The sequence below is a fragment of the Nicotiana sylvestris genome, chromosome 4 (assembly GCF_000393655.2).
Source record: "Nicotiana sylvestris chromosome 4, ASM39365v2, whole genome shotgun sequence".
In the NCBI taxonomy this organism is placed as follows: Eukaryota; Viridiplantae; Streptophyta; class Magnoliopsida; order Solanales; family Solanaceae; genus Nicotiana; species Nicotiana sylvestris.
Window position 1 is genome coordinate 4,659,409 of NC_091060.1, and position 144,179 is coordinate 4,803,587.

Genomic DNA, 144,179 nt, shown 5'->3' on the forward strand with positions numbered 1-144,179 from the left:
TTGTACGATACAATCAATTTGAATGTATAACTGAACTGGCAGAACTGTGTTATTGAGACCGTTGGACTGTTGATTTGTAGTTACTTAGATTTAGCTTGTTTAGCTTAGCGATTTTCTGTTTAAAATGCAAAATCATAAACAGTTAAAGTTTGCGGTGAAGCTGGAACTGGTATGTTGTCACGTTGAGTTCTATTCTAAATGCTAAACATGCGTCCTAAATAATTTCGTAATGCAGTAGCTTTGACAATTATGAGTCAGTAGTCAGAGTTAATAGTTCACTTTAGTCTTAGTTGTTTTCTCGTCAGTTGGTTCATAAATTGGTTTAAAAGCAACACAAATTAGGAGATATAACATTTGTCTTGTAATTGCCAGCGTTAGTAAATTTATTAGTAAGTTTATTCATTTTTAAAATCAGGATGACATAATTACTCTCTTGAACGATTTGAGAATCAGTATCTAATTGAGCTAGGTAAGTGCATAGTCATTTCTTTTGTCAGAAGAGTGGAGCTCATTCACGAGAGTTTGGGCTTGATTGATTTGGGCTAACTTCAGGCCCAATGTCCGTGGCTGTGGGAAATTTCGGCCGGTGTAACACTTTCAAATGCTATTTTATTAATACTAATAATTGGCTAGGACCTTTTCTTGATTAGTAGAGACAAATAAAAAAATAGAAATTCTAATAGCTCTAGGGTCTACCTTTTTAAAATAAAATGAGACGAGCCTCGCTGAACAAAACACATAAACTGCGGGGCCCTCAATAATTAGCTATAATGAAATACTTAGAATTCGGGATGGGCCGTTTAGCGAATTTCACGGCCTTCCCTAAAAATGATAGCACGTTAGACTCTTTGGATACGCTTTTAATCAAATTACTTTCCTAAACTCGGGTGCACATTGATGCGACCCAAATCCAAATCTCAACGGAGTCGACTGTGTTAACAACCACGGGTGCATTGATTGTGACGTGGTTCGAGACGCATTTCTCGATGTTGCAATTCTTTTAAAATAATAATAAAAGTGGTTTGTGAATAAAAGGCACACATGTATTAAAACAGATAAAATCAAATACAACGATTAAGCGACCGTGCTAGAACCACGGAACCCGGGAATGCCTAATATCTTCTCCCGGGTTAACAGAATTCTTTATCCGGATTTCTGGTTCACGAACTGTAATACAGATTCATATTTTTCCTCGGTTCGGGATCAAAACCGGTGACTTGGGACACCTTTAATCTCCCAGGTGGCGACTCTGAATAATAATATTAAATCCCCTTCTGATTGTCCTTTAAGTGGAAAAACTCCTTTGTGCCCTTATGGGGTGTAGTGAAAAAGGAGGTGTGACAATATTGAGGTGACTTGCACGCCGGATAACGGGCGTGGAGTAGAGCACCATTGGGGATTTTGACTTGGTCCGTCCCGAGAGATGTTTTTACCGTATTTTCTACTTGAACTAAATTGAGAATCATCCTTACTTGGATTTAATTGTTACATTTGGGCTTTTTGCCAATTATTTGAATCCTTCAGGGATTGATATCACTGCTTTCGCATATTTTGCATATCATTTGACCTCAGTCCAAGGTTTTAAATATTATTTTGCAAACTCAGCCATCTTTCTAAGATTTGAAAACTTAAATGATATTTCTAAATGATATTTCGGGCTGAGAACTACTGTTTTACAAATGCTCAAGGGGCTTATGATGATTTATGGACTGAGCATGGATCGGGTTGCGCGCCGCAACAGTGTTATATTGATATTGAGGTCAAGAGCCTGGTTGATTACATTGATATTAAGGCCGAGAGCCTGGTTGATTACATTGATATTGAGGTCGAGAACCTGGGTGATTATACTGAGATTGATATGAGGCCGAGGGCCTAGATTTGATGCCACGAGATGGCTTGATATTGCGCTTGGGTTGTAGGAGCCTCTCCGGAGTCTGCACACACCCCCAGTGAGCGCCGTTGACGATAAATAAATATGGATGGCTCGGGTTGCACGCCGTAGTGGGTACCAGAGGGTACCGTCATATGCATTGCATTGCACTCATGCATTTATTCCTTATCTACATTATCTGCCATAATAATTATGTGCTCTTATTTCATTGACTGGTTGCTTCATACTGTTCTGAGCCTGAGGGGCTGATATTGTTCTGAGATACTGAGCCCGAGGGCCAGATTTCTACTTATTATTTTGATACTGAGCCCGAGGGGCAGATTTCTAATTATTATTTTGATACTGAGCCCGAGGGGCAGATTTCTACTTATTATTTTGATACTGAGCCCGAGGGGCAGATTTCTAATTATTATTTTGATACTGAGCCCGAGGGGCAGATTTCTACTTGTTATTTTGATACTGAGCCCGAGGGGCAGATTTCTACTTGTTGTTTTGATATTAAGCCCGAGGGGCAGATTTCTACTCGTCATTTTACTGCCAAATTACCTGTTTTACTGGTTTAAAAGAAATTTCACATGATGTTTCACTGAATTGTTATTTTAAATGATTTCACTGCTTCTGTATAGAATGTTGTGTGCCTTAACGTGTTTTCTTACCTTCAGTCATTATTTATATTTATTACTCACTGGGTCGGAGTACTCACATTACTCCCTGCACCATGTGTGCAGGTACAGGTATTCCTGAGGCATAGAGCGAGTTTTCTGCTTGTTCAGTTTTCATCGGAGTTATCGAGGTAGCTGCATGGCGTTCGCAGACCCGTTTTCTCCCTTATCTTCTGTTATTTATGATATCTTCAGACTTTGTTCCTAATTCCATACTTTGTAGAATTTTAGTAAACTCTGTAGTAGGTCATGACTTGTGACATCCCGGTTAGGGCTGAGTTGGATTGGATTTCCGTATTTTATCTATACTTTCCTCTATTGGATATTATTAAACCATGTTTATACTATAATTGTGTTAATTATTTGTCTTAAAAGGATGAATTGGGTTGAATGGCTGGCCTTGTCTTCATGAGAGGCGCCATCACGACCAGGTTCGGGAATTGGGTCGTGACAACTTCCATTATCCATACATTAAACAAAAAGGGGAATCCAAGTGACGTATAAGATGGAAGCCTACCAACTGGTTTCTTTTTCACTGACTCAGTTGATAGAAGATGAGACAAATTATCAATCAACTCTTCAAAGCAGAAACTACCTCATGGAAAAGAAGCACAAAGTTTTGCGTCATCTATGATTTTCATATTACATTCACTTATATTTCTATTAATGTCTTTACCCAAAAGAACAGCTTCTAATATATAAATCTCAGCAAGCTTTACAGCATCTTCATTGCAGATCTCGACATCATCACATACATCATCTGTTGCACCATCACGGAGTCGAGAACGTTTTTTTATAAACTGATATAAATTATCTACCTTCAAACCTTTTTTCACATTAGAGAAATACCGTTCCTTCAAACGGTTCTCTCTATCATCGACGAAACTATAATCAGATGCCTCAATTTTCAGCCTGGTAATAGAATGGAAACCATCTTCTATAAATGCTACATCGTTGTCAAAAACTCTAAAAACCATTTTGGCTTTATCCTTGTAAAAAACTTAAGAAAACAACAAACAATGAGTCAACTTTCCAGAGTGACTCACGTCATTCAACTCTAAAAATTTCCCAAATACACCATTCTTTAGTTGATCCATTTGAGTTCCACACATAAACGACGAAATTATTTTCTTAAATTTTCGATCGCCTCTCCAATAACAATCAGCAGGAAACCACTCATCCAAATTATAAATCTATCTCCCTCCTAAAATCAAAATACAACACACATAAACAACATTTTATATAATTTTAAGATAAAAACTTCAACATTTTAGAAATACGTACCTTCAATATCCTACTTGAAGATTTCATTTCAATAAAATCATGAAAAAAAACGTATTAGAAATTAGATAAATAAACACAATCAGAATTCAGTATATATATGAGAAATAAATCACAATCACAACAAAGTCTACAAAAAGTAATGACAAATAAAACATAATTTTAGTCTAAACAGAACTCATCCAGTATAATATACTGGAGAATAAGCTTACACACTGTAAGCACGTGATTTTTGCTTCACGAGCAATCACTCAAAAAGGAAAACAAAAAATAGTGATAAATGGCCTCACTGTACAATTTGTCGTTTTTCCGTGACAGGTGTTGTTAGTCATGTGTGGATCTGCCCATTTTGCATTTAATCTTACCGATCAAAATACAAAAGCATGTTCTGTCAGGGTAGTCAAAATCGTAATTCGGTCGTTAAAAAGAACGAAAATTCAAAAAATATAGGCGTCGTTCGTTCTAGGTTGTGATTTAACTTGCTTAAATATTTTAATTTGGTGTGATAATTGTGTTGAAGTGTCACATGGTTGTTTGTTTTAATTTCATTTTTTGTTTCATTATTTACTTTTGTTATTTCATTTTTGTTTCAACATAAGAAAACAAAGAAAAGATTGATTTGGGCCCAGAAAATGAAATAAAAATAGGCCCAAAACCGACCAAGGACCCGGTCCAGACCAGGCCTGCCCAGGCACCTCCCGAAACGACGCCGTTTTAGGCAAGTCGATCTGAGCTGTCTAAGCCTCTTGATCCAACGGTCCACATAAGCACCCGTGACCCGACCTGTTTAGACGGTCCAACCCAATCCATCACTTAAACCCAAACGACACCGTTTTAATACCAAACGGCTTCGTCTCACCCCTCACCATCAGATCCAAGCCGTTGAGATCATCTGATCCAACGGCTCAGATCTAAACCCCTAGACCATATATAAGCCTTCCCTTACACCCCACGCCCCCTATACGAACACCCCATCCCGTCGTCCCCAAGCTCAAACCCAGACCTCCCATTAGAAACCCTAGCCGCCCCATCTCCCTAGCCATTAAAGCCGGCGGCATGGACGCCGGTGGCCACCTCCTGAACACCCTAGGACCACCTCAATGTCCTAAACATGGATCTGCCATCCATTTGCCTCGAATCACCTTCCTTCGTCTCGAATCTTCATTTGAAGATTTGAGTCGAAACTCTGATCTATACCAAACCACCCCATCTTCATACCAGACACTCCCCTGACCCTCCTCGTGACCAAACCAAACTTGGTTTGGTCCGAATCTACCCACAACTCCCCAAAAACCAGATCTGAGAATCCAAAACCTAGAACACGGATAGCCTTGGAATCCAGCCGACCTTAACAAGGGTTCGAGGTCTAATAGACCTTAATCAAGGTGTTCTCATGTGAGAACACCCTGATTAAAGTTTGTTCGGCTTCAAATGGTCAAAGTGGAGTCAGTTTTGGGTCAGTTTGGTTTAAACATTTTTCGGTAAGTTTTTCTTTTCCTTTTTGTTTATTCAACTGCCAATTAAGTCGTTAGCATGCTTTGTTGTGTTTGTTTGTTATTTTCTGATAGTTTTCTTAATTTCTTCCATCTCTGTCAAAGACCTGTTTATTTGGTCGATTGTTTTCTGTGTATGATTTAAATGTATCCTGTGATAAGCATGTCCGATTAGGATAGTCGTCGCATAAATAACTTATATAGGTTCCCAGTGATCGACCAAAGTTGTCCGAAGCCCTTTAGGTCCCTGTATGTGTTTGTTTATTTGAACGATTGATTATTACCTGTTATAATTAGTATAGTCGACTCGATAAATGTCGTCGATTAGTTCTCTATAACTAATGGATCAAATAAGCTAATAATTTCACATGACTAAATGAACCATGTCACTGACTGAATGCTCGACATTGCCTGAGATTATCCTATAAACTGCATTACAAAACAGCTAAAAGATTCAGTCTAGGGCAGCTTCGATTTTAAATTTTTCAGAAGTCCAAAATAACCCATTATTGCAGAGGGTCAAGACAGTGATAACCAGGGTTTAACAGGGGTAGTCTGGGGTTTGAAAAGAACAAAAATGATTAGTTTAAATGAGCTGACAAGTAGGGTACTAATTTGGGATTAAACTAATACCAATGGGGAACAAGACACAAGAGTATGGGGTTTAAAATGAATACTTAAATGAACCCATAACCTTTGATTAAAGAAAAGCCAGGCGTGGGGAACAAAATGGCTGGCATCAAAAGATGCTTAAGCATGGGTTTAAAGGGTATGGGCAGTCTGCAAAATGGAGGATCGAGGCAGCTTGACTGCACTGGTCGATTGGCTTATAAATAGGCCATTTCGGAACTTAAAAAAGGCTGGACTTTTTAGTCTTCAGAAAAGAGAAAACAAAGTGAAAATTTTCAGAATACTTTAACAAAACACTGCCCAAAACTGCACAAGGAACTAAGTTGGTTAAGCTGTTCTGGCCAAGTCAGTTATTCTAACTAGGGTCATTATTGTTTCGTTAAGAGAAGGCTGTGTGTTTTCTGCCGCGATTGTTACTACACTGAGTTTCTGTGTGCTGTGGATTGAGTTTTAGCCTTCTTGATTGTGGGAATTGTACTGGGTATTTGCTGAGCTTTGTAGTTATTGGGTCTTCTGTTGCTGTTACATTTGGTATCTTGGGTTTTCGGTTGGTTCATTGCTCTTTTTCTGGGATTTGTCTGTCTGATGCTCAAGCACCTGTGGGCTACATAGTTGCTACTGGTTGTGTTGCTGTGTTGTTGCTATCTGTTGTTGCCGTTGGTTACTTGCTACTGATACTCTTTCTCTTCCTTTTCCTATTGTGCAAACATCCAGGTACATGACTAATACTGTCAATGTAACTTGAAGTTGAGTATGAATGCAAAGAGAGAAGAATTGAAGATTGTTTACTTTAAGCATAGACTGTTATATTGAATATCATGTAATGCATGATAGTTTACATTTTGTTTGGATACTGAAGGTAACTTGCACGCCTAGTAAATATCAATGTATGAGGATTGAATGTTAGTTGTATATGTATGTTGTTAGATAAATATTCCTAATGCAGTAGGTTGTATCCCAGACTTAGGTTTAAATTGTGTAACATACTCTTTAATGTAGGCCAAGCATTTAAACTATCTACTACTAGTATAGTTCTTCCCCTTCCGATAAATTGGCCCATATAACTGTTTAAACCATACTCTAAGACATAGAACACAGAGCTTGCAATCTCAACCTCACAAAGGTTGAGCCCAAGTCGAGCAAATCAAGCAGGCTCCCAGCGAAGAATAGTGGCCTAGGCCCAACCGCTACTGCTTGGTTTGGGATTTGGGCCCTTAATATTCGTTTGGCTGATTGTGTACGCGGTCGTGCTTCTGATCTTGCGCAAGTACTCAGAATTCTGTTATAGATAACTTGCAAGCATGTAATTAATTAGGACTATCTACTGTTTTCGATTAGTAGAGACAAACGCGACAAGAAACGTAGTTGCTATAGGATACCCTTTTAAAATAAGAACGAGATGAGCCTCGACAAATAAATAAAAACGCGCAAGCTGCGGGGCCCTCGTTAAATGTATATTATCGAAGCATTCAGTTTCCAGGATGGGTCGTTTAGCAAATCTCACGGCCCTCCCAGAATAATAACGCGATAGTCTCTTTAAGCGCGTACTTAATAATGTTATCTCCTTAAACTCGGGTGCACATTTATGTGACCCAAATCTGAATCTCAACGGAATCGAAATGTGTCTCTAACCATGGGTACATTGATTGTAGCATGGTCTGAGATGCATTTCCATGACATTGCAAATTCTTTTCATAAGGAATGAGACGAGCCTCGACAAACAAAGATGTACAAAGTGCGGGGCCCTCTAAATGCATATGTATAAAAATACTTAGAATTCGGAACACGCCGTTTAGCGAATTTCATGGCTTTCCCCAAAAATAACAATACGCTAGTTGCTTTAAGCGCGCCTTTAATAGTTTATTTTCCTTAACTCGGGTGTACATTTATGTGACCCGAATCCAAATCTCAACCGAGTCGAGATATGTCAACAATCACGTGTACATTGATGTAACGTGATTCGAGGTATGTTTCCACGACGTTGCAATTCCTTGTAAAATAATAATAATTATGAAAGCGGTTAAAAGATAAAATTTGCACACAAGTTCATATTTGTATAAAATCAGATAATTAAGCCGAATATAACAGTTGAGCGACCGTGCTAGAACCACGGAACTCGGGAATGCCTAACACCTTCTCCCGGGTTAACAGAATTCCTTATCCGGATTTCTGGTACGCAGACCGTAATATAGAGTCATTCTTTTCCTCGATTCGGGATTAAAATTGGTGACTTGGGACACCCTAAATCTCCCAAGTGGCGACTCTGAAATAATTAAACCAATCCCGTTTCGATTGTCCATTAATTGGAAGAAACTCCCTTGCGCCCCCTCGGGTGCGTAAAAAGGAGGTGTGACAGCTCTGGCGACTCTGCTGGGGATCTGTAACCCAGAACCACTGGTTCAGGGTTAAGAATTCGAGCTTAAAATAATTGTTATTATTTGGCTTTATTTATTATCTGGTTTTTTACGTGTTTGAGCCTAATGTGCTAAATGCTGCTTTTACTGCTTTGATATTATTTGGACTGTATATATAAACTGTGCCGAAACCCTTCTCTTCTTACCTCCGGGGAGAAGCTCGCTGGTCGAGACTCCCTATTCTGTTAGTGTCAATACCCGAAATAAGAAAGAGGACGGATAAGTTACGAAGCCGGACGGCCTTTTGGTTCCCGGTAAGTTGCCCCCTCCTCGACTCGAGTTGTCCGCTCGGGTACACTGTCTAGAACACTGACCCAGGTTTTTGAACATAGAATAACGTGACTTCATGCGAGATCCCTAGTAGGAACGCTTATTTGCATCACGTTGCATTTGACTTAGGGGACTCAACACAGGGGTTGGGTCCGTCTAGGACTAGCAACCTGATATGAAAGGATCATCCTAATGCATCCTATTTATTTTCCGTGCATTTATTTGTCTCGAGCCCGCATGCTGACCGGTGTTTGAATAATGTGAAATTGGAAACAAAAAAAAGAAGGAATAGCGGTTAAGGAGCTAATTGTTTATTTTTGGAAAAAGTCAATGCCAAAATACTGTCAAAACTCTGCCGAAATTTTGAGAAAATGAAAAGAAAACGTCTTATTAGTTTGTTTTATTAAAAGCAAAGGAAAAATAGAAAAAAAGAGAAGAAAAAAAAAGGGGGTCGTTGTTTTGTTTTGTTTTTCAAAAATATATAGTTTGTCTTGTCACAAAAATGAAGATGAAAAAGAGTTTTTTTTTTTTTAAAAAAAATGTTTTTTTATTATTTTTATGAAGATCCGAGTAATATATGTGTGTGTGTGTGTGTGTGTGTGTCTTTATTTATTGCAAAAATATTTGTCTTGCCAAAAAATCTTGAAAAGTTTTTAGACCCCTAATTTTCAAAAGTTTGTTTTATTGTCTAAAAAATATATGTCTAAATAAAGTTTTTATTCTATTTTATTCACTTGGCATAATCACCCTAATAAATGTGCAGGATGAGCACGATACAAAACGAACCTTTTTCAGTAATGACCAAGATCCCGTTTGAGTTGCGGTTATGGTGGAACGACTTAGGCAAAGAAGGGCAAGACAAAGTAAGGAAATGTCTGAAAGGTCTCCCGGACCTACTAAACGTTCAGCCTCGGGGTGATATCATCAGATCACTGGTCACTTGTTGGGATTCCGCACACAACGTGTTCCATTTTTCGGACTTTGAGCTCACCCCGACGTTGGAAGAAATAGCAGGGTACATCGGAAGTGATGAAGCCCCTTTTAGGTTCAAATACTTGATTGCACCTAGAGCTGTCACGGTACACCGGTTTCTGGATTTCCTAAAAATACCTCGAACGTTCCACCATCCAGATCTTGCCAAAGGATTCTGCAGTCTCCACCTCATATATGCTAGATACGGCCACGTGGGCGGGTTCAATAAGCCGGATTTCAAACTATGCAGTAGAGGCAACCGACAAAAGTGGGACGAACACAGGCTAGTGGCTTTTATGACAGCCTTTCTGGGTCTTATAGTGTTCCCTAGGAAAGATGGAAACATTGATCTAAAGATAACCGGGGTCGTCAATACTTTGCTTACCCAAGATAAAAGTACTCTGGCGCCTATGATTATGGCTGACATTTTCCGGGCTCTCACTGCTTGTCGAGCCAGGGGCGACTTTTTCGAAGGATGTAACCTACTGTTGCAAATGTGGATGACCGATCATTTATGCCATCGCTCCTCACTTTTGGGTTATGGTTCGCCAGAGAAAACTTGTATTGGAGAATTCTACACGAGAATCAAAGGGCTCAATTTACCTGAGGGAGTCACATCATGGACCTCATTTCTCCGAACTCTCACTGCCAGCCAAATCCAATGGACGCTCGGATGGTCACCTATTGAGGAAATCATATACATGCCAGCAACCCGGCCTCACTTTCTGTTGATGGGACTGAAAAGTATCCAACCCTATGCACCGTATCGGGTTTTGAGGCAACTTGGGAGGTACCAAGTGGTACCGAAAGATGAAGATTTGAGTACCCAAGTGATTGAAATCAGTCCGAACGGTCATTTCCCTGAAGAAGAAGTTCGCCAAATCTGGAGTGAATGCCAACATCTGACAGCAAACACTTGTGTGATTGATACGGCAAAAGGGGAAGTCGCCCCAAGATATCACGCTTGGTTTAGAGGTAGCCTATCCTACGAAAGACCAGCTAAGAGACCGCATCTCAAAGATTTCGTAGAATCATCCCAAGGGCAATGGAAATGGTTAGCAAAAGAGAAGGGTTATCGGGCAGAGATTGGTGATTTGAAGCTACAAATGGACAGTCTGAAATTCGATAACAGCGTACAAATCGCGGCGGATCGAAGCGAAAAGAATAGATTGATCCAAGAGAATGAAGAACTTAAGGCCCAAATCCAAAAATTGAGATTGTCTCTTGATGAGCAGCCCAGAAGTCGATCAGACCAGCGGTTGATAAAGGGTTTGAAAAGAGAGATCACGGAATGGCGAGACGGGTTAGAAGAATCCGAAAAGGTCATGGCAGAGTTCAAGGCACAGTAGGGAACAAGAGTAGATAAGCATCGCCGATGCTTGAACCAATTGAAACGTGACCACGAGAAGACTGTTGCCAAAATAAAGAGAGATATGGCTACACTTGAGTTTAAAGCAGTTAAGCAGGCCAGGGATTTCCAATTGGAGAGTAGATACTGTTACGACTTGTTGGCCCAAATGAAGACAGAAGTGCGGCAGCTGAGGAATCAGCATATACAGGACTCACAGGTGTTCAAGACGTGCAGTGATCAGATAAGACACCTACTCATAGAGAAGAAACAAACCAGAGATAAGATCAGGGCCATTGCCCATGCCATCATCAGACGGTGTCGGCGGTGTGAGAACATGACCTGCGTTACCGTTCTCTCAGCAGTGATGGGTTATGTCAGACAGACCATGCACGAGTTGGAGCAGCTCGAAAGGGATCTCGCACCTAGACCCGCGAAAAGGCCGAATGATGCCTCGAGGGTCCCCAAGTTGGAAAATTAACCTTTGGTCGAGTCTTGTTTATTTAGGCTTTGATGTTTTCCCGTATGTTGTTTTCTATTTTTTTCCTTCAATCAAATAGGGTCAAAGAACCGTGGAGTGTGTATTGTTGCTATTCCTTGTTTGAAGTAATTTGTAATAGCAAAATTTTGAGAATGAATTTAATGATTTCACAAGAATTTTGTATTTCTTTACTTTAAGGCAGAACTACGCCTGGTCTGATTCACGCGGGGGCGTGATACGTAGGCAATCCCCATAAGATTCGACCACTTTTAATAAAGAGAGAAAAGAAAATACATAATACAATAAAACACAGAGTTTCCCAAAATATTTTAAAAGAGGGACGAATGAGCAAACCGGGATGACGCATGTCGTTTGAAGCAAAGCATGTAGAAACGGTTAACTGCCTAGGTGCATTGCATCCTCTACGTGTTATGATCACATCTGTTAAACTCTAACGCTAACAAAGTTTGTTGTTGTCTGATCCAGACAAGTTAGTTGTTAAAGAACTCTGGCAACACACTCATACCAAACCAGATCCAAAGGACCGGTAGCAACAAGCATGACTACTTCAGAGAATAGTAATGAGGAAGAAAGGCCAATGAGCCAGTTGCTAAAAGAAGCGATGGAAAAGATTGAAAGGATGGGACTAGAGATGAATGCAATGCAGCTAGCCATAGCCAAAACACAAAAGAGCCCTGAAACACTGGGACACATGCCAGAATACCCTCACTCCGGCCCTTCCACAAGCCGCCCAAATCCCCTTTATCATCAAGAAAGAAGCCCTCATGATTCCCAAGCTCCACCACCCCATCAACCTCTCCCAACACCCAATATTCCCATTTTTGTGGGACCAACATCAGCCCCTTTGCAAAGAACGACCAGTGAGCCATTGTTTCAGGCTCACGATACACAATACTACCCCCCCGAGCCTACGTTTCATGCCCCCGAACCACAGGCTTACAATCCACATTTGGAAGTGCCGGCAGAGATTGAGAAGCCGGCTAAGGCCCCTGAACAGGATGAAGTATTGAGAAAGTTCAAAAGCCTGGAGCAGTCCTTCAGGAACTTGCACGGGCTGGGCAATCAAGTCAGCGTAGCATACAAAGATCTGTGCCCTTTCCCAGACGTCCAACTCCCGGCTGGGTTCAAGATGCCTAAGTTTGATTTATATGAAGGGCACGGTGATCCCATGGCACATTTGCGGGGATTCTGTAGCAAAATGAGAGGGGCAGGCGGCAAGGATGAGCTGCTGATAGCTTATTTCGGCCAAAGTCTGAGCGGATCTGCACTAGAATGGTATACCAGGCAGGATTCCAGCAGGTGGTACACGTGGGATGATCTGGCGCAGGCTTTTGCAGGTCATTTCCAGTACAATCTCGAGATAGTTCCTGACCGTCTCACATTATTGAGAACTGGGAAGAAACCCGGGGAAAGTTTTCGCGAGTTCGGGTTCCGCTGGAGAGAACAAGCAGCTAGAGTCGATCCTCCCATGAGAGAGGGAGAGATGGTGGACTATTTTTTGCAGACATTGGATCCAACCTACTTTGGTCACTTGGTGACAACGGTTGGAAAATCTTTCAACGAGGTGGTCAAGATAGGGGTCATGATAGAAGAGGGTTTGAGGTCTGACAAGATCTTGAACTATTCGGCACTCAAGGCCACAACCCAGGCTATTCAAAGCGGCACGGGAGGTGCGCTGAGAAGAAAGAAAGAAGAGGTTGCCACGATCGAGGCAGGCAGTTGGTCCAGGGCTGGCAGGCCACACTACAACCAACCCAGACCTCACAGGTCAAACTACCCATACAACCCACCACAAAATTTCTATCCACCTCGAGAACCACATTGTGCTGTACGCCAGGTCCAGGCATACTCCCAGCCTCCGGTTCGCCCGCAATGGCGCGCGCCGGCTCCCCAGAACATATAATGCCGTTCGGGTTAAAGAACGCCGGGGCAACGTACATGCGAGCAATGACTGCGGTGTTTCATGACATGATACACAAGGAAATTGAGGTGTACGTCGATGATGTGATCATCAAATCTTGGCGTCAGGAGGACCATGTAGCAGACCTAAGGAGATTTTTCCAAAGACTCCGGAGGTATGATATCAAGCTTAACCCGGCCAAATGCGCATTCGGGGTTCCATCAGGAAAGCTGCTAGGATTCATCGTCAGTCGACGGGGGATTGAGTTAGACCCATCCAAAATTGAATCCATCCGAGATTTGCCACCGCCAAGGAACAAAACAGAGGTAATGAGTTTGCTGGGTAGACTCAATTACATCAGCAGGTTCATCGCCCAACTCACAGCAACTTGTGAGCCCATATTTCGGTTGCTGAGAAAGGATGCTGCGGTAGGTTGGACGGCAGAGTGTCAGGAGGCCTTCGACCAAATCAAAGGGTATCTGTCTAATCCACCAGTATTGGTCCCGCCGAAGCCTGGGAAGCCCTTAATTCTTTACCTAACGGTCTTGGAAAATTCATTTGGTTGTGTATTGGGGCAACATGATGACACAGGAAGAAAGGAGCAGGCCATCTACTATCTTAGCAAGAAATTCACAGTACATGAGGTCAAGTACACTCAACTCGAGAAAACATGTTGTGCCCTAACTTGGGTAGCTCAGAAGTTGAAGCACTACCTGTCTTCGTATACTACTTATCTCATATCCCGTTTGGACCCATTAAAGTATATCTTTCAGAAACCTATGCCCACGGGAAGGTTGGCAAAGTGGCAAATTCTGCTCACAGAGTTTGATATCGTCTATGTGACGAGGACAGCCGTGAAAGCCCAGGCGCTGGCCGATCATTTGGCGGAGAATCCCGTTGATGAAAAATACGAGCCCTTAAGAACGTATTTTCCTGACGAGGAGGTAATGCATACAAATGAGTTGGAATTAACTGAGGAACCGGGTTGGAAGCTTTTCTTCGATGGAGCTGCAAACGCAAAAGGGGTTGGAATAGGAGCAGTACTCATTTCTGAAACAGGACGTCATTATCCTGTTACGGCTCAACTACGCTTCTATTGCACCAATAATATGGCCGAGTATGAAGCTTGCATCTTGGGTCTGCGCTTAGCTGCTGACATGGATGTCCAAGACGTCTTGGTCTTGGGAGACTCGGACCTCTTGGTACATCAAATTTAGGGTGAATGGGAAACACGAGATCTAAAACTCATACCATACCGACAATGCTTGCATGATCTGAGCAAGAAATTTCGATCGGTGAAGTTCAAACACATCTCGAGAGTCCACAATGAGGTTGCGGATGCCTTGGCCACCTTAGCATCAATCCTGCACCACCCTGACAAAATGTATGTTGATCCTCTGCACATCCAGGTCCGTGATCAGCACGCCTACTGCAATGCCATAGAAGAAGAAGTAGACGGCGAACCCTGGTTTCATGATATCAAGGAATACCTCAGAATGGGGATATATCCAGAACATGCCACTGGAGACCAAAAAAGAGCCCTTCGGCGTTTGTCGAATGGTTTCTTCCTCAGCGGAGGAGTATTGTACAAAAGAACCCCGGATTTGGGATTGTTGAGATGCATAGATGCCAGTCAAGCAACGACGGTTATGGCAGAGGTACATGCTGGAGTTTGTGGGCCACACATGAGCGGATATGTATTGGCAAGAAAGATCCTTCGAACAGGGTGTTATTGGCTCACCATGGAACACGACTGTATCACTTTCGTGAGGAAATGCCATCAGTGCCAGATACATGGAGATCTGATTCATTCTCCGCCAACAGAGTTACATACGATGTCAGCACCCTGGCCGTTTGTAGCATGGGGCATGGATGTCATTGGACCTATCGAACCAGCAGCATCCAACGGCCATAGATTCATTCTAGTGACCATTGATTACTTCACCAAATGGGTTGAGGCTAAAACCTTCAAGTCAGTAACTAAAAAGGCAGTGGTGGATTTTGTGCATTCCCATATCATCTGCAGATTTGGGATCCCAAAAGTGATCATCACGGATAATGGTGCGAATCTTAATAGCAGCCTGATGAGAGAGGTATGCCAACAATTCAAGATTACACACCGCAATTCCACCCCATATCGTCCCAAGGCGAATGGAGCGGTCGAAGCAGCCAATAAGAATATCAAGAAGATACTGCGAAAGATGGTGGAAGGGTCCAGACAATGGCACGAGAGATTACCCTTTGCTTTGTTGGGTTACCGCACTACCATCCGAACTTCCATAGGCACAACTCCTTATTTGTTGGTGTACGGAACTGAGGCCGTAATACCAGCGGAAGTCGAAATTCCGTCCCTCCGGATTGTCGCTGAAGCCGGGATTAATGATGATGAATGGGTCAAAGCTCGATTGGAACAGTTGAGCTTGATAGATGAGAAAAGATTGGCAGCAGTGTGCCATGGTCAGCTATACCAAAAGAGAATGGCAAGAACATATAATAAGAAGGTGCGCCCCAGGAAGTTTGAAGTAGGGCAGCAGGTATTGAAGAAGATCCTCCCACATCAGGTCGAGGCAAAAGGCAAATTCGCCCCAAATTGGCAAGGGCCTTATATCGTGACCAGAGTATTGTCCAACGGTGCTTTGTGTTTGACAGATGTCGAGGGTAGATGTGTCGACATGGCTATCAATTCAGACACAGTCAAGAGATATTATGCGTAATTTCTTTAATTATGGCAATTTTGGTTTATTTGTTTGTATTTGGCATTTATTGGATAACGAGATGACGGAGGCAATTCTTTCTTCTATCCAAACACTTTTAACCCTTGCTTCCCCTTTTGGGCCTTAAGTTATTCTTTCTACCCCTCTTTTGGAATCACGAAAGGAAAAGACATGAAAAGAAAAAAAAGGAAAAGAAAATGAAAAGAAGGAAAAGAAAAAGGAAGATAAAATCATAAGAAATACAAAACCGTGGGAACTACGTTTGACCTGATTCCTCAAAGAGGATACGTAGGCGCCTCACGGCTCGGTCATAGTATGCATCATAATGAATATAGGATGCCTAATGTACATAGTGTGCATAATAGGCACAGTGTGCGTAACGCACATAGCGCAACGTAAGTGTAAAAAATAAATTCCCCAAGCAAGAAAACTGGGGCAGAGGTTATGTTTTAAGTTCCAACAAAGGTTTGATTCCAAAAGTTGTAGCACATCACCCATCAAATTATTTTCATTTTTATAGCCTTTCTTTAACCCCACACCAAAACCAACATCAACGTCCAAAAGACCTCCCGATCAATGTCCAAGAGATGCCAAGTCAGGCTAATAAGGTCGAGAATAATACACCGATCCCCAGTAAAGAAGAGATCATGAGACTGGGATTGAATTGATGGTCAAAGGGATCTCCAGAAGAGAGGGTCGTATCGATAACACCCCGATTCTTCAATGAGAGAAATAAAATGAGAGAGTCTTATCAGTGAAAACCTTCACAGGCACCGAAAGGCGATGTAAGATGAGAGATATAAAATGAGAGAGTCTTATTGGTGAAAACCTTCACAGGCACCATAAGGCGCCGGGAGATGAGAGAAAAGAGAGAGTCTCATTGGTGAAAACCCCTCGAAGGGCACTATGAGGCGACAAGACAGATCAACAAAAAGCGACCACATTCGCAACGAAATGGACAGTCATTTATCATCCCCAGCAAGTCAGACCATCGGGCAAATCGATTGATACAAATAGACTGGGTCGGGAATCTATGGTGCACATCATGTTCACGGGGACCAGTCATGTCCTCCAGATAAGTTCTTCTGAGTTTCTTCTCCCACCAAATATTGGTTCAAAAAGATTTTCTCCTTTTCTATCTTTTATTTCTCTTCCTAAAAATTTGTCTTGAAAAGGATTTTTCAAAGCTTACTACCAGAGACCGAAGGGGAATTCATCCAATGCAGGATAACACAAACAGTCTTAAAAGCCGGCCCTAGGCAACACAATAATCGTGCCTCGCAGTTTTGGAGGAAGTAAGCTCCAAAGGGAATGGTTTCGGGAGTAAAAGAAGATTCCCACGGAATGTGCTTAAAGAGAAAGCAGAAAAGGGAACAAATCGAAAACCAGCCCCAGCAGGCTAGAGACCCCCAGCAGGCAATTTCGTCCACTAACCAATTATGGGGACATAGAGCAGGAAAAAGGGAAGAGAGGAAAAATCATCCGCCGGAAAGGCACCCTCTACTACCACGATTAAAACTAATTAGATACTTTTGTCTGCTGCAGGAAAACAAAGGATTGATGATGGTAGCAAGATGCAACACCAGGGAAGTCACCAAAATCCGGGGCAGAAAATTTCTGCCGATTGTAAAAATTTTCTCGGAAGAACGGGGAAAAAATTTCAAAATACATTTAAGTTCTAGGTCGCCCACCAGTATAATGCGGGAATACATTTAAGTTCTAGGTCGCCCACCAGTATAATGCGGGAATACATTTAAGTTCTAGGTCGCCCACCAGTATAACGCGGGAATACATTTAAGTTCTAGGTCGCCCACCAGTATAACGCGGGAATACATTTAAGTTCTAGGTCGCCCACCAGTATAATGCGGGAATACATTTAAGTTCTAGGTCGCCCACCAGTATAATGCGGGAATACATTTAAGTTCTAGGTCGCCCACCAGTATAATGCGGGAATACATTTAAGTTCTAGGTCGCCCACCAGTATAATGCGGGAATACATTTAAGTTCTAGGTCGCCCACCAGTATAATGCGGGAATACATTTAAGTTCTAGGTCGCCCACCAGTATAATGCGGGAATACATTTAAGTTCTAGGTCGCCCACCAGTATAATGCGGGAATACATTTAAGTTCTAGGTCGCCCACCTGTATAATGCGGGAATACATTTAAGTTCTAGGTCGCCCACCTGTAAAATGCGGGAATACATTTAAGTTCTAGGTCGCCCACCAGTATAATGCGGGAATACATTTAAGTTCTAGGTCGCCCACCAGTAAAATGCGGGAATACATTTAAGTTCTAGGTCGTCCACCAGTAAAATGCGGGAATACATTTAAGTTCTAGGTCGCCCACCAGTATAATGCGGGAATACATTTAAGTTCTAGGTCGTCCACCAGTAAAATGCGGGAATACTTTTAGCTCTAGATTTTGGAATCGGTAACCCCACCTGAAGACGGAAGGCTACAACAGAAATCCCCAAGCAGGAAACAACAAAATCCCCAACGCCAAGAAGCAGAAGGCTGCAAAGGCAAGCGCGATTCAAAAGGAAGAAGGAACGCGTCTCAAAAAAAGCAGTTTGGGAACGTTATAGCACGCCCAACATAACAAACTGTGATACCACTGAAGAAACCATTGGAAGAATTAAAGAAGAGGGCCATGTTCCCAGCAGATCAAGCAAAGTGATGAAAACTGGCATTCAGAAAAGGCGAAGGACCAGCATCATCTCCCAAGCTCGCAAAATAAAGGCATCAGAGGAAAGCGTTAGCCGACAAGAAAGCAAGGCAACAAGAACAAGTGGAAGATAGATGATATCTCACACTCTAGCTTAGCTTCTTGTTTTTCCTTTCAAGAACAATGTAACAAGGAGATCAGTGAGCAGTAGCATCCTACAGCAGCATGCAACAGCGCACAACAGCAGCGAGCACTACAGTCACACGGTAGTCCCAGCTACCAAAATTTCCCGAACTACATTGACCTGATTCCTGTTCAGCCCAGGATATGTAGGAAACCTCTGAAGCAAAGGTTCGGTCAAATCTTTTTCAAAAAATGCTTCACACGGAGTATTCAGACGGGCAAAAATCGCTTGCTTTATCTTTGCGCGAAACCCCTTCGTGTCTTCGGGCAAAGAGGGGCAGCTGTAAGCACGTGATTTTTGCTTCACGAGCAATCACTCAAAAAGGAAAACAAAAAATAGTGATAAATGGCCTCACTGTACAATTTGTCGTTTTTCCGTGACAGGTGTTGTTAGTCATGTGTGGATCTGCCCATTTTGCATTTAATCTTACCGATCAAAATACAAAAGCATGTCTGTCAGGGTAGTCAAAATCGTAATTCGGTCGTTAAAAAGAACGAAAATTCAAAAAATATAGGCGTCGTTCGTTCTAGGTTGTGATTTAACTTGCTTAAATATTTTAATTTGGTGTGATAATTGTGTTGAAGTGTCACATGGTTGTTTGTTTTAATTTCATTTTTTGTTTCATTATTTACTTTTGTTATTTCATTTTTGTTTCAACATAAGAAAACAAAGAAAAGATCGATTTGGGCCCAGAAAATGAAATAAAAATAGGCCCAAAACCGACCAAGGACCCGGTCCAGACCAGACCTGCCCAGGCACCTCCCGAAACGACGCCGTTTTAGGCAAGTCGATCTGAGCCGTCTAAGCCTCTTGATCCAACGGTCCACATACGCACCCGTGACCCGACCTGTTTAGACGGTCCAACCCAATCCATCACTTAAACCCAAACGACACCGTTTTAATACCAAACGGCTTCGTCTCACCCCTCACCATCAGATCCAAGCCGTTGAGATCATCTGATCCAACGGCTCAGATCTAAACCCCTAGACCATATATAAGCCTTCCCTTACACCCCACGCCCCTTATACGAACACCCCATCCCGTCGTCCCCAAGCTCAAACCCAGACCTCCCATTAGAAACCCTAGCCGCCCCATCTCCCTAGCCATTAAAGCCGGCGGCATGGACGCCGGTGGCCACCTCCTGAACACCCTAGGACCACCTCAATGTCCTAAACATGGATCTGCCATCCATTTGCCTCGAATCACCTTCCTTCGTCTCGAATCTTCATTTGAAGATTTGAGTCGAAACTCTGATCTATACCAAACCACCCCATCTTCATACCAGACACTCCCCTGACCCTCCTCGTGACCAAACCAAACTTGGTTTGGTCCGAATCTACCCACAACTCCCCAAAAACCAGATCTGAGAATCCAAAACCTAGAACACGGATAGCCTTGGAATCCAGCCGACCTTAACAAGGGTTCGAGGTCTAATAGACCTTAATCAAGGTGTTCTCATGTGAGAACACCCTGATTAAAGTTTGTTCGGCTTCAAATGGTCAAAGTGGAGTCAGTTTTGGGTCAGTTTGGTTTAAACATTTTTCGGTAAGTTTTTCTTTTCCTTTTTGTTTATTCAACTGCCAATTAAGTCGTTAGCATGCTTTGTTGTGTTTGTTTGTTATTTTCTGATAGTTTTCTTAATTTCTTCCATCTCTGTCAAAGACCTGTTTATTTGGTCGATTGTTTTCTGTGTATGATTTAAATGTATCCTGTGATAAGCATGTCCGATTAGGATAGTCGTCGCATAAATAACTTATATAGGTTCCCAGTGATCGACCAAAGTTGTCCGAAGCCCTTTAGGTCCCTGTATGTGTTTGTTTATTTGAACGATTGATTATTACCTGTTATAATTAGTATAGTCGACTCGATAAATGTCGTCGATTAGTTCTCTATAACTAATGGATCAAATAAGCTAATAATTTCACATGACTAAATGAACCATGTCACTGACTGAATGCTCGACATTGCCTGAGATTATCCTATAAACTGCATTACAAAACAGCTAAAAGATTCAGTCTAGGGCAGCTTCGATTTTAAATTTTTCAGAAGTCCAAAATAACCCATTATTGCAGAGGGTCAAGACAGTGATAACCAGGGTTTAACAGGGGTAGTCTGGGGTTTGAAAAGAACAAAAATGATTAGTTTAAATGAGCTGACAAGTAGGGTACTAATTTGGGATTAAACTAATACCAATGGGGAACAAGACACAAGAGTATGGGGTTTAAAATGAATACTTAAATGAACCCATAACCTTTGATTAAAGAAAAGCCAGGCGTGGGGAACAAAATGGCTGGCATCAAAAGATGCTTAAGCATGGGTTTAAAGGGTATGGGCAGTCTGCAAAATGGAGGATCGAGGCAGCTTGACTGCACTGGTCGATTGGCTTATAAATAGGCCATTTCGGAACTTAAAAAAGGCTGGACTTTTTAGTCTTCATAAAAGAGAAAACAAAGTGAAAATTTTCAGAATACTTTAACTAAACACTGCCCAAAACTGCACAAGGAACTAAGTTGGTTGAGCTATTCTGGCCAAGTCAGTTATTCTAACTAGGGTCATTACTGTTCCGTTAAGAGAAGGCTGTGTGTTTTCTGCCGCGATTGTTACTACACTGAGTTTCTGTGTGCTGTGGATTGAGTTTTAGCCTTCTTGATTGTGGGAATTGTACTGGGTATTTGCTGAGCTTTGTGGTTATTGGGTCTTCTGTTGCTGTTACATTTGGTATCTTGGGTTTTCGGTTGGTTCATTGCTCTTTTTCTGGGATTTGTCTGTCTGATGCTCAAGCACCTGTGGGCTACATAGTTGCTACTGGTTGTGTTGCTGTGTTGTTGCTATCTGTTGTTGTCGTTGGTTACTTGCTGCTGATACTCTTTCTCTTCCTTTTCTTATTGTGCAAACATCCAGGTACACGACTAATACTGTCAATGTAACTTGAAGTTGAGTATGAATGCAAAGAGAGAAGAATTGAAGATTGTTTACTTTAAGCATAGACTGTTATATTGAATATCATGTAATGCATGATAGTTTACATTTTGTTTGGATACTGAAGGTAACTTGCACGCCTAGTAAATATCAATGTATGAGGATTGAATGTTAGTTGTATATGTATGCTGTTAGATAAATATTCCTAATGCAGTAGGTTGTATCCCAGACTTAGGTTTAAATTGTGTAACATACTCTTTAATGTAGGCCAAGCATGTAAACTATCTACTACTAGTATAGTTCTTCCCCTTCCGATAAATTGGCCCATATAACTGTTTAAACCATACTCTAAGACATAGAACACAGAGCTTGCAATCTCAACCTCACAAAGGTTGAGCCCAAGTCGAGCAAATCAAGCAGGCTCCCAGCGAAGAATAGTGGCCTAGGCCCAACCGCTACTGCTTGGTTTGGGATTTGGGCCCTTAATATTCGTTTGGCTGATTGTGTACGCGGTCGTGCTTCTGATCTTGCGCAAGTACTCAGAATTCTGTTATAGATAACTTGCAAGCATGTAATTAATTAGGACTATCTACTGTTTTCGATTAGTAGAGACAAACGCGACAAGAAACGTAGTTGCTATAGGATACCCTTTTAAAATAAGAACGAGATGAGCCTCGACAAATAAATAAAAACACGCAAGCTGCGGGGCCCTCGTTAAATGTATATTATCGAAGCATTCAGTTTCCAGGATGGGTCGTTTAGCAAATCTCACCGCCCTCCCAGAATAATAACGCGATAGTCTCTTTAAGCGCGTACTTAATAATGTTATCTCCTTAAATTCGGGTGCACATTTATGTGACCCAAATCCGAATCTCAACGGAATCGAAATGTGTCTCTAACCACGGGTACATTGATTGTAGTGTGGTCTGAGATGCATTTCCATGACGTTGCAAATTCTTTTCATAAGGAATGAGACGAGCCTCGACAAACAAAGATCTACAAAGTGTGGGGCCCTCTAAATGCATATGTATAAAAATACGTAGAATTCGGAACACGCCGTTTAGCGAATTTCATGGCTTTCCCCAAAAATAACAATACGCTAGTTGCTTTAAGCGCGCCTTTAATAGTTTATTTTCCTTAACTCGGGTGTACATTTATGTGACCCGAATCCAAATCTCAACCGAGTCGAGATATGTCAACAATCACGTGTACATTGATGTAACGTGATTCGAGGTATGTTTCCACGACGTTGCAATTCCTTGTAAAATAATAATAATTATGAAAGCGGTTAAAAGATAAAATTTGCACACAAGTTCATATTTGTATAAAATCAGATAATTAAGCCGAATATAACAGTTGAGCGACCGTGCTAGAACCACGGAACTCGGGAATGCCTAACACCTTCTCCCGGGTTAACAGAATTCCTTATCCGGATTTCTGGTACGCAGACCGTAATATAGAGTCATTCTTTTCCTCGATTCGGGATTAAAATTGGTGACTTGGGACACCCTAAATCTCCCAAGTGGCGACTCTGAAATAATTAAACCAATCCCGTTTCGATTGTCCTTTAATTGGAAGAAACTCCCTTGCGCCCCCTCGGGTGCGGAAAAAGGAGGTGTGACACACACAGCAGACGTCCGTAAAATATACTGGAATGAAATAAAACTCAAACTATATTATAATATTCATCCAGTATAACTTACTGGAAGACAAACATTCACATGACAGACTTCCAGTATAATATACTGGACAAAATTTTAATAAATTTAATAAATAAAAAATATAATAAAAAACCACACAGTATAAAAAAACTGGGATACAAGCCTTCAGAAGACAGATTTCCGTATAAAGATGGCACACTTCATTTAAAATATACTGAAATCAAACAAAACTCAAGTATTATATACTAGATCAAAGAGCATAATTAAAAAAAAAGACAAATAATCATTCAAAAAAAGTAATGACAAATAAAACATAATTTTAGTCTAAACAGAACTCATCCAGTATAATATACTAGAGAATAAGCTTACACACAGCAGACGTCCCGTAAAATATATTGGAATGAAATAAAACTCAAACAATATTATAATATTCATCCAGTATAACATACTGGAAGACAAACATTCACATGACAGACTTTCAGTATAATATACTGGACAAAATTTTACTAAAATTAATAAACAAAAAATATAATAAAAACCACACAGTATAAAAAAAACTGGGATACAAGCCTTCAGAAGAAAGATTTCCGTATAAAGATGGCACACTTCATTTAAAAAATACTGAAATCAAATAAAACTCAAGTATTACATACTGGATCAAAGAGCATAATTAAAAAAAAAAGACAAATAATCATTCAAAAAAAGTAATGACAAATAAAACATAATTTTAGTCTAAACAGAATTCATCCAGCATAATGTACTGGAGAATAAGCTTACACACAGCAGACGTCCCGTAAAATATACTGGAATGAAATAAACCTCAAACTATATTATAATATTCATCCAGTATAACATACTAGAAGACAAATATTCACATGACAGACTTCCAGTATAATATACTAGACAAAATTTTAATAAATTTAATAAACAAAAAATATAATAAAAAATCACACAATGTAAAAAAAAAATTGGGATACAAGCCTTCAGAAGACAGATTTCCGTATAAAGATGGCACACTTCATTTAAAAAATACTGAAATCAAACAAAATTCAAGTATTATATACTAGATCAAAGAGCATAATTAAAAAAAAGACAAATAATCATTCAAAAAAAGTAATGACAAATAAAACATAATTTTAGTCTAAACAGAACTCATCCAGTATAATATACTGGAGAATAAGCTTACACACAGCAGACGTCCCGTAAAATATATTGGAATGAAATAAAACTCAAACTATATTATAATATTCATCCAGTATAACTTACTGGAAGACAAACATTCACATGACAGACTTCCAGTATAATATACTGGACAAAATTTTAATAAATTTAATAAACAAAAAATATAATAAAAACCACACGGTATAAAAAAACTGGGATACAAGCCTTCAGAAGACAGATTTCCGTATAAAGATGGCACACTTCATTTAAAAAATACTGAAATCAAACAAAACTCAAGTATTATATACTAGATCAAAGAGCATAATTAAAAAAAAGACAAATAATCATTCAAAAAAAGTAATGACAAATAAAACATAATTTTAGTCTAAACAGAACTCATCCAGTATAATATACTGGAGAATAAGCTTACACACAGCAGACGTCCCGTAAAATATACTGGAATGAAATAAATTCAAACTATATTATAATATTCATCCAGTATAACATACTGGAAGACAAACATTCACATGACAAACTTCCAGTATAATATACTGGACAAAATTTTACTAAAATTAATAAACAAAAAATATAATAAAACCCACAAAGTATAAAAAAAACTGGGATACAAGCCTTTAGAAGACAGATTTCCGTATAAAGATGGCACACTTTATTTAAAAAATACTGAAATCAAACAAAACTCAAGTATTACATACTGGATCAAAGAGCATAATTAAAAATAAGACAAATAATCATTCAAAAAAAGTAATGACAAATAAAACATAATTTTAGTCTAAACAGAATTCATCCAGTATAATGTACTAGAGAATAAGCTTACACACAGCAGATGACCCGTAAAATATACTGGAATGAAAAAAACCTCAAATTATATTATAATATTCATCCAGTATAACATACTGGAAGACAAACATTCACATGACAGACTTCCAGTATATTATACTGGTGTAACGACCCGGATTTCCAACCATCGGGTGTCGTGATGGCGCCTACTATCGGAGCTAGGCAAGACAAATATTTAAAATACCTTTCCTGCTTTCTCTCAAACAATATAATAAACGAGACAAGATCTAAGCGGAAGACTTTAAATCTAAAGCAACTGAAAACCAAAAGTGCGGAAGTTTAATACACATCACTACCCAAGGTCTGGTGTCACTAGCTCACGGACTACTACAGAATACTACAAACAATGTCTGAAAGGAAATACATCATGTTTGTCTGATACAAGATGAACAAACGAAAAACATGGAAAGGGACTTCGGCCTGCGAACGCCAGCTAGGCTACCTCGAGAGTCCCTGGACTGAAGATAGCTCCCAGAAGTCCTACTGCTGCGGTCCGTAAGCTGCTCCCTGATCTGTGCACCAAAAATGCACAGAGTGTAGCATCAGCACAACCGACCCCATGTGCTGGTAAGTGCCTGGCCTAACCCCGGCGAAGTAGTGACGAGGCTAGACAGTACCTACCACAATTAACCTGTACAGATATATATACAACAAGTGCAAGAAAACAATAACAAGATAATACAAAGTAAAACTGAGAGGGGACATGTTATCGGGGAGTAACAGATAAAAATGAAATATCGGAAATAAATAGAAGAAACTCCGGTTTCCATGATATATATATAGAGAGAGAGAGGACGGCGTGCCACACGATCCCATAATATCATATATAAGTGGATGGTGTGCCACACGATCCCAAAATATCATATATAAGTGGACGGCGTGCCACACGATCCCATAATATCATATATAAGTGGACGGCGTGCCACACGATCCCATAATATCATATATAAGTGGACGGCGTGCCACACGATCCCATAATATAGTTCATAATATCTGACTTCATATAGTAGACCCCTTCAGGGGAGAATAACAACTCAATACCTTTAACCCGGCAAGGGTACAGCTAACAGCCCAAAATATCCCGACAAGGGAGAATATATATATCAGTCTACACATCCCGGCAAGGGAGTATTCACAACACATTCTCCTTTTAAATCATTCTTCCTCAACCGTTCACATTATATGAAACTTATCAAATAAACAAGGAGCTTGTGTCACATTATTCGAATTAAAAGCAATCAAGACTCACGGTCATGCTAGACTCCGGTGCATAGATAACCGTCACCATGCCTATACACCGTACTCCACATTAGCAAGTAGCAAATATCATCCTAATCCTATTCCCTCAAGCCAAAGTTAGAACAAACACTTACCTCGAATGCTCCAAACTCAACTCACGCTTCTAGTATAGCTTTACCTCTTGATTCCACCACCAATCCGCTCGAATCTAGTCATAAGTTACTTAATCACATTAATAATTACTAAATGAATCATCCCCAATGCATGAAAATAGATTTTTCAAGGTTTTTCCCAAAAAGGTCAAAAATACCCCCGGACCCACGTGGTCGAAACTCGAGGTTCGGACCAAAACCCGGTTACCCATTCCCCCATGAATCCCAATAGATGATTTGTTTTTAAATCGGACCCCAAATTGAGGTCCAACTTCTCAATTTGTAGAAAACCTAGGTTCTACCCAAAACACCCAATTTTCCCCATGAAAATCTTTGATTTGAAGTTGAAATTATGTTAAAAGATGTTAAGGAATAAAGAAATTAAGTTAGAAATCACTTACCAATCGTTTTGGAGAAAAACAGTTGTTTGGAAAATCGCCTCTTAGGTTTTGGGTTTTTGAAAAGTGAAAAATGACTGAGATTTTCCGAACTTGTATACCTTTCTGAGGACCTGGCGCGGACCGCACAAAAATGTGTTGCGGCCGCGCCGAGTGGGAGAAAAGTGGGGCTTCTCTGAACCCTTCCAGCGCGGACCGCACTGTTTTGGTGCGCGGCCGCGCTGGCTAACCTGAAACCCTAGCCCTCAGACTCAGCCACGCGGACCGCACAAAAATGCATCGCGGCCGCGCGGCTCCAGCGCGGACCGCGCGGAAATGACCGCGGCCGCGCTGGTGTCTGCAACACCTGAACCTGCATTTTCTTAAGTCCAAGACCTCCCGGGCCCCATTCAAAACTCACCCGAGCCCTCGGGGCTCCAAACCAAACATGCACACAACCTTAAAAACATCTTACGGACTTACTCGTGCGATCAAATCGCCAAAATAACATCATATACATAGGATCAAGCCTCAAACACATGATTTTCTTTCTTCAACTTTCATAACTCAAACTCTCCATTTTTAGTCTGAAACACGTCATATGACGTCCGTTTTTAGCCAAACTTTACAGATAGTGCTTAACACATATTTAAGACTTGTACCGGGCGTCGGAACCAAAATACGAGGCCGATACATATATTTTCTAACTCCTTTTCATTTCAAATTTTCATATCAAATTTCAGAAAAACAATTTCTTTCAAAAATTCATTTCTCGGGCTTGGGACATCAGAATTTGATTCCGGGCACACGCCAAAGTCCCATATTTTTCTACGAACCCTCCGGGACCGTCGAATCACAGGTCCGGGTCCGTTTACCCAAAATGTTGACCGAATTCAACATTATGCATATTAATACCAAAATTCATCAAATGTTTCACATAATTCACATATTCTAACATAAAAACTTTCCGGCTACGCGCCCGAACTGCGCATGCCAATCGAGGCAACTAAAAGCGAGGTTTTCAAGGCCTCGGGAGCACGGAACAAGGAAGAATTACGGTGATGACCCCTTGGGTCGTCACATTCTCCACCTCTAAAACAACCGTTCGTCCTCGAACGGACAAAAGAAAGAAGTACCTGAGTCGGGAAATAAATGAGGATAACGGCTCCGCATATCGGAATCGGACTCCCAGGTCGATGTCTCAGGAGGCTGACCTCTCCACTGAACACGCACCGAAGGAAAACTCTTCGACCTCAACTGTCAAACCTGCCGGTCTAGAATAGCCACTGGCTCCTCCTCATATGACAGATCCTTGTCCAATTGGACAGTGCTGAAATCCAACACGTGCGATGGATCTCCGCGATACTTCCGGAGCATAGATACATGAAACACGGGATGCACAGCTGACAAGCTAGGTGGCAAGGCAAGTCTATAAGCCACCTCTCCCACACGATCAAGAATCTCAAATGGACCGATGAACCTAGGGCTGAGCTTGCCCTTCTTCCCAAATCTCATCACGCCCTTCATAGGCGATACACGGAGCAATACCCGCTCACCGACCATGAAAGCAACATCTCTGACCTTGCGGTCTGCATAACTCTTCTGTCTGGACTGAGCTGTACGAAGTCTATCCTGAATAATCCTGACCTTGTCCAAGGCCTCCTGAACCAGATCCGTACCCAATAATCGAGCCTCTCCCGGCTCAAACCATCCAACTGGAGACCGACATCGCCTACCATACAACGCCTCATACGGAGCCATCTGAATGCTGGACTGGTAGCTGTTGTTGTAGGCGAACTCTGCTAAAGGCAAAAAATGGTCCCACGAGCCTCCAAAATCAATGACACAGGCTCGGAGCATGTCCTCAAGAATCTGAATAGTCCTCTTGGACTGACCGTCCGTCTGGGGATGAAATGTTGTACTCAACTCAACCTGGGCGCCTAACTCTCGCTGAACCGCTCTCCAGAAATGCGAGGTAAACTGCGTACCCCGATCCGAAATGATAGATAGCGTCACCCCATGAAGGCGAACAATCTCCCTGATATAAATCTCGGCTAACCTTTCGGATGAATAGGTGGCTGCAACAGGAACAAAATGCGCTGACTTGGTCAGCCTACCAACAATGACCCAAACTGCATCAAACTTTTTTCGAGTCATCGGGAGTCCAGTAACGAAATCCATCGTAATCCTCTACCACTTCCACTCGGGAAGTGCAATCCTCTGAAATAGACCACCGGGTCTTTGATGCTCGTACTTAACCTGCTGACAATTCAAACACCGAGCCACGTGTGCAACGATGTCTTTCTTCATCTTACGCCACCAATAGTGTTGCCTCAGATCATGATACATCTTCGCGATGCCCGGGTGAATAGAATACCGCGAACTGTGGGCCTCCGCTAAGATCAACTCTCGAATCCCATCAACATTGGGCACACAAACTCGCCCCTGCAATCTCAATACACCATCATCATCTAAGGTTACTTTCTTGGCACCTCCACGCTGCACCGTGTCTCTCAAGACACACAAATGGGGATCCTCAAACTGCCGCTCGCGGATACGCTCTAATAGTGAGGAACGAGCAACCGTGCAAGCTAACACTCTACTAGGCTCAGAAATATCCAACCTCACAAGACGATTGGCCAAGGCTTGAACATCCAAAGCAAGCGATCTCTGGCTGACTAGAATATAAGCAAGACTACCCATGCTGGCGGACTTCCTGCTCAATGCATCGGCCACCACATTGGCCTTCCCCGAGTGGTATAAGATAGTAACATCATAATCCTTTAGCAACTCTAACCACCTCCTCTGCCTCAAATTCAACTCTTTCTGCTTGAACAGATACTGAAGACTCTTGTGATCAGTGTAAACCTCACACGTCACACCATATAAGTAATGCCTCCAGATCTTCAAGGCATGAACAATGGCTGCCAACTCGAGATCATGTACCGGATAATTCTTCTTGTGGATCTTCAACTGCCTCGAAGCATAAGCAATGACTTTGCCTTCCTGCATCAACACTGCACCAAGCCCAATACGAGACGCATCACAATAGACCGTATATGGCCCTGAACCTGTGGGCAGAACCAATACTGTTGCCGTAGTCAGAGCCGTCTTGAGCTTCTGGAAACTCACTTCACACTCGTCCGACCACCTGAACTGGGCACCCTTCTGGGTCAATCTGGTCATATATGGATGAAAACCCCTCCACGAACCGACGGTAGTAACCTGCTAACCCCAGGAAACTCCAAATATCCGTAGCTGAAGCTGGTCGAGGCCAGTTCTTGACTACCTCTATCTTCTTCGGGTCTACCTGAATACCTGCTGCTGATACGACATGACCCAGGAATGCGACCGAACTCAACCAAAACTCGCACTTTGAGAACTTAGCATACAACTGACTATCCTTTAGGGTCTGAAGGACCACTCTGAGGTGTTGCTCATGCTCCTCCTGACTGCGGGAGTATATAAGAATATCGTCAATGAAGACTATCACGAACAAGTCCAAATAAGGTCTGAACACTCGGTTCATTAACTCCATGAACGCTGCTGGGGCATTAGTCAATCCAAATGACATGACCAAAAACTCATAGTACCCATACCGAGTGCGAAATGCTGTCTTAGGGACATCAGACGCCCTAATCCTCAGCTGGTGGTAGCCCGATCTCAAATCTATCTTTGAAAATACCCTCGCACCCTAAAGCTGGTCGAATAAATCGTCGATCCTCGGTAGTGGATACTTATTCTTAATTGTAACCTTGTTCAATTGCCGGTAATCTATGCACATTCTCATCGAACCAACTTTTTTCTTAACAAACAACACCGGCGCACCCCAAGGCGAAACATTGGGTCTAATGAAACCTTTCTCAAGCAAATCCTGCAGTTGTTCCTTTAACTCTTTCAACTCCGGCGGGGCCATACGATATGGCGGAATAGAAATGGGCTATGTGCTCGGGGCCAAATCAATACAAAAGTCGATATCCCTGTCGGGCGGCATACCCGGCAAGTCTGAAGGGAAAACCTCAGGAAACTCCCGACCAATGGGCACAGAATCAATAGAAGGGGCCTCCGCGCTAGAATCGCGAACATACGCCAAGTAGGCCAAACATCCCTTCTCGACCATACGCCGAGCTTTCCCATACGAGATAACACTGCGGGTACAATGACCAGAAGTCCCTCTCCACTCTAAACGGGGTAAATCCAGTAAGGCTAAGGTCAAGGTCTTGGCATGGCAATCCAAGATAGCATGGTACGGGGATAACCAATCCATCCCTAATATAACATCAAAGTCGACCATGTCCAAAAGCAACAAATCAACACGGGTCTCAAGACCCCCAAACACTACGATACAAGAACGATGAACTTGGTCGACCACAATAGAGTCACCCACCGGTGTTGACACATAAACAGGAATACTCAATGAGTCACTAGGCATAACCAAATAGGGTGCAAAATAGGACGACACATATGAATACGTAGATCCGGGATCAAATAGCACAGAAGCATCCCTATCACAGACCAGAATAGTACCTGTAATCACAGCATCTGATGACTCAGCCTCTGGCCTGGCTGGCAAAGTATAACAACGGGGCTGGGCCCCACCTCCCTGAATCATATCCCTGGGATGATCTGCTGCTGGTTGACCCCTACCTCTAGCGGTTTGAGCTCCACCTCTAAAACCTCTACCTCCACCTCTATGTCCTCTACCCCTGCCTCTAGCTGGCTGGGCAGGTTGTGGGGTAACTGGTGCCTGGATCATCAGGCGAGAACCCTGCTGCTGCGAGCTGCTGGAAACTCGAGGGCAATATCTGGCAATGTGACTCACATCGCCGCAAGTATAACAAGCCCTCGGCTGCTGAGAATAACGAAGTGGTGGTGCACTGATAGGTGCTGATGGTGAACTGAAGAGCTGCTGGTCAGAATACTGCGGCTGAGAACCACGACCACCTGGTGTACCATGAGAAGCCTGGAGAGCTGACTGAAAGGGCCTCGAAGGATGGCCTCTACCATAAGAATCCCTACCTCCAGACGAGGTACCACTGAATCTACCAGAATGACGGGGCCTCTTATCAGACCCATGACCACCTCCCTGAGCAAGTGCCATCTCTATCCTGCGGGCACCATCTGCTGCCTCCTGAAATGAAATCTCACTACCGGTACTCATGGCCATCTAAACACGGATCGGCTGGGTCAACCCATCAATAAACCTCTGCACCCTCTCTCTATCGGTGGGGAGTATCACAATGGCATGACGAGCAAGATCAATGAACCGGGTCTCATACTGGGTGACCGTCATAGGACCCTGATGGAGACGCTCAAACTGCCTGCGAAGAGCATCTCGCTGAGTAACTGGAAGGAACTTCCCCAGAAATAACTCTGAAAACTGATCCCAGGTCAATGATGGCGACCCTGCTGGCCTGGCTAAACAGAAATCCCTCCACCAAGTCTTGGCGGATCCTGCCAGGCGAAAAGTGGCGAAGTCGACCCCATTGGTCTCTACAATTCCCATAGTCCGTAGAACCTCATGACAGCCGAATATGAAATCCTGAGCATCCTCTGAGGGGGTGCCACTATATGTGGTTGTGAAGAGCTTGGTGAAACGATCAAGCCTCCACAAAGCATCCGTGGACATAGCCGCACCATCGTTGGACTGAGCCGCAATACCTGGCTGGGCTGCCACAGCTGGCTGAACTGCCACGGCTGGCTGAACTGCTGGAACCTGAGCCTGAGGAGCTACTGGCTCTGGAGTACGAGTATCGGGAGTCTGAACTCCTCCCCCAGCCTGAGATGTGGCTGGAGATACGGGAAGCAAACTCGCTCTAGAAATGCCCTCCATAAACCCGCTCTGGGACCTGAGCTGGGCCTACCGGAATAACTGGGGCCAGAACCTCCTCCTCAAAATCGACCTGAGGCTCCGTCGCTGGAAATGCTGCTTGGGGCTGAGCTCTGCCCCAGCCTCGGCCTCTAGCACGGCCTCAGCCTCGACCTCTGCCCCTAATAGGGGCTGCTGTTGGGGGCTCAGGCTGTTGCGCGGTAGAAGAGGAAGCACGTGTCCTCGCCATCTGCGAAAGAACAGAGTGGAAAGACAATCAGTACTTGAGAAACAGAATCGCACGACAAGAATGAACAAGGTGAAGTTTTCCTAACTCAGTAGCCTCTGCGGGATAAATACAGACGTCTCTGTACCAATCCCTCAGACTCTACTGAGCTTGTCCGTGAGTTGTGAGACCTGAGTAACCTAGTGCTATGATACCAACTTGTCACGACCCGGATTTCCCACCATCGGGTGTCGTGATGGCGCCTACTATCGGAGCTAGGCAAGCCAAATATTTAAAACACCTTTCCTGCTTTCTCTCAAACAATATAATAAACGAGACAAGATCTAAGCGGAAGACTTTAAATCTAAAGCAACTGAAAACCAAAAGTGTGGAAGTTTAATACACATCACTACCCAAGGTTTGGTGTCACTAGCTCACGGACTACTACAGAATACTACAAACAATGTCTGAAAGAAAATACATCATGTTTGTCTGATACAAGATGAACAAACGAAAAACATGGAAAGGGACTTCGGACTGCGAACACCAGTTAGGCTACCTCGAGAGTCCCTGGACTGAAGATAGCTCCCAGAAGTCCTACTGTTGCGGTTCGTAAGCTGCTCCCTGATCTGTGCACCAAAAATGCACAAAGTGTAGCATCAGCACAACCAACCCTATGTGCTGGTAAGTGCCTGGTCTAACCCCGGCGAAGTAGTGACGAGGCTAGACAGTACCTACCACAATTAACCTGTACAGATATATATACAACAAGTGCAAGAAAACAATAACAAGATAATACAAAGTAAAACTGGGAGGGGACATGCTATCGGGGAGTAACAGATAAAAATGAAATATCGGAAATAAATAGAAGAAACTCCGGTTTCACTGATATATATATATATATATATGTATAGTGGACGGCGTGTCACACGATCCCATAATATCATATATAAGTGGACGGCGTGCCACACGATCCCATAATATCATATATAAGTGGACGGTGTGCCACACGATCCCATAATATCATATATAAGTGGACGGCGTGCCACACGATCCCATAATATCATATATAAGTGGACGGCGTGCCACACGATCCCATAATATCATATATAAGTGGACGGCGTGCAGCTAATAGCCCAAAATATCCCAACAAAGGAGAATATATATATCAGTCTACACATCCCGGCAAGGGAGTATTCACAACACATTCTCCTTTTAAATCATTTTTCCTCAACCGTTCACATTATATGAAACTTATCAAATAAACAAGGAGCTTGTGTCACATTATTCGAATTAAAAGCAATCAAGACTCACGGTCATGCTAGACTCCAGTGCATAGATAATCGTCACCATGCCTATACACCGTACTCCACATTAGCAAGTAGCAAATATCATCCTAATCCTATTTCCTCAAGCCAAAATTAGAACAAACATTTACCTCGAATGCTCCAAACTCAACTCACGCTTCTAGTATAGCTTTACCTCTTGATTCCACCACCAATCCGCTCGAATCTAGTCATAAGTTACTTAATCACATTAATAATTACTAAATGAATCATCCCCAATGCATGAAAATAGATTTTTCAAGGTTTTTCCCAAAAAGGTCAAAAATACCCCCGGACCCACGTGGTCGAAACTCGAGGTTCGGACCAAAACCCGGTTACCCATTCCCCCATGAATCCCAATAGATGATTTGTTTTTAAATCGGACCCCAAATTGAGGTCCAACTTCTCAATTTGTAGAAAACCTAGGTTCTACCCAAAACACCCAATTTTCCCCATGAAAATCTTTGATTTGAAGTTGAAATTATGTTAAAAGATGTTAAGGAATAAAGAAATTAAGTTAGAAATCACTTACCAATCGTTTTGGAGAAGAAAAGTTGTTTGGAAAATCGCCTCTTAGGTTTTGGGTTTTTGAAAAGTGAAAAATGACTGAGATTTTCCGAACTTGTATACCTTTCTGAGGACCTGGCGCGGACCGCACAAAAATGTGTTGCGGCCGCGCCGAGTGGGAGAAAATTGGGGTTTCTCTGAACTCTTCCAGCGCGGACCGCACTGTTTTGGTGTGCGGCCGCGCTGACTAACCTGAAACCCTAGCCCTCAGACTCAGCCACGCGGACCGCACAAAAATGCATCGCGGCCGCGCGGCTCCAGCGCGGACCGCGCGGAAATGACCGCGGCCTCGCTGGTGTCTGCAACACCTGAACCTGCATTTTCTTAAGTCCAAGACCTCCCGGGCCCCATTCAAAACTCACTCGAGCCCTCGGGGCTCCAAACCAAACATGCACACAACCTTAAAAACATCTTACGGACTTACTCGTGCGATCAAATCGCCAAAATAACATCATATACATAGGATCAAGCCTCAAACACATGATTTTCTTTCTTCAACTTTCATAACTCAAACTCTCCATTTTTAGTCTGAAACACGTCATATGACGTCCGTTTTTAGCCAAACTTTACAGATAGTGCTTAACACATATTTAAGACTTGTACTGGGCGTCGGAACCAAAATACGAGCCCGATACCTATATTTTCTAACTCCTTTTCATATCAAATTTCAGAAAAACAATTTCTTTCAAATATTCATTTCTCGGGCTTGGGACATCAGAATTTGATTCCGGGCACACGCCAAAGTCCCATATTTTTCTACGAACCCTCCGGGACCGTCGAATCACAGGTTCGAGTCCGTTTACCCAAAATGTTGACCGAAGTCAACATTATGCATATTAATACCAAAATTCATCAAATGTTTCACATAATTCACATATTCTAACATAAAAACTTTCCGGCTACACGCACGCCAATCGAGGCAACTAAAAGCGAGATTTTCAAGGCCTGGGGAGCACGGAACAAGGAAGAATTACGGTGATGACCCCCTTGGGTCGTCACAACTGGACAAAATTTTAATAAATTTAATAAACAAAAAATATAATAAAAAAACACACAGTATAAAAAAACTGGGATACAAGCCTTCAGAAGACAGATTTCCGTATAAAGATGGCACACTTCATTTAAAAAATACTGAAATCAAACAAAACTCAAGTATTATATACTGGATCAAAGAGCATAATTAAAAAAAAGACAAATAATCATTCAAAAAAAGTAATGACAAATAAAACATAATTTTAGTCTAAACAGAACTCATCCAGTATAATATACTGGAGAATAAGCTTACACACAGCAGACGTCCCGTAAAATATACTGGAATGAAATAAAACTTAAACTATATTATAATATTCATCTAGTATAACATATTGGAAGAAAAACATTCACATGACAGACTTCCAGTATAATATACTGGACAAACTTTTACTAAAATTAATAAACAAAAAATATAATAAAAAACCACACAGTATAAAAAAACTGGGATACAAACCTTCAAAAGACAGATTTCCGTATAAAGATGGCACACTTCATTTAAAAAATACTGAAATCAAACAAAACTCAAGTATTATATACTAGATCAAAGAGCATACTTAAAAAAAAGACAGATAATCATTCAAAAAAAGTAATGACAAATAAAACATAATTTTAGTCTAAACAGAACTCATCCAGTATAATATACTGGAGAATAAGCTTACACACAGCAGACGTCCCGTAAAATATACTGGAATGAAATAAAACTCAAATTATATTATAATATTCATCCAGTATAACATACTGGAAGACAAACATTCACATGACAGACTTCCAGTATAATATACTGGACAAAATTTTAGTAAAATTAATAAACAAAAAATATAATAAAAAACCACACAGTATAAAAAAACTGGGATACAAGACTTCAGAAGACAGATTTCCGTATAAAGATGGCACACTTCATTTAAAAAATACTAAAATCAAACAAAACTCAAGTATTATATACTCGATCAAATAGCATAATTAAAAAAAGACAAATAATCATTCAAAAAAAGTAATGACAAATAAAACATAATTTTAGTCTAAACAGAACTCATCCGGTATAATATACTAGAGAATAAGCTTACACACAGCAGACGTCCCGTAAAATATACTGAAATGAAATAAAACTCAAAGTTTATTATAATATTCATCCAGTATAACATACTGGAAGACAAACATTCACGTGACAGACTTCCAATATAATATACTAGACAAAATTTTACTAAAATTAATAAACAAAAAATATAATAAAAAATCACACAGTATAAAAAAACTGGGATACAAGCCTTCAGAAGACAGATTTCCGTATAAAGATGGCACACTTCATTTAAAAAATACTGAAATCAAACAAAACTCAAGTATTATATACTAGATCAAAGAGAATAATTAAAAAAAAAAAAGACAAATAATCATTCAAAAAAAGTAATGACAAATAAAACATAATTTTAGTCTAGACAGAACTCATCCAATATAATATACTGGAAAATAAGCTTACACACAGCAGACATACTGGAATGAAATAAAACTCAAACTATATTATAATATTCATCCAGTATAACATACTGGAAGAAAAACATTTACATGACAGACTTTCAGTATAATATACTGGACAAAATTTTACTAAATTTAATAAACAAAAAACATAATCAAAAATCACACAGTATAAAAAACTGGGAAACAAGCCTTCAAAATACAGATTTCCCGTATAAAATACAACACCATATTTAATAAGAACTGGAGAAATTACACAACGATTACAACATAAAACTAATAACGGAGTGATAAAATTACAAGAAATAAGTCAAACTAATGAATAGAGAAAAAATCGTAAAAGTTAAAATACAACAAATATTTAAACCCTAATGGTGCGGAAATCAAACTTAAACCTAAAGAACCAACAATAAAAACGAAAATTCAAACATTATCGTAAAAAAAACTCACCCATATAATTTTGAAGAAAATAGGACCTAACCTAGACAAAATTCGAAGAAAAGTGCTCTCTCAAGAAAGCGAAATTCGCACATTGCTGTAAAAACAAAGAAAGGCGATAAAAAGTAACTAAACAGTATGTTAAAAAGGTCAAGGGCAATTATATCATTTACCAATATATTTTAACTTAAAATGGCTAAAAATCGATTACATTTAGATCGGTGGCTATTTTTCGATAGCCAACCGTAACTAATGGCTACGCCATGCCATTTTGACCGTCCGAAAACCGAATAGCTCGTACTATTTTGAAAATTTTGCCCAGAGTAGAGAGACCCAACGGACTTCACATCTACTAAGCCCGTTATAATTTTTATTGCAAAAAGTGATTGTGTGTTGGAATATAACCTAGTAGGCACGTTTTAGCGAAACCAATGGTTTCAGTATAATTTTGAAGAAAATAGGACCTAACCTAGACAAAATTAGAAGAAAAGTGCTCTCTCAAGAAAGCGAAATTCGCACATTGCTATAAAAACAAAGAAAGGTGATAAAAAGTAACTAAACAGTATGTTAAAAAGGTCAAGGGCAATTATATCATTTACCAATATATTTTAACTTAAAATGGCTAAAAATCGATTACATTTAGATCGGTGGCTATTTTTCGATAGCCAACCGTAAAAAATGGCTACGCCATGCCATTTTGACCGTCCGAAAACCGAATAGCTCGTACTATTTTGAAAATTTTGCCCAGAGTAGAGAGGCCCAACGGACTTCACATCTACTAAGCCCGTTATAATTTTTATTGCAAAAAGTGATTGTGTGTTGGAATATAACCTAGTAAGCATGTTTTAGCGAAACCAATGGTTTCAGTATAATTTTGAAGAAAATAGGACCTAACCTAGACAAAATTCGAAGAAAAGTGCTCTCTCAAGAAAGCAAAATTCGCACATTGCTGTAAAAACAAAGAAAGGCGATAAAAAGTATGTTAAAAAGGTCAAGGGCAATTATATCATTTACCAATATATTTTAACTTAAAATGGCAATCGATTACATTTAGATCGGTGGCTATTTTTTGATAGCTAACCGTAAAAATGGCTACGCCATGCCATTTTGACCGTCCGAAAACCGAATAGCTCGTACTATTTTGAAAATTTTGCCCAGAGTAGAGATGCCCAACGGACTTCACATCTACTAAGCCCGTTATAATTTTTATTACAAAAAGTAATTGTGTGTTGAAATAGAACCTAGTAGGCATGTTTTAGCGAAACCAATGGTTCCTCTCCATTAGGTACAGGACCAATTAAGATCCGGCACCTCAGGGCCCTCGAGCTTGACCCCGGAAATCCATTTGATTTTGTAATGCTAACAACTCATGTAGAGTTGTGACGTGCTCAATTTTGCCGAGTAGAGAGGCCCAACAGACTTCACAACTACTAAGTCCATTATCAACATCCAATCACTTTAATACCCCACTTGGTTACAAGCCCACGTTACAAGGCTCGGCAATTTACATACGTTAGCTAATTATTTTTAAAGTCTAATTAGTCTTGTCCTTTCTCGGTGTGGGAAAATAACAATAAGGTCATGGCTTATGCTGGTGTGCCAAAAAGTTCTCTCAACAAAAAAGGAAGAAAAAAAAGCTCGCAATTTTTTTCATATGTAGTTGGAAAAAAATTAAAAGATGTTTGAGTCACAACTACAGATTATTAAACACTTTTTAACAAAATAAGATTCATACAACTCACTGATTTTTTTATTTTCCTTTTTGTTTGTTATAGCGGCAATTTGAGAACTGAATCCAATTTATAGTTTCACATGTCTTTACAATGGTGCCTATGAAAATTCGACGTTGTCGTAACCTACAAGATAAGGCAAAAAACTTGACTTTACTAAACAAGCAAGAAAGGCCTTTTATATCTTATTAGTCAAGCGCTCTTGCCGCAATCAAAAAAAGCTAACTAAAAATTGAAAGTATTTCGAAGGGCGGCAGCTACCTTTTTACTGAAAGCACAACGAGGTGGTGGCACTCATGAATTACCTATCGTTGGCACGTCGCTCAACTCCTCGGCTCACGATTTAGGACCCTGAAGTGCGATGAGCTTATCATTTTTATGAAGATTCCACGTGATAAAACATACTGAAGAGGTTACAGACAAATTACTGTTGTGGAACGAAGAGAAGAAACGAGAAAATTGTAAAACAAGATAATAGGTGGGAGAAAACTGTGAGACTAGATAAGAAGGGAGCTTTTTTACATAAGTTTAACAATTGAATAGTCTATATTATTTTCCTACTCAAATACAATAAATGTGGAAATATTATTATAACACTTATAATAGGGATTAAACATATATTTGGGGTTATTAAATTCGTGCTTCATTATATGATGATTGATTGAAGGAATTTCGTTTGTCATATTGAATGCATAATCTATGTTTTCAGAGATTATTCTCCATGATTAATTAAATTCTTGCTGAGAAATATTTAGTTGAATGAGAGGTTCCATTCTAACTTATGTTTTAAAATAAATAATCACTTGATCATATTCTCAATTTTCAATTTCTCATATAAACCGATAAAATTGGACAGAATTATTAACTAAGAAAACAAAATCGACTTTGTAAACTTCTTCATTCTTCAATCATTCATGGCCTTAGATTCAGTTATCTCACCAAAAGCTTATGCATTAGCACAACAATATAGCTAAAATCAAGTCTTTTTGGGGGGGTTTTCTGCATCAAGTTTTGGCAATGTTTTCAATAGCTACTAGGAAACACAACTTTTACTTTTTTCATCTGCTTGTTGTTTCTTGGCAGGAAAGAGTCATTCAATTAGAGGGCATTTTCTTTTGGGAATCAGAAGAGAAGAACGACGCGATCAACAGATTTACACTGCCGCTGGAAATCCTAGCTAATAACCAGAACAAAAGACAGGTAAAATAAGAAAGAAAACTTCTGTTGCTGGTCGCCTAACCGTCGGACATGCCCTTTAGCGATACATGCAGATCCCTCTGTACATATACCTGACCACAAACATACCTGCATTTAGCAACATTAAAGATATAAGAAACTGCCTTAGAATAAAATTGTCTTCTGGCAGTTAAAATTCTCATTTGCACAATATAAATCAAAGTAAAATGATGGCATTACCATATAATGCTCGTTTTGAGCCCCTTTATGCTGGCCTTCTAAGTTTGGCTAGTTCACCCAAGACATTCTCGAGGGGAACTCTCAGCTTGCTCTTTTTAGTCTAGAATATTTAGCAGCAGCATCAGAAAGACCATTTTAATGCAATGCTAACTACGCGAAAAACAAACAAAATGATATAAACAGAGCATAATATGCATACAGTTGCCAAGAACCTCGAAAGAGATAGCAGTCAGTGCTATCGAACACCTACAAATTGGCTGTGCTACCAATGACACAACCATTGTACAAAAAGCTCGACACTGGAAACAGGTTTTGAAACCAAAAGCAATAATTCTTTTTCCTCTTTTGTTCTTTTTTTCGGGGTAAGTGAAACTAACAGTCTTACAGCAGTAATTATCCACTCATATCCTCAGCTCTCTATGTAGAAATAAGCATGATCCATATTACTGTGTGTGCGTGTTTATAGTGTCCTCATCATTTGTTAGTATCAAGATAGAAGGTTCTTTAAGAATCTTATTATAGCAGCAATTGGAAGCAACCTCAACACCCATATGTATTCATTATTATCATCTAACTCCGAAAAAGGAGGAGGATGGAGTCTTGAAATGTCAGATTGGAACTGACAAAGCTTTGGTTAGCATGTCTTTAAAACAAAATCAACATCCAGAATATGATTCAGAATAGTACAGTCCATACCTTAAATGAGGGAACAAGAGCAAATACTTCATCAACAGATTCCACGGCAAAGTTGGCAATCATGCAGAGCTGCATCCATACAACAATTGAAATATGAAAACATTGCCTCACAATAGAAAATCAAATATTAACAGGTGTTGAATTTGATACCTCCCCATCGGAAACACCATGCTCTTTTAGAGGTCTGATCTGAGTTAAATGAAAACCAGCACTAGAAAATTTTCAAGAGACAATTATAACATGCCATACAAGGGTTTTTTTTTCTCTTTTAATAATAAAAGGACAAGGATACTTGAGTATTTGTTTAACAGTCTCGGGATTATCGTAAAGCCTGTTCCTTTGTGCATATGTCAATCCCCTGTCAAATGCACTGGTAGCAAACAAATTCAAACAGTTAGACAGGTAAATTAACGTCTTGTCCTTCCACAAGAAGTAACAGAGAGAAGAAAAGTAGATCTATTTCCTGACAAGAAAAAGGCAGAAGGACAAATATGCACTCCCTTACATAGGTAGTTTTATAGCTGGATCTTCAGACAATACCACCATTTGCTCTTGGATTCCTTGCAAAATATCAGCAGCTTCACAGTCCATCAGACATGTTGTATTGTCCGGAAGTTCTGAATATAAATCAAGAGATTTTTAGAGGGAAAATTAGAATAGGAGTGATACTTAAGTAGTCTACTCAAATCTTAAGCCATTTACTGCTTTAATCAGCAAATGCAACAAACACAGAACTAGCAAAGCAACACTAGAGTCCTTGACTGAGGTCCAAATCTCAACTTGATCTAAAGAAGAATCTCAATATGCTGTGTGGAGCAGTATTTTGCAGATAAGGTATCAGATAGTTGATTCAAGGTCTAATTTTTTATGACGGTGTCCGAGCCAGCCTGTCCACCTGTCGAATATTCCACTGGATATCTGCTACTTCCCATTAGTGCAGATACCGGGTATTGATTCAAAGTCTATTCATTAAAGTTTTATCACGGAATTGCGGGGAAAAAATGAAACACAAGTTTATCCGATATTAAAATCCTTGAAAACTAAGCCAAATAGTTCACCAGAAGTTCATGGAAAACTAGATTATGATGTCCAAAGTGTTGGATAATTAACAAGAGATTTAGCAATCAAATTCAACTGGCTTGCATCAAGCACATCTATTTTTCTTTTGTTTTAATTTTTCTTCGATAAGTACATATTTTCTTTTCCTTCTATATTCTGGATGCATATGACAAACGGATATTCACTGAGAGATCCAAATGGCTATTGAAACTCATGGGCAGTAAACAGCAATTCTTTGGTAAATCCACAAACATTCACATGATACTTTTCTAATAAAATAAGTAGGGTCTCCCTTGCAAATAATTTTCTGCTTTTGATTTTGTATAATTGTTAACATGAGAGTGGGCACACTACTTTTTCATTCAATAGGGATAGCCAAGAGAGGTTATATAAAATTGAAAGCATAGATCTACTATAACTAAGGGACTAGGCCAAAAATAAGGTGACCTGATTTTGGGTAGATGGAGCAGTGTTAAAAAATTCTGAAGGTTCTGAAGGCAAAGGAGCAAGAGCAAAAAGAATCAGTCTATAATTGGGAAAAGGTAGAAGAAGGACGAAGTGATAAAGGCACCAAATATTTCCATTAACAAGTATCTGACAAGTGAATTATATTTTCATGTTCAAGCTAGAAAAGAGAATCAAAAGTGAAGGAAAACCTTGTTCAACTCTAAGCTCTAAAGGACCAGGTGCTTTTGCTGTTTGACTTTTACTACCACTGCCAACTTTTTCTCCTTTCCCGCCTTTGCCGGAAACACCTAGACAATGGCAATATGAATATCAGGAAGAGAACAATTCCAGCATGTTCCCAACAATAAGGCCAATCACAAAAAGCATGACCAAACTCACAATGATAGGAGTATAATGCAGACAAGAAAATAGCACCATAGTTCACACTTCTATTAATGCATCCCTGGAGAGCATATGTCTAACCTTTGGAAGATGGTTGATCAGCTTTTCCATTCGATTTTGTGAGATTGGTATCCAGTGATCCTATTCAATGATAGACATTGAGCAGCATCAGTAATATTCAAGTAGCAGATTTCCCAGAAAAATGATTGAATAACAAGCATATTCAAAAAAATAATCTTTTTTTTCCTCGGACAGGTGAAGTGAAATCCATAAGACACCAGGAACCAACCTAACCTTCAGGATCAAACTGAACTTTCCTTCCTCTTTTCGATTTTGCTGAGATATCATCCTTCCCTTTGGATGCTACATAAAAAAAGACAAAGACGTGTGTGCTTCAAAACCAAAGAGGCCAAAAATGCACTGAGAGATTAAAAATGTAAGGATTTTCAAAGTCGTACCAAGTTAAATATAAACGAAGCACAGATCTTTCAACTGCACTCAGACTGTTTCACTAAGGAATTAGAATGATAAGTGTAACTAGTGTTCTTCTTTCTTTTGCTAACAAATTGTAGTGAGTACGTCTTCTCATCCATATCTTGTACAAAATCTTTCTACTTAAGTTCTCGATCCATCAAACAGAAAAATTGCACTAATCAGCCAGTGAAACACAAGCATTTGAGAACTATCTGGTGGGTCCTAGAGCATATGATTCTCCAATTACTTTTCCATATATCCAGTGGCGACTGCTACTGCTATCATGTGGATCCTAGAGCTTGATTTTCCATTATCATGTGAGAGATTCGTTTGCCTCCAGAAGTAAGCATCTCATTGGCTATCACAAGTCACATTAGTTTTACTGTTTTAAAGACCTGTTTAACTGTTATGGCCCAAGTAAGCCAAGACTTAGAACTCAACAATCACAATTAGGGGTCTATGTTACACAGAGGCGGGGCCAGGGTTTGAGGTTTGTGGGTTATGAACTTCCTGCTGAACCCATAGCTCATCTTTGTCAATTGGTTCGCATAATTAATACATATTTAATGAATTTCTTAATAGAAATAAGATCTAAGCAAAAGCTACTGGGTAACTGTTACATCGGAAGGCATGTATAATCACCAGAACTGTCGAATATAGTCGTGTATACAACGGATTAAAAAAAATAGCATAAACCTATGGCTTAAACCAATTTTTGAACCCCTTTCACCAATTTACTAGAATTTTTCCTTATGTCAAGGGGTTTCAATCGTCTTTTCCTTTTTTGCTCTATTTGCATAGTGTAATTTTTCAAGGACTTCCTTCAACCTCAATCTGCCCCTAGTGGAGGGCATGTATAATTTATAAATTAAACATGGCGGAGCCAAGATTTCAACTCTATAGGTTCTAGATTTCAGAGCGACAACTTAAGGTGCTAATAATTAGGTTCTAAATTTAATATTTGTACATATTTAATGACTTTTTTAACACAAATACAATGTCTTAGCAAAAGCTATTGGGTTCGGCCAAACCGTAGCCATGCTTCTAGCTCAGCCCTAATAATCACCAGAACCATGAACAAGTCACAGCGAAAAAGAAAAAAGAAGAAAAATGCGAATTGTTTTACCAGGAGATTTGAGGGCAGACTTTCCATTTTTTGGTAGAGAAAACCCTTTTCCTCCTTTTTCCGCCATTCTTAATGTTCACTGTCACAAAACCGTAATAAACACTTAAAACCAAACAACAAATTATACCTTGGATTATCAAATGACATGCAAAGTATATACTACAAAAAATGTGAATTTATCGTTAAACTAAATGTGTAAAAAAAAGCCAATAAAAGATCAATTTATTCAGCTCTATAGCGAAATTATATGGAAAAAAATTAAAATTAAATTTACCTGGGAAAGAACAGAAGGCAGTGAACTCGGCCGGAGAAAGTGAAACTTTTAAAGGGGAGTGTGAAGGCACGAAAGAGTGGAGCAGCGTGTAGTACAATGAGCATAATTGTATTTGTACCCAAATTTGTAAGCTTTTTATCAATTAATCATGGTTAAGTTTTTGTATTTTCCCTATATCATGGTTTAGTTAACGAAAAATACAGAAAATGACAAAATGGTTCCTTATGTTTGTGGTAGATTTAAAATGATCCCTTAAATATACTCTTGAGTAATTTTGACCTGTAAGTTTGACAAAATGGAGCACTTTTGGTCTCCGTCAAATGTTTAACAAATTCTAACGGTTAGACACTAAAATTGTATTAAAAAATAAAAATAAAAAAAGAGCTTTAACACGAATATAATGTTTTATTAATGTATATCTCTGAGTTCTGGTTGTTTCTCTTAGTTGGTCTGCTACCTTATTCTACTGCAAACAAATCGACGTTTTTCTTGATTTAATATTGATGTATCGGTTTGGATTTGTTTTTGAAAACAAATTGTTGTTGGATTTAATTTTGCAAGGATTGCTTTTGGGTAGTTATGGGATTTTTCATTCATATACACTATTGGAAATTTTATTACCCTAAATATTCATGTTTAGTAAATTACCCTACCTACACAAGTTTTGTTTACAAAATATATACATTCCATCTTAAAAGGCTCCCAATCCATTATTAGTGCCTTTAATTAAGGGATAATCACTCACTTTCCTTCCTACCAAACACATCCATAATTATTTTTAGTTTGACAAAAAAAAAAATTTAATAGAAGCGAATCCATACGCTCTAACCAAGAAGTTGCATATCTTTCTTTTTTTTCCTTAATTAGTTAATGGGTTAAGCATGCGTTATATACCGTGGCGGAGGCAGAATCTCCACGAAGGAGGTTCAAAATTGTAGCTAGAGGGAATTGACCCTAAATACTCATGTTTAGTAAATTACCCTACCTACACAAGTTTTGTTTACAAAATATATACATTTCACCTTAAAAGGCTCCCAATCCATTATTAGTGCCTTTAATTAAGGGATAATCACTCATTTTCCTTCCTACCAAACACATCCAACGAAGGAGGTTCAAAATTGTAGCTAGAGAGAATTGAACCCATGACCTTATGTAGATTTTGACCCCCCTTGACCACTAAACTACACGTTTGGATTGTGTTAAGGGAGTTCAAAACTTAATATATATAGGTAAAAAATAGATTTTGCTTTATATATACAGTGTAATTTTCCGGCGAAGGGGATTCAGATAAACCCCCTTGCGCCCCCTAAATTCGCCCCTGGTTATATACGGAGATTTGGAGAAGGACCGTTTGTCTATTAATCCACAATTAAATTATTACACTTATTTCTCGGTGGATGTTTAATTATTTTAATTTTATAGATAGTCTTTACGTCAAAGAGATCATCAAACAAACCCCACGTATGCCTCATGAGTTCAAATTCATTTTCATTGGTCAATAAAATGTGTAGAAATAGTACCGAGAAGGCTTAATTTTATTAACATACTCTTTATTGCAGCTCAATTTCACACTTAAAATTAGTTTGTTCAAATCTTCATATTTTCTCTATAAATAAACAAGTCAAAAATCAGTACTAATACACCCTTTTAAAAATTTACAAAAGAAGTTTCAATTTTATAAGAAAATAGATAAAAATAACTTCAGATTCAACCACTTCTCTGTTCTTGACACTATTCCTTATTACACAAATACAATTTTATAAAATATATCTTTTGTATATTTTGTATCTGATTTATACATAGTAAAAATAAATTTCATACAACTAATTATATATTATACAACTTATCTACAACTTTCACACATTATTTCTACCCAGTTAAATACAACTAGAATAACATACAACTTAAATAAAAATTTGTACAATATATCTTTTGTATATTTTGTATCTGATTTATACATAGTAAAAATAAATTTCATACAACTAATTATATATAATACAACTTATCTACAATTTTCATATATTATTTCTACTCAGTTATATACAACTACAATACCATACAACTTAAATACAAATTTTATACAAACATTATACAATTTGTCTTTTGTATATTTTGTATCTGATTTATACATAGGAATGAAGAAGGACTTACAACTAATTATATATTATACAACTTATCTACAATTTTCATACATTATTTCTACTCAGTTATGTACAACTACAATATCATACAACTTAAATATAATTTTTATATAATGTTGTAAAACTTTCATACAATAGTTAAATGAATAAAAAAAAATAAACAACAGAATACAATTTCTCTACAATTTTACTACAATTTCTGCAATATAATGTATGTCATGTCTTCTTCTTCTTCTTCTTCTTCGAATTTCAATCTGAAATTCAGCCAAAACCAAGTCTAATCTTCACCAAAACCTCTCAAAATTGAGATATAAACTCCAAACCATATTCTCAATTATTTGCAACAATACCCAATCCAAACATGAAAACCCAAATTCGAATTCAAAGCTTTTTAATGGATGTCAATGGTGGAATTGTTGCTCTCTTTTCCTTTGCTTTATATTACTGAAATTTGGAATTGAGAGATAGAGAGATAGAGAGAGACGTAGAGAGAATTCTCAATTCTTTGCAACAACTTCCAATCCAAACAAACAATGTCTTTTGAAAATCCAAATTCTAATTCAAAGCTTTTTAATGGTTGTCAATGGTGGATGGGTTACAGATTTTCGCTGGTTTTAGAAGAGGAAATAGTGGGTGATTGAAGAGGAAATCGTGAGGTGTGGTTTGATACGTGGGTGAGGGGGTGGGATTTGGAGAGAGAAACTTGGAGGGAGTGGGAATATATGGTAGAGTTAAATTAGGAGACTAATTAATACCATTAAAACACCTAAAATGTACATAAATGATAATTAGGTATATAAAAGGTAATTATATTAAAAGTTAAGCATTGAGGGTAATATAGTTTACTATATGGCATAGGAATGTAAAAATCCCTTCAAAAAGAATGTTTTCTAGCAAACCACTCTCTCATTTGAACGACAAGCCCAAAATCAAGTTTTAATAAGGGAGTTTTATAGCATTTACCCATAAAAACTAAACTAATTACCCTTACCTACCCATTAGTTTTTCTACCCACCATACTAATTACCCTTCCTATGCATTTGCAGCTTTTGTGGGTAATATTATTAGTGAAAGGAGATAGGGGAATCGTGGTTGTGTCTATGCTTTCATAAAGTTAAATAGAAAGTCATAAGAGGCTATTGTTAAACCAACAACAATAACATACCCAGTAAAATTTCACTAGTGGGGTTTGAAAAGAGTAGAGTGTACGCAGACTTTACCCCTACCCTAAAAGGGTAGAGAGGTTGTTTCCGGGATACTCTCAGCTCAACAAAAGAGATAATAATATTAGAAAAGGAAACAAAAGAAAAGGCATGTAACAACAAAAGATACCGGAAAGATATTAACAGTAACGTAAGAGACAATAAATAAGTGAAAGGACAATAACACAAAACTATGCAAAACAACAATGTGAACACAACATAGACCGCTAACAGACTTAGACAAAACTCTATCAGACTACCCGCTACAAAGAGGGAAAAACTCTTGATTACCCCCTAGCCTACAACCCTAATGCTCGGCCTCCACATGTTCCTATCAAGGGTCATGTCCTCGGAAATCTGAAGTCGCATCATGTCCTACCTGATCATTTCGCCTCAATACTTCTTAGGCCGCCATTTAGCTCTTCCCGTACCTGCCAAAGCCAACCTTTCACACCTCCTAATCGGTGCATCTATGGTTCTCCTCCGCACGTGCCCGAACCACCTAAGCCTCGTTTCCCTCATCTTGTCGTCCACGGGAGCAACACCCAGCCTTTCCTAAATATCTTCATTCCTTATCTTATCCAGTTTAATATGCCCGCATATCCATCTCAACATCCACATTTCGGCTACTTTCATATTCTGGATATGTGAATTCTTCACTGACCAATACTCAACCCCATACAACATAGCCGGTCTAACCACCGCTCTATAAAACTTACCTTTGCATTTCGGTGACACTTTCTTATCACACAAGACTTCAGACGTTAACCGCCATTTCATCCACCCCACCCCGATACGAGGCGTGACATCTTCGTCGATCTCCCATCTTCCTGGATGATTGACCCTAGGTACTTGAAACTTTCTCTCTTGGGGATGACTTGTGAGTCGAGCCTCACTACCATGTCCGCTCCCCCCGTCACGCTTCTGAACTTACACTTCAAATATTCCGTCTTAGTCCTACTCAACCTCAAACCTTTGGACTCCAGGGCCTGCCTCAAACCTCCAGTCTCTTATTAACGTTGTCTCGCGTCTCATCAATCAGAACTATATCATCAGCGAACAACATATACCATGGCACCTCCCCTTGAATATAGTGTATCAGGGCGTCCAACGCCAGGGTAAATAAGAACGGGCTAAGTGCAGAAGATTAAATTGCGCCTATAATTTATTCTTGACACATTACATAAGGAGGAGGGAAGCGAGAACCTGAGAAAGTCAACAAGAGGTGAAATCACAGGCTTCTTATAAATGTTAAGTATCAAGAAGAGAGAAATAATTATTATTTTCATCATCTACCTCTAATACAATAAATAACATCTCCATGGTATTCCATCTAACACCTCTTTTAAGAAGAAAAAAATTGTAAAATACATGAGAACTTTTGTTAAAATATTTAAAAGGATCCAGTTAAAAAATTTAAAAATGGAAAATGACCCAATTATAACATCATATTGTATATTATTATAGTAAACTATATAGTATTGAATTATATATTATATACCAAAATAGCATACATTATATGAAAATAATATGTTATGTTCTTCATTCAACGTTATACTTTTATATTAAGATAGTATAATATTATAGTACATTGTATACTATTACAGCATAGTGTTGCAGTATATTACACATTATTACAATATACCGCTATAGTATATTATATACTATAATAGTATACAGTTGCATTATAGCTATATACTCCTACAGTATATTGTATATCGTAATGGTATATTGTTAGGCAACTGTGTTCTTCTTCAATTATTACAGTATACCGTTGCAGTATATTGTATAATATAATAGTATATTGTTGTAATATAGCTATATACTCCTACAACATATTATATAACGTAGCAGTATACTATTAGGTAATTGTGTTCATCTTCGATTTTCAGCTGAAAGATTCGATCTCAATCACCTCAAATCAACTTCAAATGTGATCAAATTTCAGTATGAACTTCCAGAAGTTACTATAAGCGATATTTAATAACACTCACTTTGAATCAAACAAGAAATCTTCAAAAATAAAAATTGAGCTTCAAGCCAATAATGGTGGATATCCAAACACACATAAAAATTCAAATTTTGGAAGCTTACTCGAAGGTATTATAAGCAATATTTTATAGCACCCACATCGAATTAAACAATAAATCTTCAAAATAAAATTTCAAATTCAGGAGCTTCAAGCTCAACAATGGTGAGTCTTCATACACACAAAAAAAAATCATAACGAAAGAAAGTAGAGCAATAGCTTGGGTTGACCCTCTTAATGAAATCGATCTGGTAGAGAAGAAGTAGATCCATTCAAGTCCACTGCAAGATAAGCTTGCAAAAATGAAGCCGAATGTTTTTAACATTATGTACTTCAAATGAGAAGGCAAATAGCTAATGGGTGGGCCGGATAAATAGTTTGGGCTGCATAGGAAGGAAAAGTAAATAGTTTAGGCTTAATGAGTATGAAGTGATATTTTCCCTTTTAATAGTTCCTAATAAATTTTGTATTCACTGGTCATACAACAAAAAGCACCACATGGACTTTGGGGCCTATTTTGCACAAAGTGAAAATGGGAAAAGATAACATACACTTTTTTCCATTGATCTCAAGTCACAGATTCAGTGCCTTAACAGGTTAAGACTCAGTTCAAAATTGAATCCTTGGGAAGAATAAGAATAACATAAAGACTATAACATGATTCAATCTACTAGAGACACTTCATGCAGCAATGCATTTACTATCCAAACAAATCATCAGTATCGTCGTCTACATTGCTTGAGATATTTCCCGAGATTCTGCCTAAAGAACCAGGGGAGTCTCCTTTAGCGTCGTTAGTAGAAGCCGTCTGACTGGAATCAGAATATGCCCAAGACCCCACTTTAGCAGGAGCTGATTCTCCATAAAGATCGTCGTAAATTCCACCCTTTGGCGGATTTTTCACCTTGTTCAATACCTGTTTAAGTTTGTCTGTTACACCTGTTTGGGTAACAGTAGCATCCTTTACGGAGGACTGTTCTTTCCCTTTCGGTATCACTGTAGTTTCTACGAGGGACTCATATTTTCCAACAAGACTTCCTTCCTTCACACCCAATGGACCAGGTTCTGTCTCCACATCTGCTCCATCCGAAATACCAACAACTTCAACTAGCTCTCCTCCAACCTGATCTTTAAATGACACACTTGTTCTCCTAATTCTTTTCGCGCGCCTCTCAGATAAGTGGTTGACATCCTCCCCACTAGTTGATACTGTTGATTTTGACAATGAATCAGGCCTCATAAGCCCATAGCGGTTTAAAAAGGTGTTATAAGCCAAAACAGCTTCCTCATTTGAAGGATCTGGAGGTGGCGGTAAATCTATTTCTGCAGGTTGTCGGGGAGGAGGGAAGAGAGCATCATTGTTCTTTCTCAAGATGTAAGTCCTTGTTGATGCAGCAAACTTCAAAGATTGTCCGGCCTCAAGTTCGACAGGGGAATCTTTTGTTAGCCTCTCATTTGCAACAAATGTTCCGTGTGCAGATCCTAAATCTATCACGTAAATGCTGCAGAGAAAAAATATAACTAGTTCAACCGGCATGAGCCAAGAAGAGCAGCTTTACATCATAAGGATAGGCTATCATCATGGTTTCCAAAAAGGGGCACATTCTTTGTCTAAAGACGTGCAGTCAATGTAATAAAGGATATAAGCAGGTCAAACTGCCTGAGGTAAGAAGAGCCCCTTCTACATCTAAGGAAAGGCATTCTTGTGCCCAAGAAAGAGCATTTTTCCATGTCTAAAGATGTGCAGGAGATGAAATGAATACCACAAATCATTGTAGTGATAACAGTTCTCACCAAAGACAAGTTACTTTAACAGTATGCAATTAAACTATCATCTTTATTGATTGGTAACTGAGAACGTTTTGCTTAAAAACACACTTGCAGTCAAACTATCACCTTTATTACTGAAATCTAAATGTGTTCAGATGGTCTAATTCATGAGGATTGAATTATCTTGATAGATGATATTTACAGATAAATGACATTCTGGATGCCCCATATTTTACAATTAATACGACTTTACAACAAAATTTGAAATAATCTTGACCAATCTCTAATAAATCCATGGTTTCTCTTTTCTTCTGTTTTTATGGGATAAAATTTGTAAACCTTCAAAACTATGCAACTTTATGCAACTAATAGCCTATATTTGAAGAAGAGCTTAATCTTTTAAAGTACCAATAAACAAAATATCACTTAGATGTAAGAAAGTTAGAAACATCCATTGCCTACAACTCAAGAAAGTTATAATTGCTTCAGTAAGAATGTTTAGCAAGAACAAATTTAAATGTTGAAGTCCACATAAAGACATGACCACACATACACTAGGTGATTTATTGGTAAGGGAACCATGGCCTGTATGCCCAAGCTTGCTCAAGTCTTTTACTTACTTACATTGACTCAAGGAAGAAATGCATAAACATGAGCTTACCTTTTCTCAACACACCCAAAAAAAAGAAAAGAGAAATGCATAAACATGAATTGCACAACATTTTCCAAGTACTTTATCATCATAGAGTTAGATTCTTCTTATTTGGTATTTTAATTTAACAATTACTTTCTCCTCCTCTTAGCCACAAAACAAGAAAAGCATATGTTCAAAACTAGATAAGAAAAAGCAGGATTATGTGTCACACCTTCCATTTTTGTGAGGAATCACAGCAGCATGCTGGCGTGAGACTGATTGATGATCAAGGACAAAATCACAAGTATGAAACTGCCGTCCAAAGATATGTCGTCGCTTATCCAAATTAATTCGATCAAGTACCTCACCATCTTTGATCACCTCAAGATAATAAACGCCTGGACGTGGCTCAATAGCCCAATCAGGAGGCTGCCAAGTTGATTGCCCCCCTCCGTGAGTAACATGATGAGTTGGCACTGTGGAAGCGGTTGCATCTGCCGCCACGGATTTCTGCAAAGCAGGTTGTGGATTTACGTATTGACTTTGTTGATGAGATGTTGTGGACTGTGCATATGCTGGAAAAGGATGGGTAACTGCCTTTGTAGTAGGCTGCAATGCTGGTTTAACAGCTGAGTTCGCAGACACCTGAAATGGCTCCAACGACTGAGCTTTCTTAAATCGATCAAGCCCTGATCTACCATACATTCTGTCTCTACCTTCAGCTCAAACAACAAGCTCTTCCTAAGTCAAATAAGATCTCAAGCATGGACCATTCTCAGCATTACATTAGCTCAGAATTCTATGAACTCGGTTTCATCTCAGATTATGTAACACTGCACCCAAAACAAGGGTTCAAGTTTTCAAACCAACATAAAACAAAAAGAAAAGAGAAGAATACCTACGACACTGCTAGAACCTTGTTCAGAGATGTTTTTGCTGGTATTGACCCAGATTTAGATGCTCAAGTCGAATTTGGAGCATTCCAAAAACTTGGAGATCCAACTACAAAAAGACAGGCAGCCTGATACAACATTACTTTGGTATCTTTCTTTCGCCCTTATTTTCTTTCTTTTACTTTTATTGACATAGGGTACCAGAGAAATCTTTATTTGAATCAACTTCGTTTTTACTCTTGTTCGTTCTTTATCCGGAAGATGACAAAAAAAAGAAAATAAAAAGAAACAAACAGGTATGAAAGCTATAATTGTAAACCACGATCGAATCTATGGAAGCATTGGTTTATACATTCCTCTTAGTCTCGACTCTAGGGATAATTTTTTTCGCTATCTTTTTTCGAGAACCGCCTAAAGTTCCAACTAAAAAGAACTAAAAAGGTGAAATAATTCTTCATTATCTCAGTTGAAGTACTGAGCCTCCCGATACCGGGAGGCTCAGTACTTCAACTAGTCTCCATGTTCCTCGAATGGATCTCTTAGTTGTTGAGAAGGTTGCCCAAAAGCGGTATATAAGGCGTACCCAGTAAAACTTACAAGTAAACCAGATATAAAGATGGCGACTAGGGTTGTTGTTTCATAAAAAAAAGTAAAAAATTAAATGACAGTGGTATCTAGGCCAGCTTCAGTGCACCTCAACTATTCCACTGGGTATTTGCTACTTCTCACTAGCACAAGTACAGAGTAACCTATGCACTAAGAATTAGGCAGATGGAAAGATATCACCTAGTGTTTTTTGCTTCCGCTGGGAATTTTATTTAAGACCTCATAGTTCTCCCTCCACTTCATTGACCACTACGACATACCCTTGAGTGCGCAATAACGTAACATAAAACTTTATGTGGAATAAAAAAAATTGTATTTTCCAGCAGTTTGTAATATAATTCTGCTAAACACATCTAATAATTCTGCTAAACACATTCAAAAAATTAGTTGTTATAAGATAAAATTGTACCTCAAACCTATAGACCAACCACCGGCAGCAATCGTTAAAGCTCAAACTATGTGCAGAAAAGGGGGAAAAAATCCTACACTACTGTCCTGTACCAATTTTAAGCATTTAATAAAACCAGAATCAAAATATGAGCTAACTATTAGGGCATGGGGATCCATGAATTAACAAAAGGGTGTGATATGAATGTAACTAACAAGGGGTTAGATTTGCAACCGACTAAAAGCAGATAAGTAGTATTAGAAAATGAGATTAGAAGAAGATTAACTAACCTCTTGACAAAAAGAGAATGTTAAGTATATGAGATTTAGGGTTAATTTTATATAGTTGAAGTTGAAGCTATAGTAGCAGATCGATGGGCGAAGCAAATATGCTGTGTGTTTTTCCTTTATCTGGGAATTTTGGAAGAAAGAATTATGGAGGCGAGAAATACAGAAGGAGGGGGAGGGGGAGGGGGGGTTAATACTACCCACCCCCGGTCTTTTCCAATCTTTTTTTTTGGTTTGGGGGTGAGGGTGGGGGTTGGGGATTTGGTTGTGTGTGTGGGGGGGGGGGGTTGTTATATCAAGATTTAAAAAAAAAATTACTTTAGTGTATTTCTAATAGGACATGTCAAAGGACGTTCGGTGAGAAATTATTATTTACTACTTGTACAATGTAATAACAAAAACTAAACAAATCAAATTGACAAATATGTTATAAAATAAAAGTAATTTAGTAATACATGGACAAGAAATAAAAGTAATTTAGTAAAACATGAACAAAAATAAAGATAGAGAAAAGGAAGAGATTTTCTTTTTCAATTATGTCTATTTTCCTATCTATTACAAGGCCTTTATATAGGCATAAAAAGTGAAGAAAATATGTCATGGAATATGTCATTGAATATGTCATTAAGCATTTGAGATGAAGATCATGGAAGAAGAGTAGACATCTACCATAATGTGATATTTATCATAACACTTCCCCTTGGATGTCCAAAGATAATGTGCCTCGTTAAAACCTTACTAGAAAAAAACCCTATGAAAAAAAAATCCTAGCGAAGGAAAAAGAGTACACATGTTTAGAAATACGCCTATTGGTTGCCTCGTTAAAAACCTTACAAGGAAAATCCAGTGGGACAAAACCTTGTAAGGGAAAAAGAGTACAACGTGTATTAACTCCCCCTGATGAGAGCATCAATTCACATCCTTGATCATTCACATCTCAATCTTGTACACTAGTTTCTTGAAGGTTGACGTCGGTAGATATTTGGTGAACAAAATCAGCCATATTATCACTTGAAAGAATCTCTTGCACATTGATATCCCCATTCTTTTGAAGATCATGTATAGAAAATAACTTTGGTAAAATGCGATTTGTCCTATCTCCTTTTGTAAATCCTTCCTTCAATTGGGTTATTCATGGTGTATTGTCTTCGTACAAAATTGTGGGTAGTTTGTAACACTTCAAATCATTTTTGGCTCGAATAAGATGTATTATAAACCTTAACCATACACATTCTCGACTTTCTTCATGAATAGCAATTATCTCAGCATGATTAGATGAAGTAGCCATGATTGATTGCTTAGTGGATCGCCAAGATATGACAATACCTCCACATGTAAACACATAGCATGTTTGAGATCAAGCCTTGTGTGTGTCATATAAATACCCTGCATCGGCATAACCAACATGATCGGAATTGCAAGCATTGCCATAAAATAAGCCCACATCGATAGTCCTTTTTAGATAACGCAATATGTGTTTGATTTCATTCCAATGTCTCCTTGTAGGAGCAGAGCTATATCTTGCTAAGACATTAACTGAAAAAGTTATGTCACGCCTTGTAGTGTTAGCAAGATACATTAGTGCATCAATTGCACTAAGATCTGGTACTTCAGGATCAAGAAGTTCTTCATTATTTTCATGAGGTCGGAATGAACCTTTATTTATATCGAGTGATCAACCATCGGGGTACTCAATGGATGTACTTTATCCATATAGAATCGCTTTAAAATATTTTCAATGTATGTTGATTGATGGACAAAAATTTCATCTTTCATATACTCAATTTGTAGACCAAGATGAAATTTTGTCTTTCTATGATCTTTCATTTCAAATTTTTTCTTTAAACAGTCTACTGTTTTATGAAGCTCCTTGAGAGTTCTAATGATATTTGAATCATCAACATACACAACGATTATAACAAATTCAAATCCGGATCCTTTTACAAGGACAAATTGAATTATTCGCGTACCCTTCTTTCAATAAGTATTTTCTTGGGCGATTATACCACATGCGCCCTGATTGTTTCAATCCGTATAAGGATTATTGAAGCTTTATTTAATAAATTTTTTGGGAACCATAATATGCTTCAAAATAATTTAAATCCTTTAGTGATTTCCATTATACGCATATCAAGTTTTTTATGTATTGTCAGATTAAAACCTGAAATGACTACATCCACCACAAGAGAACATGCCTCTATATAATCAATGCCAGGATATTTGCAAATCTTTTTGTGACACAAGTCGTCTGTATGTCTATCGACTTGTCTTTCTTCGCACAAGAGCACATTTATACCTCCACTGGCTTTATACTTTCAGGTATTGGGACTATCCGTCCAACTTCACATTTTTCAGGTGAAATCAATCTTGATTGCGTATATTTTATTTTATTTTGGCCAATTATTTATCTGTCCAAATTTCATGACAGATTTGAGCTCAAGATCCTCGTCAATATTAATAATATTGAGCGCTACATTATATTAACAATATCATCGACGATCACTTTATGTCGGTTCCATTATTACCTAATAAAGACATAACTTATTGATGTTTCTTTATCTCATTATTTTCAGGTACCTGAGCCTCTCCCATGAGGTCTTATGAAGTGTTATGTTGTGGTGCTCTTCTAGAACATTTGCCTCCTTATTATGACCATTTTGAATATTTGCCTCTCTCCTTCTTCAAGGAGCTTTATCTTTGGAACCGATTGGTCTGTTACATTTCATGTGTAGCATAGACTCTGTCCCTCATGGACTTTATTCTATTTGGAGCATTATCAGCTGAAATATGACATTTAGCTTTGGGTCAGCAAATGCGTCTGACAATAATTTGTAAATGAATTATCACTTGAACTTTAAGTTCATATTTTCTTATACGAGCATCTATATGTATTCATAATAATTCATTTCATGTATCACTTCCTCAGCTGCCCATTTTTTTTCCCTAATGTTGGATCACCAACACATTTCTCAACCTTCTTTGGGAATACATCTTTGTGCATTGTGGTGGAATAATTAAATCATATAGCACATCCATATTTCTATATAGAAATTATTTGGTTCCTGACCTTGAACCGATTGTGATAGGGAGAAATTTTCATAACTTGGCTAGATGCGTACAAGTGTTGTGTTATATTAATAATACTTCTCATACAAAATTTCGTTTTTGAGAGTTTTTTTCTCATAACCAATGATTTAGCTATAATTTGAAGCATATAATTTCTGCTAAACCAACTTGGATTTAAACCAGTATTATTAAGATAAATCATCATAATTTATATTCTGGAACTGTGCTTTAATAATTTGAGCAAGCAACCTTGCAAAAACCAAACAGCAAGTTGATAACAAATGCGCATGTAACCATAGAATAGATGCATCTATTAAAATCATATAATAGTAAACGGTCCACATAGCAGGTGACTGGGCCCATATATTTATCACCTTTTATTTGTTCCAGAAATTAAGGGATACGATCCCAACCTTAACTGGTATATCATGAGAATAAGCAGCACAAGAGAATTCTTGAAAAATCTTATATTCTTCAATATATGTCAATGTAACTCTCAATTAATTTTTTTGCATCATAATTGAACCGGGATGCTCAACCGGTTATGCCAACTAATATTTATTTTAGTAAACCTCTAGTTTACTTGTGACATATGATTTAAGCATCATGCTTATATTTGTGTAGTACAAATAGAAATAAAATCGGGTAACCTTTCATATTTACCCGGTATGATTATAGAGAAGATATTCAATCTTCCTTTTATTTATTGTCTCAATATGACAACCACTTTGACTTATACATTTGAAACTCAAAAAGTTTCTTTTGAGACTTTACAATATCAATGTCATGAACAATTTTATTCATCCCGATAGTAACAAATTAGTTTTTCCGGAGCTCTTAACAATTTTTGTACTACAAGATCTTTTATCATACAATTCATATGGTAAATGTCTCCTTCACAGAGAAACTTATATCATAATAAATTGTCATGGTCAAAATCATCATAAGCAAAATTATTTATTGCTTTAATTTTGCCTTTAATAACTTTTATAAGGCATGACAAAATAATATTTGGCGTAGCACATGTACGCGACCAATGACATATTCGTGTAACCACATTGTAATATTCATTATCTTTATTTCTTTAAACCTCCCTTAGAGGTGAGTTGTGGTATTTATCCAACCATGCATAAGCACATTCTTATGCATAATTTTTATCACATATATATTTCAATATTTATTTTCAGGAATGAGCCTGCATTTACAATGCCTATCACACGTCACATTTTCAACGAATGTACTATAATCATGTGAACGTGTCTCGTATTAACATACCACATTGAAAAATATTCCTTCACTTTTGAAGGATCATTTTGAGAACCCTTATTGTTCTCCTTTTTACAATTACCATAATGATGACTGTTATTATTTAATCTTTGGCATGCCTACGTTCATTGGTCAACCACTTGTCTTTATTTAGACTTAATTATGCACCGTTATCACATTCACTTCAAGAATGGAGCAAATCAAGTGGGACAAACTTCATGTTTTTTCATGAAAAATATATTATTTTTCTTCAGTCATCATTGTATCATCAATATAGTACATTGAGACTCAAAACCCAATTCCTTACCCATATAAAGGCATGTTAGGCCGTAATGAGTTGGGACTCAAACCCAACTTTTATCATCATAGTGCGATGAGACTTAAACCCATCGTCTTTACCTCAACCAATGGCATCATTATATCTAGTCATCATAAGACTTTAAAATATTACCACGCTCAACAATTATAAGTGAAAAATCGTCTAGTATCTGCATCACCTTATCATATATTTAATTTGATCCAAAAATTAAACTATTTTATCATAAGATATATAAAGTTAATTAACGGATAGTCATACAATCACATATCTCAATCGGGATATTAAAGCTCATCAAATATAATTGCTCCTCAAAGTTATTATTTTTAAGGATAATTTTTGAAGAAGCAATCAACTTAGATTGATGATATGTGCATTTAATTAGTTAATGGATAATGATATAACTATTATTATCTTTCATGTGTCTAAAACAAAATATTATTTAGCGTAATATATATTTTGCTGCCAAAATTGAAGTATGTCACTTTTCTAGATTGACCACATAAAAGAATTATAAGTGCACCTAAAAAAAAAAATTAATATAATAAAATCTATACCTACATAGTATCTTCATGTGTACTAATATTCTGTATGTAAGCTTGTCAAAATAAATAGTTACATGTAGCTAGTGTAGTATATCATGTTATACTGCATAATAATATATAATCATGCATTATGTTAGGTGTACCCAAGTACTTAAATTCAATAAGAAAATACACTTGAAAATAAAAACAATATCAAGTAACCTCATTATGGCCTAACATGACCAGAATGTCTTTTAATATTTCACAGAGATCTTTTAATATCATAACAAATTACTGATAGCATGATATTATATTTGTATAAGATTAATCTTAGAACTAGAAACAAAATTAGCGGACATACACAACCATACATGCATGAAAACTTAAAATCAAAGCTTATTACTTTCTAACCAAAGCAAATACAAATCTTAAATATTAACATAAGCTAAATACACAATTTATGGTATAATTAAAAATAATACTCACTGCTGGACAGTAAGAAGCAAACTCCATATTGATATGACATACGAAATGCCCAAGTTTTATTGGCTCAACCAACTTGATTCAAGGTTGTCGGTTATTCATAGTTCCATCATAAAATGGCTATCGATCCTTTCAATTTGGTTAGAGTTTCGTGCTGATAATGTGTTATAAAATAAAAGCAATTTAGTAATACATGAACAAGAAATAAAAGCAATTTAGTAAAATATGAACAAGAAATAAAGATAGAGAGAATGAAGAGATTTTCTTCTTTAATTGTGTGTATTTTCCTATCTATTACAAGGCCTTTATATAGGCATAAAAAGTGAAGAAAATATGTCATTGAACATACAAATAGGTCATTGAATATGTCATTAAGCATTTGAGATGAAGATCATGGAAGAAGAGTAGACATCTACCATAATGTGATATTTATCATAACAAAATATTTGTTTTATTTAATACCAAATATCGTTTTTTATTCATCCTCGCGAGCTGAGGGTCTTTCAAAAACAATCTCTCTACCTCTTCAAGGTAGAAGGTAAGGTCTACACACATTCTATGCTTTCAAACCTTACTTGTAAAATTTTACTGTGTTTGTTGTTGTAATTGATACCAAATACGAAGATATGATAAGAATAATTTAGGCTTGTATACTATACTTCGTTAAGTCCATTTTAAATTCCGTTTTAGCTAAATAAATTTTAGCCAATATAAGTACTATTATCATTTTAGGAAACCAAGAAAGCACAACATTTTTTTTCAAATCTACCATTATTAACTCCATTAAATGACTTATAGAATTTTCTAAATTAGAAAAGATAAAAGCATAATATAATTAAACAATCCTTTAGATTAATACTATTAAATGATTTTCTTAATAAATGTCAAAACATTTAAAATGAACCAGAGGCGGTAAGATTTTATTCAAAAGAGGGGAAAAAACATAAAATGTATGATCTATTTTCCTTTTCTTTTGTCAAAAATAAAATAAAAACATGCTACGGTACAAAAAGTTTGTTGATATAATACAGAGCTTGGTAAGATAAGTAGACGATTCATTGAATTTTTAAATATTCAAAATAGAAGTACTAATTGGGGGTCGTTTGGTATATGGGATAAGAATAATAATTCCGGGAAAAAGTTTGGGATTAACTTTATCCCATGTTTGGTTTGGGGTATTAACTAATCCCGGCATAACTTTTACACTAAAATTGTGAGATTAGTATCCCATATAGAAGGTGGAATAACTAATCACATAGGATATCTCACCCCATGAGATATCCCACCAATGTACCAAACGACCCGTAAAGGTGTACACATTCCAATGGATGGAAGGTTAAATGAGTGCTTAGCCAGACATCACATGACCAAAATAAGAAAAAGACAGCCCGATGTACAAAGTATCTTGCATTCACTTAGGGTTCGGGAAGGATCGTAAGCATTAGTGGTTGTTTCCACTGCACGAACGGGCGACCTATAGGTCATACAAAGACAATTTTACCGTTGCTTAATTGGTTAGTACTTCAGGGATTAAAAGCACGCCAACCCCCCCCCCACCCCCCCACCCCGCAACAGGAAAAATAAAAAAGAGGACAGCCATAGGGTCCATCAAAGACCAAAACAACATGAGAAAATACTCATTCCAAGTTAACCTCAGGCAGTTATCTGAAAGAGAATCATGGCATGAATGGTTTTTTACTTGGCCAAATGACAGAATACATTGGACATCCAAAGAACTATCAAATCCTACAATAAGTAGTAGTATTATGTACATAACAAAAAATTTCTCCTCATCGCGGAGTTTGAAGTAATGAGAGTTGTTTAATGTCAAAAAATATTATGGTCACGAATCTATTTGAACGTAAGATGTCATACAATAACTACACCTCAATTCCAAACTAGCTGAAGACAGTATCATACTAAAAATTTAAGCACGTATCCAAACGTTGCGACTGGGAGATCACTGTCTTGACCGAGTATTCGTGACATCTTCAACCATACAATGAGCTCCATAGTGTATTTTTTTTACACATTTTGCTTCTTCCTATCAGTGTTAGTGACTCATGAACTATTATACAACAACATTGCTTCAGCGAAAATTTGGTGGATGAGGATCAACAGGGATTGTGTACATTGGCGATAATTAGTCCTTCCGAGGGTTTGCAAAAGCCAAAGGACCCCTCTAGATCACGACGGGATCAGATTTTGAGAGATATTCCTTCTCAACTCCGCTGAACATGACTAATAGGCGCTCTTGCAGATTAGAAACTATGTTTTTCGTGATCCTTTTTTGATGTCTCGAGCATTTCAACCAAGCAATTCCCAGATGTACCTGAACGTTGCATCTTGTTGATCTTGAGGGGACAACCTCAACCTGGTATCTCAGGTGAAGCTGCAATATACAGACAAGGAGCTCTTAGCCTACTGTGAGCAGATGTTAAATGGAAAGAAAAACGACATATCATAAATGTCCCTACATTGAAAAAATCACCCAGTGGAACTCCGTGAAGAGTCATGACCTCTTCTACGAGCCAACCATTTTTATCAGAAAGGCGAGACTTCTGCTGCGTGCTCGTCACTTCACCTCTATAACGGGATATACACTTATCAAATTTATAATAAAGTTGCCTCTGATACACATCAGGCTTCTCAGATTCCCAGGGACTAAAAGAATAATTAAGACAACCGACTTTCTCCATGATCTTACGATCAAGTTCATTACCACTGAATAACTCCATGAAAAAGTCCGTCTGCAAACAACCAAAACAAGATATTGAGCAAGAAATGTAAAACGTAATTAAGAATTCCTATTTCACGTGCTCAGATGCCGGACTATAACTATTGAGCAATTAACAGATAGTCTAACTATAATTGGGGCAGGATTTGACAGAGGTGAGCAATTTAACCACCGCTACATGCAGGCCTGCAATCCCATCTCAACCGTAATCCATCAAATAGATTTAACCCCCAAAATCTCTTGAACAAAAGGAAAGGCAGGGGGGAGACTCACTGGAACTGAAAGTACAGAGGAATAAACAACAGACATATTTATATCCTCCACACCCACGAAAGATCCACTCTCTTCCGATTGAAGGCTTTTTCCTTCAGAGTCATCATCTGCAGCTTGGAAGTCACTGCTTATCGCATCCTCTTCTGCCATTTGAAGGCCTTTAGCTTCCGACTCTTCTTCAACTAACTGCACCTTCTGCTCGGGACTCAAAGCTCTTGCCTTCCACAATGCCATGATAGTCCTAGACACATAATTAAAAGAATTAAATTTCCTTGTTATCACTATAAGCTGCTCAGACGCGAAACCCAGTGTTTTATCTGACAACAGCTTTTTTTTTTCCCCTTGAAGTTTCCTACACGAAATACTAGTTCAAAATAGACAGACCGCTCATAAAAAGGTGGCGCACTTACCTGTGAGCCACATTGAAAGAGACAAAAGAGTGGAAATGAAACTTCAGCCTGCCTTGCTCATCTTGAGTCTTGGCACCATGCCTTGCATCAAAACCTTTACCGGGCTTTAAAGTCATGATAACATTCGGGCTACCCATTGACGCCAAAGTAGGAGACTCAACTTGAATGTCTTCAATATCTTCCCAAAGAAGAAAAAATTTGGTCTTATGTCCAAATAGATCAGAATGGAACCCAATTATTCTTGCAGACAAAAATAGTCGGCCCTGAACCAAAAGAAATTACAAATAGGTGCATTAATAAAGAAAGCATCATAGCTCACAAAGTTGGCGGAGACTCATTTACAACTTTGACAAGATAATATTAACAATCCCGACCAACTGATGCAGAAGTACATTAAAGACTAAAGATACTGTTCAAAAGCAAATTCAATGATTTATCAACACAAAGAATCAATAAACATTAGCTACCTGGAGGGGCATCTTGCGTTTCAAGTGACATGCAAAATCATTGATGAGAAATTCCTCAGGTGGAAGCGCAAAAAGCTTTTGGAATGCTGAATTGGTCTGAGGAGATCGTAATTTTATCTACAAAAAAATTCAGACACCGTTCAGCAGGACTCAGAAAGAAAATTAAATCTCCATATTTAACGAGTTCCATTGGCCATATAACATTAAGTGCAGAAATAGATGATCTACCTTCTTCCCGACTTCCTTCTCCATCTTAGACAGATAGTCTTTGACAACATTGGTACCCTTTGTATTATTCAAGAAAACTCTTAAATGCAGCTTAGACTGGCAGGCTTGAGCCAACTTTCCTTGAAGAGGAACCCAAACATCAGACAAATCTGTTATATTAGTTTTGACAAAATTGATTTCAGCATGCCCAAGAGATGTAGCTTCACTAAAAGGTCCATCAAAATCAAACACTTCTACGTCCAGAACAGATGGCGGCTCATCCATTGCATCAAATTCAAATATTTCTGCATGTAACGAGGTTCAAACCACTAATCAAAACCAATGGAAACGATCTTGTATAAATGCTCAAATGACGGCAACTATAGAACTTCAAATAAAGACAATAGAACCCCCAAAAGATAATATACCATTCCATGTGGGATTAGACTTTTGGAACTTGATTGAGCTGGTTCTAGTTTTCCCGTTGCATGTAAACACCACATATGGGTCAGAGAAGCCACTTGAGTCAACAGCTGCCAAATTGTTTCCTTCAATCAAGGCAACAGTCAACAGCCAACCATCTCCTTGTGCTTTGATACCATGGTCGCTTCCTGGTAAAAGTATCGACAATACAACACATCAAAACCTTGGAAAAACAATGTATACCACACATGGTATCCATAGCAAACATGCTGTGACAGCTCAGAATGAGGAACCGAGAGAAAACACCTATTTCTGATGTCTGGATAATATATATTGAATTTTGATGAATTCTTCGTACCATCTTTAACCGAACAGGAAACTAATAATAGTATACCTTTTTGTACCCTAGCTCGCATGAAGCGTGATATCAGCTCCAGCACCCGTTTTCCTTGAAGTACTAGCACTCCACACACAATTACCTCACCAATAGAATCTGGTAAGTCAAGACCAACAAACTCAAGCCCCTGTATTGTGCTAGGCATGGCCAACAAGATGTGCAAAAACACATATATCCCAATGAAAAAGGTTGATATTACAGTAAAATTAGCAAAATACTGGAAAGCCAGCTTCCAATCGGACTGGTGCTCCACTTCTAGAGATGCCAAAACCTGTTCTTTCTCTGAACCTATGTCCTTTGCGTCAACTGGCTTTACATTCTGAGATAATAAATTTGCATACTGCTCAAAGCTCTCCTTAATACCTTGCCGTGCACCATTTTCTATCATGCCTTTCATCATAGTGCTTTGCAAGAAATTCATGCGCCACGACACTACTAACCTCGAAGACTGTTCTCCCGAAGGCAACTCAGGACCAGGAGTAATGTTGTAAAGCAATTCTGTCCTGAAAGTGCTTCCATATGGGGCATCCGGGGTACTCACAATAACTGAAAGAGCAAAAGACTTCCCATCAGCTTTAAGATACGTTTGGTCCTCTGTAGTTTTTAAAGCCTTGACCAATCTACTTGCAGCTTTGGTAAAAGTGACCACTCTTTTTAAACTCTCACCACCATTTTCAAGTTTCCAAGGTCCAATACGCAACTCCGTGGATCCCTGAATATCTGCTAAGGATTTAAAGAAGGTTGAATCCGGTGAAAACAGGAATGAATTCAATTCATGCGGGGCAATAGCATACAATTGATCGACTACTACTCCAGGAAGGTTTGAAACTTCGCTTCCTTGTTCTCTTGCCTCCATGCTTTTAATTAGTTCTTGAAAGTTTCCCGATGTGGACTGTTCCTCTTGCGCATTCTCAGAAGCTGCTGTACTGGCACTTTCAGGTGTCACTGTTATATCTGGAGCTTTCACGTTAGTCGCGGATACTGCATCCCCATTCTTGTTGAAAATTTGGGCAAGCCGACCAGCAAAGGTCTGCGCCTGAGGCTTTTCCTCCTTAGAAGAGGCTGCTTCTTCGGATCTCAGAGGAGAAGATGATCTCAAGGGGCCATTGGAAGACAAAGAAGGAGGTTCAGTTGCCACATCAGACAACCTCTTCGACGGTGGTCCATGATCACCAGCGGACTGCAAGTCCGCCAATGTATTGCTTTGCGAGAAACATATTGTGAGAAGAATCTGACCTATTAGAAAGGAAGAACACAATTAAATCCTCAACGGACCTGTGCAAACCACAAAAGAAATGCCATTTTTCATTGATACATTGAATTCGATCAAAGATCATTCAATAAAGTTGGTATTTCCATCTTTAAGATGCCATGGTACGGGCAGACGCAGCCCAATATATATCTGTAATTTGTAAACATCTCGACTAGTTGAAAGAAGCGTTTGTTGCTAATAACATGCAACGGAAAGTCAGAAATACTTGAAACAACAACAACAACCACACGTCAATCCCAAACAAGTTGAGGTAGGCTATATGAATAAACAAGTTAAGGTCAGCTATGAATTCTCACTGACCATGTTACTCCATTTAAACTCATCTCGAGGCCAATATTATACAAAATACAACTACTAGAAAAGCATAGGACGTAGTGTAAAAGTGCTAACGTGACTAAAACTCACAGTATGCAACCACATAAGCCATCATCAAAAAGATCATATATTCTAACATATATAGAAACATTTCTCATCCAAATCAGCTTAAACATTCAAGCCAAAAAAAAAAATCAAAAAATCATCAATATCAATAATAAAAAGAAAGACAAAAGTAAACAACTTACCACAATCTCTATTTTTGGCCTTCTTATGCCTAGGTTGCAAAGTATACCAAGCAGTACCAAGTGACTTATCATTAGCTTCAAAAACCTGAGAAACTTGAAATTTAATTTGTCCAACAAAATCATCATTGAAATATTTATCTTCGTCCAAAACAGAAATAATTAGCTCCTCTTTCAAATCATCAACTCTAAAGGCAAATTCCTCACACCAAGATGGATTCAAACATTTTTTCACTACTTTACTTCTAAACTTCTGTTTTCCTAATGATAATTTCACATATGGATCACTAAATCCATTTGGGTCCATTGCTGGTATGTTCTTTGCTTCAATTACTCTTACTAAAAGCTTCATATTTTTTCCCAAAAAAAAAAATACAAAATCACATAACCCCACCAACAAAAGTTGAAAATTTTAACAAGAAACTGATTGAAAAATAAGAAAGATCAATTTTTTATGGAATACAAATGTGTGATCAAGAATGGTACAAGTTCAATTAACCAAAGAGAAAAATGGGTTATCATAAAACATTTGCAAAAGGCTGCAAACTAATAAGAATTGACTTTTCTAGGTCAATGGGTGTTGAGAAGTAACAAATTTTGATATATATTATACTACAAAAAACACCAAAATGGTTGTTATAATTTGTCAAAAAAGCTCCAAATTTTCAGAGTAAGAAGAATAAAAACAAGAGAAAAGGACCAAGATTGGATTTTTATATGAAAAGACAATGAAAGGGATCAAATTCAAAAGGAAAATATTACAAAGGCAAAATATGGGAATACCCCAGATACAGAAATGGACCAAAGATTGGATTTTTAGATGAAAAAACTCTACAAAAGAAAAAACTGAAGAAAATAAAATATAGCAATGGCTGTTTAATATGAAAGAGACCCTGACCCAGAAATGTTAGAATTTTAGGAGAAAGATGGAGATTGGAGGGAAGGAAGATGGAAGAGAGGAGAGAGAGAAGGATGACTAAATAATAAAAGAAGAAAAAAAATAATAATAAACTGAGTTTTCTAAAAATGCAATTTTCAAGTTGCAATTGCTCAATCAATGAAGTGAGCGAAAAATTACGAGGTTTTGAGTTCATCTTAATAGAGATTATAAAATTAAGTAATTTTTTAATTATTATATCATATTATTACATTAAATATAATATTTATTTTAATTATTACTTAAATTTATTGTATCGTATTGTTAAGTCCGTCATTACGTAACACAAAAAGTATTACTTTATGGAACAACCAATTTGGTATGGTCTCATCATTATCTTTTTTTTTTAATCTCATTTTGTCCTTCCGTATTATTAAATAATCTTATTTTATGCTTTTATCTTCTAAATATATTATCTTGCTATTACTTGTTATTGATACCTCTTTCATATTCTCTTGCTATCTTCGATTTAGTTTTTTTAATTATTTGTCTTGTTATTACTTGTTATCAGGGCTTCTTTTACCTTCTTTAGTCGAGGGTCTATCGGAAACAGTCTTTTTGCCCTTCCAGGATAGGGGTAAGGTTGCGTACATCTTACCCTCCCCAGACTCTACTTGTGAGATTAAAGTGGGTGGTTGTTGTTGTTGTTGTTGTTGTTGTTATGTTTTTACCCTATCTTTTTATATAATAATTATATCCTGTACCTTACTTCTTCTTTTTTATAATATTACAAGTTTATTATTCATATTGTTGACATCATGAAACGATTGTAAACAATATAATATATTCAAACAATGTATACACCAAAATAATACAATACAATATAATACTATAGGACGCATTATGAAACAATACATAACAATTATCCAAACGAGTTATAAGCTTTGGACAGAATTATTTCATACTTATACTAATGATAAATAGCAAATACATTTTTTTTTAAAAAGCCACAAAAGTTGATCCGAATCATCATAATAACAAAAAGGAAAGAGTTGCAATTGCGCGTATGAATTTAGCCTGACTTTTTCTTTTTTCTTTTTTCTTTTTTCTTTTTTCTTTTTGTATTTTCCTTAAAATAAACAAAGTATTCCAAAAATATTATAGCTGCTATTAAGATAACCACTTCTTTAATAGCTTGTACGTTATAGTTTAAGCTCTTTTGCCTCATTTAGAGACTTTCTTCTTTTGCTTTCACTATGAAATTTGGCTGTTTCTTGTGGAGGACTGCGTCCAAAAAGGACGATTTTTTTTGTTTGGACAACAACTTTATCCTTTATCTATTTTGCAGTTATAATAAAAAAAGGAAAAACTTTTAATGATTAATTCATTTTATTATTAATTCTTTTGTTGGTTTGTGAATATCTCTGTTTGTACTTTGTATTATGTGGTTTAAAAAGAACACTACACTTTCACTTTTATTAAAAAATATCCCACAAAAAGAGGAGTTGAAACATGTTTTTCTCTTTTTTCCAACGGAATTAAAATATATTCACATAGTTAATTTGTTAGTATACTGAAAAAGTTAAGAAAGTCCATGGTTTAAGATGAAATTGCCATAAATAATTGTTCCCATGTTCTTTTGTTCAACATTTCCTAGTTAAAATTCCGTCGATCAGAATTTTGCATTACATATGAGCTATGATAGTGGCGAATTAGAAATTTTTCTCTAAGATAATTTAATATTTAATATATATGAATAAAAAGTAATATTTGACCAATGTATAATATAAATTTTTTTCGTTGAAGACCTATTCAAAATTAAATATATATAAATAATATATGATTTTTCGTCAGTGGGTGTTCAACTAAATCATTTTTGGCCGCATTATAGCTTCGCCCCTAATAAGGGGTGGACCTATGAGGTAATTCAGAAATTGTAAAAATATAAATGGGTGGCAAGAAGCAGCAAATGCAAGTCTACTTCTTGAGTATTTGTTAATAAAATGGTGGATATTATTTTAATTAATGACGACTTAAAACACAAAGTCAAACAAGAATCTTGATGATGGTAAATATAATAAAAATCATATTAAGTATAAAGCTTCAAGGAACACTTTCCTTTTGCAAACATAGTTGAAGGGGAACTTTCCATGAAAGAACTATATATCATTGCTTGCGTTACTACTAAATTCTTTCTATCTAAAATGTGTTCATTCATCCCATTTGGACATAAAAAAAGAAATTGTTTTTTATGGAATATGACTAGTTTTTGAAAAAAAAATTAATTTTTTTTCTATCACAAAACTTATTTTTTTTTTAAAAAGTAATATATATATATATATATATATCCAAACACAATTTCAGCTTCCAAAAATTATTTTTCAACAAAACTTCAATTTTTCTTTTAAGTTTCAACCAAAACTAGGTCCAAAACTAGCTAAATTCTTTCGTATCTAAAATATGTTCATTCAACCCCATTCATACTTTCCTTTTACCTTTTTGTACTTTTATGTAAAAAAGAGGGAAACAATTTCACAAGATGAGGAAAATAGAGGCTAAGTTCGAATTGAAAATTTATGGATTATGAACTTATCATTAAATTTATAGCTTATTTTAGTTACGTAATAGATTGATTATATTTAAATATTTATATATATTTACTAAATTTTTAATAAAAATATAAGGTCTAAATAAAAGTTACTAAATTTATCCAAACTATTATAGCTTCGTCCCGGAGCAAAAGGAATATCATGGAGAGAATATTCCTTATTTTTATTTTTATTTTTTTAAAATAATTTATTAATTGGTTAGATGGCAGAAAACGGTCATTTTTACTTGTGAGAGTGCTAAAACACGGTTGCCAATGATTTTGGTCTAGTCTAGTAGAGAGAAAAAGTTCCATTAATTTCTTTAAAGTTAGGGTCTAATTAGGATATTGGTCACCTAACACAGAATTCAAGAAGCTTGTACTAAAAATGCAAGGAAATAAATGTGTCGGTCACAATATTCACCAAATTGAAAACTGGGGTCCTAGAAGGAGGTCCACTGCATTGACTTGATCTGATGGTTACTCATAACCCTAACACATAAGTAGCCGGGCGCATTAAGTTCTCGCTATGTAATGATTTATTATTTGTTGTCATACCATGTATTTTTGTAAGAGGTTATTTTTACGATTTGATCTACGACAAATTATATAAATATTTTTTATATTATAAGAAATTTTATTATATTATATTTTAATTTCATTTTAAATGATGGTATTTGATTGAAAACAAATATAAAAATAGAATATTTTGAAATTTTTTGATCTAAACAAATCATAATATTTGTATATTAAGTTATGTTATTAAGTTTTCAATTTAATATTATAAAAGTTACATGTAAATGGCTTTGAAGTGACTCGATGATATAAGAATATGAGAAAATGATAATGTATAGCCGCTTTCAAAATAATAGTCAGAAATATATATAATTTTTGTATATATGTATATATATATATATATATAAAGGCCCTTTTTTCTGCCGTCTGCTTAGTCTGCTAAAACGAATAAAAATAATGCATCAAAAAGGGAGATAAAATGTCAATGTTGACCTATCCATTAAATATCCCAGTCAAGAGCTATCAATTGAAAAAAAAAAAAAAAAAGTTACGCCTTAAATACACATGTAGGATAAACAGAAAGAAAGATATGGAAAAAAGAAGAAGTCATTGTCTGTATATAATTAAAATAAGAAAGCAACTTCTAGATTAATAATGGCCAGTAGAAGAATGTAATAATCTGGATTAAAGATAAACTAATTAAAAGCAGAAGGGATGTTCTTGAAAGGGTATAATAGCTGAATTTGAATATAATGGAAGTGCATAAACTCTAATTAATTCAGTTAAATATATCAAGTAGCAATTACTAATTATAAATAGAGGCAAGTTCAGCTAGACAGTTTCTTTAAGAAAAAGAAAAGAGATCCACAAAAATCTCAGTAATTAAATAATTAAGTTGCATTATGCGCTCTTAGATATAACTAATCCAAACTTTATAAGATAAGATAATATTTTAGAAAAGCATCAAATGGTTCTTTCTCATCCCAGTAGTATTAGTTCTTATTTTCTTGTAATTCTTTTTATTTTTATTTTCATTTTGCGTAATATTATTGCGATATGAGTTTAAATGAAGTGACACGATATATCTTGTGTAATGTTAGTGTGACATGAGTTTAATAAAGTGACACGATATATTTTGCGTAATATTAGTGTGACATGAATTTAAATGAAGTGTCACGATATATTTATGTAGTCAATCTTAACTTGCTCGAAATGAAGCGTAATTATTAGTATTTCTTTTATTAGTGGATCGTCCTCCTATCAAGAATCTTTTTCTTTTTCCTTTTTTTTTTTGATAAAAAGAGGAAATAATATCAAAAATCTTTAAAGAATAAGAAAGCAAATCAATTGGAGAATCCCACCTTAAATTGAAGGAAAATGTGGAAATAATTAAGCGTAAATAGAAAGCATACTTCCAACAGATTCCGTCCATAAAAATAAATAAATTTTGTTTAATAAATTTCTAGTATAAAATATGAGATGCTCAGGGAGATTAATAAAAAGAAATAAATTAACAGCAAAAAAGGAACAAACTTTGACTCAATAGCCGTCTTATATGTGTGGTTTATGAACATTTTTTGTTTTCTTGAGACATTGGATTCCCCTATGACTCATATTGTATTCCCATAAATCCAATTTTACCTAGGAGCCGTTTGGACATAATTTTTTTTTTCCAAAGAATATTTTCAAATCAGTGTTTTGTACATTTAACTGAATTTCTGAAAATAAATATCATTTAAAAAAATTATATTCTATAGATACCTTTTAAGGTTTATAGCAAAATATTTAATTTCGATTACCTCTTAGCCCTAAACAACTAAATACGCTAATCAGTTACACTTTTTTCTTTCTCTCTCCACTTTGATACATCCCATTAAAATTTTCGATCTCCTCCTCCTTCCACCGGATTTGTGCAAAGCCCACTTCAGAGCAGGTTCACTTTCTCCATCTCCATTGATCCGCCTCACTCAATTTCTCAGTCAATATTTCATATCTTTCTGTACTCTTTCCACGATAAGAAAATGCTTTGCCTTCTTCAATTCTTGATAATTGCATTGAACCTCTTGCCTTCTTGTTCTTCTCCTCGTGTTCTACAACAAGTGTAGTGTTTGGAAGTTTCAATTTTGCTTTCTGGGTTATGGGGTTCAATTGTAGAATTGGTATTCGCATTCTTGGAAAGGCAGCAAACTTCATCTAACCCAAAGCAATGCTCGTTCTCCGCGGGAAACGAGTCACTAAAATACCAAACCAATTACTTTGTTCTGGAAATAAAGTTGGTGTGTTTGTGTTAGCAGCAGAATTACCATGACATATTGATTCTTTCAAAATCCCGATGGCCCAATTTTGATTCTTTCAAAATCCTTAGCTCTTTTAATCCGGTTGGTTTCTCACTACCGGCTTCCGGTGAACGGCGAATTCACCAGAAATTAGGGTTTGTTCTTAAACAAAAACACTATGGAGTTTGAGGCTGAGCAACTTGATGTTCTGTTAATATATTTCAATGTATTTCATTGTATTCATTGTCTTTTTTTCATTATAATTCAATGTATCTCGTTGTATTCCATGTATTTCATTGTATTCACTGTCTTTTTTTCTCATTGTATTTGAATGTATCCCGCTGTATATTCTATGTATTTCATTATATTCATTATCTCGCTATATGCCATGAATGTATTCATAATTTTTTTTAATTAATATAATTTATGTATTCAGATGTATTATATAATTTCTCTGAAGATTGCTATATTTTTTGGGTATTTTTCGGTTGAGAATCTTTTTTATAACTGGAAATACAAACTCTGTGTGTTATAATTGAGTTTGTTGATTATATTAGGAGTCTATTATGTTAATTGATTCACTTTCCGTTTTAAAAACAGTGTAATCCCTTATTTCATGCCGTGAATACAGTCGAATACAATAATCTGTCCAACTGTAATCATATGTTTCACTTCATGAATACATTTTTGCTACTGTATTCATGAATACAATAGCTTAAATACATCAAATACATCTTATAACCACAAAAAATGTATTTATAATCCGTAATATAGCAAATAGTATCTATAAATGACTAATTACTACTAAAAGATAGTGCTTTATGAAAATTTCTCATGAAAAAATAGTCATTTCCACAGTCAAATGGGCCAAATTTCTAAAGAGAAGACTGCAAAGTTTGGGGCTAGTTGTTCGTGAAAGCTTAGGCTAGAATACGCAGAGGCTCTTGAACATTATGCTCTTTTATTAATCTACACAAATAGCCGGTTGAATTTACTGTTAATTTTTCGAGTCACTATACATAGATTATACACAATTATACATACATTATTCATAAACTACACATATATTATATATCCGTCGGCTCTTTAAAGTTTAAGTATTAGAATAGGCGACTATTTAAGTTAATTTTCTATTCTTAAATTAAATGATTTTTTTTATATTTGAAAACAAATCCTTAATAACATGTTTTTATAATCACTTATAGCATGTTACTCTTTTCAATCAAACACCATCAGATAAACCGAGACGAAAAAATATATATTAGAAGATAAGGAAAGGGGGAACGAAGGAGATAGTGAACGTGAATTTACGCATAATATGTGGAAATTCCTATAATACTAACTACGCTATACCAATTTTTTTTATTTTATTTCTGACAATGGCCATATTCGAGTTAATTGTTCATCTTTTGAGTACTTCACCTAGTTTCTGGTATATGTAACCAACATAAGTAATAGGAAACTTTTATTCGTGTATGGAATCACACAATTGAAGCATTCGGGGTCGCCCGGTTAGTTTGGAGGGTGATGTCATCCGTACCTGGATCGAATCCCCGCTCAATGTCTTTTGGGTTGAGTCAAGTCCTGTACGGTTTACATTCCTATGTGGTTTCCAAGCTATTACACATGAGAAAGTTTATCAGTGCGCACAAAGTGCTCACCATAAGTACAGAAGGTGTGGTTGTTGTTGTTATTATTGTTGTATGTGGAAATTCCTATAATACTAACTACGCTATACCAATTTTTTTATTTTATTTCTGACAATGGCCATATTCGAGTTAATTGTTCATCTTTTGAGTACTTCACCTAGTTTCTGGTATATGTAACCAACATAAGTAATAGGAAACTTTTATTCGTGTATGGAATCACACAATTGAAGCATTCGGGGTTGCCCGGTTAGTTTGGAGGGTAATGTCATCCGTACCTGGATCGAATCCCCGCTCAATGTCTTTTGGGTTGAGTCAAGTCCTGTACGGTTTACATTCCTATGTGGTTTCCAAGCTATTACACATGAGAAAGTTTATCAGTGCGCACAAAGTGCTCACCATAAGTACAGAAGGTGTGGTTGTTGTTGTTATTATTGTTGTATGTGGAAATTCCTATAATACTAACTACGCTATACCAATTTTTTTTATTTTATTTCTGACAATGGCCATATTCGAGTTAATTGTTCATCTTTTGAGTACTTCACCTAGTTTCTGGTATATGTAACCAACATAAGTAATAGGAAACTTTTATTCGTGTATGGAATCACACAATTGAAGCATTCGGGGTTGCCCGGTTAGTTTGGAGGGTAATGTCATCCGTACCTGGATCGAATCCCCGCTCAATGTCTTTTGGGTTGAGTCAAGTCCTGTACGGTTTACATTCCTATGTGGTTTCCAAGCTATTACACATGAGAAAGTTTATCAGTGCGCACAAAGTGCTCACCATAAGTACAGAAGGTGTGGTTGTTGTTGTTATTATTGTTGTATGTGGAAATTCCTATAATACTAACTACGCTATACTAATATTTTTTATTTTATTTCTGACACTGGCCATATTCGAGTTAATTTGTTCATCTTTTGAGTACTTCACCTAGTTTCTGGTATATGTAACCAACATAAGTAATAGGAAACTTTTATTCGTGTATGGAATCACACAATTGAAGCATTCGGGGTTGCCCGGTTAGTTTGGAGGGTAATGTCATCCGTACCTGGATCGAATCCCCGCTCAATGTCTTTTGGGTTGAGTCAAGTCCTGTACGGTTTACATTCCTATGTGGTTTCCAAGCTATTACACATGAGAAAGTTTATCAGTGCGCACAAAGTGCTCACCATAAGTACAGAAGGTGTGGTTGTTGTTGTTATTATTGTTGTATGTGGAAATTCCTATAATACTAACTACGCTATACCAATTTTTTTTATTTTATTTCTGACAATGGCCATATTCGAGTTAATTGTTCATCTTTTGAGTACTTCACCTAGTTTCTGGTATATGTAACCAACATAAGTAATAGGAAACTTTTATTCGTGTATGGAATCACACAATTGAAGCATTCGGGGTTGCCCGGTTAGTTTGGAGGGTAATGTCATCCGTACCTGGATCGAATCCCCGCTCAATGTCTTTTGGGTTGAGTCAAGTCCTGTACGGTTTACATTCCTATGTGGTTTCCAAGCTATTACACATGAGAAAGTTTATCAGTGCGCACAAAGTGCTCACCATAAGTACAGAAGGTGTGGTTGTTGTTGTTATTATTGTTGTATGTGGAAATTCCTATAATACTAACTACGCTATACTAATATTTTTTATTTTATTTTATTTCTGACACTGGCCATATTCGAGTTAATTTGTTCATCTTTTGAGTACTTCACCTAGTTTCTGGTATATGTAACCAACATAAGTAATAGGAAACTTTTATTCGTGTATGGAATCACACAATTGAAGCATTCAGGGTTGCCCGGTTAGTTTGGAGGGTTATGTCATCTGTACCTGGATCGAATCCCCGCTCAATATCTTTTGGGTTGAGTCAAGTCCTGTACGGTTTACATTCCTATGTGGTTTCCAGACTATTACACATGAGAAAGTTTATCGGTGCGCATAAAGTGCTCACCATAAGGACGGAAGGTGTGAGAGAAGCTGTAGCGGATGTGTGTTTTCCCTCAGACAAAAAAAAAGAAAAAAGAATCACACAATTGGATGGAGTTAAATGCTGTTACCCACCTTTCAATTTAAAAGTATAAAAACACGAATATTAACCAGACAGCATATTCACCTTTTCTTATTGGCACTATTTTATTCATCTACTGTGTTTCTACACCAATAAAAATATTCTACTACTCCATTTCTGTATTACTGAAATCCTACTAATTAGTTTGTACCAGTGGATTAATTAGCTGAGTTCTGGTTTTCTGATCAAAGACAAGAATGATGAACGGAGAAATCTCAAAATCAAGTTCTCAGCAGCTGTCTATTGAGAATGCTAAAGAACTCGTCAATTCTGTCGATGCCTTTCTCTTCGATTGCGATGGTAATCACTCACCTTATATATTTTATTAGTATGTAAGAGATTATTGTTTTTACAAATTTATTTTTCTTACCCTTTTTTAGGTGTAATTTGGAAAGGCGATAAATTGATTGATGGCGTTCCCCAGACACTTGACATGCTTCGCTCCCTTGTATTTCCAATTCCTTATTATTATTTTCTTCATTTTCCTTTTTTGTGTGAGTATTTTGTGAATTTTTTTATAAAAGGATAGAAGAGGAAGATTAATGGGGACCCGGGGTTTTGTTGGAAATAGGGGCAGATTTAGTGTACAAGTTATGGGTCTACTTGAACTGGTAACTTTAGCTCAAATTAAATAAGTAGAAATAATAGATTTTCAAATCTAGCAAATCAACTGGACTATGGTAGAATTTTGATGTCAAACTCTTAAAGTTCAAATCTTGGATGCGCATGTGATTGGGAACACTATAATGAAGGAAACAACAATTTTTAAATCGGCTATTTATGAAACCTCTATCTATTTGGACCCATTTAAGTCTGTAGCGGATGTAGCCTTAGTTCTACGGGTTCAATGGAATCAGTATTTTTGATACAAAACATAGATTTATATGCGACAAAGGGCAAAATTTCAACAAATTTTAGATTCTGAATTTAAAAGCATAGCCGAGAATTTTAAAGGTGGAACTCATTAAGTTTAAATCTTGGAACTGATTCTGGTTTCGTTCCTATACTCAGTAGTTTATCTTTTAAGGCAAACTTCATTGTGCTATAATTAGGTAAAATGCATAGTTAGTTTCTTTCTTGAGAACATGGCTATCCACGTGGGTATGCATAAATGTGAATTGAGATGCAAATGCACAACAACTGTTTTAAGCTTAATGTTTCATGTACTATGTGTGTGTTATGTTGATTTTTGTATTCTCATACAACTGGCTGGGGTATGATGTATATTGCGATTGAGATGTTGTTGGTTAAACTGCAGGGTAAGAAGCTGGTGTTTGTAACAAATAACTCAACAAAATCAAGAAGGAAATATGCTGAGAAATTCCATTCCCTTGGAATTCCTGTTAATGAGGTTTTATATTTCTAGTTTTATTAGAACTACAAATGCCAAAACTGCATTTCGTCAATTTGTAGAAGTAAATTTTCGTTGTTTCTGCAGGATGAGATATTCTCGTCCTCATTTGCTGCAGCAATGTATCTGAAAGTCAATGATTTTCCAACAGAAAAGAAGGTTAGTTATCATGAGTATTCACCTGAGTGTATATGGGTAGATATCTAAATATCTGATCAGAAGGGAACACTTTGAAATTTGCTGATCTGATGTATAGAATGTTGAAGGGGAGCCTTGGCGTAACTGGTAAAGTTGCTGCCATGTGACCAGGAGGTTAGGGGTTCGAGCCATGGAAACAACCTCTTGCAGAAATGCAGGGTAAGCCTGCGTATGATAGACCCTTGTGGTCCGGCCCTTCCCCGAACCCCGCGCATAGTGGGAGCTTAGTGCACCGGGCTGCCGATATATGGAATGTAGCATTCTAGTTGTGCAATGTTAGACCTTGGATGATTTGGATAAAAGTTTTCTGAAATCCACTTTCACTTGCTACACAAATTACATGAAGTACTGTTTAAATCAAAGATTAGTTCTGCTGATGAACTGAAGGTTTGTATTTATGGTTTTGAAATATGTTGCAAAGCATTAATGAGGCTCCAAGTGGCAAAATTGCGCAACTATATTTTTGCCTCCCACAATTTAGAGACCAGATTCCAAACTAAACATTAGTGTTGTTCCTAATGTTACTGTTGAAGTCTCAATAACCTTTGTTCCATCGGATGGAAAACCTTTGTAATTTCATTCATTTTTTAGTAAAGGTAGTTTTGTTCATCTAAACAAAGTGCAATTAAACCAAACGAGAAAGAAAAATGTAAGGTACAAAAGTTAGGAATCTAGTAGAACTAGATAAGTGGATAGATTAATTATACATAATAACAAATTTGGATACAAATTTCCAATATTTCATGTTAAAAAGAATCTTACCCCTATTGAATTTGGCGAAATATTTAAGAAAGGACAAAAAGGTCGAAATGCACTGATAAAAATGATTTAAAGGATTCATTTACTTGTGCCACCATCTTTATAATTTTATGTATGATGTGATCTTACCTCTTCATAATGATAATTTCTTTATTTACACCAAAATGTTTGGGAAATGAACCCACAAAGGCATTGTGATTTATGATCTGAAACTTTTTAATGAATTTTAGACTTTCTAAGCCGAATCTCCTAAACTAAACTGGAAGAGTCCAATGGGGTTAGCTAACACCATTAACCTGCTTGTAACATCACCAGTAAGTGGCAAAGTTGAGATCCCAAGCATTATGCACTATTTTTTTGCCGGCGTGCTAGTATTTTTCCTTTGTACTCTATCACTTTCTGCACATGTTAGACAACGAGAGTTTCTAAGTTTTGTAGTTCATTGTTGCATAGGAATTCTTGTTGTATCTTGTATAGTGCGTGATTGTGGTCTTGTCATTTCTATCTCAAAGTCCAAAATATTAATTAGTCTGGTTGTTTCTTTTCAAATTTCAATATATTTCCCAATTTTCGCATTAACTTCTTTCTTGTAATTGGAGATGCCGGGTTGTGTGCAGCAGAGTTAAAAAGATATCCCAAGCTTTGTCATTGCCCATAATTTTATATGCAGATTATCTACATCTTCATTTATTTCCCGAAAAGCATTCCACAATGAGGTCATACCAAAGCATCTTGTCAGAAGCATAGTCTATGTGACTTTGTTATCGTCTAACTCCTCACTAATTGTCCCGGCTCATTAGACCTGAACTTGATTTGGCAGGTTTATGTAATAGGCGAGGAAGGCATACTGGAAGAACTGGAGCTAGCAGGTTTTACAGCACTAGGTGGCCCGGTATGTGATTCTCTGTGCTCTCATATTCTTAGTAAGTAGTGTCATGGTATTGGATAATGTTGGGATTAGAAGAACATCTTGTGGGTTCTTTAAGTGGTGGCGTCATCCCATTACGTTTTGTTGATATCAAATTTTCAATAATAATTTATCCTAATAATGTATCGGAAGTCTGAAACATCTGGTAGTCCCTCTAACTCTCTGTCTCTCTCTCTCTCTCTCCCCTTCATCCTTTTTTTCATCTGAGCACTTGTGCAGCAATAGCCTCTCTCCCCTTTCTTTAATTTAGTATAATTGAACATCACATATTTTCGGAGTTTTAAAGTGCTGTTATATGTATAGACACCCTTTAGATAGGGAGTATAATTTTTAGGCGTTGCAGCTGAAATCGAACATTCTTGCAGGCAGATGGAAAGAAGAATCCTGAACTGAAATCAAATTGCCTCTTTGAGCATGATAAGAGCGTAAAGTACACCTTTCTAATAATTAATACGGGTTTCTTTTTCCATTATTGTCTACTGAGCAACAGACAATGCTATTTCTACCTTCAGGTTGGAGCTGTTGTTGTTGGACTTGACCAATATATCAACTTTTATAAGCTACAGTATGTCTCTTTCTAGGCCTCCCTTTTTGATATACTTGAATTGTAGCTTCTGATTCTTATTTGATGTCTGTTTTATTGAAGGGGTTTGGTAAAGTAAATGTATGAAAAAATGCTAGTTCCTAATAATTTTGAAAATTGGAAAATATGTTTTCAAATGAGGTACTTCAAGCAAATCTGAAAGACAAATTCACCTCTGGCATCTTTGCCGTCTGCTAAAGTGATCCTTGAAATGGCATTGTGGTGACTGCATGTAGGTATGGAGCTCTTTGCATCCGTGAGAATCCCGGTTGCCTCTTTATTGCGACCAACCGTGATGCATCGGGACATTTAACTGATCTTCAAGAGTGGCCTGGTGAATTTCATTTTAGTGTCCATCAATAAAGATTGATTTCAATTCGAGCATTCTTGCAAAAGCTTGCTACTTTTGTCAAGATCTTTTTGGCTTGTGACTGTAGGTGCGGGATGTATGGTTGCTGCAGTATGCGGAGCAACCCAAAAAGAGCCTATCGTAGTTGGGAAGCCATCGACCTTTCTGATGGACTTTCTATTGCAGAAGTAAGTTTTATGCAGCCTAGTAAATTAACCTATTTGAGAAAGCTAGTTATGAATAGATGGCCTGTGGGTGGTGACACAGATCGTAGTCGAATGATGAGTTTGGAAGAGTACTAGCATTGAGTAGATATGGGAGTTTGAGAGTTGCAAATTCTTTTCATTCTAAATTGGTGCCATTTATCACTCAACAGGTATAACATCACTACATCCAGGATGTGTATGGTGGGCGACAGATTGGACACTGATATTCTATTTGGACAGAACGCCGGGTGTAGAACTCTCCTTGTTTTTTCAGGTATATGAACGCTTTCAATTTCCTCAAATTTTTTCAGGAAAAGGCCCAAAATTTACCCCTTTACTATACGAAATTGTTTAATTTTGCTCTTCATACACTTTTGGTCAATTCATAGTTCATACCCTTACCGTTAGCAAATCGTCTCTTATTAGCCCTTGCCATTAACGGAGCTCCAACATGAAAGCCATTAACGGAGCTCCAACATGAAAGCCATTAACGGAGCTCCAACATGAAATGAGCAGACTCCACGTGTCCAAATTCTTCGAAAAAAGGGGTTCAAATTTACCCTTCAAATTTTTATTAAGGTTTAAAATTACCCTTAGCTTTGAGCTCCCGTAGGGGTTAGGGGCAAAAACGAGACCTTTTCCTTACGACAGGGGTAATACTACACCAGAAGTCTTAACGGAGGCGAACCGGCAAAGTTGCTTAATTTCGGATAAAACGGGGCAATTTTGACCTTTTTACCAATTTGTTTTAAAATAATTGGTTCAACTTTCAATAATAGCTTTGTTAAGAAAATTATTGTCTTTGCTGGTGAAAATAGCACGTGCTAGCCAATTTTCGGACTAGTAATTGAAAAATAGCCAGCTGCAAAGTCATTGAAAAATAGTCACTATTTTGCTACAACACGGAAAGTTCCAACATAATATATTAGAGATTGGTGCACCTGTGTATGAACTTCCAGCATAACTCCAGCACACGGAAAGTTCCAGCATAATATACTGGAGATTGGAACACACCTGTGTATGAACTTCCAACATATTATGCTGGACCAGTATATTACAAAGTCATTTGAAACTCCAGTATCTTATGCTGGAAATTCACATGTAAAAAATTCGAATTCCAATATATTATGCTGGAATATTTTCCGGATTTTGAACAGTGTTTTCGTTCAGATTTATCTTTACATGAAAATTGGCTAAATTTCGATTACATTTGAAACTGTAGCTATTTTTCAATTACCACTTTAAATCTGGCTATTTTTGAATTTCACCCTCTTTGCTGCTATGATTGCAGGTGTAGTTAATGAATCAGCTTTTCAAGATTTATCCAAGGAACTCCAAGTCCAACCAGAATTCTATACCAATTCTGTATCTGACATTCTCAAGTATGTCTAGATTGATATTCTAAACTGGTGTCTAGCATTCTTTGCAAACAGCAAAAGCTGCCTGCCCATTGTTGAAACAGAGGAAACCAGCAAATTAAAGGGTAAAAAATTATGTATAAGTTGACTACTGAAGTCTGATTTTTCTTGCACTTTGTTTAATTTGATTGAAAAAAATACTTGGAGTATTCAGGGAAATTGGGCAGCATAAGCCAAAGCTGTAACCAAACTCCTAATAAGGAAAATGAGAGTCAAGTATAGAAGAAGTATACTGGCAAGGCAATAAAGAGTTTGGTCATGGTTCTTTATTATTACATGCTGTATCATTCGCGCTCGTTACCATATTACATTGTTGTTACCATTGTTTGCTACTTGACTTCTTTATCTTATCTCCATAATTTCTTGAGCCGAGGGTCTATCGGAAACATCCTCTCTACCTTTATAAGGTAGGGGTAAGGTCTGTGTACACACTACCCTCCCCAAACCCCATTTATGGGATTACACTAGGTTTGTTGTTGTTATTGTTGTATTTCATTACTTAGAATTAGTCCTGATGAAGAAATGGTCAGATGAAAAATCATTAATTGGACTGATTTGGTTATCCTAGAGGGATCAACCCAAATAGCTGTCTTCCCAACCCTTAAACTAAATTTAGCTGGCGAATATATCACATATGTATAATAATCCATGTTTGATATAGTTATAACCTTGTATAATCAATGTATACTTATATATATCGGCTAGAAAAAATAAATAGTGAATCCGGCCAGTTCAAGACCACTGATGCTGAACCTTCAATCCAAGAAGATTTTCTAGCAGAAATATTTTCAAGATAAATAGAAGTGTGCTCGAAACTCCAGATGACTTTTTAAGGAAATTTTTTCGTGATATCGAGAAGGAATTAACTTCTTTTTTCCAAAGTTTTCCTTGGAGTAAAGAGTATAGGAGTATTTGTTATATTTTCGATGAACAAATTAAGGTTAATATGGTCAATTTTTATTGTTAATTAATGCTAAAAAGTGGATTCCTTAATATGTATGAAAATAACCAAAAATCAATTAAAGTGGACCGGAGGGTAGTATAACTAATTGAAATGTTTGCTCTAAATCCATCTTCAGCCTTATCTTCCTGCCAGAGCAGATTTAAGCAAACAATTTAATAAAAGAAATCTATGGTTAAGCCACATACAATATTTTATTCTTTTAATCTTTTCGATTGATTGATTAGCCAGTTTTTTTCAAAACTATAACGTGCAATAGAAATGTCGATTTTATATTATAGTTACTTGTATCACTCCTTTACGTAAAAAGACCAGACCCTTATTCTAACTTTTGGAGTATTTTTTTCTTCTAACCACGCACTTGTCGAACATAACCACAATCACATTAGGATCAAGACTTGTCAAATTCCATTTTTTTGTTCATTTTTTACACTATAAAACAAAGAACGAAAGCCACAACTTGTCCAAACTTTCTCTCACAAATAGCCTCCTCCTAAGTAAAATACGTGATTATTACACTACTAAAAATCTGCATGAATTAGAATGAAGAACCTCGTAAAGATTGTTCTAGTGCTTTCTATCATTTCTCTCCTCCTAACATCAGCAGTTGCTCCTTCAGGCGGCGGCGGGGGCGGAGGAGGAGGAGGAGGAAGAGGTGGCGGTGGCGGTGGCAGTGGCGGTGGAGGCAAAGGTGGTGGTGGCAGTGGCGGTGGAGGCAAAGGTGGTGGTGGCAGTGGCAGTGGCAGTGGAAAATCTGGTGGCGGTTCCAAAGGTGGTGGTGGCGGAGCAAAGGGAGGTGGTGGCTCAAACAGTAGAGGAACAAGTCCCGGCGGCGGCGGCGGCGGTGACGGTGGAAGAAATATTGGAGGAAACAGTGGGGTTCGGCCGTTACCTGGCGGTTACCCTGCAAGCAGTAGTTCATCTACTTCTTTAGGTTGGTCTTGTATCGCCATGTCTTTATTTGCTTACCTTTCATTTCTTAATGTTTAAAAATTTGAATAAAAAAAAAATTGCGTGTAAAATAGAGTATACTGTGCAATTAAGAGTTATTCTTTTGTAAAGTAAATAGACAATAAACATTGTGTTGGTGATTATTCATTTGCATTAATATGCAAATCGTGTGAATCGTTTGAAGAATTTTTACACTGTTAATATACTGTTGTAAAAAGTTATGTAGTCAATTAATTTCGTTTATCTCTCAAATAATTTTAAATATTGATCTATAATATAGTTCTTTTTACACCTATTATCGATGGTTATTGCTATATCTTTCAGGTTATTATATCAACTAATATTCCAAGTATTTTACAATTTATTTATTAGATTACAAGGCTGCACGTTAGGGCAAAAATCCACTTCTTCACGATACCTGTGGAAGTAGTTGACTACTCGTAAATAATCTTCAACATACTAATTTTGACAAATAAAATATAATACGATGAGAATGCGATGAGAAATGAAAGTTAATTACCTAAGGGAAAAAAACATCTCTTTTGTTCTAACAATCATGGGCTCATTAATTTAGAGATGAATTTATCTGTCTTTTATCAAGAGGTCAACAAAAATAATGCATGTATGCAGATTAATATTGAGATGCGTAAAAGAAATTTCACTTCTTTTTCGAAAAGTTTTCAACTTTTTTTGAAATAAGCGTTTGGCTAGAAAATTTTTAATTTTCATTTGAAAATGTATTTTGGAATTTTTCAAAAATTTGAAAAATTCAAAAAAACTGTTTTTCAAAATTTTTACTTTAGATCATTCATAAAAATTCAAAAATAACCTAAAATTATATTTATGTTCAAACACAACTCTAATTTTCAAATATCATTTTCACTTAAATTATTCCCCCCTCGAAATTTTACAATTCTTACGCCCAAACGCGCACTTAGTAACAAGAAATAAGACTCAGGTATAAATTATGTTTGAGTTGACTACTGAAGTCTTTTGCTGGCACTTTGTTTGATTTGATTGAAGAAAACTTGGAATGTTCAGGGGAATTGGGCAGCACAAGTTACAACTTGTTTGGATGGTTGTTAACTGTCGTATTGTATCGTATTGTTGCTTTCAATATGATATTAAAAAATTATAATATTTATTTTGATTGTTACTTAAATTTTATTGTATCGTATCGTTAAATTCGTCTTTACGTAACGACGAAAAGTGTTACTTTATGGAACGATGAATTTGGTGTGGTCGTGTCGTTACCTTATTTTTTTCCTCTTATCTTACCCTTTCTTATTATTAAATAATCCCATTTTAACTTTTGCCGTGCCTTTTTATATAATAATTCTACCCCGTATCTTACTATTTTTTTATAATATTGCAAGTTTATTCTTTATATTATTGGTGCACGACATCATGAAACAATGATGACTATAAAATATTCATATATTATATACTTAAAAATAAATTATTTAAAATAATATATATATATATATATATATATATATATATATATATAATATGTCAATTATCTGTATTTTCTAATAGTATTTTGCAGGAAATAAAAATATCTTGATAAAGCAAATAAAGGAATAAAAAGAGAAGCACGAGACATCATGACAATAGAAGCACGACACATCATGGCAATAGAAGCACGACACATCATGGCAAAAGAACCACGAGGCATCGCGACACCTTATGAGATTTGATTTCTATAAATAAGATGTTTGTGTTGAAAGGGGGAGGAGATCATACATGCTTAATTAGCAACTTTTCTCTAGCTTTGGTCTTTACTTCTCTCTTTATCTATTTCATTTTATCTTGTAATCTTTGAATTTTCCAAGAGTGTTGATAGTATTTTAAGAATTTCTTTCTTTGTGAGATTTAAATACTCCATAATGGAGTAATCTCTTTTGTTGGGATAGTTGATGAAGCTCGATAGCGTTATAATATTAATCTCAATTTTACTACATGCTTGACCTGAAACTTTCTAATTATATTTCTATATTGTGCTGGAATATTAGTTTTAATTAATTATTATCACTTCTATCTATTTATTCTCCAAAGTTAGTTGTATGTCAATTTTGTAATTCTCACGAAGCAAAATTAATATACGATAACTATTGGGTAAAATAATAGAGTGAGAGTAATTCTTTTTAAGCTATCATTCCAAGTCTGTAATCTTGCTTACTTCCATTCTAATTCTCACGGAGGAGTTGTAGTTGGCAAGATTATTGATTTTTAGTAAAAATTAATCGCAAGAGGTTTTTGCTATCTTTTAGCACAATTCAGGCTAGAAAATTATTTCAATTTAATTGTCACGAGTCACATATCAATTATTTTACATAACCTCGCGGAGTGTTATTAATTGATTATTTCTTAGTGAGCAAAATATAATTGTATTAGCAATAAACAGTTATTCCTAAGAGAAATACATGTAGAAGCTAAAATTTTATTATTATCACGCTATCGAGTGAATTTAATGATTCCCAACTCTTTTTAAATATAAATCTTCCGAAAGTTATTTTGTTTCAACTTAAGCAATTTAAATTTTCAACAAACAAAACTTCATCAATCTGATTCTCTCAAATAGTAGTAAGAATATTGTAAGTTTGTAGCTAGATTCTCCAATCTCTGTGGGACGATATCATAAACTATACTAGAATTTGACAAAGTACGAGTAGCAAAATCTTATACGCATTGGCCTCGTCAAATTTTTGGCACCGTTGCCGGGGATTGGCACAAGTCTACTTCAGACTAAATATTCTGTTACTAATTTGGGAACTTACTATTAGTATTATTATCTTTGCTATCAATATTTACTAAATATTACTACTATTACTTTTACTATTACAAGTACTAACATGTTATACAAGTGTTATTATCATTTATCCTTCTTATCATCATTATAGCATAGCAATCACTATTATTAATACTAGTACTACTTGTAACTATATTCTATATTAGTATTATATTATTATTCTTCATTGTTAGTTACTGTTACTACTAACTGATTTCGTTTACCATTTCTTTTTCATAACATCTATTGCTAATTAGTACTAATATAATTACTATTATTATATACTACTACTACTACTACAACTATTATTATTAATAATAATAATAATAATAATAATAATAATAATAATAATAATAATAATAATAACAACAACAACAACATTATCATACTACTATTTTTATTTGATCGCTTATTATTTTTGTCATCTTTGTAATCTTTGTTGTCCTTGTTATTCATCATTTTCTTTTAATTATTTTCTTCTAAGTACTACTAGTACTACCACTTTGAGAGTTAAATTTAGTTTGTTTTTTTAGAATTTTGAGTAGTTTATGACCCGCTATTTTATAAAAGAGTTGGTCAATTACGATCCTAAAATTGAAAGATCTCTTCGATTGCGCAGGAAAGGACAAGCATTATCTTCCCAAAGCATAGCTTGTGAAGGTATGGAGAATTAGAAAGTAGAAAATATCAACCCACGCGAAGTACCACCACCAGTACAAATAGAGGATCAATTTGATGAAGTGACGCAAAGGCCAGCAAACAGAATCCTAATGGATTATGCTAGACCTGACTGCTTCAACTGTGAATCTAGTGTCAGAAAACCTCCAGTGGCAGCCAACAACTTTGAAATCAGGACTGGCCTGATTCAAACAATTCAACAGTCTTGCATCTTCATTGGAGACGCAAGTGAAGATCCACGGAGTCATTTAATTGACTTTTTGGAACTTGTTGAAATAGCTAAGTATAATGGAGTACCTCCTGAAGCTATCAAGTTAAGGCTATTTCCTTTCTCTTTAAAAGGAGATGCCAAGACTTGGTTGCGAAGTTTGCCACAAGGTTCCATTACCACATGGGATCAAATGACTCAGAAAATTTTAAACAAATCTTTTTCCCCTGCTAAAACCACAAAGTTAAGACAAGACATATCTAATTTCTTGCAGACTGACACAGAGTCAGTTTATCAAGCTTGGGAAAGGTTAAAAGCAATGTTAAGAAAATGTCCACACCACGATATTCCTAAACATATGCAATTATATATTTTTTATCACGGGCTAAAATTCTCTTCTAGAAATTTGATAGATGCAGCTGCAGGAGGTTCAGTAATGGGAAAAATAACAGAAGAAGCGTTGCAATTGTTGAATGAAATTTCTGAGAATGCCATCCAATGGCCATCTGAGCGTATAATTATCAAGAAGGCCGCTACAGTAAATCAGGTTGATGCTTTAAATACACTAACACATCAAATTGTTTCTTTGGCACAAAAGTTTGAAACTTTTCAGGTGAATACACAACAACCAAGCCAATCTGAGGCTTGTGACATGTGTGGAGGAAATCATCAGAACCATGAATGTCAAGCAACCAATCACAATGATGAACATGTCAATGTCATCGGTTACAAGTAGTATCCTTTTGGAAGTCCAATGGCACAGAAACATCCAGGATTTCAATGGAGCAATCCAAATGGTGCAGAGAACTCTCAAAGCTTCCAGAAGCAACAAATACAGGGTCCACCCGGATACTAGAATCCAAACCATGGTCAATCGAACTTTAGACCTTATCAACAAGCAGGGCCCAATCAGCAAAGGCCTCAACAAGCTCATTCAAGTCTTGATGATCTTCTGTATAAGTATATTAAGGTCACTGATGAAAAGATGGAGAGCCAAAATTCATCCCTAAAAAATCTGAAAATACAGTTGAGCCAATTGGCAGCTCTTGTTTCAGAAAAGATTCAAGGTCCCTTACCAAGCAATACAGAGAAAAACCCAAAAGAGCACCTTAAGGCCATCACCTTACGGTCAGGTAAGGAGCTTGATGAACCCTATGCAGACCAGTCAGAACAACAGGTAAACAACGGTAAGAATGTTGAAATACCCTCTGAACCATCTCAAAAGAATGAAGTCAAGAAAAAAGAAGAAAAAAATATTGAAAAATTGATTCCTCTCCCTGTGAATATTCCCTTTCCACAAAAAATGAAATGAGAAAAGCTTGACAACCAATTTGCAAAATTTTTGGAGATTTTAAAACAAATTCACATCAATATTCCTTTTACTGATGCTTTGTTACAAATGCCTTCATATGCCAAATTTTTAAAGGAATTTTTGTCAAGTAAAAGAAATTAGAAGAAGTTTCTGTGGTAATGCTTACGAAAAAATGCAGTGCTATACTTCAAAATAAGCTACCACAAAAATTTGGTGATCCAGGCAGTTTTACAATTCCATGCACTTTGGGAGGAGTATATTTTGAAAAAGCACTTTGTGATTCTGGAGCTTCGATAAATTTAATGCCATTTTCTATCTTTAAAAAGTTAGATCTTGGTGAAATAAAAGACACAAGTGTTTCTCTTCAGTTTGCAGATCAAAGTACTAAGAAACCTAAGAGAATAATTGAAAATGTACTCGTAAGAGTAGATAAGTTTGTTTTCCCTGTAGATTTTATAGTACTTGAAATGAAAGAATGTCCTAATGAACCAATAATTTTAGGTAGACCATTTCTTACTACATGAAGAGCAATTATAGATGTTCATCAAGGACAACTAATTTTAAGAGTTGATGAAGAAAGAGTCATATTTGATATGCAAAAGATACTAAGATATTCAGGAGATGAAACATCATCTTCATGTTTTTCAATTGACATGATTAGTTATCTTACAGATGAATTCAAAGATGATCAATTAATTCCAGATTCAATGGAAAGATGCTTGATCAAATCAGGCACCACACAGGACGATGATCCCACCATCAGAAAAGAAGCTGAAATATTTGGCAAAGATTCAGAAGAAGAAGAGATGAAATCCGAAAAGGTTCAATCAAAAATTGAACTCAAAACTCTGCCTTCTCATTTGAAATATGTTTATCTTGAGCAAGAATTATTTCTAGTAATTATTTCATCTTCTCTTACTGCAGAACAAGAAAATAGTTTGATTAAAGTATTGAAAGCACACAAAGGAGCTTGGGGTGGACTGTAGAAGATATTAAAGGAATTAGTCTGGCTATTTGTACACACAGAATTCTCATGGAGGATAGCTACAAGCCAATAGTCCAGCCGCAAAGAAGATTGAATCCAGCAATGCAGGAAGTAGTGAAAAAAGAGATCGTAAAGCTGTTGGCAACAGGTATTATATGCCCCATTTCTGACAGCCCGTGGGTAAGTCCCGTTTAGGTAGTACCAAAGAAAGGAGGTATGACAGTTATAAAAAATGAAAATAATGAGCTCATACCTACCAGGATTGTTACAGGATGGAGAGTCTGTATTGATTACAGACGTCTCAATGATGTCACTAGAAAAGATCATTTTCCTTTGCCATTTATTGATCAAATGTTGGAAAGAATTACAGGATATGGTTTTTACTGTTTTCTTGATGGCTATTCAGGATATAATCAGATACCAATTGCACCAGAAGATCAAGATAAGACAACCTTCACATGCCCTCATGGAACATATGCCTATAGGAGAATGCTATTTGGTCTGTGCAACGCCCCTGCTACATTTCAGCGTTGGATGTCGGCAATTTTTGCTGACATGACTGACCATTTTCTTGAAATTTTTGTGGATAATTTTACACTATTTGGCAAAACATATAAGGATTGTCTTAACCATTTCACCTTAGTTCTTAAAAGATGTGAAGAAACAAACTTAGTTCTTAATTTGGAAAAATGTCATTTTATGGTTACGGAAGGAATTGTTTTAGGATATAAAATAAGTTGATAAGGCAAAAATTAATCTTATAGCAAGATTACCCCCTCCCACAACTGTGAAAGGAATTAGAAGCTTTATAGGTCATGCAGGTTTTATAGACGATTCATAAAAGACTTCTCAAAGATTTCAAAACCGCTGACTAACCTCTTGATGAAAGACACTAAGTTTGATTTTTCAGGTGACTATGTAAAAACATTTGAAACCCTTAAGGAAAAGTTATCAACTGCACCTGTAGTTGTGTCCTCTGATTGGAACCAACCTTTTGAGGTCATGTGTGATGCTAGTAATACAACAATTGGAGCTTCTTTAGGCCAAATAAGGGATAAGATTTTTCGTCCCATTTACTATGCTAGTAGGACATTGAGTGAGACACAAGTGAATTATGCCACGATAGAAAAAGAGTTACTAGCAATAGTGTTTGCTTTTGATAAGTTTCGCTCCTATTTGATAGGAACCAAAGTCACTGTTTTTACTAATCATGCAGCTTTAAAATATCTCTTAGCTAAGAAGGATACTCGACCTAGATTATTAAGATGGATTTTACTTCTGCAAGAATTTAACTTGAGATAAAGGACAAAAAGGGACAGAGAACTAAGTAGCTGACCATTTGTCTAGATTAGAAAATCCTCATCTTGAGTTTAATGAGATAAAAGAAGAATTTCCTGATGAACATATTTTTTCAGTTGACACAATTGTGACTCAACCACCCTAGTTTACAGATATCGCGAATTACTTGGTTGGAAAGTGGATACCACAAGATTACTCTTACCAGCAAAGAAAAAAGCTTATATCTGATGCAAAGTATTATCTGTGGGATGAACCTTACTTGTTCAAAAATTGTGCAGATAATATCATTAGAAGGTGTGTACCTAAAGAAGAGATGAATAAAATTCTATATCACTGTCATGATGGAGCAATTGGAGGATATTATGCAACAAATCGAACAACTTTTAAAGTTTTAGAAGTCGGATTCTTCTGGCCCACACTCTTTAAAGATGCCCGAGCATATGTAGCACAATGTGATAGGTGTCAGAGAACAGGTAATATCACCAAGAGATATGAGATGTCTGTAACGACCCGACCGGTCGTTTTGAGCTCCGACGCGTCATTCAACAGTTTGAGGCCATGAGCGGCTTCATCTCAGGTATATTGACTTGTGTGTACGGTCAGAATTAAAATTCAGGAAGTTTGGAGTCAAATCTAAATGGAAATTCTCATTTTGAAAGCTTAAAATTGAAGAAATGAACTAGGATTAGAATTTTGAGTAAACGACCTCGGAATTGGGATCTGAAAGTTCCAGCATGTTCGTATGATGATTTCGGACTTGGGCGTATGTCCGGATTTGGTTTTGGGTAACCCGTGAGCATTTCGGCGTATATTGTGAAAGTTAGTACTTTAGAAGAATTTCATAAATTTGGGTTGGAAGGCATTTCAGAGTTATAGATGTGTGTTTGAGATTACGAGTCTAGGAATAGCTCCGTATGGTGATTCTGGAGTTGGGAGCGCGATCGGAAGTGAATTCGGATGTCCAGAGGTCATTTTGAAGTCATTTGGCTAAATATAGAAATTTGAAGGTTTTTGAGAAAATTCGACCGGAAGTGGAAATTTTGATATCGGGGTCGGAATGCGATTCCGAAAGTTGGTGCAAGTCCATAATGTCGAATATGACTTGTGTGCAAAATTTGAAGTCATTCGGACTAGTTTTGGTAAGGTTTGAGACACTTAGTCTCTTTTAAGGAAGTTTAAGTTGGAAAAGTCAACCGGATATTGACTTATGTGTTAGAGGGCTCGAAATGTGAATTTTATGGTTTGGATAGCTTCGTTAGGTGATTTGGGACTTAGGAGTGTGTCCGGAATATTTTTGTGATGACCGGTGTAGAATTAAGCTTGAATTGGCGAAGTTAGTATTTTGGCGAATTCCGGTTGATAGGTGAGATTTTGATCCGGGAGTCGGAATGGAATTCCGAGAATTGCTGTAGATTTGTTATGTCATTTGTGATGTGTGTGAAAAATTTCAGGTCATTCGGACATCGTTTGGTCGGGTTTTTGATCGAAAGTGTATTTTCGGAAGTTTTTGGAAACTTAGACTTGAATTCGATGATGATTTGATGTTTTGATGTTATTTTGGGTGTTTAGAAGGTTGGGACAAGTTTGAATGATATTGTGGGACATGTTGATATAATTGGTTAAGGTACCGAGGGCCTCGGGTGGATTTCGGAAGGTTAACGGAATGAAATTCGGACCAAAAAGAAAAGAAAAAGCTGCAGAAATTTCTGGTGCAATTTTCTGATTCGGGGAGCCTACTTTAGAAGCTCATATCTCGGGATATATAAAGAGTTATATGGTGTACAACCTATCAAATTAACGATCTTCGAGTCTAGTTTCTAAATCTTCAATCCGTTTGTCATTTGGATACTTATACAAGACGTTATGGGTGTTTAAACAGAAGGTGTCCGACAAGGAAATTTTTTAATAGGATGTACAACTTGTATAGCACAAGTGCAAGGTACAACTCGACGAAGCACGGACAGATTCTTTTAAACACGGATTTGGCTTATTTCTTTCATTTCTTTCATTTGGCTTGAATTATTTTGGAGAGCATTTCAAGGGGGATTTCATCAAGCATCAAAGGTGAGTTGTTTCTACTTATTTCCAAGTTAAATACATGGATTAGAGCTGAAAACTCAAGTAAATTATGGACAAAAATGGTGGTTTAGGGCTTGAAACTTAAGAGAATTAAATGGTGATTTGAGGGATCAAATGAACTCCGATTTTTGTGAATTTGGTATGTATAGACTCGTGGCGAGATAAGGGTCGTATTGATGTAAAAATTTCAAAATTTTGAGACGTGAGCCCGGGGCTCGGGGTTTTGCTAATTTCGGGATTTTCGACATTTTTCGAGTCTTTTCGATTGGGTTATATTCCCTTAGCCTATTGTAATGTATTTGTTGTGGTTTTGACTAGATTCGACGCGCGAAGAGGTCGATTCAAGAGGAAAGGGCATTGAGGACTAGTCTACGGCCGGTTAGAGGTGAGTAATAGATGTAAATGCTGTTCTAAGGGTTTGAAACCCCGGACTTTCACATCGTAACGCTATATTGAGGCGTGACACGCACTCCATGGCGAGTGCGGGGTCGGATACTATTGGGGATTGTGACTTGGTCCATCCCGTGTGATGTTTATACTATACTGGTGATTGATACACATACTTCATTGATATTACTGGGCTTGATGCCATGTTTGGGGCCTTGTGCCGATTTGTAAAATCCTTCGAGGATTGATATTACTGCTTAGCATGATTTGCATATCATTTAATTTCAGTCCAAGGTTTTAAATGCTGTTTTGCAAACTCAGCCATAATTCTAAGTGTTGAAAACTTAAATGATATTTTTAAATGTATTCCGGGCTGGGAACTTCTGTTTTGTAAATGCCCAAGGGGCTTATTATATTATTTTCTGGACTGATTATAAAGTGACTTGAAACAGTGGTAACAATGACACTGTGTGATATACTTGAAACAGTGGTAACAATGACACTGTGTGATATACTTGAAACAGTGGTAACAATGACACTGTGTGATATACTTGAAATAGTGGTAACAATGACACTGGATGATATACTTGAACAGTGGTAACAATGGCACTGTATGATATAAATTGGTCAGGTAACAATGGCTGACCGGTCAGGTAACAATGACTGACCAAGATATTGCGCTTGGGCTGTAGGAGCCCCTCCGGAGTCTGTACACACCCCCAGTGAGCGCCGTCGACGATAAATAAATATGGATGGCTCGGGCTGCACGCCGCAGTGGGTACTGGAATGTACCATCATATGCATTGCATTGCATTCATGCATTTGTTCATTATTTGTTGTTGTGATATTTCTGGAGATATTTATCTGCTTTTGCTGGTGCTATCTGATCCTTGAGTGTTGGGGCCCGAGTGGCTGACCAGGAACGAAGATATTGCCCGAGGGGCGGGTTTCTGTGCATAGTGACACCGATGGCTGGAATTATTTTGCAACTGTTAAAAAGATTATTTTCAAAAGAGGTTTAAAACTGAGTCAAATATTTTATAAAGGATTTTCATGGAATTACTGTTTTCAAAAAGGGTTGTACCGTCTTAGATAGCATGATGAAGTGTTCTTACGTGATTTCTTATCGCTCAGTTATTATTTACTCTTATTACCACTGAGTTGGAAGTACTCACTTTACTCCCTGCACCTCGCGTGCAGTTGCAGGTACTGTTCACCCGGTAGCGGGTTATTAGCGGACTGAAGGTATACTATTGTAGCTGAGCAAGGTGACCGTCAGCGTTCACGGCACCGTATTTCTTCATTGATTCTAAATTCCATTCTGTATATTGCTGGTCTTGTATTAGTATTTAGATCTTTAGATGCTCGTGGCTTGTGACACCCCGATTTCGGGCTGAGTTGGGATGGTTTCCATTATTCTATCATGTTTACTTCGCACTTGTGATTATATTATCTGCGAATTAGACTTATTCCTGCTAAGTAATTATAAAGAGATGTATTGTTTTGTTGTTGGCTGGACTTGTCCCCATGAGAGGCGCCATCACGACCGGGTTGGGATTTTGGGTCGTGACAAGTTGGTATCAGAGCCTAGATTACTTGGTCTCACGAGTCATGAGCCGGTTTAGTAGAGTCTCGCGGATCGGTACGGAGACATCTGTACTTATCCTCGGGAGGCTGCAAGACCTTTAGGAATACTTCATATTCTTGAATTCTTATCGTGCGTCTTCGATTCAGCTTGAAAAGAAACTTTTGAAATTCCTTCCGCGTGATCGTATGCACTAACGGGCGCTCAGTATCAGATGTGTCTTGATGGCTTTTGATTCCCCGATCGAGGGGCGATGTGTAATCTTTGTGAGTTTGAAGTTAGACCAGTCAGGAGGACTTGAGGCCAAATCTTTGCCAATGGCTTGAGCACCGAGGTGCTGATTTTGTGAGCAAGTGTTTTGAACTCATATGTTCATTATTGTCCTTGTTAGCCGGAATGGAGGTTGGATATCCACGTGATGAGTATGTTAGTGTTGCGAGGTGTATTTGTACGACTTGGTAGTGGCGAAGAAGCCTACTGGATAGTAGATGAACTGTTAAGTGATTCGTTTCTTATTGTGATTTGTTGAGTAGCCCGAGTTATGGGCGCGTGAAGAATATTTTTCGTGTCTCCTAGTTAGATAAGTCTGGGAGCTGAGATCGCTTCCGTAAATGTATTATGACGAAATCGTTGAGTCAAGGAGACCACCTTGAAGGTCGAAAATATTAAAGGAAGAATATGTTCCTACTTGGTTGAATAGCCCAATAATGGAGGGTTGAAGGGTATTTTCTATGTGTTATGATTCAAATAGGTGCAACGCATGTCCATGTATCAATTTAGATTTATGTAATTGATATGCATTGTGATGCTTTGTCAAGTTGTGGATGTGTTGTTAGGATGATTTTGGTGATTCTCTGGCAGGTGGATAGGACTAATTACAAAGGAGGCTCTGTCGAAATTTTTGAAAAATTTAGGACTTAAAAAAAAAATTGGTCGCCTAGAGAGTGGGCTTAACTGTTGTGTGAGTAAATGCAAGAATTGCAGAAGAGTTAAAATTCCAGATGATTCGTGTTTCCACGAGCTTATGATGGAGTGAGTTTAATCTCACCATGATATTACGACAACAATAGAGTATATGTGTTGTGATCTATGGCTTCGAGCCAAGTTGGGGAGCTTGCTGTTGATTAGCTGATTGCACAGTTTAATACCTGCGTGAATTCTGGTTATTGGCGTATTGGTGGGTTATTGCAGCTACGGAAAATGACCATGAGTGGTAATTTGAGTAAATGAATTGTTGGATGCATGCTATGGTTAGCCTTATTGGCTCATGTTCAGACTTGAGGGAAGATTCATGATTTATGCCTCGTATAGGTGCAGGCTTCGAGGGAAGTGATCCCTCTAGGTGCTTTATCGAGAGGGTATTCATATGTTATAAAATTCAGTAGAGTTGGTTGCATTCGGGGCCAAGTCAGAGCTGGGTGGCTCTCAATAGCGGTCCTAGTTAATTCAAGAGGTAAAGTGTGGTGCCTAATGATTTTGAGTCTATAAGTACGGTTAAGAGTCAAGCTTTTGAAGCAGCTTATGAAGAAAGGCACAGAATGTTCTATGATGTTTTGACTTGCGGTGTAGCATTTGAGAGACATGAAATGGTCATGGTATTTGAGACAGCATGGTCTCGTGATTTAAGGTCACTCGGGGTGAGTTTGGTTGAAATAAGTTAGGTGTTAAAGGGAGATATTATTATTTCTAAGGCAATCAAGGATAAATTGGAAGGAAGTAGATTGATTAGCCATAGTTGAGTTGGTATACTGGTGTCAGTGATCGGTTCGTTTAGCGTAATCGAGTTATGAATGTGAGGCTTGTCGGCCGCAGTGATTGATGTTATTCTGAAGCATTCTTTTGTTAGGGCCTATTATGAGTAGGCGGATCCCAGAAAGTGTTATGGTGGCTTGGATAACTACTTAGAGATTGGCATATTCAACGATTATGAGGATTCGCCTGTATGCTGCTATAGTTCTCCTGAAGTGAGTTAAATGGAAAGTCTTATGTGATGAAGTATTAGCCTATCGGTGGTTCCATAGTTGTGATGGAAATCGCGTCTATCGTATATTGGCACGTGAGGTACAGTGAGTGATATGAAATTTGAAGTAAGGACCAAGGTTGCAGTTTGGTCAATGACTGTGATGTCACAATCTCAGATGAGCAGTATATGAGTTTCAGTGTTTTGAGTAAGATGGGTATTGACGTCAGTATCACCTGAGGTCGGTGTTCTGTGAGAAAGGCTTTGCATCCTGGTTAGGGATTCTTGATCGCTTTTCAGTGTTAGTGCAGCTGGTGGTTTGGATGTGTAGACCCGTTAATTATTTCGGAAGATGGTGGGAGCTTGTCCTACAGGAATATTGTATAAGTGTGACATGTAGTTACTTGATTAATTAGAAATTTAAACCAAGTATGAGGATTTTGGTAATATCATCCATTTGAGAATTTATGCCTGGAGGGCACTCTGTTTATTGGGTTATGGACCTGTGAAAGATTATTGGCCTAGCTTGGCACGATCAGGATCGACTTGAGGTCGGTGGATAGATTTAAATGTGGAAGTGAGCCTTACGTCAGGCCAGTTGTGTTTATTTCAGCAATGCGCTCTTTATGGAAGGATAGTCGTGGTCTTATTTCGTGGTCAGTTAATTCATGTAAAGATATATTGCACCATATGAGTTGTGAGACGGCTTGGTAAATTCCTTATGTGTTGAGGTTCCGCTCAACGGTGATGTTATATGAGCAGGATGAGACTTAGATCATGTATCGCACCTCAGTTGTGCTTGAGTTTGTAGCCTATAGCGCTATATGTTTCCTTGGGAATGATATTATGCACCTTAGTGTGTTTATGACCGATATTCGGTATTTTGATGTGATGAGCTATTCAGCTCGACGTATATCTCCTTATGTGAGTTCTATATGTGGATCGGGTGGCACACCGCCATGGGTATGTTGTTTGGATCGGGTTGCACGCCGCAACAGTGTGATGTTCAGTTCAGTGCCCATATTTGCTTTTGTGTGTTCTGTTTCCCTGTTTTCTGAGGAAGTCTATGTTAGTGTGCGAGTTGAGTAGTTCCTTCTAGAGTTCGCCTTCCTTTTGTATCGCGTTCGAATTGATAGCATACTGGCACATTGTGGCGTCTTGTGGGATTTTTGATTATGTCTGAGGTGGCTTATTGCCTGAGCAGTTCGTACTGGGTGAGACGAGGTTACTAGATTTGGGATCAGTGCAAACTGATTATATGAAGTATATTATAGAGCAAAGATCATTCTTTGGTTTGCGACAAGGTAATTGAACTTGTCAGGAGTGTAGATCCAATGAATTGTTGATTCAGCAGTTGGTTGTGAATTTCGGCACATCTCTTCAGTCGTATCGGTGTTAAAAAAAATATAAAAATATATAAAAATAAAATAAAAATTAGAGCAAGACCTGTGTAGATCATGAGATGCAATGGGAGCATCAGATTCGTGGAATTTCGACCATTATGTTTAAAGAATGTTATTGTGGTTCTATGAGTAAGTGATGCAAAGTGTGAATTCAGCAAAGTTATGCAGTCATGTTTGGGTACAACGTGTGGAGATTGATATGGTGGTCGTATGATGGAAACAGGCTTGGCAGGGAAATTCAGGATGTTGGAATTGGGCCTAATGGCTTATTTGCTTGAATAAATAAGTATATCTACAGAATTATCGAGCTAATGTGCTCAACGGAGTAGTGGTAGCATGGGAAGGTGCATGATGTGTTAAACAAGTGATTTTGGACTACTTCAGTGTAGTTCTCAGCACGTTCGAGGACGAACGTATGTTTAAGTGGGGGAGATTGTAACGACCCGACTAGTCGTTTTGAGCTCCGACGCGTCATTCAATAGTTTGAGGCCATGAGCGGCTTCATCTCAGGTATATTGACTTGTGTGTACGGTCAGAATTAAAATTCAGGAAGTTTGGAGTCAAATCTAAATGGAAATTCTCATTTTGAAAGCTTAAAATTGAAGAAATGAACTAGGATTAGAATTTTGAGTAAACGACCTCGGAATTGAGATCTGAAAGTTCCAGCATGTTCGTATGATAATTTCGGACTTGGGCGTGTGTCCGGATTTGGTTTTGGATAACCCGTGAGCATTTCAGCGTATATTGTGGAAGTTAGTATTTTAGAAGAATTTCATAAATTTGGGTTGGAAGGCATTTCAGAGTTATAGATGTGTGTTTGAGATTACGAGTCTGGGAATAGCTCCGTATGGAGATTCTGGAGTTGGGAGCGCGATCGGAAGTGAATTCGGATGTCCGGAGGTCATTTTGAAGTCATTTGGCTAAATATAGAAATTTGAAGGTTTTTGAGAAAATTCGACCGGAAGTGGAAATTTTGATATCGGGGTCGGAATGCGATTCCGAAAGTTGGTTCAAGTCTGTAATGTCGAATATGACTTGTGTGCAAAATTTGAAGTCATTCGGACTAGTTTTGGTAAGGTTTGAGACACTTAGTCTCTTTTAAGGAAGCTTAAGTTGGAAAAATCAACCGGATATTGACTTATGTGTTAGAGGGCTTGAAATGTGAATTTTATGGTTCAGATAGCTTCGTTAGGTGATTTGGGACTTAGGAGTGTGTCCGGAATATTTTTGTGATGACCGGTGTAGAATTAAGCTTGAATTGGCGAAGTTAGTATTTTGGCGAATTGCGGTTGATAGGTGAGATTTTGATCCGGGAGCCGGAATGGAATTCCGAGAATTGCTGTAGCTTTGTTATGTCATTTGTGATGTGTGTGCAAAATTTCAGGTCATTCGGACATTGTTTGGTCGGGTTTTTGATCGAAAGTGTATTTTCGGATGTTTTTGGAAACTTAGGCTTGAATTCGATGATGATTTGATGTTTTGATGTTATTTTGGGTGTTTAGAAGGTTGAGACAAGTTTGAATGATATTGTGGGACATATTGATATAATTGGTTAAGGTCCCGAGGGCCTCGGGTGGATTTCGGAAGGTTAACGGAATGAAATTCGGACCAAAAAGAAAAGAAAAAGTTGCAGAAATTTCTGCTGCAATTTTCTGATTCGGGGAGCCTACTTTAGAAGCTCATATCTCGGGATATATAAAGAGTTATATGGTTTACAACCTATCAAATTAACGATCTTCGAGTCTAGTTTCTAAATCTTCAATCCGTTTGTCATTTGGATACTTATACAAGACGTTATGGGTGTTTAAACAGAAGGTGTCCGGCAAGGAAATTTTTTAATAGGATGTACAACTTGTATAGCACAAGTGCAAGGTACAACTCGATGAAGCACGGGCAGATTCTTTTAAACACGGATTTGACTTATTTCTTTCATTTCTTTCATTTGGCTTGGATTATTTTGGAGAGAATTTCAAGGGGAATTTCATCAAGCATCAAAGGTGAGTTGTTTCTACTTATTTCCAAGTTAAATACATGGATTAGAGCTGAAAACTCAAGTAAATTATGGACAAAAATGGTGGTTTAGGGCTTGAAACTTAAGAGAATTAAATGGTGATTTGAGGGGTCAAATGAACTCCGATTTTTGTGAATTTGGTATGTATAGACTCGTGGCGAGATAAGGGTCGTATTGATGTAAAAATTTCTGAATTTTGAGACGTGGGCCCGGGGCTCGGGTTTTGCTAATTTCGGGATTTTCGACATTTTTCGAGTCTTTTCGATTGGGTTATATTCCCTTAGCCTATTGTAACGTATTTGTTGTGGTTTTGACTAGATTCGACGCGCGAAGAGGTCGATTCAAGAGGAAAGGGTATTGCGGACTAGTCTACGACCGATTAGAGGTGAGTAATAGATGTAAATGCTGTTCTGAGGGTTTGAAACCCCGGACTTTCATATCGTAACACTATATTGAGGCGTGACACGCACTCCATGGCGAGTTCGGGGTCGGATACTATTGGAGATTGTGACTTGGTCCATCCCGTGTGATGTTTATACTATACTGGTGATTGATACACATACTTTATTGATATTACTGGGCTTGATGCCATGTTTAGGGCCTTGTGTCGATTTGTAAAATCCTTAGAGGATTGATATTACTGCTTAGCATGATTTGCATATCATTTAATTTCAGTCCAAGGTTTTAAATGTTGTTTTGCAAACTCAGCCATAATTCTAAGTGTTAAAAACTTAAATGATATTTTTAAATGTATTCCGGGTTAGGAACTTCTGTTTTGTAAATGCCCAAGGGGCTTATTATATTATTTTCTGGACTGATTATAAAGTGACTTGAAACAGTGGTAACAATGACACTGTGTGATATACTTGAAACAGTGGTAACAATGACACTGGATGATATACTTGAACAGTGGTAACAATGACACTGTATGATATAAATTGGTCAGGTAACAATGGCTGACCGGTCAGGTAACAATGACTGACCAAGATATTGCGCTTGGGCTGTAGGAGCCCCTTCGGAGTCTGTACACACCCCTAGTGAGCGCCGTCGACGATAAATAAATATGGATGGCTCGGGCTGCACGCCGCAGTAGGTACTGGAATGTACTATCATATGCATTGCATTGCATTCATGCATTTGTTCATTATTTGTCGTTGTGATATTTCTGGAGATATTTATCTGCTTTTGCTGGTGCTATCTGATCCTTGAGTGTTGGGGCCCGAGTGGCTGACCAGGAACGAAGATATTGCACGAGGGGCGGGTTTCTGTGCATAGTGACACCGATGGCTGGAATTATTTTGCAACTGTTAAAAAGATTATTTTCAAAAGAGGTTTAAAACTGAGTCAAATATTTTATAAAGGATTTTCATGGAATTACTGTTTTCAAAAAGGGTTGTACCGTCTTAGATAGTATGATGAAGTGTTCTTACGTGATTTCTTATCGCCCAGTTGTTATTTACTCTTATTACCACTGAGTTGGAAGTACTCACTTTACTCCCTGCACCCCGCGTGCAGTTGCAGGTACTGTTCACCCAGTAGCGGGTTATTAGCGGACTGAAGGTATACTATTGTAGCTGAGCAAGGTGACCGTCAGCGTTCACGGCACCGTATTTCTTCATTGATTCTAAATTCCATTATGTATATTGCTGGTCTTGTATTAGTATTTAGATATTTAGATGCTCGTGGCTTGTGACACCCCGATTTCGGGCTGAGTCGGGATGGTTTCCATTATTCTATCATGTTTACTTCGCACTTGTGATTATATTATCTGCGAATTAGACTTATTCCTGCTAAGTAATTATAAAGAGATGTATTGTTTTGTTGTTGGCTGGCCTTGTCCCCATGAGAGGCGCCATCACGACCGGGTTGGGATTTTGGGTCGTGACAATGTCACTGCAATCAATACAAGTATGTGAAATATTTGATGTTTGGGGAATAGATTTTATATGTCTTTTTCCTTCTTCTCACTTTTTTTTGAATATATCCTTATGGCTGTGGATTACGTGTCAAGATGAGTTGAAGCCATCCCTACAAGAAAGAATGATGCTCGTGTGTAATTTTCTTAAAAAAAATATTTTTACCAGATTTGACACACCGCGAGTCATCATTAGTAACCAAGGAACTCTTTACATCAATAGGCAATTTTCTGCTTTACTCTCAAAATATAATGTGACTCACAAAACAGGAACACCATATCATGCTCAAACTCAAGGGCAAGTTGAGGTTTCCAACCGCGAGTTAAAAAGAATTCTTGAAAAAACGGTTGGAATCTCAAGAAATGACTGGGCTTTAAAATTAGATGATGCATTATGGGCGTACCGAACGGCTTTCAAAACGTCAATTGGAACATCTCCATATAGATTAGTCTTTGGAAAAACTTGTCATTTGCCCGTAGAATTAGAACATAAAGCTTTTTGGGCATTGAAAGCACTGAACTTTGATTTAACCTCCGCTGGTAAAAAGCGATTTATTCAGGTTAATGAATTGGAAGAACTGAGATTGGGAGCCTATGAAAATGCTAAATCTTTTAAAGAAAAAACAAAAATATGGCATGACAAGTTGATCCGACCAAAGAGTTTCAAAATTGGAGATCAGGTACTTCTTTACAATAGCCGACTTAGGTTATTCCCAGAAAAATTAAAATCCAAGTGGACGGGTCCTTACAATGTTATAGGTGTTACTCCATATGGGGCTATTGAAATTCAGAAAAATGGAGGAGACAAGTTTAAGGTAAATGGTCACAGGCTAAAATTGTACTATGGAAGACATTTTGAACAACATCCATCGGTTACTTCGATAGACTGATGAATTCTACAATTAATAAGTCGAGCTGACAACGTTAAACTCAGAACTAAGATACAAAACCCGTAACCAATGAGGGAGAAACAGTGGAGCCTCATAAGCCCGACATAGATTTGGGTAATTAAATGCTTATCAATTGATCTGGTCAATATCCAGGTTATTGTACAACTAAAACATCTCATGAAGGCCTCTACAACAACAGAGTCACCTGTGCAGGAGTAACTCCATGGTGATTGGTATGCCTAAGTAACTGGTTGATTAACCATTTAATGATTCAATTCAAAATGTTGGCACAAGTAAATTTGTTAGTTTATATTTAAACCAGAACCAAATGACTGATAAAGTCTTAAATTAGTCAGTCTATTACATATAAAAATATGTGTTGTCACACACTCTTTCAAGTTTTTTCTTCTCTCTCCCTATATATATATATATTCATCTTTTATTTTATTCTTAATTGTTGTTCTAGTACAATATTAAAGTTTCAAAGTAAAAGTTTACATATTTTTCAAACATAATTTTTTTTATTTATGCCATACAACTTCCAAGTTTGTGATTTTATTTTTGTGAAGGCAAGAACGAGTATCTCCAAATTTGAGAAAATGTTGGAATTGAGAAGCATTATGATCTCAACAGGTAGAATCAATAAAATTCTGCTAGAACTTGCCCCAAATGTCTATCAAGGTGAAATTCTAGACAACACTATCTTTAGAATGAAATTAGGCTTTCTTTGACACCTTTTTTTTAGCGTATCTATTTTAACGACAAATATTTATATTTTACCTTTTATCACCCAACTTTGAGCTCCCCCCCCCCCCCCCCAAAAAAAGAAAAGAAAGAAAAAAAAAAGAAAGAGGAATAAACCAACTTTTATTGATACACCATATTAGTTTACCTTACAAAAAGATTGATACTACTCCTTCCGGCTATAGTTGAGCAAGAATGATTATTAAAGCAAGCGAGAAGGAATACTTATGGAGTAAATGTTCTATTTTACTCTTAAAAAAAAAGAAAAAAAAGAGAGGAAAACAAGGTGTATATACCTGTAAAATAAATTATTGGTTCAAGAAGCTTGAATTTAAGAAATCTATTGAGAGAAATGATGAATTAAGTGATGTTAATTATGAAATTGGAGACCAGGACCTTTAGCCCAATCTCTAGAGTTATTTTCTTGTGTTGAGTTGTACATAGTTACTTTGATAAAATAATCGGCTCTCATAATAAAGCTGGATGGAACAAAGTCACTACAAATATATCCTTTTACCTTACCAGCATTAAGCCTATCATTACAAGCCTTAAAAAGTCCTAAAATAATTTTAGAAATTAGTGTTGATTCTACATTAGTGGAGACTGACATGAAGGGCAAGCCTATGGACAAAATTTGAGAAACTCGCAATTGTAATCATAATGTTATCAATCTCAAAAGGTTCATCAAAAAAGGAGTTGAAATTTTTTGGCAAACAAAAGCAGAAGCAGAAACAAGGTATAAATTTGACGACTTAAAAAACTTATAGGTTTTGAATCTTATGTGAAACTTTATTTTTTTACTTTTCTTCTCTACAAGAAACAACAATTATTAATAAAATTACTGCCTCGAGGATGAGCAAGGATTCAAGTGCGGGGGAGTTTGATGACTATAAAATATTCATATATTATATACTTAAAAATAAATTATTTTAAATAATATATATATATATATATATAATATGTCAATTATCTGTATTTTCTAATAGTATTTTGCAGGAAATAAAAATATCTTGATAAAGCAAATAAAGGAATAAAAAGAGAAGCACGAGGCATCATGGCAATAGAAGCACGACACATCATGACAATAGAAGCACGACGCATCATGGCAAAAGAATCACGAGGCATCGTGGCACCTTATAAGATTTGATTTCTATAAATAGGATGTTTGTGTTGAAAGGGGGAGGAGATCATACATGCTTAATTAGCAACTTTTCTCTAGCTTTGGTCTTTACTTCTCTCTTTATCTATTTCATTTTATCTTGTAGTCTTTGAATTTTCTAAGAGTGTTGATAGTATTTTAAGAATTTATTTCTTTGTGAGATTTAAATACTCCATAATGGAGTAATCTCTTTTGTTGGGATCGTTGATGAAGCTCGATAGCGTTATAATATTAATCTCAATTTTACTACATGCTTGACCTGAAATTTTCTAATTATATTTCTATATTGTGTTGGAATATTAGTTTTAATTAATTATTATCACTTCTATCTATTTATTCTCCAAAGTTAGTTGTATGTCAATTTTGTAATCTTGCTTACTTCCATTCTAATTCTCACGGAGGAGTTATAGTTAGCAAGATTATTGATTTTTAGTAAAAATTAATCGCAAGAGGTTTTTGCTATCTTTTAGCACAATTCAGATAAGAAAATTATTTCAATTTAATCGTCATGAGTCATATATCAATTGATTTACATAACTTCGCGGAGTATTATTAATTGATTATTTTTTAGTGAGCAAAATATAATTGTATTAATAATAAACAGTTACTCCTAAGAGCAATACATGTAGAAGCTAAGATTTTATTAGTATCACGCTATCGAGTGAATTCAATGATTCCCAACTCTTTTTAAATATAAATCTTCCGAAAGTTATTTTGATTCAACTTAAGCAATTTAAATTTTCAACAAATAAAACTTCATCAATCTGATTCTCTCAAATAGTAGTAAGAATATTATAAGTTTGTAGCTAGATTCTCCAATCTCTGTGGGACGATATCATAAACTATACTAGAATTTGACAAAGTACGAGTAACAAAATCTTATACGCATTGGCCTCGTCAAATTTTTGGCGCCGTTGCCGGGGATTAGCACAAGTCTACTTCAGACTAAATATTCTGTTACTAATTTGGGAACTTACTATTAGTATTATTATCTTTGCTATCAATATTTACTAAATATTACTACTATTACTTTTACTATTACAAGTACTAACATGTTATACAAGTGTTATTATCATTTATCCTTCTTATCATCATTATAGCATAACAATCACTATTATTAATACTAGTACTACTTGTAACTATATTCTATATTAGTATTATATTATTATTCTCCATTGTTAGTTACTATTACTACTAACTGATTTCGTTTACCATTTTTTTTAATAATATCTATTGCGAATTAGTACTAATATAACAACTATTATCATATACTACTATACAACAACTATTACTAATAATAATAATAATAATAACAACAACAACAACAACAACATTATCATACTACTATTTTTATTTGATCGCTTATTATTTTTGTCATCTTTGTAATCTTTGTTCTCCTTGTTATTCATCACTTTATTTTGATTATTTTCTTCTAAGTACTACTACTACTACCACTTTAGAGGTTAAGTTCAGTTTGTTTTTTTAGAATTTTGAGTAGTTTATGACCCGCTATTCTATAAAAGAGTTGGTCAATTACGATTCTGAAATTGAAAGATCTCTTCGATTGCGCAGAAAAGGACAAGCATTATCTTCCCAAAGCATAGCTTGTGAAGGTATGGAGAATCAGGAAGTAGAAAATATCAACCCACGCGAAGTATCACCACCAGTACAAATAGAGGATCAATTTGATGAAGTGACGCAAAGGCCAGCAAACAGAATCCTAAGGGATTATGCTAGACCTGACCGCTTCAACTGGGAATCTAGTGTCAGAAAACCTCCAGTCGTAGCCAACAACTTTGAAATCAGGACTGGTCTGATTCAAACAATTCAACAGTCTTTCATCTTCACTGGAGACGCAAGTGAAGATCCGTGGAGTCATTTAATTGACTTTTTGGAAATTGTTGAAACAGCTAAGTATAATGGAGTACCTCCTGAAGCTATCAAGTTAAGGCTATTTCCTTTCGCTTTAAAAAGAGATGCCAAGACTTGGTTGCGAAGTTTGCCACAAGGTTCCATTACCACATGGGATCAAATAACTCAGGAATTTTTAAACAAATATTTTTTCCCTGCTAAAACCACAAAGTTAAGACAAGACATATCTAATTTCTTGCAGACTGACACAGAGTCAGTTTATCAAGCTTGGGAAAGGTTAAATGCAATGTTAAGAAAATGTCCACACCACGTTATTCCTGAACATATGCAATTGTATATTTTTTATCATGGGCTAAAATCCTCTTCTAGAATGTGATAAATGCAGCTGCAGGAGGTTCAGTAATGGGAAAAACAACAGAAGAAGCGTTGCAATTATTGAATGAAATTTCTGAGAATGCCATCCAATGGCCATCTGAGCGTATAATTATCAAGAAGGCCGCTACAGTAAATCAGGTTGATGCTTTAAATACACTAACACAACAAATTGTTTCTTTGGCACAAAAGTTTGAAACTTTTCAGGTGAATACACAACAACCAAGCCAATCTGAGGCTTGTGACATGTGTGGAGGAAATCATCAGAACCATGAATGTCAAGCAACCAATCACAATGATGAACATGTCAATGTCATCGGTTACAAGTAGTAACCTTTTGGAAGTCCAATGGCACAGAAACATCCAGGATTTCAATGGAGCAATCCAAATGGTGCAGAGAACTCTCAAAGCTTCCAGAAGCAACAAATATAGGGTCCACCCGGATACCAGAATCCAAACCATGGTCAATCGAACTTTAGACCTTATCAACAAGCAGGGCCCAATCAGCAAAGGCCTCAACAAGCTCATTCAAGTCTTGATGATCTTCTGTATAAGTATATTAAGGTCACTGATGAAAAGATGGAGAGCCAAAATTGATCCCTCAAAAATCTGGAAATACAGTTGAGCCAATTGGAAACTCTTGTTTCAGAATAGATTCAAGGTCCCTTAGCAAGCAATACAGAGAAAAACCCAAAAGAGCACCTTAAGGCCATCACCTTACGGTCAGGTAAGGAGCTTGATGAACCCTATGCAGACCAGTCAGAACAACAGGTAAACAATAGTAAGAATGTTGAAATACCTTCTGAACCATCTCAAAAGAATGAAGTCAAGAAAAAAATATTGAAAAATTGACTCCTCTCCCTGTGAATATTCCCTTTCCACAAAAAATGAAAAGAGAAAAGCTTGACAACCAATTTGCAAAATTTTGGAGATTTTAAAACAAATTCACATCAATATTCCTTTTACTGATGCTTTGTTACAAACTCTGTTTTAAAAGGCAGAATTAGGACTCGCCCGGGGCTCACCCTAGGGCGGAACACTCGCAAAACTCCCTTGGGCTTATGTGTGGGGCTTAGTTCCGTGAGACTTATGCTTTGGCCATCGTGGCTTACGCCCCGGACATGCCCAACGCCCAGCGTACTAGACTCGCCTAATAGAACTTTATGCAATTGTATGTAACTAACCTTGTGAATCCTCAAATTTTCTTAATAAATCCTTAAGTATTCAAAATTACTTTTTTTTATTACCATAAATCATTAAATTGAGAGTATTTTATGTCATAATTAAAATAAAAATTATTGTACATTATCCACTAAGACTGCTATGATAGTTAGTTTTAAATAAATCTTTCATTTAAAAAAGTATTATTTATTAAGTTTTGTTATGTCTTTAATATATAATAGTCCATAATTTTTTTATAATTATTTTTCAAAATATTTTTTTTCACGTTTACGAGATACAATAATTATTAATTTAATAGCTCAGTATTAGCTAGTAATAATTAGTTATCATAGTATTGTATGGTGAATTATGTGTCACTCTATTAACTTGTTGAAACTTAAAAAATAAATGATGCTAGAGAATCGTATTGAAATTGTGAATTATGTTTTTATATTAATTCTCTTTCTAATAGAAAGCATAATAAATAAAAGGACTATTTTAAGAAAAATATCAAATTATAAAATCGAAATTCTTTCAAGATTCATTACTCCTTAAGAGGTACATATAAGATTTTGTATCGAATACATTACTTTTGATGTTTGATTGTAATGATGTTGCAGCTAATTTGCATATTATGATATATGTCATACTTTTTGTATTATTCATAGTTGAATTATACTTTATTTTAAATAGATTATTTGTTATAATTTTGTGATTTTAATATAATTTTAATAATTATATTTTATTTTATACTATTTTAAAATTCTTGAAACTAGTAAAATTTAAAGATCCGTGGGACTTACGCCCCATGTCTCAGGGCTTACGCTTCGCCTCGTCAGAGGTAAAACGCCTCGCCTCACGCCCCACCTTTTAAAACATTGGTTACAAATGCCTTCATATGCCAAATTTTTAAAGGAAATTTTGTCAAGTAAAAGAAATTAGAAGAAGTTTCTGTGGTAATGCTTACGGAAAAATGCAGTGCTATACTTCAAAATAAGCTACCACAAAAATTTGGTGATCCAGGCAGTTTTACAATTCCATGCACTTTGGGAGGAGTATATTTTGAAAAAGCACTTTGTGATTCTGGAGCTTCAATAAATTTAATGCCATTTTCTATCTTTAAAAAGTTAGATCTTGGTGAAATAAAAGACACAAGTGTTTCTCTTCAGTTTGCAGATCAAAGTACTAAGAAACCTAAGAGAATAATTGAAAATGTACTCGTAAGAGTAGATAAGTTTGTTTTCCCTGTAGATTTTATGTACTTGAAATGAAAGAATGTCCTAATGAACCAATAATTTTAGGTAGACCATTTCTTGCTACAGGAAGAGCAATTATAGATGTTCATCAAGGACAATTAATTTTAAGAGTTGATGAAGAAAGAGTCATATTTGATATGCAAAAGATACTAAGATATTCAGGAGATGAAACATCATCTTCATGTTTTTCAATTGACATGATTAGTTATCTTACAGATGAATTCAAAGATGATCAATTAATTCCAGATTCAATGGAAAGATGCTTGATCAAATCAGGCGCCACACAAGACGATGATCCCACCATCAGAAAAGAAGCTGAAATATTTGGCAAAGATTCAGAAGAAGAAGAGATGAAATCCGAAAAGGTTCAATCAAAAATTGAACTCAAAACTCTGCCTTCTCATTTGAAATATGTTTATCTTGAGCAAGAATTATTTCCAGTAATTATTTCATCTTCTCTTACTGCAGAACAAGAAAATAGTTTGATTAAAGTATTGAAAGCACACAAAGGAGCCTTGGGGTGGACTGTAGAAGATATTAAAGGAATTAGTCCGGCTATTTGTACACACAGAATCCTCATGGAGGATAGCTACAAGCCAATAGTCCAGCCGCAAAGAAGATTGAATCCAGCAATGCAGGAAGTAGTGAAAAAAGAGATCGTAAAGCTGTTGGCAGCTGGTATTATATACCTCATTTCTGACAGCCCGTGGGTAAGTCCCATTCTGGTAGTACTAAAGAAAGGAGGTATGACAGTTATAAAAAATGAAAATAATGAGCTCATACCTACCAGGATTGTTACAGGATGGAGAGTCTGTATTGATTACAGACGTCTCAATGATGTCACTAGAAAAGATCATTTTCCTTTGCCATTTATTGATCAAATATTGGAAAGAATTGCAGGATATGGTTTTTACTGTTTTCTTGATGGCTATTCAGGATATAATCAGATACCAATTACACTAGAAGATCAAGATAAGACAACCTTCACATGCCCTCATGGAACATATGCCTATAAGAGAATGCCATTTGGTCTGTGCAACGCCCCTGCTATATTTCAGCGTTGCATGTCGGCAATTTTTGCTGACATGACTGACAAATTTCTTGAAATTTTTATGGATGATTTCCCACTATTTGGCAAAACATATAAGGATTGTCTTAACCATTTGACCTTAGTTCTTAAAAGATGTGAAGAAACAAACTTAGTTCTTAATTGAGAAAAATGTCATTTTATGGTTACAGAAGGAATTGTTTTAGGACATAAAATCACTGCTAAAGGGATAGAAGTTGATAAGGCAAAAATTAATCTTATAGCAAGATTACCCCCTCCCACAACTGTGAAAGGAATTAGAAGCTTTCTAGGTCATGCAGGTTTCATAGACGATTCATAAAAGACTTCTCAAAGATTTCAAAACCGCTAACTAACCTCTTGATGAAAGACACTACGTTTGATTTTTCAGGTGACTGTGTAAAAGCATTTGAAACCCTTAAGGAAAAGTTATCAACTGCACCTGTTGAGAAAAGCTTGATATTTAATTAGTGAATGATAGAGAAGCGAGCTCATAATCCATCGAGTTTCAAACCGAAAATTCAAATTTAGGAGAAGTCTACACTTACTAGCAAGGCATCTAGACTGAGATTGGTCTTTTTCATTAAAAATTGTGTTTGAACTATAAAAAAGGGAATTTTATAATAATATGTTTGGAGATTTATTTATCTAGCTCAATAAAGGATAAATTTCTACCACATGAAAGTTCCCAAAGTTTTATAGGAATATCTTGATATTATAATTATTGTTATTTTTGTGCTCTAATACCGAAGACAGATTAATAAATTAGAAAACTTTTGTCATGATACCTTTTCGCCTATGAATCTTACAAAAAAATAGTAATACGTAACAATATAAACTCTAAAAATGACTAATGTTGAGTTAATATTTCACAAGAATTGGCGTTTAAAATTTTCATAGTATGCATAATTCTTATATGGTCAAAAATAAAATAAAAAATAACCAAAGAAAAGGGTTAAAATTATAGGTAGTCAAAAGATGGACTATATTTTAATAACATAAGTATATTTTTCAAGAATATAATTATATAAACTGACACATTTTTCCTTTTAAAGAAAGTGAACATTAAATGAATTTTAAATTGCTTTATTAAATTCACATATGTTCGTGCTTTATTTATTTATAGTTTAATATGTATTGTTAATAATATCAAATCTCTATGCATTTAAAACGGGACAAAGAATTCCATTCAACTAACAAATCTTCCAAAGATTTCTTGAGACAAAATGAACACACAAAAAAAATTAATTAAAGGAATATTTGAAAAAAAGAGCGTGAAAAAATAATTAATTCAATTACAACTTATCTCAAATACTAACGGTGAAACTGGAAACGGACGTGCCTGCTTTAGCACGGGCTAGCCAGTTTTCGGACTGGTCATTCAAAAATAGCCAGCGTTTGCAAAGTCATTGAAAAATAACAACTATTTTGCTACAACACGGAAAGTTCCAGCATAATATACTGGATATCGGTGCACCTGTGTATGAACTTCCAGCATATTATGTTGGAACTCCAACACGCGAAAAGTTCCAGTACTGGAGATTGGAGCACCGATGCTCCACTCTCTTGTATATTATGCTGGACCGATATCTTATACCGGAATTCTAGTATATCATACAGAGTATTTTTTCGGATTTTGAACAATATTTTCGTTCAAATTTATCTTTAGATGAAAAGTGACTAAATTTCGATTACTTTTGAAACTGTGACTATTTTGAATGACCACTTGTAAATCTGACTATTTTTGAATTTCTCCCTTTTGTAAGCCTATATACAATAAAAAGAAAAATATTATAACCTAATTATTTGATTTATATAAGATAATATTATAATTAGTTTTAAAGTTCAAAATATTAGTCTTTCTTACCTAGTTCAATAAGGAAAAAATTAATGACCAAAATTTTAGTTGATTTTAAAATCCTAAATATTAGAAAATTAACTTAAATTTCAATTTCATCCAATGTGAAATCTTATTTTAAGGGGTAAAAAAGGCGAACAATATTTAGTTAAGAGTTTTGTGCCTTTAATATAGTACTAGTCTCTATTTCACGTGGCTCGCATGTGAAGCCTTAACAATTGTTGAAAAATTTCTATTTGAAGATAATAACTATTTTAAAAAAATAATTTAACACATTTTATTGGAACTCTTTGGATAATATATATTTTTCTTTATGATTTTACCAATGTAACAGAGATAGAATATAGAAAATGAAAATTCTAAACATTGTTATTTTTGAAAGATATTAAAGTTGAATGAACAAATGACATAAAAAAGGAAAAAAGAGAAAAAGAAAGAAATGTCAGAGAATAATAATCTTTTAATTTGAATGAAACAAGAGAGAGAATGTAGAGAGAGAGGATCTTGCGAAAGTTGAGCACTACAGCTAACCTACGCCGATCACAATGACTCACCGGAATACTCACCGGAATACTCACCTTCCCCTACACAATCACTTCTTCAAGTAGATGATAGGAATTGAATGATTACTCCTGAAACATGTATTCCCCAGAAATCGGCCCCAATTCAACTGTTACATTGGATGCCAGGCATGGGGAGTGCTCCTACTGTAATGCAAGCTCCACCGGAGAGGAAAAAAATTCAAGTAACGGATCCAGGATTGCTGACAGTAGCAAGGAAATTAACCTACTCAGTTGTGTCTCAGAGTACAAAGCAGACCATGACTGAGGTAGTGAAAGGAAACAGAGTTCAAGCACATGGCATGCAGCTGAAGTTTTATCCTCCGGTGGTTAAGGACGGAGTGAAAGTGGCCAAGCTGAACCCAAAAGAGATAGAGGAACAGTGTAAGAAATGGAAATAAGCCTTAATTGGATATGTCCTAGGAGGAAACCCTTCGTTCAAGGAAATGCTCAAATTCGTCTATGGAGTGTGGAACTCAGTGACGACACCAACGGTATTTCTTCATGACGATGGTTATTTCATTTTTCGCTTTGAATCTATGGAGAATAAAATTGAGATTGTTCAAAATGGACCTTATACCTTCAATAATAGACCCATGGTCTTGAAGGATTGGGATCCTGATTTTCAGATTCAAAACGAGTCTATGAGAATTTTTCCTATATGGATTAACCTCCCTAGGCTACCTGTCCAGTGTTGGGCTGAGGAGAACTTAGGTCGAATTGCCAGTCTATTAGGCAAACCTATTTGCACTGATAAGCTTACAGCCCAATGTAAAAGAATTTCATTTGCTAGGATCCTTGTTGAAATGGATATCACACAGCCACTACCAGATGGAGTAACCATTGAGAATCCAGATGGAAGTACCTGGGAGCAAAGAGTGGAATTTGAGTGGAAGCCAAAACTGTGTATGGATTGTAATAAGTTTGGGCATAGTACTGGTAATTGCCAACAAGACATAAAACAGGAGGATGAACTAAAACCACATAAAAGGAAAAGGAAGAAGAAGACAAGAATGGAATGGAAGCCAAAGCCAAATGACAAAGGAAATAATGGAAAGGATGTTCTGCCACAGGAGGATGCTGAACAACAGGAACCTACAATAGAAGTAAAAGTGACTAATCGAGGCAAACAAGCTGTGGTTATTCAAGGTTCAGCTGACAAGAAGACCCATTGAGATATAAACTATGGGGAGCTAACTAGAAGAAATACATTTGCACCCTTGACAATCATGGAAAGACCACCAAACAATAATCAACAAGGAGCATCTTCTAGTAATGGTGAAGCTCAAAATGTAGCTGAGGGAACCAGTCCTATTCATCATAACCCTCCATGATCATTGTCTCTTGGAATATAAGAGAACTGAATAAGTTCTACAAGCAACGAGAATTCAAAAAGTTCTTGTTGCTGAATAAAGTAGATTTAATAGCTTGCCTAGAGACTAGAGTTAAACAACAAAGTGCTAAAGAAATTCAGAGGAAGGTTGGTGTAGATTGGAAATTCACAGACAACTATGCCTATGCACCAAATGGAAGAATCTGGATAGGATGGAAAGTGGCAAATGTTAAAGTCACAGTATTGGATTGTTCTAATCAGATGATACACTGTTGTGTCACTGATAATAATTCATCATTTTCCAGTTATATAACATTTGTATATGGATTGCACACTATTCATGATAGAGCCTCACTGTGGAGAAGTCTGAGAAACATGCAGACTAATGGGCCTTGGCTTATAATAGGTGATTTCAATAGTGTGCTACATGAGGAAGATAGATTGAATGGGATCCCAGTCCATCAAGCAGATACAACTGACTTTCAAAGGTGTATTGATGACATTGGGGTGGGGCAAATCACTAAGAGAGGCTTCAAATTCTCATGGAGTAACAAGAGGGATGCAGACATCAGAATATACAGCCACATAGACTGGGCATTTGGGAATGCTGACTGGTTTCAACAATATAATGGTGTAGAAGCTATCTACATGCTGCCAGGCTGCTCAGATCATTCACCTATCATGATAACCACAAAAGTTAACTGGGTAAAAGTGAAAAAACCTTTTAGACTCCTGTCTACAGTGCTGAAGCTACAAGAATATAAGGAGGTGGTACAGAATACATGGGGTCAGCAGATCCAAGGTTACACAATGTACTCAATATGGAGGAAGTTAAAGCTAGTGGAGATGCAGACTAGAGGCTTCCAACAGGAACACTCTTCAGTTGATAAGAAACTATTTCAACTGAGGGAAACACTAAAGGAGGTGCAGGGCAAGATTAATGAAGACCACTTCAACAACTCACTGATTGAAGAGGAAAGAAGGACACTGGGCTTATAAAGAAATGGGAAGCAGTACAGGAACAAATATTGAAACAGAAATCAAGGGCCACATGGATCAAGCTAGGTGGCTGCAATTCCAAATATTCCCATGCTTACATGAGAGCCAGACAAGCAAGGAACAAAGTTATCTGCATCTACAATGACCAACATATTAAAATATCAGAGCCTAAACAGATACAACTGGAATTCACTCAGTTTTTTCAGCACCTACTGGGTACAGCAGCCACTGAATTACCAGGTATTGATATCAGTATAATCTGGAATGGACCATGCCTAACCATGAACCAGCAACAATAACTCTTAAAGCCTGTAACAGCTGAGGAAATAACTCATATTGTGCAAAGCCTCCCGAGTGACAAGGCACCTGGCATAGATGGATATCCTGCTGAGTTTTTTTTACAGAATTCTGGCCAATTATTGTAAGGAAGTCACAAAAGCAATGCTGAAGTTCTTTGAGACTGGTAAACTGTTGAAAGAAATCAACTGCACAACAGTCACATTGATTCCTAAGGTTCAGAATCCTACTTATGTCAAGGAATTCAGGCCTATAGCCTGTTTCTCTACTCTTTATAAAATCATTGCCAAGGTTCTAACATCTAGGCTTAAATTAGTTGTTGACCTATTGGTAGGGCCTTCACAATCTGCATTCATTGAAGGCAGGAACATTCTTGACAATGTTATAATGGCACATGAGTTGATCAAGGGATACACTCAGAAAGCAGTTTTCCCTAGATGTATGATCAAGGTTGATATCAAGAAAGAATATGACTTAGTAGAATGAAACTTCCTAAAAGCAGTATTACTAGAGTTTGAGATCCCCTATAGACTGGTAACTCTAATCATGGAATGTGTAACAACTGTTAGTTACACATTACTACTTAATGGTGGCTTAACTAATAGGTTTGAAGCAAAAAAAAGAGTTAAGGCAGGGAGATCCCATGTCTCCATACTTGTTTGTGCTGGCAATGGAATATTTGAATAGATCTTTAAGGACACTCATCCAGAATCCTGACTTCAACTTCCACCCTAAGTGTGCAAGGCTACAAGTTCTTCACATCTGTTTTGCTGATGATCTACTAATGTGTTGTAGGGCAGATGAAACTTCTATGAAGCTAATGATGGAAGCATTTGAAAACTTCTCTGCTGTTTCTGGGCTCAAAGCGAACCTGGATAAGAGTTCCTTATACATAGCAGGGGTGCCTTTGGAGTTCAAAGAAAAAATGATAGCTGAACTGCATTTGACTCTAGGTACTCTTCCATTCAAGTACCTTGGAGTTCCTCTATCCACAGGGAAGCTCACAATCCATCAGTGCATGCCATTAGTTGAGAAGATTGTAGATAGAATTAGAAGCTGGACTTCAAAGTTCTTATCATATGCTGGCAGGCTCCAACTCATTAAGAGTGTCTTGTTTGAAATGAAAACCTATTGGGCGCATGTATTTTTAATTCCAAAGAAGGTTATCAAGATAGTTAATAGCATATGCAGAAGTTATCTATGGAGTGGAGTACATGATTCTAATAGAGCTCCAGCTTCCTGGGAAACTCTATGCAAACCAAAAGCTGTTGGGGGTCTAAACATCATCAACTATGAATTGTGGAATAAGGCTGCTTTAACCAAACTCCTATGGGCTATAATGGTAAACTATGGATTAAGTGGATTCATAGTCACTACATAAAACATAATGATGTTGCTACCATAAATACTCCAAAGCAAGCCAGCTGGCTAGTGAGGAAAATATTCACTGCCAGAGAGTGGTGGGCATCTGATCTAGCAGTGATAAACTCCTTTGTAGTTGATGGAAAATACAGTATCAAGAAGGCCTATATACATGCTATGCCAAGTTACCCCAAAGTTCAATGGAAGTCACTCATTCTGTTGCCAGGAATGATGCCTAAACACTAGTTTATACTATGGATGGCAGTGCAACAAAGGTTAGCTACAGTAGACAGGCTCACAAAATGGGGAATTCAGGTGCCCCGATCATGTGTGCTATGCGAAAGAGATATTGAAGAATCACATGGCCACCTATTCTTTGAATGTCAATACTCAAAGAGCATGTGGAAAGGAATGCTGGCATGGCTAAGGTACCAAAGGAACATCACAAACTGGGAATCTGAAGTGCATTGGTTATCAACCAATGTCAATGCCAGAAACCCAAGAAGAACAATCCTGGGAATTATATTTGCAGCAGTGGTGTATCACATCTGGATGGAAAGAAATAGCAGAAGATTTCTAAACTAGAAAATAGAAGCCAAGGACAGAGCTAAAGACATTACAATTCAAGTGCATATAGCATGTCAAGAAAAATGTAAATGGAGACCTATATTGAATACACTGAATAGTTATCCTAGTTGTAGTTTATAGCAAATAGGATAGAGGAAGACCACATTTTCTCAAGTGGGCTTGGATAGGCAACAGGTTGCTTGTATAGTTTTTATTTTGGTTACCTTTCAGACCTGCTACTAGAGTCAAAATAGTGCAGGTGGTGTGTATTGAAAATGGTTGAAAGAAAATTTTCACTTTCGACCAAAAAAAAAGAAAAAGAAAGAAATGTCATTAAAAAATGCACTTTGTAGGCAGAAGGGCTTGCGAGAATACTTATGTTACCATATATTTCTTTAATTTTTATTCGCAAAATATGGCTTTGGACTCGCTTGTTGCGTGTGTACCCCTTGATGAGTATAAAGTTTTAAAATATTTTAGTAAAATAACTCCCAACGATCAAATTAGATTTACCCTTTAATTTTAAATCCCATTACATTGTAATATCTTCCACGTTGGCCTAGGTCAAATCCCAGTGGAATCTATTTTCTTTAAATATTTGATATTTAAGTAGATATTTCTCGATTTTTATTTGCTTCTTTCGAATATTATGGAAAGAAAAAGTTCGTAAAGTACCTAATGACACATTTTATTCAATTCAAATAGAGATTATGTGAAATAATAAAATCGTATTAACTTATATCTAGTTGCGGCCTCATAACATGGACCAATGTTTTTGGAGGCCAAATTAGCTTGTTCATAATCATCCTAGCGAACTTCATATATTAATAAAAATCTTACAATAGGAAGAAAACAAATTTTATATTGGAGCACAAGATTCAAGATTTAATAAAATTAGTTGAGATATGAAGTGAAAATACTATCTTTCTGCAGATTAATTAATTTTTCTGGAGATTAATTAATTGAAAAGTTGGACCACATGCATAAAGTTGAGAAGGAGATATACGCTTACGGCCTGCAACTTTTCATCATCAGATTAGGAATAGTTTTTGAACGGGATACTTCTGTCCAACAGTCCTACAAAAAGAAATAGGATTAGAAACCTATTGTACTGCAACTTTGAATCGCACTCCAATTCAAGCTTAATGGACTTTAAAATTTCAAACTTCTATTTTCGTTGCTTAAACCTATCAAACCACGTCCGATTGACCTCAAATTTTGCGCACAAGTCATACTTGATATTACAGACCTACTCTAACTTTTGGAATCAGAATCCGACCCCGATATCAAAAAGTCCACTTCCAGTCAAACTCCTCAAAAACCTTCAAATTTCTATCCTTTAGCCAAATGACTCCAAAATGACCTACAGACCTCCGAATTCACTTCCGATCGCGCTCCCAATACCAGAATCACCATACGGAGCTATCCCCAGACTCAGAATCCCAAACGGATATTGATAACACTGAAAGATACTTTAACCCAAACTTATGAAATCCTTCCAAAAATGCAAACTTTCACAATAGGTGCCAAAACGTTCCCGGATCTTCCAAAACCCGATCCGGATATACGCCCAAGTCCGAAATTATCATATGAACCTGCTAGAACCTTCGAATCCCGATTCCGAGGTCGTTTACTCAAAAATTCAATCCTAGTCAATTCTTTCAACTTAAACTTCCGAAATGAGAATTCTCTCTCCAAATCAACTCCAAACTTTTCGGAATTCAATTCGGACCATGCATACAAGTCATAATACCTGAAGTGAAGCTGCTCATAACCTCAAACCGCTGAACGACACGCTAGATCTCAAAACGACCGATCGGGTCGTTACATTCTCTCCCACTTAAACATATGTTCGCCCTCAAACGTGCTAAGAACTGCACTAAAGTTGTTCGAAATCACTGTTTAACACCTCGTGCACCTACCCGTGCTTCTACAACCCAGTTGAGCACATTAGCTCGATCAATTCTGAAGATATTCCCTTTTATTCAAGCAAATAAGCTTAGAGCCCAATTCCAACATCCAGAATTCTCTGTCAGGCCTGCTTCCAATATATGAACACCGAATCATTCACTACATGAGGTACCAGAATATGGCTGCATACCTTTGCTGAATTCTCACCATGAACCACATCATTCACAGGACTATAATAACATTCTCTGATCATAATAACCAACATTCCCCGAATCTGATGCTCACAACGCACCTCATGATATATATAAGTCTTGTTCCAACTCTCACAATACCGCCACGACAGAAGAGATGTGTAGAAATTTATAACCAATTGCCAAGTCAACAAATCATTGAGTCTATACTTATGACAAGAACCATTACCTCATTCTGAATCAAATAATGATCTTTACTCTTTAATATACTTCATATAATCCGACTGCACTGACCCTAGATCCAAAAACTCGTCTTACCTAGTACGAACTGCTCAGGCAATAAGCCATCCCGGTCATGATATAAAGTCCCATATGACGCCGTAACTAGGGGTGTTCATGGTTCAGTTTGGATCGATTTTTCCCTAAAAAGAAACCAAACCAAGTAAGTCGGTTTTTCAAATATTAGAACCAAACCAAACCAATTAAGTCGGTTTTTATCGATTTGGTTTTTGTCGGTTTTTGTCGTTTTTTTTGATTATTTATCAGTTCTTTTCTTAAATATGAGACATACATTATCAAACGCATATTCCGGAGACTATATTTTCAACGTAACACTATCAAATCAATTGCTCATTGAGTAATCTATCAAATCATAAAATAAATTCTTGTACTTAGCAAAAGAAAACTACCAATCAAAGTAGAATGTAAAGGCAAAGAATTAGATGATTATAATAGCAAAGAACTAGACTAAAGATATAAATGACTAATATGTACCATAAAATTTTAGGAACTTGATATAAAAATATACATATATATAGGTGTAATAATAAATTTAAATAGCTACTTTTATAGTCGGTTTGGTTCGGGTTTTTTCGGTTATTTTTTGATTAAAACCAAAACCAAACCAACTTTGATCAGTTTTTAAAATTCAAAACCAAAACCAAACAAAACCTAAAAAGTATCGATTTTTTTGGTCGGTTTGGTTCGGTTCGGTTTTTCGGATTTGTATGAACACCCTTTACCGTAACATGCCAATAGGCTGCAAGCTCGAATGTGATACATAAGGAAAACGAACTCAGGAAGAGACTACTCAACTCACGCGACTAATATGAACTTTCCTCAGAAAATGGGAAACAAAACACACAAAAATAGGTATAGGGAACGGTACTCAACATCACACTATTGCAGCGTGCAACCCGGATCCAAACAACATACCCATGGCGGCGTGCCACCCGATCCACACATAAAATTAATATAAGGAGATACACACTGAGCTAAATTGCTCATTACAATAAAATACCGAATATCGGTCATAAGCACGCTAAGTGCATAATAACCATCCATGGGGAGACATATAGCGCCATAAGCTAACAAACTCAAGCACAACTGAGGTGCGATATATGTTCTAAAACTAAAGAGCCATCCTGCTCACATAACACCATCGCTACACGAAACCTCAACACATAAGAAAATTATCGAGCCGTTCACAACTCACACGGCACAATATAACATTACATGAAATAGACGACGAGGAAATAACATCCAACGTCCGAATACTCCTCCATAAGGAGCGCTATGCTGAAATGAACACATCCAGCCTGATATAGAGCCCATATTCATACTTAAATACATTCACAGCCTCAAGCCGATTCTGATCGTACCGAACTAGGTCAATAATCTTTCCTAGGTCCATAATAACCCCCTTTTTCTCATAACACACGAGAACAACCATCATAACCGGAGTAATCCTCCACAGTCCACAACCCAATAAATCGAGTGCCCTCCAGGCATCAATTCTCAAATTAACGATATCCACAATCTTCATACTCCCTCCGTTTCATATTAAATGAGGTACTTTCCTTTTTAGTCTGTTCCAAAACAAATGACACATTTCTAAATTTGGAAATAATTTAACTTTAAACTCTTTCATTTTACCCATTTACCCTTAATGAGAAGCTTTTATAGCTACACAAATGTCATAGACCCACAAACTTTTTACCCCTTAAGCTTTTAAGACCACTAGTTTCAAAAGTCTTCTTCTATTTTCTTAAACTCCGTGCCGAGTCAAACTACCTCATATAATATGAAACAGAGGGAGTACTTGGTTTAATTCTTCAATCAATCAAGTGACTACATGCCACACTTATACAACATTCCTGTGGGGAACGTTCCCACGAACTTCCGTAACAGATAATAGGTCTGTATATCCATACCACCGGTCGCACTAACGCAGAAAAGCGATCAAGAATCCTTAACAAGGATGCAAAGCCTTTTTCACAAAACACCGATCTTAGGTGACGTTGAAGACAATGCCAACTTACTCTAAATATTCAAATCCCTTTTCTGCTCATCCGAGCTCGTGACATCTTTGTCAACACTGAACCACAACCTTGATCCTCACTTTCAAATTCCATACCACTCACTGCACCCAACATGCTGTGATGACCCAAAATGTCACCTTTAAATTAAATAACTATCTCGATATTTTAAGACATTGAAAAGTGGTATCAATAATTCCTCGACTTGCGTGCACAGTCCATATAATTTTTCGGAAGGTTTTTATGTGAAAATGGATTAAATTGTGAATTAGAGCTTTAAAACTCAACTGAGTTGACTTTGGTCAATATTTTGAGCAAACGAACCCGGATCCAAGTTCTGACCATTCCGGTAGTTCCGTATCGTGATTTGGGACTTGGTCATATGCCCGAAATTGAATTCGGAGGTCCCTAGATCAAGTTATCGTCATTTAACGGAATCTAGAAATCTAAGGCTAAAGATTTCTTAAGTTTGACTGGAGATTTGACTTTTGAGCAAACGACCCTGGAATGGAATTTTGATGATTCCAATAGTTTCGTATGGTGTTTTGGGCTTAGGAGCATGTTCGGATTTGGATTTGGAAGTCCGTAGAACAATTTGACGCATTTTGGCGAAAGTTAGAAATTTGAAGGTTTTTGAGAAGTTTCACCGAGAGTTGACTTTTTGATATCAGGGTCGGATTATGATTCCGGAAGTTAGAGTAGGTCCGTAATATCGAATGTGACTTGTGTGCAAAATTTGAAGTCATTCCGAAATAATTTTGGTAAGGTTTGAGATACTAAGTCTCTTTTAAGGAAGCTTAAGTTGGAAAAGTCAACCAGATGTTGACTTATGTGTTAGAGGGCTCGGATATGAGTTCCGATGGTTCGGTTAGCTTCGAAAGGTTATTTATGACTTAGGAGCATGATCGGAAGGAGTTTTGGAGGTTCGTAGTAGATTTAGGCTTGAATTGGCAAAGTTGATATTTTGGCGTTTTCCGGTTGATAAGTGAGATTTTGATATAGGGGTCGGAATGGAATTCCGAGAGTTGAAATAGTTCCTTTGTGTCATTTGTGATGTGTGTGCAAGATTTCATGTCATTCGGACGTAGTTTGGTTGGATTTTTGATCAAAAGAGAAATTTAGAAGATTTTGAAATTCTTAGGCTTGAATCCGATGCGAATTTGGTGTTGTGATGTTGTTTTGAACGTTCCGAAGGTTGGAACAAGTTTGAATGATGTTATGGGACATGCTGTCATGTTTGGTTGAGGTCCCAGTGGTCTCGGGTGGTTAAACGGACTATTTCATCTTTGGAAAAGTTGCAGATTTTTTAAGCTTAGGCTGTGCACCAGAAAATTTCTGGTGCGAGGAGTCCAGTTTGGAAGCTCATATCATGAAATCTATAAGGAATCAAAAATATTGAAAAACATGAAAGTTGTAGACCTTAAATTCTAGTTTCCAAAACGTTAAACCATTCATAATTTGGATATTTTATCAGAAAGTTATGATGAAGCGAATATGGCCGGTGGATCAGTTTTGACAGAATTTTCTGATGTACTTTAGAAGTTCATATCTCGGAATATATGAAGAGTTATATGGTGTACAACCTATCAAATGAAAGATATTCAAGTCTAGTTTTTAAATATTCAAACCGTTTGTCATTTGTATATTTTCACAAGGAGTTATAGGCATTTTAACAGAAGGTGTACACCAGGAAAAATGGTAAGAGGATGTACAACTTGCAATGCGCAAGGTACACCTCGATGAAGCCTGGGCAGAATGTTTTTAAGTCCTCTTGTTCGCGATTTGGGTCCATTTTTCAGCCATATTTGATCATTTTGAGAGCTTTTTGAAGGATATTGAAGATGGATTCAAGGAGAAATGTTTGGAGGTAAGTATTTCGAACCTAAAACTCATTTATATTATGAAATCCACCTAGAAAATCATTGAATTCTTGCTAGAAATGGAAGAAATAGGGCTTGGGATTTTGATATTCTAATTAGGTATTTGGAGGACCATTTGGGGTCGGATTTGAGAACTTTTGATATGTATGAACTCGTGGGGGATAAGGAACCCGTTGATGTAAAAATTTCTGAATTTCGAGAAGTGGGCCCAGGCTCGGGTTTTGCTAATTTAGGGATTTTTGATATTTTTTGATTGTTTTCGATTGGGTTTTGTTCCCTTAGCATATTGTGATGTATTCGTTCTGGTTTTGGTCAGATTCGACGCGCGAGGAGGCCGATTTAGGAGGCAAGGGCATAGCGAGCTAGAGCTTTGGCCGGTTTGAGGTGAGTAATGATTTTAAATGATGCCCTGAGGGTTTGAAACCCTGGATTTTGCACAACGTAGTGCTATACTGAGATGAGACACACGCTGTGTGATGAGCGTGAGGTTCATTGCTACTGGGGATTGTGACTTGGTCCATCCCAATTGATATTTTCACTACATTTTTAGTGAGACTTATGTATTGTCATCATGACTTGGGCTAGTTGCCATGTTTGGGGCCTTGTGCCGACCTGTAGAACTCTTATGGGATTTTTGACTGGTTTTCCTCACTTATTTGCTAAAAATCATATCCTCAGTCATGTTTCTAATTGTTTAAAAATGATATGAACCGGGTTATGAAATGTTAATCATAAATGAAAGAAATATGTGGGCTGAGATCCCTACCTTATATTATTGTGCCCGAGAGGCTGTGATTATAATGAATGAGAGGGGTTGATGACCCAATAGTGAGGATATGATATATGATATTGGATCGGGCTGCACGCCGCAGCAAATACTTATATGGACCGGGCTGCGCGCCGCAACAAATATGTAAATATATATATATATATATATATATATATATATATATATATATATATATATATATATGGATCGGGCTGCGCGCCGCAACAATATAGCGCTTGGGCTGTAGGAGCCCCTCCGGAGTTTGCACACCCCCAGTGAGCACAGTTGATTATTATTATTAAGGATCGGGCTGTGCGCCACAGTGATATAAGAATCGGGCTGCACGCTGCAGCGGTATATATATATATATATATATGTTTTTATTTCGGTTATTGTGAGAAGTATATCAATTGAGTATTGAGGGTAAGAAATAAGTAAATGAACAGAAATGCTCGATGAGCGGATTTATACTGGATTAATGCCTGTCAAACTACCTGTTTTCACCTGGTTCAAAGAGTTTCATTCAATTTTCTTCACTACTTGCTCTTTAAATGGTTTAACTACTTTGATATAGAACTGTTTAGTGCCTTTACGTGATTTCATACCGTCAGCCATTATTTATTGTTATTACTCACTGGGTTGGAGTACTCACATTACTCCCTGCACCGTGTGTGTAGGTACAGGTGTCCCTGAGGTATAGAGCGAGCTTTCTTTCCATTCAGTTTTTCATCGGAGTTATCGAGGTAGCTGCATGGCGTCCGCAGAACTGATTTCTCCCTCTATCTTTCTTTACTATTCTACATTTTAGACATATTTCTGCATTAGGCTGTTGAAACCTTGTATTAGAGGCTCAGACTTGTGACACCAGATTATTGGGCATTTGTAGAGATTTCATTATGGCTTTCCGCATATTTCAATCTTTTATTTCAGACTTCTACTTATATTAAATTGGTATCTATTTCTGAAAATTGGTAATGAATTCTAATAAGAAGGGATTGTGAGTGGTAATTGGTCGGGCTTTCCTAGCATCGTGTTGGGCACCATCACGACCGGGATTGGGGTCGTGACAAGTTGGTATCAGAGCCTAGGTTACATAGGTCTTACGTGTCATGAGCAGGTTTAGTAGAGTCTCGCGGATCGATACAGAGACGTCTGTATTTATCCTCGAGAGGCTGCAGAACCTTTAGAAAAATTTCACATTCTTGAATTCTTATCGTGCGTCCTTGATTCAGCTTGAGATGTAACTCTTTGAATTCCTTCCATGCATTCGTGTGCACACATGAGCGCTCAGTATCTACAGTGCATCGACAGCTTGTGATTCCCTGGATGAGGTTCAAGATGTGATTTATGTGTGTGATGTTGGGTCAGTCTGGAGGACTTGAGGAAGGGTTTTGTCTGTAGCTTGAGTACTGAGATTTCGATTGTGTGAGCACGTGCATTTGGGACTTATATGTCTGTTTGTGTCCTTATTAGTTGGATTTGTTACTGGATAACTATGGGGCGAGTATGATATGATTACGAGATGTACTCAGATTGTTCGAATGTGATAAAAAGAGTTTGTTGGAGATGTAGTAAGGACTATTGGGTGTTTGACTTCCATCTTGAGTTGACATATGACCTCGAGCTATGGGTGTGTTGAAGGACCTCTCGTGTAGTTTAGTTGTGGAGTGGAGTAGGTATTCATGTTGTGTTATGAGTTAGATTGACTGTTATGAGGGTGAATGCGATATTTGCAAATGGTTTGAGGAATTAGATGGGTTGTGTTGGATGAGCTTATGAAGGATTTAGCTTAATCTCATCCAGTTGGGGCAGTCAACCAGTTATTGCGGCACAAGCCGATGACATGACGCCTTGTCTTTTGAGGCTTTGCTGAGATTGGATAAGTTTACCTAGCTATTTCAAGTCCATTTCAGTGGTACACCTTCTGAGGACCCACATGATTTTCTGAACGGCTGCCATGAAGTATTGCAGAATATAGGAATAGTTGAAAGAAATAGGGGTTGATTTTACTGTGTTTTAGATGCCGGATTCTGCCAAGAGGTGGTAGAAAGATTAGGTATTTACTAGACCCGTTATAGTTCCGTCTGAAGGTGCGGACATATTGAGAAGATCACCCAGTGAATCATGCAGGGGTGCAACGGACCTTGACGTTTGGTTGATTTATATGAGTTAAAAGGTCAACATTGTGGATTATCGGATGTTGTGACCCATGACTTCGTGCAAAATGAGGATGTCCACTATCAATGAATAGATCAAATGGTCATGTGTTATATTAGTTTTGACCTGAAATGTATATATATATGGTAATGAAAGGCTCCCCAATAATTTACGCATAATTAAGGCCTGAGACATGCAGGGGATAAGGTTGGGACTTGCGGTATGTCTGCCTCTTTAATTATCCAATACTTCAGTATCAAAGTAGTTAGAAAAAACAACTATAAATTTATAGAAGGTCTGCTTATTGTGGAAGTCAAGGTTGTAGATTTTGGGTGCTTCAAGGGAAGTACAGTGGTTGACGATCTTCTAGACTATGTAGTTAGTGCCGAGATTTATCTTAATGGAGCTATACTTTTGTGATCGTTGTATATAATTGGGGGAAAGAGTTACCCCAAATAAGAATCGAAGAGTATACGAATAAATATGATAGCTCAGCAGTGTTGATTCAACATAGCAGAAGAAGAAATTAGCCGCCGGTGTTTGTGGCAAGCCTATGATGAGGGCAGACTAGCCAATGCAACACCACCTACTCAGCTCAGTTCTCATAAATATTTTTGAAGGAGTTTGTCTCCCAGATTCTTGTAATATGTGGTCTAGACGGTTGTGACAGGTCACCATGACAGTGTCAGAATATGTCATCAGGTTCAATAAGTTAGCCGTCATACTCCTACTTTGGTTCCTAAGCCAGAGAGCGAGTCCACAGACTCATTAGAGGACTCAATTATGATCTTGAAATTTAGTAAAACAGGGGAAGCTACAGGTTGATGCTTCATTTCTGCTAGTGGTAGAAATTGCCAAAATGTTAAAATGTGTTCTGGATAAAAACAAAAAGGTAAGAAGACCAAGAGGTCTCGAAGTTTTAAAGGATTCAGCAGATTCTACTGTAAAACTACAAATCATTATGATATGGTCTTGGGCAACCGGTCAGCCCAGTCAATATATCTGGTTACTCGGGGTGCTCCAGTAAGTTTTTTTAATGCACTACCGATACGAGGTTCATATAATGGTTATTTTTGTTGTCTAGCATAGACTCAGTATGAGCAGCTGAACCCTCAAAAGGATTGTTATGAATGTGGTGGTACTAGGCACATCATGAGAAAATTGTCCTCGATAATTTTTGTAAAAGCACTCAGGCTACCTACCCCATTACAGTTACTACTCCACTTACATGACCAACCAGAGGTAGGGGTCAGGATGTTAGAGGTGGAGGTGAGACTCCTAGAGGTGGAGACCGAGCCGTTGATATATTTTCTATGGTATGGCTGAGGTCGCAACACCAGATGGTGTCGTTACAAGTACGGTCTCGAGTTATTATAAAGTAAAAATTTTGTTAACTTGATTCGGTTCTGAGTATCGAGGCAAGTCCTCCTATTGTGCTCCACTTATAAGTGAGCTTCGTAATTCTGAAATCTGCTTATGTGAATACTCATATTGGGAGATTCGATGGTATCATTATGTGTTGCGATTTTGTTAAACGAAAAATTATTCAAAAGAAGAAAATGGAATGTTCCAATTTGGCACGATGTGCATATTACTTGTAGTACAGAGTTGAGGACAAGATACTCGTGTTTTATATAATGTGAAATATTTAAACCGGGCTACAAGCTACGGTAGATGTTATATAAGGACGAGGTCCTTGTGGTGAAAAAAAATATTGTATGAATATCATTGTGATAATGTCGTGCTTGTAATGCGGAAATTAGTGTTATTGATATATACTCTGTGGTGCTTTGCTGGGTTGTGGACATGTTGTTAGGAGTTGTTTTGGTGTTACTCCGACAGGTGGATATGCCCAATTACAGGGGAGACTCTGTAGAAATTTCTAAAAAATAAAAAATAAAAAATTTGGAGTTAGAAAAATTTGGGATATTGAGATGTGTAAAGAAAGAGATAAGTTACATTATGTGTTTGAGGACGGACTCTGCTTCTCATTTGAGAACGAATGACCCTAAGTAGGGGAGAATGTAATACCCCATATTTGATGGGTGCGTAGGCATGAGTTTCTATAGCCAGTCGAGACTAATATCATGTGTTGACGTGAAAATCGGACCTTTCTGGAAATGATTGAAGTGTAAGAAATTTGGTCTTCAAGTTTACAAATACGGATAAAGGAAATAATCTCAATTGAAATGGTATTATTAGACTTATGTTGAATGCGGTAATATGGGATCAACCGCGAATATTTGTGTAAAAATAAAATCGTCAATTTGGCAACCTGAGATAATTCTTAGTACGTTCGAGGACGAACGTTTGTTTTAGAGGTGGAGAATGTGATGACCCAAAATGTCACCTTTAAATTAAATAACTATCTCGGTATTTTAAGACCTTGAAAAGCGGTATCAATAATTCCTCGACTTGCGTGCGCAGTCCATATAATTTTCCTGAAGGTTTTTATGTGAAAATGGATTAAATTGTGAATTAGAGCTTTAAAACTCAACTGAGTTGCCTTTGGTCAATATTTTGAGCAAACGAACCCGGATCCAAGTTCTGACCATTCCAGTAGTTCCGTATTGTGATTTGGGACTTGGTCATATGGCCGAAATCGAATTCGGAGGGCCCTAGCTCAAATTATCGCCATTTAAAGTAATCTAGAAATCTAAGGCTAAAGATTTCTTAAGTTTGACTGAAGATTTGACTTTTGAGCAAATGACCCCGGAATGGAATTTTGATGATTCCAATAGCTTCGTATGGTGTTTTGGGCTTAGGATCATGTTCGGATTTGGATTTGGAAGTCCGTAGGACAATTTGACGCATTTTGGTGAAAGTTAGAAATTTAAAGGTTTTTGAGAAGTTTGACCGAGAGTTGACTTTTTGATATCGGGGTCGGATTCCGATTCCGAAAGTTGGAGTATGTCTGTAATATAGAATGTGACTTGTGTGCAAAATTTGAAGTCATTCCGAAATAATTTTGGTAAGGTTTGAGATACTTAGTCTCTTTTAAGGAAGCTTAAGTTGGAAAAGTCAACCGGATGTTGACTTATGTGTTAGAGGGCTCGGATGTGATTTCTGATGGTTCGATTAGCTTCGAGATGTGATTTATGACTTAGGAGCATGATCTGAAGGAGTTTTGGAGGTTCGTAGTAGATTTAGGTTTGAATTGGCGAAGTTGATATTTTGACGTTTTCCGATTGATAGGTGAGATCTTGATATAGGGGTCGGAATGGAATTCTGAGAGTTGCAGTAGTTCCTTTGTGTCATTTTGTATGTGTGTGCAAAATTTCATGTCATTCGGACGTAGTTTGGTTGAGTTTTTGATCAAAAGAGTAATTTAGAAGATTTTGAAATTCTTAGGCTTGAATCCGAAGCGAATTTGGTGTTGTGATGTTGTTTTGAGCGTTCCGAAGGTTGGAACAAGTTTGAATAATGTTATGGGACATGTTGGCATGTTTGGTTGAGGTCCCAGTGGTCTCGGGTGAGTTTCGGGTGGTTAAACGGACTATTTCATCTTTGGAAAAGTTGCATATTTTTTAAGCTTCAGCTGTGCACTAGAAAATTTCTGGTACGAGGAGTCCAGTTTGGAAGCTCATATCTTGAAATATATAAGGAATCGGTAAAATTTCAAAACATGAAAGTTGTACATCATGGATTCTAGTTTCCAAAAAGTTAAATCATTCATGATTTGGATAATTTATCAGATAGTTATGATGAAGCGAATATGGCTGGTAGATCAGTTTTGACAGAATTTTCTGATGTAATTTAGAAGCTCACATCTCGGAATATATAAAGGGATATATGGTGTACAACCTATCAAATGAAAGATCTTTGAATCTAGTTTTTAAATATTCAAACCGTTTGTCATTTGGATGTTTCCACAAGGAGTTATAGGCATTTTAACATAAGGTGTACAACAGGAAAATGGTAAGAGGATGGACAACTTGCACAGCGCAAGGTACACCTCGATGAAGCCTGGGCAGAATGTTTTTAAGTCCTCTTGTCTGCGATTTGGGTCCATTTTTCATCCATATTTGATCATTTTGAGAGCTTTTTGAAGGATATTGAAGAGGGATTCAAGGAAAAATGTTTGGAGGTAAGAATTTTGGACCTAAAACTCATTTATATTATGAAATCCACCTAGAAAATCATTGAATTCTTGCTAGAAATGGAAGAAATAGGGCTTGGGATTTTGATATTCTAATTAGGTATTTGGATGACCATTTGGGGTCGGATTTGAGAACTTTTGGTATGTATGAACTCGTGGGGAGATAAGGAACCCGTTGATGTAAAAATTTCTGAATTTCGAGAAGTGGGCCCAAGCTCGGGTTTTGCTAATTTCGGGATTTTTGATATTTTTTGATTGTTTGCGATTGGGTTTTATTCCCTTAGCATATTGTGACATATTCGTTCTGATTTTGGTTGGATTAGACGCGCGAGGAGGCCAATTTGAGAGGCAAGGGCATAGCGAGCTAGAGCTTTGGCCGGTTTGAGGTGTGTAATGATTTTAAATGATGCCCTGAGGGTTTAAACCCCTGGATTTTACACAACGTAGTACTATACTGAGATGAGACACACACTGCGTGATGAGCGTGTGGTTCATTGCTACTGGAGATTGTGACTTGGTCCATCCCAATTTATATTTTCACTACATTTTTACTGAGACTTATGTATTATCATCATGACTTGGGCTAGTTGCCATGTTTGGGGCCTTGTGCCGACCTGTAGAACCCTTATGGGATTTTTGACTGGTTTTCCTCACTTATTTGCTAAAAATCTTATCCTCAGTCATGTTTCTAATTGTTTAAAAATGATATGAATCGGGTTATGCAATGTTAATCATAAATGAAAGAAATATACGGGCTGAGATCCCTACCTTATATTATTGTGCCCGAGAGGCTATGATTATAATGAATGAGAGGGGTTGATGACCCAATAGTGAGGATATTATATATGATATTGGATCGGGCTGCACGCCGCAGCAAATACTTATATGGACCGGGTTGCGCGCCGCAACAAATATGTAAATATATATATATATATATATATATATATATATATATATATATATATATATATATATATATGGATCGGGCTGCGCGCCGCAACAATATAGCGCTTGGGCTGTAGGAGCCCCTCCGGAGTTTGCACACCCCCAGTGAGCACAGTTGACTATTATTATTATGGATCGGGCTATGGCCACAACGATATAAGGATCGGGTTGCACGTCGCAGCGATATATATATGTTTTGATTTCGGTTATTGTGAGAAGTATATGAATTGAGTATTGAGGGTAAGAAATAAGTAAATGAACAGAAATGCTCGAGGAGCGGATTTATACTGGATAATGCATGTCAAACTACCTGTTTTCACCTGGTTCAAAGAGTTTCATTCAATTTTCTTTACTACTTGCTCTTTAAATGGTTTTACTACTTTGATATAGAACTGCTTACTACCTTTACGTGATTTCATACCGTCAGCCATTATTTATTGTTATTACTCACTAGGTCGGAGTACTCACATTACTCCCTGCACCATGTGTGCACGTACAGGTGTCCCTGAGGTATAGAGCAAGCTTTCCTACCATTCAGTTGTTCATCGGAGTTATCGAGGTAGCTGCATGGCGTCCGCAGACCCGATTTCTCCCTCTATCTTTCTTTACTATTCCGCATTTTAGACATATTTCTGCATTAGGCTGTTGAAACCTTGCATTAGAGGCTCAGACTTGTGATACCAGATCATTGGGCATTTGTAGAGATTTTATGGCTTTCCGCATATTTCAATCTTTTATTTCAGACTTCTACTTATATTAAATTGTTATCTATTTCTGAAAATTGGTAATGAATTCTAATAAGAAGGGATTGTGAGTGGTAATCGGTCGGGCTTTTCTAGCATCGTGTTGGGCGCCATCACGACCGGGATTGGGGTCGTGACACATGCTAATATGCGATAGCACAAGATCTTCATCATAACTCTTGAACCACTAATATGGTAAACACTTCCTCACCTGGACACTTTTTACTTAACTCATTCCAAGAGGACCATAGCAACACACGAGTAACTTCTCATAACCGTATAACATTCAAATCCTTAAGTAGTGGTCTATACCACCATAACCCTTTCAGGATACGCCTACACATAACATGCCGTAATACTTGAATACTTCCAAATATAATCAATTACGGCGGCCGTCGACCCTCGCGTGCACCGCCACCACTATGCCAATTCAACCATGGTTGACCAATCTAACTTCCTCTAATTCATCCTTAACTTGCCTTAGAGATAATATTAGCTCCATTCCTTACATCACCAACTTTAATATGCACTCATCTTGAGTGACCTCATTCTATGAGACCACATTGTCTCCAAACCCATGAACTGCTTCATACCCTCCTTACACGCACATTCGCATCTTCAACTAATACACCCATTCTGATAATCCCTCTATGAATCCGAAGTCTTTTTTCCCTTTTTCCTCGTGATGCTACACTGCAAGTCAAAAACATCATAGATCATTCTGAGCCTCTTATCATAATCTGCTATAAAAGCTCGATCTTAACCATATTGCGGGCTTGAATCCTTAGGCACCGCATTTTTAAATCCTTTGAATTCACTAGGACCGTTGTTGAGAGCCACCCACTCTGACTTGGTCCCGAATATAATCAACTGCATGAATTTTCTAGCACATGAACACCCTCTCGACGAAGCACCTGGCTGAATCACTTTCCTTGAAACCCGCATCTACACAAGGCATAAATCCTGTACCCTTCCCCAAGTCTGAACATGAGTCAATAAGGCCAACTATATCACACCTTTAACAATTCCTTTGCTCAAATTACCTTTTATGTTCCTTTCCCTTAGTTGAAATAACCCATCAATATGCTAATACCTTGAAATCTCACAAATAGACAATCATGCAATCCAATCATAGGCGGTGGGAGTCTTCCACTTAGCTTGAAGCCACTATTACACAACTCCGGAGCTCACCGAGATTCGTTATCTCTCATTGACATAACCTTGCGCAATCCACCGCCAAATTCCTCGAAATCCTTCAGTTAGCATTTCATGAACTCTCTGAATCTCTAGCAACATTCATATATTCGACTTCTTACTGGATATCCAGTAGGATTCTTCACAGAAGTTTTGCCAACCCTACGACTGCTGATCTACTCACAGGAGATAACCCCTTGTAGAAATTACATGTTGTCATCTCCCAACAACGTTGCAATGCACCATTACTATTGAATCAGTAACCCATCCTGAGCCCATGCTCATTCACTAGCTAAATTAATTCATTCATTCCTCGTGGACATCCACTAAAATACACGACAATATCTCCCCATTTCAAAGTTATGTTGTATCCTTCTTCATATCAAGCAACTCCTTTCCGTCATATCAAATCTCCCGTCGTATGCTAGCCAATATTTCAAATTACGCTTGTAGACCCAATCACTGTCCACTAAAATTCCCAAACCACTCTAACTTTTCCTCGAGGTGTGTAGTTATCCTGCCACTGAACCCATATGCTATTCTGTCACTCTCTCACTTTGGGCACACTCACTTCTTTAAGAAACTACTCGACTTTCGCTTCTTACACCTGGCCTTCTAGAAGTTTAACCACCACATGACACTTCCCACATGTCCTTCCTCATCCTTTGCTGCCCAGTTTTTGCCTTAGATCAATATATATCTCTGTAGCACTTGAACCAATAGACTTCTACTAACTTTATACTTTTCGGAAGATCATGTTTTCTCGATCCGTTAATATTAGAAACATCGACTCAATCCTAAACAATTATAGTCCAGTTGCCTTTCCTCCGTCGAGAATGAAATACCGAGTCTCTGAATCATGCACTGAGTAGGCCTCTTTTTAGTTCATTCACTGCCCCGATATATTGGTAAGTATCCTACCATCACATCAATACTAGAGATAGCAACGCATGAATCGTCATAACATCGATGCCAAATCTTGAAACCTTAGGTAATACTGATACTGAGCTGAAACGATAGAACGACCTTCTGCAAGGTGGCGACAATAGCCAAAATAACTACATAGGGAGAAACATCCCGCACCATATTTTTAGTACTATTACAATTCCTCAATTCCCGATTTATAATAAGAGCTTCGCGTTGCATAAGATTGAGTAGGAAGGAAACAGAGGCATAAGCCTCAAAGGAATCAAACTGCACGATGAGGAATCAAGAAGGGAAGTGCTTCTAACAGCCCTGTAGCCTCTTGAAGATAAGTACAAACGTCTCCGTACTGATCCGCAAGACTCTACTAGACTCGCTCATAACTCGTGAGACCTAAAGGAACCTAGTGCTTTGATACCATATTGTCACGACTCAAAATCCATCAAAGGCCGTGATGGCGTCGGACACCTCGGTCAGGCAAGCCAACATTGAGTAATTAATTAAACTCTTATGTTAATATTTTAGGAACCATAATTTCCTTTAATTAACTAGTAAAACGTTAATCATCACTGAATAAATAAAAATGTTTACAATTTTTAATATTAAATATCCCATAATTATCCCGGAACCCGGTGTCACAAGTGCATGAGCAATCACTAGGAAATCAAATGAAGTACAATAACTATCCGGAATACAGATTTGGACAGGAAGTAAATACAATACACTGAAAGAGACTATGCTGGTTGTGGGTCGCCTCGAGAGATGCTGCTCGCCTAAGTCTCTGTATCATACTTGCTGCTACGCCCATTAGGCCATTAGAGGTACATGTGCCTGTGCAACAAAAATGCATAACAAGTGTAGCATGAGTACAAAAACAACGTGTACTCAGTAAGTATCTCGTCTAATCTTGAATAAGTAGAGATGAGAGGTCGATTTCGACACTTACTAGTGATCCAATGATAATATACCAATAATTTAATAAATTGAGAATTTTCATAAAAACAACGGTAACTCAAATAGCATGAGGCAAGTAAACAATTCTTTCGTTTATAGAAAATTCCCAAATTCATTTTCATCATTTATACATTTATCTCAGGCCGGGGAGAAACAAATATCAACATCTATGAATTTTAAGGCAAGCAATACAAGCATGCACAAATCATGCCGAGATCATACCATCTGATCCAACAATCATTTAAACTGTGCACTGCCAGAGGGTCGAATGGCGCGAACCATAGATGCATCTATTACCCCGTTCGTGAATCATAAATTCGACGCGGTCAGATATAAATAAACAATCACCCCGCTCGCGAATCATACATGCGACGCAGGTACACATAGAAACACGCATTCAAACAGTCAATCAAGAATTCATCAGGAAAAAACAATTACCCAAAGAAATAACAATTCTCTTTTACGGTCAAGAAAATGATGTTTAATTCCTTTAGAAATCATTTACCAATTCAATATGATTTAAGCATTTTAAATCGACAACAAGATTCCAAATATTACAAGTAGAGCATGCTTTTGGGTCCTAAACTACCTGGACTTATGCATAATAGTAGCTACGCACGGACTCTCATCACCTTGTGCGTACGTAGCCCCACAAATAGGAGCACATATCCAATTAATTCACCTATGGGGATAATTCCATCTTACAAGGTTAGAAAGGAGATCACCTCGCTCCGAAGCTACTTTCCGGTCCAAGATTATGCTCAAACCCTCAATTCGGTGCGGAACAATCCAAAACTAATGAAATAGTGTATAAACTAATCAATACATGTTCAAAAATTCATATTTCAACTATTAAGGTGATTACCCAACCCTAAATATAAGATTCCTATAATTTTCCCCCGGGCCCACATGCCCGGATTCCGGAAATTTTCGAAGAAAGTTGTTATCCATAACCTTATGAAGTCAAATATATGATTTTTACCAAATTCATAACCATTTTCGTGGTCAAATCTCATTTTTATACAAAACCTAGGTTTTCATCTGAACCCTTGATTTCATCAATTTTTACATGTTAATCTATCCATAATCTATGTATTAAACTCATGTTGTGTAGAAATTACTTACCTCAAAGTGCTAGGTGAAAATCCTCTTCCAAAAGCTCCAAAAATCGCCCAAATCCGAAACTCAAAACTCAAAAATGAGTAAAAAATGGCCGACTCCCATTTTTAGGCATTCTGCCTAGGCAAGTCGCATGTATGAAATGCGACTTTGCCTGATTTTCGGGCAAAAAATGAACTACTACCAGCCTTTAGTCAACGAACCATAACTTTCTATATAAATGAAAATGATGAATGGTTTAATTTTATGGAAACTAGAATCAAAGATCTACAACTTTTAGGTTTTGTACATTTTCATATTCCTTATAGATTTCGAGATATAAGCTTCCAAAGTAGGCTCCTCGCATCAGAAAATTTTGGGGAAATTGCAAAACAACTTTACCAGCCTTCATTTAATCAATCATAACTTTCTGTACAAATATCCAAATAATGAATGGTTAATCTTTATAGAAACTATAATTCAAGGGCTACAAATTTTATGTTTTGAAAATTTTCAGATTCCTTATAGATTGCAAGATATGAGCTTCCAAAATAGACTCCTCGCATCAGAAATTTTCTGGCGAACAACTTCTGCAACAGAATTTCAGCAGTTTTCTTTGTCCGAAATCCATTACGTTAACCTTCTGAAATCCACCCAAGGCCCTCGAGACCTTAACCAATTATACCAACATGTCCTAAAACATGATACGAACTCGCTCGAGGCCTCAAATCACATCAAACAACGTCGAAATCATGAATCGCACTCCACTTCAAGCTTAATGAACTTTAAAATTTCAAACTTCTACTTTCGTTGCATAAACCTATCAAATCACGTCCGATTGACCTCAAATTTTATGCACAAGTCATACTTGATATTACGAACCTAATCCAATTTTTGTAATCAGAATTCGACCCAGATATCAAAAAGTCCACTTCTGATCAAACTCCTCAAAAACCTTCAAATTTCTATCTTTAGCCAAATGACTCCAAAATGACCTACGGACCTCCGAATTCACTTCCGATCGTTCTCTCAATACCAGAATTACCATACGGAGCTATCCCCAGATTTGGAATCCCAAATGGACATTGATAACATTGAAAGTCACTTTAACCCAAACTTATGAAATTCTTCCAAAAAATGCAAACTTCCACAATAGGTGCCGAAATATTCCCGGATCTTCTAAAACTCGATCCGGATATATGCCCAAGTTTGAAATTATCAAACGAACCTGCCGGAACCTTCGAATCCCGATTCTGAGATCGTTTACTCAAAATTCCAATCTTAGTCAATTCTTTCAACTTAAAGCTTACGAAATGAGAATTCTCTCTCCAAATCAACTCCAAACTTCCCGGAATTCAATTCCGACCATGTGTACAAGTATAATACCTGAAGTGAATCTGCTCATGGCCTCAAACCGCTAAACGACATGCTAGAGCTCAAAACGACCGGTCAGGTCGTTACAGTAGAACTTAAAAAAAATCAAATAGTTTTTAATATTATTTTTAATAGTTTTATATATTAATATTATTTATTTAAAAATACTAATACTATGATAAAACCATAATAGTGTTGGATTGGTCAATTCTTACTATTCTTATTGGTAAAAACATAAGTCCAAGTAATCTTTTGGATGGTCAATTTTCATTCCGTTTTAAGTAAAATATTTAATTAGTCAAAGGCATGCATACAGAGAAAATATTTCTCTGCTGTTTTCTGGGCTCTATGAACATCTAATGTTTTCTTTGTGCTACTGGACTCGATGCTTCATTTACAGCTAATGTTTTCTTTGTGCTTTCAGAATGTTCTTCTCTCTTCTTTTCTGATGTTCTTTAAGTTGTTAATTCCAAGCTTCATACTTTTTCTCGAGAAAACCAATATAGTGCTTCGTGCTTTTTCTCCAGAACTTGGTGGTTCCTTTCTAGGTATATATATATATGCATGTTCCTATACATTTATTTCTCACTCTGTATACATTTGGTGAGTGTTCTCATGTTTAAATTAGAAACTTAAATTTCATATTGTGAAACTTCTTTACCTATCATGGGATTTTGCTTTCCAATGTTCATCATCTTAAGAATTGGTTTCCGTAATACCAGGGGACTGAATAAACAAGATAAACAGAGGTGTAATGATTCGGCCGGTCGTTTCATGAGTTACCGCTCCGTTTTCCCCATTTCTGCTTCTTATTGCTTTGTTTATCTATGTTATATGGTACCGGGTTGGTTGGCTTAGGTTCAAAAAGGTTTTGGTAAGGTTTGAGACACTTAGTCTCTTTTGAGTGAGCTTAAGTTAGAAAAGTCAATCGGAAGTTGACTTATGTGAAAAAGGGCTCGGATGTAAATTCTGATGGTTTGGATAGCTTCGGAAGATAATTTGGGACTTAAAAGTGTAATCGGAACGTGTTTTGGTGGTCCGTAGTAGATTTAGGCTTGAATTGGCAAAATTTGAATTTTGTCGTTTTCCGATTGATAAGTGAGATTTTGATATAGAGGTCAAAATGGAATTTCGGGAATTGCAGTAGGTCCGTTGTGTCGTTTGGGATGTGTGTGCAAAATTTCAGATCATTCGGACATGGTTTGATAGACTTTTTGATCAAAAGCGAAAGTTGGAAGATTTTTGGAACCTTAGACTTGAATCTGATGTGAATTGGTTGATTCGATGTTGTTTGAGGTATTTTGAAGATTGGTATAAATTTGGATAGTGGTATATGACTTGTTCGTACTTTTGGTTGAGGTTCCGGGGGCCTCGGGTTGATTTCGGATGGTAGACGGAAAGTTAGGAGTTGGGAATTTGCAGATGAAGTTGAGTTTTCTGTCATAACCGCACCTGCGGCTTGGGGACCGCGGTGCGAGCTCGCAGAAGTGCCTAGAGGGTTGCAGTAGCGGAATTGGCCATGGGGAGCTGGAACCGTAGAAGCGGCTATGTGAACATACCTGCGATAGCACATGTGCGGGTGTCTTATCGCAGAAGCGAAAATTGGATTTTTAAGTGAAAAATGCGGTGCTTTGGCCGCAGATGCGGTGTATAGGCCGCAGGTGCGAAAAACCTGGGTCAGAAAGTATAAAAGATTTCCTTCGCGATTTTTGAGTTATTCTTCACCATTTGCATGTGGATTTGAGCTTGATGGAGCTATTTGAAGAGAGATTTCATAGAGGTAAGGTTTTTGGACCCTAAACTCGTTTCTATGGTGTTATTTCACTGATTTGGCTTGAAATTAATGGAAATTAAGGGTTAATATTTGGGAATTAGGACTTGGTATTGGAGACCTTGACATGAGGATTTGAGGGGTCATTTGTTGTCGGATTTTGGTACTTTTGATATGGATGAACTCGCGGGAGGATAAGGATTTATTGGTGTAATTTTTATCGGATTTCGAGATGTGGGCCCGGGGGTCGGGTTTGGTTAATTTCAGGATTTGTGCTGTAATTTAATTATTTTCGCATGGGCTTCGTTCCCTTAGTATATTTTGACATCATGATTCTGATTTTGGATAGATTCAACGCGAGTTGAGGCCGATTCGAGGGGCAAAGGCATCGCAGGCTAGAGTTTGGACCAGATAGAGGTGAGTAATAATTGTAAATGTTATCCTAAGGGTATGAAACCCCGGATTTCACATCGTTGTGCTACTTTGAGGTGACACAAACACTAGATGACAAGCGTGAGGTCGTGCACCGTTGGGGATTGTAACTTAGTCCATCCCGTATGACTGTTTAACTGCGTATTTGATTGAAAATTGTTTTCTATCATCATGTTTTGGGCTGAATGCCATATTTGGGCCTCGTGCCAACTGTTTTGGACCCTTAGGGGATTTTTACTACTATTCCTCACTGTTTAACTTCATATTTGCACTCAGTCATGCTATATTCTACTGTTTTCATAACTCAGCCATATTTACTCTGTTTTGACATCTTAAATGATATTTTGGGCTGAGCATCATATTTTATTGTGCCCGAGTGGCTTTGAGATATTTTTGACTAAGTGAGGCCGAGGGCCTGTGTTGTGAGGTTATTATGGGATCGGGCTGTGCGCCGCAATGGTATTGTACTGCTTCATGATTATGATGCCGAGGGCCTGAGTTGTTACACCACAATGTGGCTTGATATGAGGTCGAGAGTCTGTTTGATTATGCCACGAGATGGCTTGTTATTGCGCTTAGGCCGTAAGGGGCTCCTCCCAGAGTCTGTATACCCCCAATGAGTGCGGGTACCCAGTGTAAGATGTGATATAGCCCGAGGAGCTGATGTTGTTTTGTATTATTGCCCGAGGGGATGATACGAGTGATTGTGAGATAGCCCGATGGGCTGATTCTATTGGTATTGTGCCTGAGGGGCTGATTTTCATGTATCTATCTATCTCCCTATTTTTTGTTTACTCGTTTAAACTGTTAAAAGATGTTTTAAAAGAGGGTTTTACTGAAATAAGGTGTTTCTATGATTTTTTACTGTTTTATTGTGTTGTTCTAGGTTTATACTGCCTCTTTGTAGCCTTTTGTTGTGTTTTACGTGTTTTCTTATCACTCAGCTGCCTTTACTTTTATTACTCACTGAGTTGGCGTACTCACATTACTCACTGCACCCTGTGTGTAGATCTAGGAGTCTCGGGTCACGCTAGCGAGGGCTGATTGCTTCCAGTGGGCTGTTCGGAGTTCACTAAGTAGTTGCTCGACGTTCGCAACCTAGTGTTTCTCCTCCCTATCCTTATTTTTCATTTGTACTAGCTCTATAATAGACTGTGTAGCCCTTTTATACTTTTAGATGGATGTTTAGATGCTTATGACTGGTGACACCCCGATGTCGGGCTGTGTTTGTTTCCGCATTTGTCATATTTCACTCTATTTTGGGATTTATCACTTATTAATGACTTAATTACGAATAATTATTATAACTGTTAATTGGTTTGGGGGTTTGTGTCGGTTGGCCTTGTTTCACGAGAAGCTCTATCACGACCGGGTTCAGTTTGGGATTGTGACAAGTTGGTATCAAATCCTAGGTTATATAGGTCTCATGAGTCATGAGCAGGTTTAGTAGAGTCTCGTGGATCGGTACAAAGACGTCTGTATTTATCCTCGGGAGGATGCAGAAC

General features: G+C 37.2%; 8 protein-coding genes, 2 long non-coding RNA genes and 1 other non-coding gene across 15 annotated transcripts; 7 read left to right on the top strand and 4 right to left on the bottom strand.

The window, feature by feature from the left end:
- Nucleotides 1-40,774: 40,774 nt before the first annotated feature.
- LOC104230906 (DNA-directed RNA polymerases IV and V subunit 4) lies at nt 40,775-45,894 on the bottom strand. Of its 2 annotated transcripts, none has more exons than XM_009783813.2 (11): nt 45,785-45,894; nt 45,511-45,589; nt 44,205-44,273; nt 43,992-44,051; nt 43,718-43,816; nt 42,508-42,619; nt 42,295-42,372; nt 42,153-42,186; nt 42,003-42,071; nt 41,307-41,406; nt 40,775-41,179 (listed from the first exon to the last, which is right to left on the bottom strand). In XM_009783813.2, exons 2-10 carry the CDS (start codon nt 45,575-45,577, stop codon nt 41,332-41,334), a joined length of 663 nt encoding a protein of 220 aa, XP_009782115.1. In that variant the 5' UTR covers nt 45,578-45,589; nt 45,785-45,894; the 3' UTR covers nt 40,775-41,179; nt 41,307-41,331. The 2 variants fall into 2 exon arrangements, with proteins under 2 accessions (XP_009782115.1, XP_009782113.1); XM_009783811.2 differs by having other exon boundaries at nt 40,775-41,195.
- Nucleotides 45,895-51,689: 5,795 nt separating this feature from the next.
- Nucleotides 51,690-55,898, bottom strand: LOC104230905 (protein phosphatase 1 regulatory inhibitor subunit PPP1R8 homolog). Its single transcript, XM_009783810.2, has 3 exons — nt 55,738-55,898; nt 53,793-54,393; nt 51,690-52,658 (listed from the first exon to the last, which is right to left on the bottom strand). Exons 2-3 carry the CDS (start codon nt 54,263-54,265, stop codon nt 51,857-51,859), a joined length of 1,275 nt encoding a protein of 424 aa, XP_009782112.1. The 5' UTR covers nt 54,266-54,393; nt 55,738-55,898; the 3' UTR covers nt 51,690-51,856.
- A 7,170-nt stretch (nt 55,899-63,068) lies between these two features.
- On the bottom strand, nt 63,069-69,116 carry LOC104230904 (C2 and GRAM domain-containing protein At1g03370). Of its 2 annotated transcripts, XM_009783809.2 has the most exons (9): nt 68,140-69,114; nt 66,301-67,539; nt 65,912-66,094; nt 65,505-65,788; nt 65,277-65,393; nt 64,810-65,072; nt 64,400-64,640; nt 63,867-64,139; nt 63,069-63,781 (listed from the first exon to the last, which is right to left on the bottom strand). In XM_009783809.2, exons 1-9 carry the CDS (start codon nt 68,486-68,488, stop codon nt 63,572-63,574), a joined length of 3,159 nt encoding a protein of 1,052 aa, XP_009782111.1. In that variant the 5' UTR covers nt 68,489-69,114; the 3' UTR covers nt 63,069-63,571. The 2 variants fall into 2 exon arrangements, with proteins under 2 accessions (XP_009782111.1, XP_070027832.1); XM_070171731.1 differs by lacking the exons at nt 63,069-63,781; nt 63,867-64,139; nt 64,400-64,640 and having other exon boundaries at nt 64,806-65,072; nt 68,140-69,116.
- An 8,993-nt stretch (nt 69,117-78,109) lies between these two features.
- Nucleotides 78,110-84,168, top strand: LOC104230902 (phosphoglycolate phosphatase 2). Its single transcript, XM_009783808.2, has 11 exons — nt 78,110-78,401; nt 78,482-78,549; nt 79,360-79,452; nt 79,540-79,611; nt 81,230-81,301; nt 81,703-81,762; nt 81,850-81,902; nt 82,157-82,254; nt 82,358-82,457; nt 82,646-82,749; nt 83,767-84,168. Exons 1-11 carry the CDS (start codon nt 78,299-78,301, stop codon nt 83,865-83,867), a joined length of 924 nt encoding a protein of 307 aa, XP_009782110.1. The 5' UTR covers nt 78,110-78,298; the 3' UTR covers nt 83,868-84,168.
- A 1,040-nt stretch (nt 84,169-85,208) lies between these two features.
- On the top strand, nt 85,209-89,288 carry LOC104230907 (glycine-rich cell wall structural protein 1.0-like). 3 transcript variants are annotated; one of them, XM_070171544.1, is made up of 2 exons: nt 85,209-85,788; nt 89,216-89,288. In XM_070171544.1, exons 1-2 carry the CDS (start codon nt 85,398-85,400, stop codon nt 89,245-89,247), a joined length of 423 nt encoding a protein of 140 aa, XP_070027645.1. In that variant the 5' UTR covers nt 85,209-85,397; the 3' UTR covers nt 89,248-89,288. The 3 variants fall into 3 exon arrangements, with proteins under 3 accessions (XP_070027645.1, XP_070027646.1, XP_070027644.1); XM_070171545.1 differs by lacking the exon at nt 89,216-89,288 and adding an exon at nt 87,345-87,775; XM_070171543.1 differs by lacking the exon at nt 89,216-89,288 and adding an exon at nt 87,355-87,775.
- A 435-nt stretch (nt 89,289-89,723) lies between these two features.
- Nucleotides 89,724-89,830, bottom strand: LOC138890952 (small nucleolar RNA R71). The gene has a single exon (XR_011407314.1). It is a non-coding gene; the product is annotated as a small nucleolar RNA R71 (small nucleolar RNA).
- Nucleotides 89,831-95,096: 5,266 nt separating this feature from the next.
- Nucleotides 95,097-96,832, top strand: LOC138888965 (uncharacterized). The gene is made up of 3 exons (XR_011406479.1): nt 95,097-95,142; nt 95,476-95,542; nt 96,745-96,832. It is a non-coding gene; the product is annotated as an uncharacterized lncRNA (long non-coding RNA).
- A 5,593-nt stretch (nt 96,833-102,425) lies between these two features.
- Nucleotides 102,426-104,427, top strand: LOC138888964 (uncharacterized). Its single transcript, XR_011406478.1, has 4 exons — nt 102,426-102,489; nt 102,822-102,888; nt 103,450-103,596; nt 104,019-104,427. It is a non-coding gene; the product is annotated as an uncharacterized lncRNA (long non-coding RNA).
- A 4,285-nt stretch (nt 104,428-108,712) lies between these two features.
- Nucleotides 108,713-111,887, top strand: LOC138889197 (uncharacterized). The gene is made up of 3 exons (XM_070172464.1): nt 108,713-109,393; nt 109,453-109,781; nt 111,596-111,887. The coding sequence occupies exons 1-3, from the start codon at nt 108,713-108,715 to the stop codon at nt 111,885-111,887; spliced, it is 1,302 nt and encodes a 433-aa protein (XP_070028565.1).
- Nucleotides 111,888-115,802: 3,915 nt separating this feature from the next.
- Nucleotides 115,803-116,531, top strand: LOC104219326 (uncharacterized). Its single transcript, XM_009769989.1, has one exon. The coding sequence runs from the start codon at nt 115,803-115,805 to the stop codon at nt 116,529-116,531; it is 729 nt and encodes a 242-aa protein (XP_009768291.1).
- A 155-nt stretch (nt 116,532-116,686) lies between these two features.
- On the top strand, nt 116,687-117,688 carry LOC138889198 (uncharacterized). Its single transcript, XM_070172465.1, has one exon. The coding sequence runs from the start codon at nt 116,687-116,689 to the stop codon at nt 117,686-117,688; it is 1,002 nt and encodes a 333-aa protein (XP_070028566.1).
- The last annotated feature ends 26,491 nt before the right edge of the window (nt 117,689-144,179 follow it).

Bases quoted from the DNA above. Each gene is read 5' to 3' on its own strand.
- LOC104230906 (XM_009783813.2), bottom strand. From the start codon at position 45,577: ATGGCGGAAAAAGGAGGAAAAGGGTTTTCTCTACCAAAAAATGGAAAG. The intron at 44,274-45,510 runs GTAAAACAATTC...TTTTTTATGTAG, and splicing joins GTCTGCCCTCAAATCTCCTG to CATCCAAAGGGAAGGATGAT. The intron at 42,187-42,294 runs GTATCCTTGTCC...AACTCAGATCAG, and splicing joins ACTGTTAAACAAATACTCAA to ACCTCTAAAAGAGCATGGTG.
- LOC104230905 (XM_009783810.2), bottom strand. From the start codon at position 54,265: ATGTATGGTAGATCAGGGCTTGATCGATTTAAGAAAGCTCAGTCGTTG. The intron at 52,659-53,792 runs GTGTGACACATA...TTTTCTCTGCAG, and splicing joins ATTCCTCACAAAAATGGAAG to CATTTACGTGATAGATTTAG.
- LOC104230904 (XM_009783809.2), bottom strand. From the start codon at position 68,488: ATGAAGCTTTTAGTAAGAGTAATTGAAGCAAAGAACATACCAGCAATG. The intron at 66,095-66,300 runs GTATACTATTAT...TACTTTTACCAG, and splicing joins GCGAGCTAGGGTACAAAAAG to GAAGCGACCATGGTATCAAA. The intron at 65,394-65,504 runs GTAGATCATCTA...ATTTTTTTGTAG, and splicing joins AGAAGGAAGTCGGGAAGAAG to ATAAAATTACGATCTCCTCA.
- LOC104230902 (XM_009783808.2), top strand. From the start codon at position 78,299: ATGATGAACGGAGAAATCTCAAAATCAAGTTCTCAGCAGCTGTCTATT. The intron at 79,453-79,539 runs GTTTTATATTTC...TTGTTTCTGCAG, and splicing joins TTGGAATTCCTGTTAATGAG to GATGAGATATTCTCGTCCTC. The intron at 81,763-81,849 runs GTAAAGTACACC...TTCTACCTTCAG, and splicing joins TCTTTGAGCATGATAAGAGC to GTTGGAGCTGTTGTTGTTGG.
- LOC104230907 (XM_070171543.1), top strand. From the start codon at position 85,398: ATGAAGAACCTCGTAAAGATTGTTCTAGTGCTTTCTATCATTTCTCTC. The intron at 85,789-87,354 runs GTTGGTCTTGTA...AGTATTTTGCAG, and splicing joins TAGTTCATCTACTTCTTTAG to GAAATAAAAATATCTTGATA.
- LOC138889197 (XM_070172464.1), top strand. From the start codon at position 108,713: ATGACCCGCTATTCTATAAAAGAGTTGGTCAATTACGATTCTGAAATT. The intron at 109,394-109,452 runs GTTATTCCTGAA...ATCCTCTTCTAG, and splicing joins TAAGAAAATGTCCACACCAC to AATGTGATAAATGCAGCTGC. The intron at 109,782-111,595 runs GTAGTAACCTTT...GGAAAAATGCAG, and splicing joins GTCAATGTCATCGGTTACAA to TGCTATACTTCAAAATAAGC.
- LOC104219326 (XM_009769989.1), top strand. From the start codon at position 115,803: ATGCTCAAATTCGTCTATGGAGTGTGGAACTCAGTGACGACACCAACG.
- LOC138889198 (XM_070172465.1), top strand. From the start codon at position 116,687: ATGATCATTGTCTCTTGGAATATAAGAGAACTGAATAAGTTCTACAAG.